The sequence below is a fragment of the Budorcas taxicolor genome, chromosome 18 (genome assembly GCF_023091745.1).
Source record: "Budorcas taxicolor isolate Tak-1 chromosome 18, Takin1.1, whole genome shotgun sequence".
In the NCBI taxonomy this organism is placed as follows: Eukaryota; Metazoa; Chordata; class Mammalia; order Artiodactyla; family Bovidae; genus Budorcas; species Budorcas taxicolor.
Window position 1 is genome coordinate 55,422,443 of NC_068927.1, and position 114,977 is coordinate 55,537,419.

Sequence of the window (114,977 nt, forward strand, 5' to 3'; positions counted from 1 at the left end):
GTGGTGAGCAGGCTTAGTTGCTCCAACGCATATGGGATCTTCCCAGATCAAGGCTCGAACCCGTGTCCCCTGCATTGGCAGGTGGATTCTTTACAACTGAGCCACCAGGGAAGCCCTAAATTTTTTTTTTTTTTTTTTTTTTTTTTTGCCATACCACAAGGCTTGTGGGATCGTAGTTCCCCAGACAGCAAGTGCAGAATCCTAACCACTGGAGCTCCCTGGAGTGTGTCCAAGTTTATCATGATTGTATCCCCAGGGCCTGGCCCAAAGTTGAATACATAGTTGGAATTTGGTAAATAGTTGTTGAGTAGTTGCATTAGTGAATGCCTTTGATGAAGTACTGTCTGTCCTCCCTACTAGAGTGTCAGCACCAGCACCCACCAGGGTGGGTGTTTCCTTTGTTCACTCTATTTTCACAGGGAAAGATGTGTAGTCAGTGGAGTAACTTGCCTCCAGGATGGTCCCCAAATGATGTTTGCCCTCTAGTATTCACACCCTTGTATAACCCCCTCCTGCAATGAACCGAGCTGGCCAGTACGTGGCCAATAGCATACTGGTGAGAACGCATGACTTTCAAAGTGGCTCTGAGGATCACTTGCTCTGGGGTATGCCAGTCAGTATGTCATGAAGACACTCTAGCAGGCTGGTGGATAGTCCCAGAGGGAGAGGAATTGAGGTCCCCAGCCATCAGCCAACATCAACTTGCCAGCCACATGAGTGAGTCATTTTGGAAGGAGATCTCCCCCCACCCCAAGCCATCAGAAAGTTGTAGCCCCAGCTGCCATCTGACTTCGTCCCTATGAAAAACCTTGAGCCAGAACTACTCCTCCAAACTACTCCTGAATTCCTGATTCACAGAAACTCTAAGAGATAACAAATATCTACTGTTGTTGGAAGTCCTTAAACGTTTATATAATTTGTTCCATAACCATAACCAACACAGTAGGTATTGCTACCCTTTTCTGAATCCCAGAGTCATATTGCAAAAGGGGAAGAAATATCTATCTCTGAGGTTCATAGAGAATGTACCTCACTGGGCAAGGTCATAGAACATGTGTGTGCATGTGACTATGTGCTAGGCTGCTTCAGTTGTCTGACTCTTTGAGACCCAGTGGACAGTAGCCTCAGGCTCCTCTGTCCATGGGATTCTCCAGGCAATAATACTGGAGTGGGTTGCCATGCCCTCCTCCGAGGGATTTTCCCAACCCAGGGATTGATCCCACGTCTCCTATGTCTCCTGGATTGGCAGGCAGTTTCTTTAGCACTAGGTCAGAGAATATGCTGCTGCTGCTGCTAAGTTGCTTCAGTCATGTCCGACTCTGTGTGACCCCATAAACGGCAGCCCACCAGGCTCCGCCATCCCTGGGATTCTCCAGGCAAGAACACTGGAGTGGGCTGCCATTTCCTTCTCCAATGCATTAAAGTGAAAAGTGAAAGTGAAGTCGTTCAGTCATCTCCAACTCTTCACGACCCCATGGACTGCAGCCTACCAGGCTCCTCCGTCCATGGGATTTTCCAGGCAAGAGTACTGGAGTGGGTTGCCATTGCCTTCTCCGAGGTCAGAGAACATAGTAAGAGCTTAGTGTACCACCAGAAGTGTAACTTCCTGAGAAAGCATGTGGGTCTGGGTTTGAATCCTAGTTTCACTACTCCTAAGATATTAATACTTTGTTTGGGCCACTAATACTTAACTTTGCTGGATCTCACACTCTTCAGCTAAGAAATGGGAATATTGAAGAATGTATCTACTCTTCCAAGGGTTAGAGAAATAATCCATGTAAAGCCCATTTAAGCTCCATGAGAGGGCAGATACTGTTTTTTTTCTTTTTCACTGTTCTATCCCTGGCACAAAGATTGGTGGTTGACAATTTATTAATAAATATTTGTAGAATGAGCAATAAAAAGGCACTTTGCCTAAGTACACATTAGCTATTACTAGCCTACAAGGTCCTACATGGGGCTTTCCAGGTGGCTAAATGCTAAAGAATCCGCCTGCCAATGCATGAGACATAGGTTCAATCCTTGGGTTGGGAAGATCCCCTGGAGAAGGAAATGGCAACCCACTTCAGAATTCTTGACTGGAAAATTCCACGGACAGAGGAGACTAGTAGGTTACATTCCTTGGGGTTGCAAAGAGTCAGACACAACTTAGTGGTGGTAGTGGTTTAGTTGCTCAGTCGTGTCCCACTCTTGCAACCCCATGGACTGTAACCTACCAGGCTTCTCTGTCCATGGAATTCTCTAGGCAGGAATACTGGAGTGGGGTGCCATTTCCTTTTTCAGGGGATCTTCCCAACCCAGGAATCGAACCCTGGTCTCCTGCATTGCAGGCAGATTCTTTACCAACTGAGCTCGGAGGGAAGCCCCACAACTTAGTGACTAAACAACAAAAAAAGGTCCTAGTGATTTCCCACCTGCTTCATTTTATGATTTAATCTCGTGCCATTTGCCACCCTGTCACTCTGCTCCATCTGCCCTCCCCTCTCTATGCTGCTGCTGCTGCTGCTAAGTCACTCCACTCGTGTCCGACTCTGTGTGACCCATAGACGGCAGCCCACCAGGCTCCCCTGTCCTTGGGATTCTCCAGGCAAGAACACTGGAGTGGGTTGCTATTTCCTTCTCCAATGCATGAAAGTGAAAAGTGAAAGCGAAGTTGCTCAGTCGTGTCCGACCCTCAGCGACCCCATGGACTGCAGCCCACCAGGCTCCTCCGTCCATGGGATTCTCCAGGCAAGAGTACTGGAGTGGGGGGCCATCGCCTTCTCCCCCCCTCTCCATAGCTCCTCAAATGTCACATGTGCCAGCTTCAGGGCTTGTGCACCTGCTGGCCTCACCACCCCGAGAAATACTCCATCTACATAGCTTGTTATTGCAGCTCCTTCAGCTCTCTGCTCAATGTCACCTTTTCTGAGAGACCTCCTCTGGCCACTCCTGTCACCCTCTAGTCTCATATCCTGTTTTACTTTTCTCCAAAACATTTACTGAGTGCCTGACTTCCCCTCCCCCTTCCCCCCACTTTGGGCTCTCTTCAGTGTAATGTAAGCTCCATGAGGGCAGGGCTTAGTCTATTTTACTTGCCACTCTATTTCACAACGCCCGCGCTGCCAGGATTCAGCAGATTTAATTATATTTGCTGGATTTACAGCCACATAAACGACCACCTCGGAGAAGGCAATGGCACCCCACTCCAGTACTCTTGCCTGGAAAATCCCATGGAGGGAGGAGCCTGGAGGGCTGCAGTCCATGGGATCGCTAAGAGTCGGACACGACTAAGCGACTTCACTTTTACTTTTCACTTTTACGCATTGGAGAAGGAAATGGCAACCCACTCCAGTGTTCTTGCCTGGAGAATCCCAGGGACGGGGAAGCCTGGTGGGCTGCCGTCTATGGGGTCGCGCAGAGTCGGACAAGACTGAAGCGACTTAGCAGCAGTAGCAGCAGCAAACGACAACCTGGCTTCCCTGGTGGCTTAGACGGTAAAGTGTCTGCCTGCAATATGGGAGACCCGGGTTCGATCCCTGGGTAGGGAAGATCCGCTGGAGAAGGAGAAGGAAATGGTATCCCACTGCTGTACCGTTGCCTGTTAAATCCCAGGGACAGGATTGCTACGGTCTACGGGGTCGCAGAGTCGGACATGATTGAGCAACTTCATTTTCCTTTCCTTTACAAACGACCACCTGGGTAGTCCCGTGGGGCTAGAAGCCCCGGGCACTTTTGGCCAGGATTGGCCACAGACTCCATCACGTGACTGGCTGTGTCCCGCCCGCCTTGGAGGCTAAGGAGGTCCACGTGGTTTTGACTCCGGGGCGGGGTGGGGGTGGGGCGCTGGAGGAGGTACGGCGCAGGCGCAGTCCGTGGCGCAGGCGCAGACGCCTCCCGGGCGCGCGGCCGGCGGCGGTTGGCGGCGTGTGGGGCCGGCTGGCGGTTGCCGGGAGCGGGACCAGAGCTCAGGCAGCTAGAGCCGGCGCCATGGTGGAGAAGGAGGAGGCGGGCGGCGGTATCAGCGAGGAGGAGGCGGCGCAATATGACCGGCAGATCCGTCTTTGGGGATTGGAGGCCCAGAAACGGTCAGGGCTGGTGCGGCTTGTGGGGGAGGGGGGGTGGGTTGAGGATCTGCAGGGGGCGTCTGGCCTGAGGCGTTGGCGGCCTTCGGGGAACCGGACGGTTTAATTTGAAAAGAGGAGGCGGGAATCGTGTCAGGCGTGGGCGCCCTCCTGAGAGGACTGGAGGGGGTAGATTTGGTCTGCTTCCTCAGAAGCTTTGGGAAGCAGGGACGTCCCAGGTGGTGGGAGGGTCGTTCCGAGGGGTTGGCGGCCTCTCGAAGGGGAGGTTCAGGGACTCGACGCCCGAAGGGAGTGATGGTGGGATTTGGATCGGGGTTGCGGGCTTAGGGAATAGGAGAGGGGAGGAATGCCTGGAAACGGTGAAGTGGGGGCGGGGGGCATAGTTGATTCATTCATAGGTAGCAGGAACCTCGCCTTGGCTGGCCGCTGGGGGAGACTGGCGAGCCAAACGGATGCGAACTTGCATTCATTCTTGTGGCCTCTAAGTGGTGGGCCAGTCTGAGAGAATGAGGGCTTTTTTCTTTTCTTTCTTTTTTTTTTTTTGAGGAATTTTGGAGTACTTTATTTCAAGTGGGCATCCCGAGAGGCTCGGAAGGTCTCGGGGCGCTGGAGGTACCCGAAGAGGATTCTTATGTGTAGATCTGGGGATGCCCTCCAGAGAGGACAGGATTGGGCATACCTTCGTCTTGGGCAAGTAATTTTCTGAGGGGATGAAGTGTTTGAAAGAGGCGATGGATTTGATCAGATATTTATTGAGCACCTACCGCAGACACCGTCGTAGGCACTGAGCGGGTGTCAGTGAACGATGGAGACTACATTCTTGTGGGGAAGGCAGTAAACCTAAAGAAATAGCAAAATATTGGGCAATGCAAGAGTCAGGGAGAAAAAATAAAGCAGGAAAAGAGGATCAACAAAGGATGGTGAGGTGGAAGAGCTGTTTTAAAATTTTATTCATTTTTGGCTGTGCTGGGTCTTCCTTGCTCTGTGGGCTTCTCATTCATTGTGGGGACTTTTCTTGGTGCAGAGCAGGGGCTCTAGGGTTCTGAGACTTTAGTAGTTGTGTCTCCTGGGCTCTAGAGCTAGGGCTTAGTTGTGGTGCACAGGCTTAGTTGCTCCGTGGCAGTAGAATCTTCCCTGGATCAGGGATCGAATCCTTTGTTGGTAGACGGGTTCTTCACCACCGAGCCACCAGGGAAATCCTGTTGTTTGTTTTTTTTTTTTTTTTCGTTTTACTGGAGTATAGTTGCTTTACAGTGTTGTGTTAGTGGGAGAGCTGCTTTGATAGGGTGGCCAGGGGAGTTACCTGAGAGGTAACACTGAGCCTCGGTTCTGTATGCAAGGAAGGAGGCAAAGAGCTGTGTGGTCATCTCGAAGGACCTTCCACCCTCAGAGAACAGCAAAATCCTGGAGGCCAGGGCATGCTTGGCAAAACAGAGCAACAGAAGTGGCTGGAACCAAATCCGGGGAAGCTTTTTAATACTAAGCACTGAGGAACCTGTTGGAGAGTTTGGAGCAGAGAAGTAACACGATCTGCTTTGTGTTCGAAAAGGATCAGTCTTCTCTGTTCAAGTGTGCAGAAGTGGGAAGAAGGATTCTGGTTAGGACGTAGCTGTGGTAATCCCCTTGAGACGGAAGTAGTGACCGCTTGGAACTCTAGTGAAGTGAAGTTGCTCAGTCGTGTCCAATTCTTTGCCACCCTGTGGATGGTAGCCCACCAGGCTCTTCCGTCCATGGGATTCTCCAGGCAAGAATACTGGAGTGGGTTGCCATTTCCTTCTCCAGGGGATCTTCCCGACCCAGGGATCGAACCCAGGTCTCCCACATTGCAGGCAGACGCTTTAACCTCTGAGCCACCAGGGAACTCTAGAGAAGGGGTCAAATATAGATTCTTACAATTTGAAGGTAGAGTGGACAGGCTTTGCTGAAGGATTCAATGTGTGGGATGTGAAACACAGAAGTCAAGCATGCCTCCAAGGTTTTGGGCCTAAGCAAGTGGAAAGATGGAAGTGCCTTTACTGAGCGAGGTGGGGAAACTGGAGGTGTGGTGGGAACAATTGGGAGTTTGCTTTTGGACTTAGGTTTTAACTGTTTACTACTAGACATATAAGTAGCAATGTAAGAGTGATTGAGTTCAGTAATGAGGTCTGGATAATGGGGAGTGATTATGTGATGTGAGGGTGTACAAAGTGGAGAATTACTTGATTGAAGGATTGGGGAGGCAGGCAGGTCACAATTTAGTTTGAGAAGTGAGAGCTTGTAGAATTTTTTGGTGAGAGTGTGTGTGTTGGGGGTGAGGTGGGGGTTACTTCAGGCTCATTCTGGAATCTTCTGTAATTGTGGAGGAAGGTACATCATGAGGTATTAGTAAGCATTGGTCTGAGGGTTGGATGCACCTGAAGTAGACGATTGATAAATAATCAGAATGGGCTTGAAGACATAGGTGGGGTGGATTGAACTTAGGTTCACCTGATTGAAGGATTGAAGTGTTAGGAGGTCCTAAAGAATTGGGACACGAATCCTGGGTGTTCTGGAAGGATTGATCCAAGGGTTTGGGAACAGCAGGTCGGTCTTATTTGAAGTGGTACAGTGTCGGTGAGGATTAAACTAGAATTAGTGAGGGAGCTGTCAGAGGCTTAGGAACCAATGATTTATCTGAGGAGCAGTAAAGGATGGATGGGGGCTCTTGAGGGAGAGAAGACCTAAGGAGCAAATCAGAGTCAGGGTAAGGAATTCTTGGAAGGTTGGAGTTATTCTGAGGAAATGGAAATGTACTGAGCTCAGTGGAGAACCTGAAAAGGGTTGGCTGAGGGTCCTGGGGGAAGGAAGGGGTTACCTATCATTTGAGAGCTATAGATTTGTAGACAGTCTCACAGAGTTGATAAAATGCTCTATAGTCTCATAGCAGCTCTTTGGAGAAGGAAGGCAGTGGTTTCTTCTTCTGTTCAGAAACAAAGAAAGCACCACAAAGCAAACTGATTCGTCTCTAAGGGAACTCCAGGTGGGATAGGAGAGCTTCGGAGACTGGAGTAACTTCATGCAATAGAAAGCAGCCTGGGAGTCGATAACTGCATTCTAGCTACAGGTTTGCCTCTGACTCTGTCATGTTGGACCAGGGTTGTCAGAGAGTTGTCAGGGAGAGAAATCATAATAAAAATGGCCTTCAGGGGAACTCATACAGTCTGGAGGTTAAAAACGGGTGTATCTCTCATACAGTGTTTTAATTTTTTTGAAATTAGTTGCCAGCATTAAAAATTCTAAAAGAATTGGCCAAATTTGGAACAATTTGAGCATGGAAAGAATAAAATCAACCTCACTTAGAAATATTTAATAATGTATTTTCTGATGTGGTGATATAAGAACCTTAATGCATCATCTCTGATGTTTTCCTACCAAACATATTTTACCGTAATCATGTTTTTAGAGAACAGGGGAACAGGTTAAAGGACACTATTGAGGTAATGATGAGATGGCCAGCATGTGGGACATTTTACAAGACAGCTGCCCTGGTTCTCTTCCAGAAGTCAGTGTCATGGAAAAAGCAAGCAGTGGGACTGTTCTCAATTAAGAGAGTAAAGTGGTGGAGCCAAATGCAAGGTGTGATCCTAATTGGATCCTGGTTCAAAAAGAAAACTTCTCTAAAAAAAAATCTTTTAGACAATAGGGGAAATTTGAGTATTCAGTCCTGTTAGACAATTTGGGGAATTATTTTCTAGATGCGATAGTAGTGTGGTTATGAAGGAAAACATCATATTTTTGGAGCTGCAAGCTAAAGGTGTGAAGGGCTGCCTTGTTAGCACATGGGTAGAGCCAGCAGGGTAAAATATTAACTCTCCTTTCTATTTTTCTGTATGTTGGAATTTTTTAATGAGAAGTTGGGAAAATGTCTCTGTCTCCCAACTACTCCCCACGCTCCCCACATATGGGGATGTTGCAGTTTCTGATTTCTGTCTTTCTAAAAGTAGTTAAGGTCAGACAAACAGTAAGGTCATACATCCCTACATCGGTTGGATCGAAGTGGAGGCTGCTTGTCTTACAGAGAGCTTATGTGGCCATGGTCTCCATCAGCTCTGCTTCAATCACTGATGGAACTGCCCGGCCCTAAGCATGTGAGTTTGCAGCTCTTGGTGTGTGCCCAGCCCATGTTGTGGTTGAGGTTTAGGGAAGGGAGCCAGCTCTCCCAAGGTCACACACCAAGTAAATAGAAGTGGGACTTCTATCTAAGCTGGTAACTTCAGGTTCACTGCCGGTTTCCATGATAGCTCATTTGCCACCCTGGAGGAGCTCATTCTTTCAATTAAAGTAACATAAAGGAGAGCGTTGACGCTGGCAGCCCTGGTCGTTCTCAGACCATGTGCTTCAGTAGTTTTTGCACTGTGTTTCGCACCAGAGGCCCGTTTATCCCCGTCTCAGAGTGAGGAAGGAGGGTGCCTGGGAAGAGAGAAGTAGAAGATAAGCTCTGTGAGGGTAGGTGGTTTGAAATGTCCGATAATTGAGATGTGGGTTTTGACCTGTCGCTGTGAAATTCCCAGTGCTTTGTTGAGTGGATGGAATGGTGGTAGGCGGCAAAGACCTGGCAAGTCCAGAAACCTGGGTTCAATTCCCGGCTGTGCTCGCTGGCTCTCTGGCCTTGGGTCCCACATGTGCACAAAGGAGGGGTGAGTGTGACTAAATCTTTAAGGACTCAGCGTTTAAGTTTTAACCTTACAGGATTGGGACTCCCAAAAACTTCGCTGTTTTGAAACACTCATCATCCTACACAGCTGCTGTTGAGACAGCACTTGAGTTGGTTCCATGGGCACCTAGTTGTCATGAAAGTGACTGAGCCTGTACTGGAAGCCAGTCCTGGTGGTTTCATATAAGGATCCATTTTCTAGTGATTAATAGTTGAGTTTGAATCCAGAACTTCTTAGTTATCTAACCTTGGATACATTTCTTAACTTCTCTGTGCTTCAGTTTTCTCACTTATCAAATGAAAATAACAGAATTCTACATTATAAGATTTTTGAGAAAGATGGGACTTCCCTGGCGGGCCAGTGCTTAGGACTCCCCTGGCAGGCCAGTGCTTGGGACTCCTGGCTTTCACTGCAAAGGATCTGGGTTCAGTCCCTGGTTGGGGAACTAAGATACTACATGCTGTACAGTGCAGCAAAAAAAAAAAAAAAAAAAATTTTTTTTTTAATTGAGAAATGAGATGAAGCACGAATAGGGTCCATGCACAGAAAGCATTCAATGAATTCTAACTACCATTATTTGACAAATATAAATTGCAGCAACAAAAGACAAGGAACTAAATAGGAAATGGGTTGTGATAAATAAGAACAGCAGGTGTCAGTGGGCTGCCAGGAAACTCCAGAAGGACAAGCTAGACTGTGGGAGGAGCAGGTTTGCCCAAGCAGATTGAGGTGGGAAACAGCCTTAAGTTGTATCTTGGATTCTGACAAGACATTTGAGTAAGTATAATGAATAGGCAGTTGGATTGAGCAGGATCATAGATTTAAATGACAAGTACTGTACTGTGGGTCTTCCCTGGTGTCTCAGCAGTAAGAATCCACCTGCCGATGCAGGAGACTTGCGTTCTAGCGCTGGGTGGGGAAGGTCCCCTGGAGGAGGGCATGGCAGCCCACTCCAGTATTCTTGCCTGGGAAGTCCCATGGACAGAGGAGCCTGGCATGGGGTCACAAAGAGTTGTATATGACTTAGCAATTAAACCACAACAACTGTACTGTTAATTGAAAAAGAAGTATTTTTAGAAGCAGGAAATGGTCAAATCTGCCAAGTGGTCCCATCATTTATCTGGTTGCACTGACCAGAAACCTAGGAACTCTTTATTCATCTCTGTCCTTTCTGTCTTCGTCCAGTCTACTGGGAAGTCCTCAGGGCTCTGCTTCAAGGTTTATCTCACCTGCCTTTTTTCATTATACTCATCATCTCAGATCACCTCTACAGTTCCTTGGTCTCCCCATTCCACTCTTGACTCCTTATAATCCATCCTCCACTTAGTAGCCAAACTGATTTAAATGAAAAACAAACATTCCTTCTCAAAGCCTTCCCAGTGATTTTCTGAGTGCTCAGATCTTTTAAATCTGGTGCCCTTCTTGCCCTGCCTGCCTGTCCTTGCCTGCATCTCCCTGGCTTGCTCCATTCAAGCTATCTGTCCTTGAACCCCTCTGTTCCTCAGATATGCCTGTCCTTGGGGACTTTGTGTTTGCCCTAGTAGAACTAGTCCTATACAAGATTTTTGCATTAGACTCTCAATAAACGTGGTTTGAATGTGAATTTCGTAGTCTTCAGAATTTTTAATCATGAGTGAAGTTCATTGGCTTGACTTACTTTGCAGTATGTTTTGTGAATTCAGATTGTGGTATAAAGATTGGTTCCTTTCTTTCCAGAAATTTAAAAGGTATTTCTATGGCAGAAGTTAGAGGGGAGTGAATCCACAAATACTTATTTAGAACCTACTTTATCTTCATTGGAAAAGACCCTGATGTTGGGAAGGATTAAAGGCAGAAGGAGAGGAGGATGACAGAGGACCAGTTGGTTGGGTGGCATCACCGACTCAGTGGACACGAGTGTGAGCAGGCTCCGGGAGGTGGTGGAGGACAGGGAAGCCTGGTGTGCTGCAGCCCATGAGGTCGCAAAGAGTCAGACACGACTGAACAACAACATGCAAGGCAGCATGGGGGAGACGATGAGAGAGGGAAAGAGAAGCACAGATCCTGGTTAAAATTGAATTTGGATCCCCAGTGCTGGGCACCCGTTAGCTGTGAGAGCTTGGACATCTTTGCTGAACCTGTATTTTTCCTTTCTCAAGGCAAGCATGAACCCTTTCCTATGGAAACATCATGGCCCATGCTGGGGCCCGTGGAGCCACCTTGCCTTTTAGGGAGAGAAACTATATGGAACATTTAGAGTGTGTGTGCTTTCTGAGAGAGAACAATGGTGAGCCATAATCAAGGTTTCAGTGAGGCACTGTATGTACACACCTCGCTCGGTGCCTGGCGCCCTGTGGGCCCTCTGTGGGTGGTAATTACTGTCATTGTTACTGATGGACTGTACACAATATGTCATAATGTGACTTTACCTTTATTTGCTGTAGAGAGGCATATAACTTTCTTTATTTTTTCCAAAGATTTTCTTATGTGGACCGTTTTTAAAGTCTTTATTGAATTTCTTACAATACTGTTGCTCTTTTATGTGTTGGTTTTTTGGCCCCGAGTCATATGGAATCTTAGCCCTCAGACCAGGAATTGAACCCGCACCTGCTGTTTTGGAGGTGTGGAGCCTTACTGGACCGCCAGGGAAGTCCTGAGAGGCATGTAACTTTATGAGCAGACTCTGGAGCAGTATTGCGCAAGTTGGTATCTGCTTTGCTAAGATCCCACATGCCTCACTGTGGCATGGCCAAAAAAACCACCCAAAAAACACAGTTTTTGAATGCCAAGCACTGTTCTAAGCAATTTATATATATTAACTTTTGCAAGGTTGGTAGCATTATTAGTCTCATTTTACAGATAAAGGAAGCTGAGAGTGGCAGACAGAATAATGCCTGTTGGGTAGCTGGTTTATCTTCAGCAAGGTCCCTAAGAACTCCGTGCCTCAATGGGTCAGTTTCCTTTTGGCAGCTGTAACGATTACCACAAATTTAGTGGCCTACAACAGCCCAAATTCTGGAGGTCAGAAGTTTGGAATCGGTTTCCCTGGGCTAAATGAAAGTCAAGGCAGGGCTGTGCTCTCTGGAGGCTCTGGGAAGAATTTGTTTGCTTGATTTTTCTAATGTCTAGAAGCCACATGCATTCCTTGACTTGTGGCCCCTTCCTTCATCTCCAAAGCATCTTCAAGCCTCTCTTCTCTGAGCAAAGCCTTTGCTTTTGTCATCACCTTGCCACCTCTGACCCTTCTGTCTCCCTCTCTAAAGGACCCTTGTGATTATTTGGACCCACCTGGAAAATCCAGGATAATTACCCTGCCCTTCCCCCACAAATGCTTAATTTGATCACATCAGCAAAATTCCTTTTGTCATGATGTAATTTATTCATGGATCCCAGGAATTAAGGGCATGGATGTGGTGAGGGCGGGGCTGCATAATTTTTTCTGACACTCAGCTTTCTTTATCTGTAAAATGAGACTAATAATGTTGTAGCCTCGCGTTCAGGGAAACAAACTCATTCAGAAGAACAATGCAGATAGTGGGGTGGAGTTTATTACACCGGTGGGCCCAAGGCAGAGTCTCCTCTTAGCCAAGGACCTCGACCAGTTTTAGTGAAAACCTTATATACCCTAAGTGTACGTGCCCAAAGCCACCTCCCCAAATTCCCTGAAACTAGTCTGAACAAAGGGAAAGAAAGATACAATCAAAGTTAACCCGTGATTCATATGCCTTAAGCCTAGGTAGGTAACAGTGGACAATTATCAATAGGTCTGTGGTCATAACCCAATAAGCATAATAGAATTTGTGATTCTGTTTGGTTACGCAGATAATTAGGGTATTCTTTTAGGAGAAGGAGAGTCTATGTACAAGCCCTGGAGCTCTTCCATCCCGGGGGTCTGGTTTTCCAGTTGGTATGTTGTTTCCACAGATACTGGGCATATAGCTCAAAGTCCACAATCCAGCCCAAGATGGAGTCCTGCTTTCAAGGTGGCCTCTGAGCCCACCGTCTCACTCACTCTACCTTGTTGCCCTTCTCTACTAGCTAGTTCTTTCAGTTACTTTTAGCTGTGTAACCACTGTGTAAGCTAGTTCACTTCTTAGTCCCTGTTTTCTCAGCTCCAGAATAGGGATAGCAAGGTGCCAGCTCATGAGATCCTCATGAGGGTTAAATGACATAATACACGTGAAGAGTTTAGAACAGTGGTTGGCAGGTAGTGTGAGTGTTCACTGAGTATTAACTATTCTTTGTTGTTGGTTGGTTGTTTATTTATTTATGTTTTGCGCTGTTTTGCTATCTACCAGGTTTATGCAATTCTACTGGGATTTCTTTTGCTGTGTCTGTAACAGCTACTGGATTAACACTGTAATATACTTCCAAGCACAATCACAGACACTAGAGGTTGTGTGGTTTCTGACGCTCGCTTACACGCTAATGGAGGAAGGAGCAGTGAACACGTGAACAAATAGCACAGCTCCAGATGTGGGCCTGTCTTGGATGAGGTGGCCAGTGTGGACCTCTCTCAAGATGGAAACAGTTGAGCTGAGACCTGAAGAACAGGTCATGTGATGAGGCAGGGGAAGAAGCAGAGAGAACAGCTAATGCCAGAATCCAGCAGCGGGAGCCGACGTGGCGGCGCTTTCTAGGGTCAGGGACGGCCAGCCGAGCTGTAGGCGATTACCAAGGGCGAGAGTTGGATGAGGTGGCAGAGCTGACAGTACCAAGCTTGCCTGGGCACCATTGAAGGGACTCAGCAGGAGAGTGGCATGATCTGGTGTCGGAGCTCTCTCTTCCTGAGATGGGGACAGTGGCTTGTGGGGGGCAGGGATGGGAGCAGGGAGGCCGGGTATCAGGGTGTTGCGGTTTTACAGGTGAGAAACAGAGGCCAGGGTAGGGTGGTGGCTGTGGAGTGGTGGCCCATGCTGCCGCGAACATCAGTGTGCCTGGTTTTGGCCCACCTGAGTATTTCTGTAGGCTTGATTCCCAGAAGGCAATTGCTGCCTTAGAGTGAGTAATGAGAGCTGACGTTCTTAAGTGCTGACTGTGTGCCAGGTACTATTAATTGAGCCAGAAATAAGCAGTCCTCTCAGGGCCCTAGAATGGTTAAGGATTAAAAACATACCGTAATATTCGGTGGTGTTGGCAGTTGAATAAAAAAACCTCCTGAGCAGTTAGAGTCTGTGGAGCTCTGTAGGATGGAGGGATCCTGGGGAGGCCGTGGGCTCTATGGGATTTCTGTCAGAGGTGTTTATATGGAGCAGGCGGTTGAAGACTTCAGAGAGGACAATCTGAGTCGGTTGTGATAAGGACTTCTTGAGGAAATGGTGTCTGAGTCGGGGTTTGAAGTCTGGAGGAAAGGCTAGGCGAGGTCGAGGGAGGAAGACAAGGGTGCGCGTGTCAGCCGTGTATAGTGCTGCGATTTAATGTCTGCAGGTGGGGAACTGAAGGCGTGTTGGGAGGAAGCTGGTAGTAGTGGAAGATAAGGTGGCGGAAATGGGAGAGAGCCACGACTGAATGGATTTAAACGTCAGCTTAAATTTTGTTTCTCTGTCAGATTTTTTTTTTTTTAATCAGAATCAAATCGATCACTGAGCCCTTTTGTAATTAAGGCAGTGGAGATTGAAGAGATGTTCAGGTAACTTTTATTCAGCATCTGGTAGTTGGGTGGGCCTACATTAGGTGGTTTTTGCACACATTTGACCAGGTCTTCGAGGAGATTAAATGACTAAAGTTAGAATGGGTATCTCCATTTTACAGATGAATGGAATGAGGTTCAGAGAGATGGCTCAGTGTGCTTGGGTCACCAGTTAGGAAGTGGCAGAGCCAGAATTCAAACCCAAGTCTTCACCCCTGAAGGGCATTAGTGCTGGGTCTTGCCTGTTGCCAAAGGAACGGCAAGGAGAACAGAGCCTGAGAAGTTAGTGGGTTTGGAGGCATCGATTTCTCAGAAGCAAGCGGGGCCAGTCTAGCTGTATCCTTGGGGTAATGGAGCAGCCAAGCCAGAAAAGACCATCATTCAGACTAAGAGGGACCATGATACCTGGAATTCCAGGTGCAGCAGTGTCGGGGCCAGGTGAAGGGAGATGAAGAACAGTGACAGCAGAGACCTGGAAGGTACAGCTTAATGCATGGCTGCTCAGCCTGTCTGATGTCAAAAGTTTGATCTGTGCACGATATCCTCTTTGGAAACATTGCTTGTGTATTACCTGTGCTGTTTCTGGAGGGATTGGAATGTCTCTTTCCTCCTCCCCCCTGCTGGTGTGATGCTGTCAACCTGTAATAAGAGACCCCCCTCATTGCTAGCATCTCTGTTACTTATCTTGCTTGTATGTCATAAGTCCTTTGCCCAATTACTCTGGTTAAGTGGAATTGTCGCATGAAAGGCTCCTCTCTGCTAGGGTGTGGTTGGCAGTGGCAGGGCAGTGTAGAAAAACAATGGTGAACAAGCTGGGAACCAGACATAAGCCTCTGAGGGAAATACTGTCAGTGTTCTTTCCCTCCTCCTGATTTTACCCTTTGATCATACCACTGAAGGAAATCCCAAATCTGCTAGCATCAAGAATCAGTGCAGGACTTGATTTTATCAGCCCTCATTCCCATTCAAGATTTCTAGCCTGATGACATGCAAGTGTCCATAATTCTTAGAACGATTTTCGGAAAAGAGTTTCTGCATGTTCTCCCTATAGTGGTACTATATGAGAATGGACTCATTTCCTGAATTAGGAGCAGACTCATTGGCCAGCAGACTCTGAATTTATGTGTGACTGTTCTTAGTTCTTACTCATCCTTGTCAGTGTGAATAATCGTAGATTTGCTGCAGAAATATTAATGGGTTTGATTACAAGGTGCTAAGACCTATAAGACCCTGATGGGGTTTTTCATGATGCAAATTCTTTTATTTCCTGTTTCCAATTGGAAAAATTCTGATTCTGAAACACTTTTGGTTCAGGAATTTCTCATAAGGGATTGTGGACCTCTGCTGCTTTCTGCTGATCTCAGAGTTAAGTCCAGACTTCCTGGGGTATAGCCCAGCCTCTGATTACTTTCTTTTTAAGCTTCCTCTTCTGTCACCCTACAGACTTAGAATCATATAAACACTTCCCAGATGCACCCTCTTTCATGCTACCTTGTGTATGATGGCTTAAATAGTGCCCCTCCTCTTCTGCTGTCCCACTAGTCCAAGCCATCGTCCTCTCTCAACTGTGACACTCTTCTAACCCCCCGTGCCCACTCCATGACCTTCCATCTTGTTTAAAGTCCAGCATCCTGACGGTGCCTTTGTAAGAGCCTTCATGATGTGGCCCCTGGTTCTCTCTGCAGCCTCATCTGTCATTCTTCCCTTTGCTCTCTGCTCTTCAGCCACGCTCTCTGCCTTCCTGTTCCTGGAACATGCCACGCAGCCCTCTGCTTCAGAGCTTTCGCACTTAGCTGTTTTCTCTACCTGGCACGTTCTTCTCCAAAATACTACCTGTGTGCTTGTCCTTCATTTCATTTTAATTTTTGCTCAGCACCTCTGTGGAATGGCCTTCACGATCAGGCTGACAAAAGTAGCATCGTCCGTCACTGATCCACATCACGCTTGATTTTCGTCACTTTTGGACATGTTATATGTCTCTCTTTGTCTGTCTCTAGAAGATACAAGCTCTGAGAGGGCAGGGATTGTGTCTGTTTCTTCACTGCTGTATTTCCACACCTTAGAGGGATGCCTGGCATTGTAGGTGCTCCATAAACAGTTGTTGAATGAGTTGTTCTTTGTAGGATAAAGTGGAGCCTGTTTCTTTTCCAAGATCTGAGGTCTTGGTGCTTAAGTGCATTCAATGAAAACCAAGGTTACTTCCTTTTGTCTTGTTTTGTTCTTCAGTGATTGGAGGTACTTCCACTGTTCTCTCATCCTGTTAACAATGTCTGCCTTGTAGGCTGCGGGCCTCCCAGGTGCTTCTTGTCGGCATGAAGGGACTCGGGGCTGAAATCGCCAAGAATCTCATCCTGGCTGGAGTGAAAGGACTGACCATGCTGGATCATGAGCAGGTGAGATGCGCTGTCCCCACATCACTGTCCCTCACAGTCTCCACCCCAGTATAGACACGTGGAGATTGTGTGTGTTCCTGCTTGCCCCTTCAGGGCTGTGAAAGAGGAGGGCTGGCGTTAATGACACTGTAGCCATGGAGACTGACAGTGCCAACGCCAGATTTGAATTCACCTCCACCATATCTTACGTGGTCCGCCAGTAGAGGCTCGGTCCCCTCACTGAGCTTGCTTGTCTGTAAAGTGGAGTTACCATCTCCCTTGAAGGGTGATTGGCACCGCAGTGCCCCCTAGTGGCAGGAACACCTCACCCAGAAGAAGAATTTGTCTTGGGTAGAGAGGGTGATAGCGAAGGACAGGGAAGCCTGGCGTGCTGCAGTCCCCTGGGGTCGCAGAGAGTTGGACACAACTGAGCAACTCAACAGCAAGAGAAGGGTAAGAGAGGAGACTCAGGGAGGGATGGTTCCAAAACTTGGAAGTCCTTGGTGTGGAAAAACAAAACAGCAGTGGGACGATAGTGTCTTCATTTGGTGGTGTAATCTGAGCATGGGGAACCAGGAGAGATTGCTGAGGGCGCGTGGCCTGCTTCTGCCAGCGCCTCAGCCTGGGGACGAACGCCGCTCAGTGTCGGAGCCACCCCTTACCTCTGCAGTGCGAGCACTGGTGGCGCTTTCAGCTTGGCTTCCGCTGCAAGGCCTAGCTCCTCTGACTGGTTTTCAAAAGCCTAACACGTGGTTCTCAGTCCCATCTGTGCTATAGAATATTCGGGTAGTTATTTAAGAGTAAAAGTTTCCCAGGTGAGTCTAAAGTCAAGGAGGGCTGAGAAGCACTGCCTTCATGTGACCTGATCCCAGTCAGCTCACCCAGCCTGATGCCCACTCATAAATTGCGTAGCGCATGAGCACTCAGTAGTTCTGCCTTTTACAGTTTGCTTGAGCTTTTGTCCCTTACTGCAGACATCCCAGGGAGACAGTGCTGCATGATGCAAAAGCTTTGGAATCATGCAGACTTGGGCTCAAGTCCCACCTTCTGAAGCTGGGCAAGGGTATTCACTTCCCAGAGACTTAGTTTATACATCTATAAAATGAAGATATTCATTCCCGCCCCTTAGAGTTCTTCATTTCAGTTACATCAGCATGCATCCAGGAACACCCGTGGCTACCTTGCAGTAGTCTAGGTATGGGCAATAGAAAAATCCACAGGAGCGACTTCCCTGGTGGTCTGGTGGTTAAGACTCTGGGTGCAGGTTCCATCCCTGGTTGGGGAACTAAGGTCCCACATGCCATGTGGTGCAGGGAGGTGGGGGGAAGGGAGGGATGCACAGGATTTGTTTCTCATTCTCAGTTTTTTCCAGAAACCACAGAAGGCTCCCTGACTCAGGTTGTGTCAGGGAGACATGAAAGGCTTCCCGGAGTGCTAAACTCAGTCTTAAAAAACAAGTAGAGATTTTTCAAGGTTGGAGGGGCTGTGTTTTAGGCAGGGGACATTAGCGCAGCATGGTAGAAATCAAAAATAACAAGCGGTTTGGTATTTGTAGAGCATGAAGCCTAAGGGATGGGGGTGAGGGTGCAGACTGCAGGTGAGGGCCAAGTCACGAAGGGCCTGCTGGTAAACTCCACTGTAAGCCTTTCCTTCTTCTCTCGGTGGTGCGGAGTCATTGGAGAGTTTCAGATGGGCGAGGGGCCCCTGAGCTTTGGGCCTTGTGTAGATCACTGATACCGTGTAGACTGTGGATGGCACAAGGCATGGGACAGAAGACTACTTAGAAGGCTGCCTTAGTAGTTTAGGGAGAGTTGGAAAGAGTCTGAGGAATGGCAGTGATGACAGAGATGGCGAGAAGCACGCAGAGGTGAGAGGTGCTTAGGTGGTAGGATCGGGTGGATTCCGTATGAGGAAGCAAGGAGTAACCACAGCTGCTGCCGTGGACTGGAGGTGCTGGACGCTATGCTTAGAGCGGTAGGTGTAGTGTGTCATTTAGTCCTCAGAAACAACTCTCAGATGGAGGGATTATCATCCCTATTTTACACATAAGAAAACAGAAGGAAAGGAGGTGAAGCATGGCCCACCCAAGGTCACAGTAGTTAGTGGGAGCACCAGAACCCAGGCCCCGACTCCTGGCAGAGCCCACCTGCTTAGTCTCATCACCTGGTGGCTGCTATCAAGGAAATGAAGAAGATACAAAGACCAGGTTTCTGGCTCTGGTGACTGAATGGGTGGCTGACTGGTGGGCTCATCAACAAAGACAACAAATGTAGAAGTCACATATGATTGGCCCCTGGGATCTACAGCAGGAAATATCCAATGGACAGTTTAACATAAGACTCAAATGGATTGGGAAGTCTGTATCAGTAGAAGCAATTTGAGAAACAGCAGTAGACTTTGGTAGATACTGAAAGGTATGGAGTTGGTTTATGGAGCTACATAGAGTGAAAATATGAGTGATTCTGAATGGAATCCTGAAGACAGCTGCACTGAAGAGGGCCCATATAGAGACTGGGGTGTCCGGTGAGGGGGAAGGAGAGCTAGGAGCTGAGAGGCCAAGGAGTAAGGCCCAGATGACCCAGGTAAGCCAGGCAGAGTGTTGAGTAAGTGCATTGCTTCTAGTAAAGTCGTCATTTTCAGCCTTCTCCGTCCATGGGATTCTCCAGGCAAGAATACTGGAGTGGGTTACCATTTCCTTCTCCAGGGGATCTTCCCAACCCAGGGATCGAACCTGGGTCTCCTGCACTGGAGGCAGACGCTTTAACCTCTGAGCCACCAGAGAAGCCCCATTTTACATGGGATTTCTTCATATTTGCTTAAAAGCGCACATTTAAGTCCTTGAGCCAGGATTTGAATCACAGATTTGAATCCAACCTTAATTACTCCAGAAACCGCCATGATGTACAATCTCTCTGTGTTGTGAGATCCCAGGATGGGTCACGGGGACTGTTAGACGGCTGGCCTGAAGTGGGAGGAGGACCAGCCCCGTATGCTTGGAGGAAAGACCGTAGGGACGTGTGCGCTGTGCATAGTTGGCAGGAGAGCAGGGTTTCCTCTACTGAGCCCAGTCTTGGTGGAGGTGGTGAGGTCATCCATGGAGATGAATGATTAAATTAGATGTTTGATGTGTGAAGAAATGGATTTTGAACAGTGGAATCTAATCCTGCTTGTGGCTATCAGGGGATTATATTATCTGTCTTTGAGGCTCTCTTCTGGTGATGTCCAGCCTTCCGAGTGAAATTGTCCCTCTGCTCCAGCCTCTGCTCATCTCGCCTCCTTTCTGAGTTTTAATTGAATTTAAGAGTTTGTTTCCAGCGTTCTTAATTGTGTCTGATTTTTGCATTGGTTTGATTTGAAACTACTTATAGGCAGGGACTGCATCTTTTAAGCTACTTATGTCTTTCTATGAATGCTTCAAGTTGGGCACATGGTAGGTATTTTTGGTCAGTTCTTAGCACTCATGATTATGTCATTTTGTTGGCAGTTAAAAATTAAGAAAGCATGGACTTTTTTGTTTAGAGTGAATTTTCATTATAAACACAAGGGGGTGCTCTTTAACCATCAATGCCCAGTTTTAAAAAGAAAAAAAAGTTAAATGTCTGTTTTCAAGCCTCAGGAGGAAAGAGTATAGGGAATCTGCGTTGGACAAATTCCTATAGAAACAGTTGTAATACAATTAGATGCTAGACATTTTAGTTACTCTTTAAAATGGAAAAGTTCAGGGGAACGTCCCTGGCGGTCCAGTAGTCATGACTTTGCTTTCCAATGCAGGGAGTTCAATCCTTGGTCCAGAAGCTAAGATCTCACATGCTGTTAGCCAAAAAACCAAAACATAAAACAAGCTATACGGTAACAAATTCATTAAAGAATTAAAAAAAAATAAAATGGAAACGTTCATTTGTTATTTTCTGCCAAATTCAAATATTCAAAAAAAAAAATTCATTCCCAGGTATCTCCAGAAGACCCCGGAGCCCAGTTCCTGATCCGTACTGGGTCTGTTGGCCGAAACAGGGCTGAAGCCTCTTTGGAGCGAGCACAGAATCTCAACCCCATGGTGGATGTGAAGGTGGACACTGAGAATATAGAAAAGAAACCCGAGTCATTTTTCACCCAATTTGATGCTGTAAGTTTCATAGAGAATGTAAAATCTGCTGTAGGAATTAAGCACTAGTTGTATGTTTATTAGGTCCCCTGGGGTGTTAGACTCTCAAATCTGAGCTTTTTCCCAATATAGTTTGTAGGCTGTTCTGTTCTTCGCTTTTAGTATTGGGTGGGCCAAAAAGTTGGTTTGGGTTTTTTGTACTATCTTAAGGAGAAACCCGAACCAGGTTTTTGGGCAACCCAAGCTGTTGCCCTAGTTGGGTGAAGTCTTATATTACCTTAGTGCGTATATGCCTCATTAGTGTTCGGCCTTAGTTTGCTGAGTGTGTGGGTTAGGCAGACCCAGGCTGTTGAATCTGCTTTAGCTGCTTGTGAATTGCTGCCTTATGGTTTCTTCTTTCGGCATACTTCCCCCAAGACCAGCTTTCATCATTGGTGTTTTGTCTTCCTTCCAGACTCTTCGCACACAGCTTTAATACATTTCACTGCAAATGTTTTCTTCCGAAAACTTAACAAGTTGGTGATTAATTTCTGTAGCAGAGTCATTTTTTTGTTAGAAATATCAAACTCCAGTCTGTGTTTTGTCTTTTAAAAGAGCACACCTGATCTTGGTCTGTCTATATCTCTCTCCTCCACACAGCCGCTTTGACCATGTTGCCATGGACAACTAGACAGAATCACTGCAGTCATAAGCCAAATGAAGCATATCCGACCTCACTTGATTTCACTGCCAAATCTCTGCACAGGTGAAAGGATAAGTGAAATTCTGCTTCAGTGTCTATACGACCTTTCAGACATGGTTCCCTCCACCTTGGAAAAGCTTTGTAAATGTTGGATAACCATGTAATAGTCAGAGATGATCTGCTTGGTTTTTCAGTGAAAGACCTATTACATGAGAGGTTAGGATTTGAGTTTGGTTTCCACGCCATTGTATCTCATATGTGCATGTATTCAAATGTGGGCTTCAAAGGATGGTTCATCTGTGCGTTTTGTCCCTTTAAGATTTTTTTCACTCTGTTTTGTAAGTCCAGATATTGGAACATTTTCCATTTGGACATAAGCCATCCTTCATTTCTTTATCCATAGCAACCACATTTGGTTTACTGTAGGTGTCCTTGAACTTTTAGCCACTAAAGCTTTGTTAGAACTGAAACAAGGGGTTGTTGCTTGTATTAATATGAGGCATGTTCACAGGGCAAGCGTGACTTGTTTGAGCCATGTTTGACTGGTCCTCATAGGTTTTCACACTCACTCTTGACTGCAGAGCTCTGTTCAGACAGTTTGCATGTTCAGCTGCACCTGTCTTGTCTTTTAGATTTGATTTCTCCCCGGGTGGCTGCAGCCTTTGAATGGCAGTGGAGACACATTTCTCTATGACGATATGTCAGTGTTCAGGCTCCCAGACAGCAGCAAAGAGGTTATCAAATGAAAACATCCTTTGGTAATTTCTTCTCCAACTTTCTCTGTTCAGAAGAAAACATGTGCGATTTAGAAGTTGTCTTCCTGCTCCTGATCACAAAACTTTTCCTGAAAAGATGGTGTCCTGTGCAGTAGAACTTAGCCATTTCCAATACCTCAACTTACTGGAACACGACCTGGAGGCCCCAGAGCAACATTGATGATTCCCCTGAGTGAATCACCAGCTCATTGTCTTAACTCTGAATGGGAGGTCACTTGGGCTATAACCTTTTCTTTTGTCCTTAAATTCAGATTAAGTTTCACATCGAAAACTGTGGAAAAATAATCTTAATGGGACTTGTTTACCTTCTTTATCATCACACATCAGTCAGAAGAAGGGGGGGATAATGCCCTTGTATTTAAACATGATCTTTGGGTAAATTTTAAAAAACTGGTTTTGTTTCTTGCTGTAGCTTAATCAGACTTTAATAGGTTTAATGATTTAGAAATAACTTACTCTGAATTATATTACTGTCTTTTCATGAAAACTGTGAAATGTGGTTTATGTATATTCATGGTTTAGGGGAAACAAATTCATTGAGTGCCTGTTACTTAATAGCTCGACGTGTTTCAGTTTGGTCACAGAAGGTGAAATGACAGTCTCGATGATTTACATTTTCTGCACACTGAGACCTGCAACTGTTCTTTTGTCTTCTAACCTGAGGATCCAAGGAACCTGTTGTACCAGTTTGAAACTGGCTTTAGACATGCCCAGAGAGACTGTTCATTAAGGTTTATTTAGACTTCTGGGCGGTGAGTCATGGTCTGCCTAACTCACATGCAGCCACTTTTCTTTTCTTCCGCAGGTATGTCTGACTTGCTGCTCCAGGGACGTCATAGTGAAAGTTGACCAGATCTGTCACAAAAATAGCATCAAGTTCTTTACAGGAGATGTTTTTGGCTACCATGGATACACGTTTGCCAATCTTGGAGAGCATGAATTTGTAGAGTAAGTTCAGGGAAAGGAGGAGAGAACATAGCATTTTAAAATGTACTTTTATTCACGGGTAAGAAATGACTGAAATGGTAAGATAGCATCACCGACTCAGTGGGCATGAATTTGAGCAAACTCTGGGAGATAGTGAAGGACAGGGAAGCCTGGTGTGCTGCAGTCCATGAGATTGAAGAGCTGGGCATGACTTAGCGATTGAAGGACACAACAGCAACAGGAAATGACCTGTTTAAGGAAAGTATTTTACTCTAGTACTTAGAACTTTGGGAAATCAGTTAACAGCTTATTGACTACATAGATTGTGTGTTCAGAATTGTAGGAGATGTGGCTCCTGCCTTCCAAGTTGATGGTCTCCTCTAGAGCAGGGGTTCCCCAACTCCCAGACCCCCGACTGGTACCAGTCTTTGACCTGTTAGGAACCAGGCCGTGCAGCAGGAGGTGGGCGGAGCTTCACCTCCTGCTCCCCATCACTTGTATTACCACTTGAACCATCCCCCGCCCTGACCATGGAAAGATTGTCTTCCACTGAACTGTTGGCGCCCCCCCACTGTGCCAAAAAGGTTGGAAACAGTTGCTCTAGGTCATGAGAAAGGCATTTCTAAGGTGATCAAAGCACACCACTTGGGTGTCTGATCAGTCTGGGCTTTGCTTTCTGTTTAGGGACGACTTGATTAGATTGTATACATTTGTTCTCCAGCTTGGGCTTGTGTGTGTTTAGGTTTGAGAGCTAATAAACTGAGTACTAATTAGTTAGATGGGCAACTCTGGAGGCACTCTCAGCCAGAGTCTACCTTGGAACATCTCCAGGGTCCAGAGGCAGCTCTGGTGGAACAAAGAGACCTCCTCTTCTTGCACCTTGAGGTTGCAGATCCTGGTAAGTCTCACATGATGAGACCTGCCATATTTTGAACTTATAGCTTCTAGATGAAAGATGGTGATGATACCATTCTTGTAAGATGACAAGAGTTGGTTTGGGGGCTGTGACTTTTGACCACCGCCATGCCGATGAGAGAGAGAGAGAGACCCTTTGTGGTAGTGAAGCCCCCACCAGGAGTCAAGACAGGAACTGTTTTCTTGCATTGAACTTTTCAGGGGAGCCCCTGAACTCTCTTCAGTCTGCAGGTTTCTTGCCTGTGAAGTCGAGATGGGGGAAGGATAGACATGTTCAGAATCTCTTATAACTCTAATGTGTGATGGCTTTAAGAAAATCTAGTCTTTGGGCATGTTGTAAATGGATAAAGAAGTCACTGTAGAGAAAAGAAGGCCAGATTATTTGAAGGTGAGCTCCCCATGGTGGATGGGAGGAAATGAATTCAGGGAATGTTTACAGCGTTTCTTGAGAACATACTGCGTGCTTGGCAGTCTGCTAACAATTGGTTATTTCTCTTAATAATCCTGGAGGGGTTATTATTCCCACATAGTAGGTAGATGCCACATCAGGTGGTCTTAGCACCTGGGCTGGGATTTGAGACCAGATCAGTGTGAGATGTTGCTCTTAACCACCATCCATTCCATGCAGTGAGCTGGTGATGCTCTTTTTGTTCTCATGGCATAATTCACAGAGTAAAACTCGATTCTCCCACTTCTCATCCTCTAGGGAGAAAACCAAAGTTGCCAAAGTTAGTCAAGGAGTAGAAGATGGACCTGATACCAAGAGAGCCAAACTTGATTCATCTGAGACGACCATGGTCAAGAAGGTATGTTGATGTAGCTGATTCACTTTGCTGTACAGTAGACACACAACATTGTAAAGCAACTGTGTAATTGTGTTGTTGTTGTTGTTGTTTTAGTTGCGAATTCATACTTGTTTTAGTTGCTAAGTCATATCTGACCCTTTTGTAACCCCATGGACTGTGTAGCCTGCCAGGCTCCTCTGTCCACGGGATTTCCCAGGCAAGAATGGATGGTGAGATGGGGAGTGTTAAGTCAAAAAGCCCTAGGATCCTGTAGGCTCCAGGCCATAACCAGGAAAGGAAACATGTAGTCCTGAAGGGAGGAGTCTGGACAGAGTGGACCAGCGCTTGTCCCCTTTAAAGGGGGGCAGATATGCTTAGTGCCAGCTAGCTGTTACCATGAGGTTGCGTGTTCAGTAGCTAAGTCATGTCTGAGTCTTTGCGACCACATGGACTGCAGCACGCCAGGATTCCCTGTCCTTCACTATCTCTCAGAGTTTTCCCAGGCTCATGTCCATTGAGTTGGTGATGGCATTCAACCATCTCATCCTCTGTGGCCCTCTTCTCCTGCCCTCAATCTTTCTCAGCATCAGGGTCTTTTCCAGTGAGTCAGCTCTTCACATCAGGTGGCCAAATTATTGGAGCTTCAGCATCAGTCCTTCCAATGAATGCTCAGGGTTGATTTCCTTTAGGATTGACTGGTTTGATCTTGCAGTCCAAGCGACTCTCAAGAGTCTTCTCTAACACCACAGTTTGAAAGCATCAGTTCTTTAGTGCTCAACCTTCTCTGTAGTCAAACTCTACATGACTGTTGGAGAAACCGTAGCTTTGGCTATATGGACCTTTGTAGACAAAGTGATGTCTCTGATTTTTAATATGCTGTCTGGGTTGGTCATAACTTTTCTTCCAAGGAGCAAGCATCTTTTAATTTCATGGCTGCCGTCATTGTCTGCAGTGATTTTGGAGTCCAAGAAAATAAAATCTGTCACTGTTGCTGCTTTTTCCCCATCTATTTGTTGTGAAGTGATGGGACCAGATGCCATGATGTAGTTCATTGAATGTTGAGTTTTAAGCCAGCTTTGTCACTCTCCTCTTTCAGTCTCAAGGGGCTCTTTAGTTCCTCTTCGCTTTCTGCCATTAGAGTGGTATCATCTACATAATTGAGGCTGTTCATATTTCTCCTGGCAATCTTGATTCCAGCTTGTGAGTCATCCAGCCTGGTATTTCACATGGTGTACTCTGCGTATCAGCTAAATAAGCAGGGTGACAATATACAGCCTTGACGTACTCCTTTCCCAATTTGGAGCCAGTCTGTTGTTCCATGTCTGGTTCTAGTTGTTGCTTCTCTCAGGGTCAGGTAAGGTGGCCTGGTATTGCCATCTCTTTAAGAATTTTCCACAGTTTGTTGTGATCTACACAATCAAAGGGTTTAGTGTAGTCAATGAAGAAGCAGTAGATGTTTTTCTGGAGAAAATGTGAACCTAGTGATGCCCAGATGTGATTTTTCAAGAGAGTGAGAAATGTAGATTTTTTTCATATGCTCTGTCCCTGACTTGTTAATGCCAGCAGCCTTTTTGCACGCTGTTCCCTTGCACCGTGTAGAGACTAAAGAGAACGTGTGCCCTCCTTACTTACCTGCTCTGTGGGCCAGCAGTTTGAACCTTTGGTGTATGGAGTAGCATAAAGAAGACTGTTGTTGAGCACAAGCCATTACTCTTGTAGAGATTTTTTTGTTTTCAAATTGGTAGACAATTTAGTAGGCTCCTTAATGGGCAGGGAGACAGTTTAAACTTGAATTGCTTATTGCTTTTTTAAAATAAAGTTTTTGTTTTTTTCCCCACCAAATAACCTTTTAAGAAGAAAGGTCTTGATATTGACAAGTGTTCTCAGGTGTGTATATATATATATATTTTTTAACGTAGTTTATGTTAGGATTGGTACTATAATTCATTTTATATAAGAAAGAGTGGAACGGGAATCAGTAGATAGATGATGGTTTCATAGCTAGTGTTGGAATTTGAGAAGGGAAGTCACGCGATGAGGAAAACAAATCCAAGTGGCCAGAATTGGTTTTGTTAAACCAAGAGGAAAGACATGGCCAAGCCCATGTTTACTCTTTACTTTGTAGATTTAAACGTTGAGGAAAAAAACCAGCTGGTCAGGGCGTTGAGTTAAAATTGCTCTAAAGGGGGGATTCTAAGAGTGCAGAAACCACAAAAGAGACTGCAGAAAACCACAGAAGTGGAACTCTTGAGTTTCCAGCAAGGCTGCATTGGAGATTTTCTTTCTCTTGCTTTTTATGTTTGTGTTGGAATAGTTCAATGCTGTGAGTGCGATACAGAGGAATTATTAAGCCCTAATTTTAGTGTCTATTCACAGGACCATAATTATCCAGAGCGAACATTAGTGTTTTGGCCAAAACTTGCGTCTTTTTCTTTCTTCCTTTCTTTCTTTCTTCTTGAGGCCCAGTCAAGCTTTATCTGAATGGCTCCGTGAGTTTGGTTGGGGGAGATAAATTGTTAACTAAGGGAGGAGGACAAAAGCAGCTTTGTGGGTGCTGTCAATTTATAAATCACACCCTCTTACAAGTGTGACACTTGGCCTTGGTGTGAAGGGTTTTATGGCTTAAGGGCCTTCTCTGATTGAGGCGGGCCTTTCACATTCAAATAGAGAGAGCCCTAGCTTTGTGAGCCCTGCACAGCGGGAAGTTTCCTGGGAGTCAGTCTGCTGGTGCCCACTGGGGCGAATCTGGAAACCTCTTTCGGGAGCCACTTTAGTGAGCTATGAGGAGAATGTGGGCAGCCTGGCAGGCCCTGGGTGGCCTCTGCGTACCATTCTGCGGGCTCTTCAGGCACACAGCTCTTTGTGTAGCCTCTTCCTCCACAGGGCCCAATTTGAAGGTATCAAAATATTCCCCAGCTGACATTGTTAGTCAGCTGTTTCACGGGGACAATTCAGGCTTGGATTCCAACCCTGAGCCGTGAAGGTCGTGAGGCATGCAGGGCATTCCTCATGACAATCTCCGGGATTCCAAACCTTGTCTTTGTGTGGCTGCCCCAGGAGCTGCAGAAGGCTGGGGCCAGGCTGGGGCCAGGCCGGGGCTCGGCCACCTTGCGAGAATGTGCCGTCTCCATTTTGGCAGTGACTGCTCCACAGTTCCGAAGTTTTCCTCCAATTCAAAAATCCCTGGGTTTAGAGTCTGCCCTTTCAACTAGTTGGGCTATGCTCAGCCTTGCAGGATGGGGGTGGGGAAGCAGCCACTTCCTGTTTCCTGTGAAAGGCTTCTGGTGAGGGTTCCCTTCCCCTCCCCCCTTTCCTTAGGTTCAACCCTATGTTGTACACCCACTTGTGCTTAAAGGTACACATTGTGCTCCGAAATTAGAAACGTTAAAAAACAAAGAGGAAAAACAGAGCTGTGGTTTTCACACCGTCTAGGAAGATGCTTGGCCAGGCCTTTCTAGCACCTGTGCGAAGGTGAGAACTACAGTGGCGGGCAGATGCCCAGCCCAGAGACTGGTGCTCAGGACACTGTGTGCTTCCTTTGGTGCCCAGGAGGAGTCATCAGAGAGATTTCCCCATAAACAGGTCTTAGGCACAGGCGTGAAGTGGGTACCATATACAGCACGTAAAGGAGATGGCAGCGGTTTTATGACGAGGAAGTGTCTGGAAAGGTTTCCCTGAGGAAGAGTTGTTAGAGTTGAAATGTGAAGAACAGTCTTGCAAGCACCCAAGCCAGGATCAGCAGCCAGTCACAGGAAACAGGGTCAAGAAAAAGCTCAGATGTTGAGACAGAACGACTCTGACTTCCCTGGCTCCAAACAGCCAGTTCTTTCTGTATCTGTGAGTTGCAAAATGCCTACTGTGTACAAGGCACTGCATCGGGTGCAGGGAAGTACGTTAGTTGTCTTATCTCCATTTACAGCAGACCCTGAAGCCCAGAGAAGTTAAGGGACCTGCCTGAGATCACATAGCTGTGTCAGAGGAAGGACTGGGTGGGCTTCCCTGGTGGCTCAGATGGTAAAGAATCTGCCTACACTGCAGGAGACCTGAGTTCGATTCCTGGGTCAAGAAGACCCCCTGGAGAAGGGAATGGCAACTCACTCCAGTATTCTTGCCTGGAGACTCCCATAGACAGAGGAGCCTGGCGGCTACAGTCCATGGGGTCACAATGAGTCAGAGATGACTGAGAGGCTGACACAGGGAGGGGAGAACACGGGCTGTGGCCGAGGTTGCAGGGGCGCTTTATCACCACAAGGCGCAACCCCTTGGAGTTTCCAGGATGACTTGAAGTTGGGTGAGGATGCCAGGCTGAAGTATGTGAAAATCAGGGTCACTTCTGAAAACTTTCAGGATGAATGACCACCAGTGTGCTCCCGTGTTGCTGCCCAGGTTTCGTTATTGTTAGGGGGCTGCCGGACAGGAGTGGATAGATTCTTGGGGGTGGATACTCTCTGTGATAGCTTTTTAAAGATTAAACATAAAGATTTGCTTCTGACATGCTAAGAAATAGACTTAATTTTACCCCTTCTGAAGTAGTGGGTGACTAATTTTGGCCCTGGAAGTCCCTTTTTCATGAATTAGTTGTGAAATTCCACAGTTGAAGAGTGATTCATTGCTTTGATTTCTCCTTTCTGAGCCATTTATTTGTTGACAACTCGCATCCTCCTCTCAGCCCCATCTTTACAGCAACATTCCTGGTGGCTGGCTAGTGGCTCCGCCTCTCCTCTGGCACGTTGATGGCAGCACCCGTTGCCCCTCAGATGACTTGGCAGTGGCTCCCTCGTTCACGCAAACTCCATTCGACCTGGGCTGGGGAGTTTGGTTCCCAGCTGTGTTCTAGTGCAGTGCCCACACATGCGTGTTCAGGACATGTGTGTTCAGTGTACAGGAAGCATAAGATGACCCAACTTGGGAGATTATTATTGTTGTAAAAAGGATTTGTTCATCAGTTAGAAAGGATTTAACTTTCTTTGTGATTGAATAAATTGATTAGTGTTGTAGTATGTTAGTTCTCATAGTTGAGGTTATTTGAACTGAGCTGAGAACAGACTTTTAAAGAAGACGAGGTTCTTGGTGAAGAATGTGTAGAAGTCTGTTATTGAGTTGTTGCCTGGACCAGAACCTGCAGGCCAGAGAGGTTCAAAACTCCCTGTCAGAGTGACTTGGTATGTTTGTGGTTGGGGGCAGGCAGGGAGGGGGCAGGGTGTACATTGCAGAGGATTTGGTGGGAAGCCGATGGCAGGTTTCCCAGGTAGAAGAGTTTTGGAGCGGGTGCTGCTGGTGCCTTGTCTCATCGGAGAGAAGTTTCTCGGTTCTATGGATGAGGAATAGAAGTCCCTGCCAGCATCACAGCACAGTGTGTGTGTGTGATATTTGAGACACAAAAATCATGTGACATCAGTGTAAGTCATAAAACACAACAATCAAGCAAACACTATCCACCTTAATAAGCGGAAGGTCTCCAGGACGCTTGTACCGATCTGCGTGTTCTTTCTCTGTCTCCTCAGGTCTGCTGGCACATTTGTGAGGATTTACTAAGGTATCCAGAGAGTGGATATAGGCCGGCTTGGCATGGTGTTTCATCATGTGTTTGTAGTCTCAACAATGGAATAACGCTTACTAGGTGATGTTGTAGGGTAGAAATTAAGAATGTAGAGCGAAACCACCATGAAACCACCACCCAGTTTAAAGCAGAAAACACTATTGGGTGGTTGCGGCCACTTGGATGCCCCTCGCCCACATGAGTAACCGCTGTCCTCAGTCATGTTTCTCATTCCCATGCATTTCTTCTTCCTGCTCGACTATGTTTCCAAGCAATACAGAATTGTTTGGCGTGCTTTTTAATTTCTTAAAAGTTGGTTTCACATGCTTTTTTGTTGTTGTTGTTCATAGATACTCCCTTTATTAAATGTCTGGTGGCTTGTACCATCCAGAAAATACAATCTTAACAGTTCTCTGTGGGAAATTCACCTGTTATTTTTTAAATTTTTTATTTTTAATTGCAGTAGATTTACAATATTATACTAGTTTCAGGTGTACAGCACAGTGATTCAGTATTTTACATATTATACTCTACCAAATGTTATTACACAATAATGGCTGTAATTCTTTATCTGATACAATATAAACTTGCTGCTGTTTTATAAATAGGAGTTTTTCATCTCTTAATCCCATACACATAATTTGTCCCATCACACTTCTGTCTCTCCTATATCTGTGTAGTTGCTAAGTCATGTCCAGCTCTTTGAGACCCCATGGACTGTAGTCTGCCAGGCTCCCATGTCCACGGGATTCTCCAGGCAAGAATACTGGAGTGGGTTGCCATTTCCTCCTCCATTCCACATGCTTTTTAAGAGCAGCTTTGTGAGGCCATCTGTGTTTGTGTGTAGGTCTGGAGCTTTGCTGTCCATTATGGTAGCCACCAGCCGCGTGTGGCCATTCAAATTAAAATTAATAAAATTTAATTTAAAAATTCAGTTCTGCAGTCTCACTAGCCACATTTCACATGCTCAGTAACCACACACGGCCTGTGGCATCCATATTGCAAAGCACCCGTATACAGAGTGTTCTTGTCATCATTGCAAGTTCTGGACAACAGTCACTGCAAGACAAGTTTTATTGGTGGGTTTTTTGTTTATTTGTTTTGACCACAGAGTATTTGTTGTGTGAAAACATTACTATTTATTCTCCTGTTAATAGGCATTTAGCTATGTAAGTTTTTGCCGTTACAAATTGTGTTGCAGTCAGTGTTATGTGTGTGCATAGATAATCTCTTTGGGTAGGTGTGTGATTTCTCTAGGGCATAGGAGAATTAGAATGTGCACACCTTCAACTTCACCAGACTCTAAAAAAGTAAGTCTTAAGGCATTTTCTCTATTTACATTCCAACCCAGCAGCATGTAACAGTAACATTTGGTAACTTGGGGCTCTTTTGCCACTCTGCCGAGTGTGAAAACTGTCTCGGGTTGTGGTTGTCAGTTGTTAAAATGCTTTTGAAAACTATAGTCTCTGATAAGTAGGTGTGGAAATTAGACCTCGAAATCTGTAGTTTAAAAGTTGTTTCAATTCTGATTTACATGCTGCTTTACATCCAGATCTTTATCACTTCTTATAGATGTTCAGCCTGATTTTAAAAAGTAAAATAGGGTACTTCCCCAGTGGTCCAGTGGTTAAGATTCCATGCTTCCATTGCAGGAGGCATGGATTTGATCCTTGGTTGGGGAACTAAGATCCCACATGCTATGCGGCACAGCCAAAAAAAAAAACCCACAGAAAACAAAATGGTTTCACAAGTTCCAATGTGGAAAATATAGAACAAACTGAGAAAATGTGAATCTTGCTACCCAGTAATGTCACTATTCTTTTTATGCATGTGCATAATAAATTGGAGTGCTAGTTAATATATGTAAATATATGCAAGACATACATAATGACCTAATGTATGTGGCATATATATATATGTGTGTGTTGTCTTTCCTTTTTTCACTCCGTGTGTTTTCATAAGCACTCCTCAAATCTTTGTGTCTCCTTTGGAGAGCATGCTTCTGTTCTACTCTATTTTATTTATTGAGCTATAGTTGGCATACAATTAGAGAACATGATTTTTAAGTGGCTGTCTGGTAGGTCTTCCTCGCTTTGCCTTGCCGTGATCTGTTGAGCCAGTTTCCTATTGCATAGAGGTTATTGCAGTCTCCCACTATCTAAATGGCTCATCACAACCCCATAATTTGATAGCTGATAGACTGTGTGGAGAATTCATCTTTTATATTTATTGTTGGGCTTTTTGGCAAATGAAAGGCAGGTGGGTCTTATCAGCTCCTGGGTATTTGCTGAAAATTCTGCTCCATTCAATGCTGTGCCTTTCACTGTGGTCTCTGCATCAGGAAGCTGCTACCCAGTGTAAGAAGGCTTGTTATTAGTCTTAACTAGACTCTCAGATTGAAATCCTCAAGGCCCAGAATGATCAGGAAGGAAAACGGACAGTGGAGGGGAGTGGGTGAGGCCTACCAGACAGGGATTCGTGAGCTGAGGGCATGGTGAAACAGGAGGGGTTACTTCGTTTGGGGGAATGGTAGCAGCTGCTACCTGGCAGGCTTTGTGGCTGCTTCATCTGAAGGCTCTTTACTCCCTGAAAGCGGTGTCAGGCAGCCTTTTCTCTTTATAAACTCGACGCCAGTGAGGTGGGTAAGGCAGGCACCACCGCCTTTTGCATCTGTTCTACTACAGATTAGGCAGCTTGGTTAAGTTTTATTTTTGTTATGAGCCACAATAGTAGAATTTGGATACTTTGAACCAAAAAAGGGGGCATTAATTGGAGGCAGGCTGCAGTAGCCCAAGAAGCATGGGAGTTTTATTCCTGTGATCTGAGAAGAGGAAAAAACCAGGGCAGCTGGGAAGCCCTGGAGGCAACAGGAATCTGGCCTCTCTCTTTAGAGTTCTGCCATGAATGTGTCTCTATTTCCAGCTTTCATATTCTTGATTAAGGAATCTGGTGGGCCTGGCTTGGGTCGTGTGACCACCTCAGACTCTGTCACCTGTGCTGGTGGGTTGGTACACATTAAAGCCAAGGCCACAGGGGCCTCCTCCTTAGATCCCAGGAAACTTCTCCAAAAGTTGTCTGCCACAGACCCAAGAGAGGTGAAGTCATTGGTCCACAGTCAAAGACTAGTGGCAGAACTGGGACTAAATCTGCCCTAAAGTTGGGAAGGGCAGAGGGCCTCTACCCTTGGCTGTGGTGCTCTAGAAGGTCCCACTCCGGCCTTCCTCCAGCCATTCCCCTCACAGGGTAAGGATCCCATGAGATCAGCAAGGTGCATCTGCCTGGGTCCCATAGCCTTGCCCCCAGTTCTGAACCCCATTCTGGGTACCTGGACCCCTGGAATCTCCTGGCCAGATAGCCTCAGGCTCACTTTCTAGGCTGCTTCCCTGTCTGCCTCTGGAGTGTGGACCTTACCACAGCGTCTGAATGCCTCGGCCTGAGGATTGGATGTTTTGGTAGGGAAGGATGGGCAAAACCTTGTGCAAAATCAGGTTCAAAGCTCCTTACGTTGTGGGTGAGCCAGAATGAGACGGGGGCGACCTTCCCAGGGTACCTCCTCTGGCACAGGACTCCCACAGAGTGTGAGAATTCCAAATTTGAACCTAGTTTTCCAGGTGGTTATGAAGGAGGTTTATTTGTCAAGGCTGGAGAATACAATATACTTTACTTAATAGCTTATTAGTGTGATTTATAACTGAATATGTAGACATGATATATGGATTTTCATTTGTACTCTTACCCTCAGGCCCTGAGAGTGTTAGAGGCAGGCCTGTCTCAGACTGATTCTAGAACCAACTTTTTTCCCCTTATTCTTCATATAATGGCTTAACAAATCAGTGGATTCTTAGCATTGGTCTTACTTAGCCAGGCAAACTACAAAAATTTTGAATGAAACTCTTGGTGGGTTTTGAAACCTGGTAAGACGTTTCCTTATTGTGATGGCATCTCCAGGTCGTACTGCTGATGGCTTGATCTGTGTGGTAAGACTTGTTAAGAAGGGGCTGGCAAGTCTATACCAAGCACTAAATGTCCCTCTGGTTGACAACATGACTTAGCTTCTAAGGTCAGACAGACCCATTGACCAAAAAGTTTGAGGGCAGTACAGCTATCCTGTATCCTAGCTCTTACAGTGGGCCCAAACCCCAGAGGAGTGATCATGGGGAGGCGGAAAGCCACCTTACACACCATGGCTGTTTTTCATTTTCACCAGCAGTTTGTGTTTTCACCTTTCAGGTCCATTTTGATCTGCAGCTGTGGGAACTGCCTGGCAGCTAATGGGTCTTGGCTCCCTTAGCCTGTAAATTGCGCCATTGTTGTCTTCCTTCTGTTTTATTTTTCTTTCTGCTGTGGGGGTGGGGGGGAGTCGGTAGAGGGAAGAAAGGAAGACACACACCTCTGTAAGTCTGAAGGTTTATACACTTGCACACACACATGTACTAGCTTAAACTTGGTAGAAGTAGCTGACAACTAGATGAGGATAAGGTGCCACTGCCTTACTCCCACATATTTTAGTCTGTATTTTCTCAAATAAGGTATTCTCCGTGATCAGAAACCAGCCATCACAGTCAGGAAAAATACCTGGATAAGTCACTGCCATCTAAATCCTCAGACCCTGTTTAGGGTTTGCTGGTTATTCCAGTCATGTCCTAACAGCAAAAGGATCCAGGTCAGAATGGGATGCAACTAGATTTTCATGACATCTAAAGGTTGCAAGCCAGTTATTTTGTAAAATGTCTCTTAGTTTGGGTTCCTCTGATGTTCCTTGTAATTAGACTCTTGCTACACATCTTTGGCAAAAATACCATGACATGGATGCTTCTCATTGCATCCTGTGGTCTGGTGTGTGGTTTCCATGTGCTGCTTTACTGGTTGTGTTAATTTTGATCATTTGAGTAAGGTTACTTTCCATATTAGTCCTTTGAAAACAATTTTTTTTATCCTGTGTGACTAATAGGTATTTTGTGGAGAAGTATTTTGAAAATATATAAATACTTCATTCCTTAAAAAACTTTGCTCATTAGCTAATTTTAGATCTAAAGGATTATAGTTTACTTAAAAGTACTATCTATTATTCTTTACTTTTATCCTCAGATTGGTCCAGATTTGACCAGTGGAAGTTTCTTTAAGCTGAATTGTTACCTCGACATGTCCCATCATTCTTTGGGGCACTTTTCCTGTCTCAGGCTCCTCTCATGTTGCAGCTTTGCAATCAGTCATTTCTCCAAGGAGAAATGAATCTCTTAGTGGTGATTAGAAACCAGACTCTGTGTTTTAGATGTGCTTGTTGCTGCTAGAGTATCACTGCTTTTAGACTTTCTCAGTGTACACAGCAGGTAAATATTTGTATGTGTACACATACACTTGCATTTACATTTATTTCTTTATCTGTCTGTATATATGGAAAATGAGTTCACGGCAGTAACTCTCACCACAGGCTTCATTCTAATTCTCTCTGTTTCCGCAGTTCTGATTCTCTTCTTCTCTGACAGTGAAGCCTTGCTGCCCAGATTCTCAGTGTATTTTCTTGTCGCATCAAGTCCTTGGATGTGATCGGGCTCCTGCTGCTGCCCTCTGAGGACGCCCTCCTTGCCCTGCCCTGCCCTGCCCCCTCTAGTCCAGCCACCAGCTCTCCACACACACGTTCTTTCCCTGTCCTTCAGTCCCAGAAAATGGCTTTTGGACTTCATTGTTTAGGAAAGGGAAAGAAAACTATTTTCTTACTCATAATTAGTTGTTTGTGTTTTAACATATATCTCTCATGGCATTTTTAAAAGAAAATTTGATGTAGGTTACTAGGTTTCAACTGTATTTCTTCCTGCCGTAGGGAGAAGGAATGCTGTTATTCATGGGTATTGTTGTTTGTGTCTGTTTACTAACACAGAATATTTCATTGAGTATCTTTAGACACATTTTATTGGTCACTTGTGAAGGAATTTCCATGGCGTAAATACCTCCAGATTCAGAATGGACAGAGCTTTGCTCTGTCTTCCTGCAGTGCAGAGAGTCCATAGCATTGATCTCTGTGACCCCAGTGCCCAGGGAAGCTCACAGTAAGTGCTCAGGAAGTGTTTATTGGATTTGAGTGGGCCTCAGCTTCTTTTCGGAGAAGGCAATGGCACCCCACTCCAGTACTCTTGCCTGGAAAATCCCATGGACGGAGGAGCCTGATACGCTGCAGTCCATGGGGTCGCCAAGAGTCAGACACGACTGAGTGACTTCACTTTCACTTTTTACATCCATGCATTGGAGAAGGAAATGGCAACCCACTCCAGTGTTCTTGCCTGGAGAATCCCAGGGACGGGGGAGCCTGGTGGGCTGCCATCTATGGCGTTGCGCAGAGTCGGACATGACTGAAGCGACTTAGCAGGAGCAGCTTCTTAGTGAACAAGGAAACCTAGTAATGGTGATGAGTTACTGCCTGGTGATTTGAAGTCAATGTATTTTATCCTTGGGCTTCCCTTGTGGCTCAGTTGGTAAAGAATCCACCATGCTGGAGACCTGGGTTCGATCCCTGGGTTGGGAAGATCCCCTGGAGAAGGGAACGGCTACCCACTCCTGTATTCTGGCCTGGAGAATTCCATGGACTGTATTGTCCATGGTGTCACAAAGAGTTGGACACGACTGAGCGACTTTCACTATTTTATCCCTAAACAATCTTGTCTTTTTTTTTAAAAAAAAAACAGAAGGTGGTCTTCTGCTCCGTCAAAGAGGCGCTGGAAGTGGACTGGAGCAGCGATAAAGCAAAGGCAGCTCTGAAGCGCATGACTCCGGATTACTTCCTCCTTCAAGGTGAGCCCTGAAAGCAGTTTCTTGGCATGCGCTTTGTGCTCTCATTTCTGCACATGAGGCTGCAGAGCCCAGAAGGTTCCTTGAGGTTGCCCTGAGCCAAGTTCCCCCTTAGTTGGTTCTAAGTGCTCACTTAGGACAACAGAGTGAACAGAGAGGAGGCCCATCATTGAGCTCTAGTTTCTTTACGATTTCTGCTTATTTTAAATTATGTGTTGAAATGAACTGCTTTCTGAAATTGAGCCCAAGATAACAGTGTTATAAATCAAGCTCCTGTCATCACCACTTTTCCCTCTGCAGAGTTCTTCCTGCTCAAAACCAGAGTTCCTCTCCTGAGAGATTTTCTCCCATCTCTCACCATCACTGCCAATGTTCAGAGGGCCTTAGTTGGGTGTTGGTTGCCATCTCAGTGTTCTTGTGCTTGACACTTTATTATTATTATTTTTTAAAATACCCACAGAATGTGGGATCTTGGTTCCCTGACCAGGGATCGCACCCTTGCCCTCTGCATTGGAAGCACAGAGTCTTAACCACTGGACTCCAGGAAAGTCCCTGTACTTTTAATTTTTTAATTTTATTTTTAAAACAGTAATCATGAACATTGAGTGCTTACTAGCAAGAGCCAGTGGGAGTTGATGTGTTATCCCTTAGTTCACAGACAAGAGAGCTAAGGCACAGAAAAATTGAGGTTCCTCTTGTTCTCAAGGTGAGCAAGTATGTAAATCACATGGGTTTGTTAGCATAAAAATAATCCATATCTGTTACAGAAAATACCAGAAAAGCCCGAAGAAAAAGAATCACCTTGACAGTTTTGTACTTTCGGGGATGTGCTTCTCAACTCCCCCTCCTCAATGCTGGGACATAGACACCCCTCTGTAAACAGCTGTTAATTTGCAGAGGTTTGGGCATAGCCTTGGTGTTTCTAACTGCCACTTATAAGGGGAGTCAGCTAGTATTTGAGTTTACCATAACCTGGGGATCCTCAGCCAGGGGCAGTCTTGCCCTCAAGGCAAGTAAGTGTCTGGAGACATTTTTGGTTGTTATGACTGGGGTTGGGGTTGGGAGAGAGTTGAGATGTTGCTTCATATCTTAAGACAGCCCCCAGGACAGAGTGCTCTGGCCCCCAGAGTCAGCAGTGTTGCAGTTGAGAGACCCTGATCTACAACCCTTTTGCAGTTTCCAGAGTACTTTCTTGTCCATCTCCTCATCACATCTCCCTCGTGAGATGGGCAAGGTAGGAATTATCCCCAGTTTGCTTTCTGGGGGTGAGGAGGCAGAGACCCAGAGAGGCTCATGTTTGCCTTAAGAGGACACCGAGTGAAGCCTCTCAGTCATGTCCGACTCTGTGACCTTGTGGACTGCAGCCGCCAGGCTCCTCTGTCCGTGGGAGTCTCCAGGCAGGATACTGGAGCGGGCTGCCATGCCCTCCTCCAGGGATCTTCCCAACCCGGGGATCGAACCTGCATCTCTTACATCTCTCCTGCATTGGCAACTGCGTTCTTCACCACTCACGTCACCTGGGAAGCCCAAGAGGACACCAGATGCAGGTGTAAGAGAGGTGGGACCTGAGCAGCCGGGTCTTTGAAATCTAATGGATTAAATACCTTATGAGGCACCAGGTAATAAGAGCATCCGTGCTCTGCTCTCAGTGCCCTGTGAGTGTTAGCTTGTTGGATCCTCGCCGCACGCACACGAAGATGCTGCTGTACACCCCTCTGTACACACAAGGGGTAGACTGGTAAAGACACAGGCCCGTGGCCCACCCTGTCCTCAGGAGCCTGTCACTGAGATGGGGAGGCAGGACTCGTGCCCTGGAGACCGGATGGGGGAAGGTGTATAATTCATCCCAAAAGACTCTGCTGACCATCACCATCAGAAGTTACAAGGGGCTGGGGAATCAACAGGACTTGAGGAAGAAGCAGGAGCTTAATATTATGAGGGACATGGCAGGCAGTGGTACACGGTTATTCAGAACTGCTGCTTTGCAGTCAAAACAGACCTGCCTTCCAGTCCTGGCTCTGTCTTTTTTTTTTTTCCCAAGTGGATGAGGTTGAGCCACAGACTTCAATTCCTAGAGGCTCCCTCAGATTCCCCTCTGACCATGGGGGTGTTGACAGTGCTGGCCTCAGGGCTTTTGTGAGGCTTGGATGATACCCTTGCAAGAGGCTTAGCCCAGAGCAAGTCCTAGAGACCTGTCTAATGTAGCTGTGTGCTTGGAGGCTGGAGGTACTTTCTAGTGTATAGTACAGTGTTAGGGTTGACTCAGTTTACCCTTAATTCCATACTTGAGTAGGTGTTATCATAGCAGCAATCCTGTCGGGCTTTAGTTTTTTTGCTTGTTTCATGTGTGTACTTCCCTCTTCTAAATGGTAACTAATTCTCTTTTTAGTTTCAAAGCTTTGCATTTGGAGATTAAGACTATGTTCATAACTAATAATGATACAGTTAGTTTCTTTATTATGATAAAAACATGCACCATAAAGTTTATCACCTTAACCATTTTTATGTGTAGTTTTTTTTTTTTTCTTTTTGGCTGCATTTGGTCTTCGTTGCTGCGTTTTTGCTTTCTCTAGTTGCAGAGAATGGGGGCTACTCTCTAGTTGTGGTGCGCGGGCTTTTTATTGTGGTGGTGTTTCTTGTTGCAGAGCATGGGCTCTAGAATGAGGGCTCAGTAGTTGTGACTCACAGACTTGGTTGCTCTGCGGCATGTAGAATCTTCCCAGACCAGGAATCAAACCCAGGTACCCTGCATTGGCAGGCAGATTCTTAACCACTGGACCACCAGGGAAGTCCGTGTGTATAGTTTTGTAACGTGTATGTGTGTGAGTCGCTGAGTCACGTCTGACTCTGCGAACCCATGGACTGTAGCCTGCCAGGCTCCTCTGTCCATGGGATTCTCCAGGCAAGAATACCGGAACGGATTGCCATTTCCTTCTCCAGGGGATCATCCCAACCCAGGGATCTAGCCCAGGTCTCCTGCATTGCAGGCAGATTCTTTACCATCTCAGCCATGAAGGAAATGTCCATAGTTTTGTAATAGGGAATTTTAAAAAAGGAGGCGACTCCACATGTCATACCATCTTGGTCAAGGCTGGCAGCTGTGTGCTTCCCACTCTTCCCTCAACCCCTGTGGCACACGTGGCTAAGAAAGCCTCCTCGTTGACCGGCCACTTCTCTCAGAGCCTCAGAATGCTCTCGACAGCACTGCCTGCAGTCCTCTCTGGGCATACAGATGAGCCCACTTCTCGATTCTAATTAGTCCACTTACGAGCTTATAAGAAGACCTAGAAGGGAAGTGACTCCTCCTCCTCCTCCTGGCTATAGAGCACACCAGTGGCAATATCAGGCCTAAAACCCAGGTCTAAAACCATGCACGTCCGCACCCCACCCTGCGCCACACACACACACCTGCACGTCCGCGCCACGCGCGCACACACACACCACGCACGTCCATGCCCATGCCGTGAGACACACACACACACCCCCGCACGTCCGCGCCTACCCTGCGCCACACGCACACACACACACCACACATCCGCGCCCACCCCACACCACACATACCCCCCGCACGTCTGCGCCCACCCTACGACACACATATACACACACACACCGCGCATGTCTGCGCCCACCCTGCGCCACACACACACATGCATGCACACGCACACACGCACAGTGCTCTTGCTGAGTTTTCCAGATATCCAGCACAGCCTTCGCTTTTCTCTTTGCAGCAGATGACGCGTCCTAACTTCTTGCATGTTGTCACATGCATATTCCTGATGTTTTGTTTCGCCCTCATGGGTCATCCTGTGCCCTGTGTGTCTTTCCAGATATGCTGCAACTGGAACTCTTAGGAGTATTCCAGCAGTGAGCATCAGGGTCTGGTTAGCTTTCTGGGGGCTTTTCACATGTGATTAACTCCTTGATTAAGGACTGGACTGAGCTTCTGGAAGTGGAGGGCAATGGCTCTCATGATCTCTTTCCCTAGGGGAGTCTGGCCGGCAGCTTAGACTTCTGCCAGAATTCAGCTTGTAAGTGTTAAGCGACTTGCTTTCTTTTACTTGATGGCCTTAAGTGCTTCGGAAGAGATCTTGGAGCATACATAGAATGACCTCATTTGTCTTGTTGGCTGCAAAATGTGTTTCTCCGGTCTTTTGTGACTAGTCTTACCAAATGTAAGTTGTTTTCAGCTTTTCTCAGTCCTTGGAATTTGTTCCCAAGAGCCTTTCTCGGAATGTGACTGATACACCTGATGATGCCTTAGGAATTCCTAGTGAGGTCAGAGTGCAAGGTCAGAGAACTTGACTGTGATACATACATGAGGATACCTTGCAGAGAACCCAAATGGAACACTTAGTAGGTGCCCAGCAAATAGTTTATACGTGAGTGACTAGTTTGCCTGTCTGGTCATTTCTTCCCCCCTCCCTCTGGTGTCCCCACAGGTTCCTCTTGCCTGCCTACTCCCCTGGGCACCCATCAGGCTTTTGATACCAGTGTCACCCAGCTCTGGCCTGCCCCGCACATGTAGACGGTCCTCATCCCATTCACTATCCAGCCCCTGTGAAACCGTTGCCCTGCTGTCCGTGTGCATGTGTTTGCTTTGTTGGGGTGTGAGTGTTTTTCCAGTTTACTTCATAAGATAGTGGCCAGACTGCACACTTCCTGCTGCATTTTCCACTATCTCGAGAGTCAGCCTCACCATCTGTGAGCAAAAGGTCTCATCTTTTTATTATTCTCCCATGGCATGTTGCAAAACATTAAGTGTGAGCTGGTTTCCTGTGGCAAAAAGTTGACTTTGATTTGTTCTTTTTGAGGTTACTGTGAGTTTATCATAACAGGAGTGCTAAAAATAATTGAGTCTCGTATGGAAACAGCATTCACTTACCAGCATGAACAATAACACGCAGGTTTAGCCCAGACCAGGAAGACATGGACTTCATCTTGAGATGTGAATTACTGAGCAGAGAATCTTTGGCAATCCTGACTTTTCTCAGTCTGTTCTGACGAGTCATGGAAAAGTACTTAGGCCGTCTTTGAACCACAGAATTAATGCTGAAAATAATCTTAAGACCATTTTTGGAGCACCTGCCATGCTCCAGATCTCATGCCTGGAGATCGTCACGGGAAGAAGAAGCCTCCTTGCCAATGGAAAAGACAGGCAGAGATAATCCTGCTCGTGAGGGAAGCTGTAACAGAGGGCTATTGACAAAGCTGTCGTGTTGTGCTGGTCTGTTTTTCAGTATGTGTGAATTATTCGACAATTGAAAGCAAACTGTTCTGAGAGCTCAGGGAACTTGGGGTCTGGCTGTCTTTGGGGAATTGGGAAGGCTTCAGAGAGGAGGAGACATCTGAGCTGGATTTTGAAGAATAGGTATTTGCCAGGTGGTAGAGGGAGGTGAGAGTATTGTGGGCCAGAGAAGCAGCACCTGCAGGCGGCCAGCAGGTTGGAGACCGTGGCCCCGCGAGGCTGGAGCTTGGTGCGAGCCAGCCAGACATGAGATCAGGGCCTTGCTTTTTTAGGTTTCTGTTCTTACAACCAATGGTTTCCCAAGAGGCTATCAGGCTCCCTCAGGGAACATTTGAAATACAGGTTCCTTGGTTCTACTCAGATTTACTGAATCAGAACAGCTCAGAGTAGCTGGCATCTGCGTTGTTGCACACCTCCCAGGTTTCTAAAGGACCAGTCAACTAGAGGGAAGCCATTGCCCGAGGAGACGGGGAGCCCCTGTCCTGTGTCAGAGCCTTGGTTCACTCATTTGCAGTTTTATTTTAAGACGTGTTAAATGCTGTATTTCAGACGAGGACATGACTGAGGCAGGGCTAAGAAGATAACCCCATATGGCTCTTGAATGCACTGTTTTGTCTATAGACCCTCAGACTAAAAAAATAGCTGTAAACAAATATTGAACTTGAGTTGGGTTTGTTTTTTACAGTGGTGTAGGTTAGAAATTCTGAAACTTATTTACTCTTTATTCTAGGATACCATCTGAGCCACCAGGGAAGCCCTGGATGGAGCAAATAGGCAAATATGTTGTGGATAATGAGACTCGTATTTTTTTATTGCCAGAAAGGGGAGTTTGTTAGTTGCCCTTGTTGTTTTAGTCGCTCAGTCGTGTCTGACTCTTTGTGACCCCATGGACTGTAGCCCATCAGGCTCCTCTGTCCATGAGATTTTTCGGGCAAGAATACTAGAGTGGGTTTTAATTTCCGTCTCCAGGGGATCTTCCCAACCAAGGGATCGAACCCATGTCCCATGAATTGTCAGGAGGATTTTTTTTACCATTGAGCCACCTGGGAAACCCTCTCTACTTCAATTGGAATTGGAGTCATCTGGATGAACTCATGTTTTTTTTATATGTAGGTACAGAAATAGATGCATGTGTGTCCATCTATTTACATTTTTTATTATTTTTAAAAACATTTATTTATTTAGCTGCTCCAGATCTTAGTTGTGGCATGCAAGATCTTTTTAGTCGTGGCCGGTGGGATCTAGTTCCCTGACCAGAGATCTAGTTCCCTGACCCTCCAGGCCGGTGGGTCCCTTACATTGGGAGCGCGGAGTCTTAGCCACTGGACCACCAGGAAAGTCCCCATGTGTTCACATTTATACATATGTGTTTCCCAGCTCTAACTAATAGCCATGAACAGACTTCATGGTTGTTAACATGCAGAGAACCAGGACTCCTTGGAGAAAGGGCTGGTTCTGGGCCTGGGGTAGGAAATTTACAGGTGTGCTTGGAACATCCTGCTCTGCCCAAATGTGAGGACGTGTACAGAGAATGACAGTCGTGTCTGCGTGAAGGTCACAGGAGTCAGTTTGAAGGGGCGCCTACTGATCAAATCTGGGAGAATTTGAGGATCAGATAAATCATGATCGTAGTTGATTACAACCCATAGAATAAAATAACTCATGAACCTATACTGATAATTGAATAAATAAATAAATGAGGGAGAGGGGAAAGTGTTTTTTTTTTTTTTTTTCAAACAGAAAATAATAAATACATCAAGAATGAGGAAGATTAAAAGAAATCTGTGTTTGGCCATCATACTGGTAATATTGTTTTAAGGATCATTGATGGATGCTAAAACGAATGGGAAAGTAGGCTGTGAAGCAGCATAGATGTCTTCCCAAGATACTTTTTGATTTATTAGAGAGATACTAGAGAACGCTGGCAGGTTGTCCCTCCACCAAGAGATCACAGTTAACATTCCAGGAATAGGACAGTAGGTCTCACGTGCCCGCTTGGGCCCACTGAGCAGGTGGGAGATGGAATAATAAGGAGCTCCGCGCTGCTGGGCTGGCCTCTGGTTCCCGGCCCAATTACGAGGAAGCATCAGATGCACTTGGACTGAGAAGATTCTGTAAAATAAATGGCCTGTACTCTTCAACAGTGTCGTTAAAGACCCAGGAACTCCATTTCAGATTAGAGAAGGATGAAGAGACAGGGTAGCTAAATGGAACACGGACTTCCCAGACTGGATCTGAGAGCAGAAGTTGGTTTTTTTTTGCTTTTGCTTTCAAAGACATCAGTGAGACAGTCAGTAAAATTTCAAAAAGATCTGTTGAGTAGGTAGTAATACTCGATCGATGTTAATTTTCAGTTTTGATAACTTTTGTGGTTCTATGAGAATATTCTTGTTTAGGGGCAATACACAGTGAAGTGGGGTTCCTGGAGCTGGTGGATCAGACCTTGGGCCTGCCGTGGGGGGATTAGAATCTTTTCTGAGGTGGCCGATTATTCTTGGTTCATAAGTCCAGCCCAGCAAATTTGGAGTTCCTGTCTGCTTTGTGCCACCCCTAGAACCTTGATGTCTCCAGATTGGGATTTGGAAGAAAGGCATTTTGGTTCTACTGTCATATAGTTCTTGGCCTCGAGCAAGCCCCTTCACCTTATGGCCTCTATTTTCTCATATAGGAATGGGGGAGATGTTGATAACCTGCTCCCAAAGATCATGTATAGGAGAGCTTTAGAAATCGTCCTGTCGTCTTCTTTTAATGTTAACCTTCTGAGTAAAATAGTCGGATGTCTCAGAGGAAACTGCCATTTCATGTGTATTCTTCCAGAACTTTCTAGTATTTTGTGCTTCATTCTTCCTCATCACTGCAGAGATTCTTTGGCAAGGTTTCTTAATAATGGACAGTTTTAACTTTTTTATGGTTAGAAAACTTAGTTTCCTTGACTCCTCCTTGCTCAGCTCTCCCTGCCCCTGCCACACTCCCAGCCTGCCTGTTTTTATGATTTTTAACTGACTTTGTCTCTAGACCTCAGCTTGATTGGGTGATCAGTTCTCTGCAGGAGGAACTTCTTATTTTAGAACCTGTAACCTTTGCACACCAGCCGTCTCCACTTGCTGGGCCCGGCGTTCCCCCGCGGGTGTTCTGGTGTCCAGCGATGACAAGAACTGCTGAGGAAGAGATGGCCACAGGGAAATGGGTTCCGATAACGGGGCAGCCGCTGAGTGCTTGCTGATTTGCTGCTGTCATAACCACAGATGTTTAAAAATAATTTGTAGGGAGGGAAGAAGAAAGAAGCGGTGGGTTTTGTTGTGTTTCTTTTTTTTGTTGTTTGGTTTTTTTTTTCTGGTGCCACTTGTCTTATCAGTGGTACAAAACGCAGACCACAGTCATTCAGAAAGGAAGAAGGCAGTGCCACACAGAGCGGAGAGGTGAGGGGGAGGGCAGAGGTGAGTCGTGAGTGCAGTCCTGGGCTTCAGTGCTGTCAGTGGGTAGAGACTTGCTGGAGAGCCAGCTCTGGTTAGGCTTGCGCTCTGTTCCTCAACCTGAAGAAGAGGCACATTACCCGGAGTCTGCCACCGGGGGTCACAGGGATTAACAAATGCAGGCCAGGCACATCTTGTGCATTCATAATTTTTTTTACTTTTTAATTTTTATTGGCATATAATCAATTTACAATGTTGTGTTCCAGGTGTACAACCAAGTGAGTCAGCTGTACATATACATGTATTCATTCTTTTTCAGATTCTTTACTGATGGGGGTTCTTACAGAATATTGAGTGAAGCTGCCTGTGCTATACAGTAAGTCCTTGTTGGTCAACCAACAGGGCACTGTCATGAGAGCAGATCTTACTATGATCATCTCGTTTTCACAGACAGAAATAGAGTCTGAAAGAAGCTTAAGTCGTTTGTCCAGAGTCACCAAACCTAGTAAGTGTTTAAGCATCCCCCAATAAATACCACGTCCCTCAAAGTACTCAGTCAGACTTCAGCTATTCACCTTACTAATTAATACTCATGACATTATGTCCATTTTTTAAAGTCTGAACATCATAAGAACCCGTGACGTTTTCTTGTTCCACTTTTGCAGATGGGAAACTGAGGCCCACCGAGGCCAGAATGAAATAATGGGCAACATTGTCAGCAACCTGCCTTGTCTTCTCTGCAGGCCCATGTCTCCCCAACCCCCGTGTTAGCCTGTGTTTGAGCTGCTCTCGGGCCCCAGCCCAGCTGCGATTCTGGTTGAAAGCCTCACATCTCTTCCCTGACTGTCAGACAACAGTCACGGGAATGTCCTGTGCCATCTTCCCTGGGCAAGAGCGGTTGGTGGAGAGCAGCAGATGCCCAGAGTCAAGGTCATGTGCCACTCAAGTGCTGGGCTGGAGAAAAGCCCCTGTCTCCCTGCTGCTTGTGACCAGGCAGGGGAGTGTGAATGGGAGAGGGTTCTGTCAGAACAGCTCTGTGAGCCGAGGGTGCGGCTGGCCACGCTGGGAGATGGGGCCAAGCACTCGGGGGCCAGGGCACTCCACACTTGGCCTCTATATAACCTGCCTCAGCATTTCAGAATGTTTATGTCCCCTTCTTTTTGTAAGTTACAGGCTTCTCAGACTGCTCCATTGTAAAGATGAGAGTCAAGCTCAGGAATCATTAGACTGTTGTGTTGTTTTGTTGGTTTTTTTTAGGACAAGAAATGGGGGACTTCCCTGGTAATTGGGACTCATGCTTCCACTTCAGGGGTCACGGGTTTGATCCCTGGTTTGGGAAACTAGGACCCCACATGCTATACAGCACAGCTGGGGGAAAAAAATTGTTTACGATTTTTGTTTTAAAATAATAATTGTCTTTTTCTTTTGTTTGTTTTTAAAGGAGAAATAGAATATTTCAGATGGAGTCTGAATGGGTGGTTTGCATTATTCTAAACTGATGGATTCTGGGATGGGAAACTAAGTTCATTTGAAGTGATTTTCTTTTTTCTTTTTTTTTTTTAAACCAGTCTGTATTCTCTCTTCTCTCTGCTTCCAGGGAGGCAGTACAACATAGAGGTTAGAGGTGTAGTGACTTTGGAATCTATCATAAGCCCAAGCCTTAGTTTCCCACCTCGGATATGAGGATGATCACAGTTGTACCCACCTCATTCTGTTTTATGTAGTAGAGCTCATTCTGAATATAGGCTATTAAATGCCCCCATTTTAAAAACCTAAATGTTAAGGAAACACAAACATGTGACTAAAAAAACTGCTCAAACATAATTTTGCTAGCTGAATAATACTCCATTCTGTCAACTTGTCATTTTTTGTATGTGTGCATAGTCACTCAGTTGTGTCCAACTCTTTGTGATCCTATGGGCCGTAGCCCACCAGGCTCCTCTGACCGTGGGATTCTCCAGGCAAGAATACTAGAGTGGGTTGCCATTTCCTACTCCAATCATGTTTTATGTAATCATCCTATTATTGGATGTGAGATTGTTTCCAGATTGTGGCATAAATAACTTGGCGGCAACCGTTTGCACATAATCACTGGCCACAGGGCCTGGCCTTTTGTAAAGCCCCTCAATACCACACCTTTGCATGGCTGGGTGAGCCAGTCCCTCCGCTGCGTGCTCAGGTTGAGTAATGTGCGTCTTTCATTTGGTAGGCAAAACCCAGCAGGTCATTTCTGAGAAGCAGGACTCCCCTTTCCTCCCATCAACAACTTTCATCCAGCTGCCTCAGGTTTTCTTCAGAAGACAGTGAGCTGTAAATAACCAGAGACAGCTTTCTTTCTCTCTGCTGAACTGAGATGGGATGTGGTCAGAGACTAGCTTTCATTGGCCAGATGAAAGGATGGCCAGGACTTGGTGCTCAGCAGGGGTGTTTCAGAAAAAGTCTTCAGGACAGGGCAATCTGGAGGTGAAGTTCTCTGGAGAAAGAGGTCAAAGGCCCAGGCGGCCGTGGTGACAGGGGCTTAATGTGCGTGCCCTCTGTGGACTGTGATCTCCGCCTTTTGGGTCCCAGCACAGCTCAGCATACGGGGTGTAAGTGGTGTGCAGGTGCTCAGGAAATGTTTGTGGACGAGAAAATGAATGAAGGAATATATGCATGCACATACTTTAAAGTTTCTGGGTTAAAGAGGAAAGCGGAAAACTAAGAGAGGTAAATGAAGCGGGTAGTGGGATGGAGCTGAGCCAAACAGATAACCAGATGCCACCAGATGCCTTGAAAGGTAAGAGAGGCTGAAAGCCAGCAGGGCTCATGGGGGTTCCCGGAGACCGTGCCTCTGCCTCCCCCAGCCCAGCCCCTTCCCTCCTTTGAGCTTCACGCCCATGGGCTGGCTGTTCTGCACCTTTGGCCCTCAAATGTGGCCTTGAAAAGCAGGCTTCTATCTTGTTTCCCTCTTGAGGCAGACGTGGTACGCTCTGTGTCTTTTTTTTTTTCTTTTTTTCTCTGGCTGAACATTCCTTGGTAAGAAAAAGAACCATCCTGGGTATCTTGAGGTCTCCATTCAGTTCAGTCAGCACAGGAGCAGGCTGGTTAGATCTGTGAGGGCCTGTGTCACCTTTTTGTGAGCCTTCTCCCTGCCCTGTGACTCCTTTCCTTCCTTCTCCAAGCACCGACGCTTCCTCAGTGTGTGCTGTGGGAGCCCGCCCCGTGCTGGGCACTCAGTAGGTAATGGTGAACAAGACAGATGCGTCTCTGCCCCGCAGAGCACCAGAGGCTGGTGAGGAGACGGGTCCGTCCTCGTACAGGTGAGCCGACACTTTGACTATGGAGTCTCAAATTGTGATTGAGACCATGAAAGCCAAGAGCAAGGTGCGGAGAGTTACCAGAGTATGCATGAATCAGAGCCAAGGCACGGTCGCCCCCTGAGCTCACTGTTGAGTTGGTGGTGGTCTCAGTCATGTGAGGAGTCAGAGCTTAGGCCAGTGCGTCAGCCTCTCTGAGGGCCATGTGAGTGGGGTTTATGGAGGTCGGACAGTTCTGGAATAGCACCATGGACCTGACGCTCTCCTGGCGCCAGCCACGGTGCCTGGCCTGTGTTCATTCTGTTCATCCTTAAACTATGATTTCAGTGCTGTGACGATTCCCATTTTATGGAGGAGGCTCAGGGATGTTGTCAGGATCCAGCGTTACAGTGATTGAGAACAGGGGTCAGAGCTGTCTGTTGGTTCCAGGCTGCCCGGGCCTGGGGAAGGGCTCTGCACAGAGAGGGCACAGTGGCCCCTGATGAGCAGCACGGGCAAGTCCCAAGGGCAGGAGGTGGCCAGGGTCAGCGTTCGGGCCTGGAGGACCCGCCAAAATATGGTGGTTGTGTCTGGTGGGAAGGGGGTGTCTGGCTGCTCGGGGGACCACCTCTTCCACCCCGTTGCACCCACTCAGCGCCTTCTCTTGCCCCCGCCGTCTCTCGCCCCCGCCTTTGTCGCCATGTGTCGCTATGCGTGTCACCTCACAAAATGCTCAGGATGGCAGAGCGTGCATTTTGCTCTTTGCTGCACTCAGGCCCCGGCACAGAGTATTTATTGAATGAACAGTTGACTAAACAGGAGACCTGGTGTCTTGCCTTAGAAGATGGGCTGCTGGCTAAGAGGATAACTCGCCGTTTCATTTTCTTGGAGATGTATGTCACCCAGGAGTGGATCCAATTTCCAGACCATTCCCAGAGATAATGAGTCTTGAGCGAGCCAGTTGGGGAGAATGTTGAGGAGCACCAGAGAGGTGAGGCAGGGGTGTCTGGTACAGAGCAGTTCTAGGCACCAGCCAGGCAGTTTTATAGAGGTTTGGCTTTTTTCCTTTAGATGAATTCTTTTGGGGAACAGCAATTGAGTTGGAGCTAGTTTGCAACATTGACTTCATTTTTTTTCCTACAAAAATTAAGGAGTTTTTGAATGGCCTTAGTGATTATGCTAAATACAATTGTGCCATTTAAATGCAATGAGAGTTTTCAGAAAGAAATAGAATAATTAATAATATTGCTTCCCAGATTCCTGTTATAACACTAATATAGTAGTCTGATTCAGATTACATTTGAATTTGGGTTAATTTCTCTTTGCAAAAGTAGTAGTTTATCCACATATACAGTTTTTCTTCTAATCCAGGAAAAGGTGCTTGGTTTCTCCCTTTCAAAGTTTGTCTTCTCCATTGCATGGGCAAGTCCTGAACTCTAGCAGAGACCCCAGTCTGTCCTCAGTAGCGGTGAATGTCACCCCCTACCCCCAGACTTCAGCAGCCTGAGTTAATTAAAAGGTTCAGAGGAAGTTAATCAAGTTTGGAACTCTGATTTTGTGCAGTGTTTTGATATGTTTCGATGAGTCATCTTTTGGCATCCCTAACAGTATTTGATCTTCACGGAATAGTTTCATAATCTGGAAACTGGCGGGGAGGTGCTCTCCAGAAATGCAGAGTCAACAGTGATGTGTGTATGTCTGGCCATTTGGGAAGGCAGATGACAGAACAAAGAGGAGACTTTAATAAGCAAGAACCCGTCAGGGGCTTGGGTCAGTTCTGAGGCTGCTGCCCGTCTAGAACATTGGGCTTCTTCCCGCCCCCTCCAGCCCTGCTCACTGGAGTGCTGACATTAAAGGAAAAAAAAAAAGAGAGAGTACAGAATACAGCCTCTGTTTGCTTTGCTGCAAATAAGTGGCTGGAGTGACTGGCCCCTGTCCCGGAGGCCCTGCACGAACTTCAGATGTGGTCAGTGAGGCCTCTAGACGGTGCCAGGCTGCCGGCCTACGTCCAGGCGGCCCGCACCAGGAACAGGCAGGGGGCCCAGAGAAACAGCGGGGCCAGCTGCTGGCGTCCTCTGAGCGCTCTCTTATTTCTTTCCGAGATGAAACTGGTCTTACCCTCCGAAGATGGATGGGCCAGGGCTCGTATGGCCCCTGCCTCCTCTTCTCACCCACAGGACTAGGAACTTAAAATTAATGACCAGTTGAGAGAGGGCAGGGCCCGTCTGGAAAATGCATCTCACCAAAATGTGGTCGAACGGGAGTCCTCTTAAGGTGGGGGGCAAAGAGCCAGACCACTTGGGGTCCTGGGGCTGCATTCCTCATGGTCCTGGGTTTCTGCTGGGTCCAGTTAGGGTTAAGAAGCAGAGATTCTGAGTGCCAGCATTGGCTGTTCTGTGCCACTCCTCATTGGCAGTCCCATGGAAAAATCTGCTCAGTCTCTGAACTTCAGTTTCTTCACCTGTGAAGGGGGGAAGCGTATCAGGACCTCCCTCTCTCCCTCCCTCGGTTATTGTGGACGTAGAAGGTTTAGAAAGGTGCCTGGCGTGGAGTAGGCACTGTTTGTTTTGGAGTTATTACAGTAGTTTGAGTTTGCTTCAAGAGCTGTGTTTCGTGACCAGAAGATGAAAAGTTTTGTGGCGGGGGCTTAAAAAATGAGCCTCTCTGGTGTCCCTTGTGACAGTTCGTGCTTCTGCCCCAGTGACACACAAGAGGACTGTACAGGAAGCAGCTGAGGCGGGCCCCCAGCTGCAGTCCCGCAGCCTCACTCGCTTCCCACCTGCTTGTCCCTGGCCCTTGGACTGTGCGTTACAAGCATCTGCTCAGGCAACACTGATGCACACTCTGGGTCTGTCTTCTCCAGAGTGATGGACAGGATGAGGGCTGACATTTGATACCATCCATTTAGCGTGTCCTCTTGACTGGACTGGAGATTTCCGGGTTCGTTTGTCTTCACAGGATCTTGTTGGAAAAGAGGCCCAGTCTCGGCGATTCCTCACCACTTCCGCAGCCTTTCCTCCACCCTGTACCCACACGCTTGCCTGAAGGCACTTGTTTAGTCCAGATCAGAATCCCAGCGACACATCCGCAGAGGTGGAAGTTGAGCTCAGGTAATGGCACGTCCGTGTTAGCCAGCATCCAGATGGACATTGGCTTTGAGTTGGCTGCCAAATGGTCGGGCCGAATCAAGGGTTGTAGAAGCTGTATTCTTGGAAGAGAGAGAAGACTAACATTCCCGGACAGCAAACGGTATTCGAAGCAGGTGTTCTGGAACCTTCTAAAGAAAAAGAGGACAAGCCTTCTGATGTGCAGAGCCCTGTCCAGGGCGCGTGACTAGCAGTCTTTCTCTGATACTGGCACTGAGAAAAGCATAGCCCAGCAGCAGTTTGCATCTTCTTTAACCCAGACCTCCACTGTCTGGGGTCTTCTGAGAACTCTGTATAACTATTTCTGAATTTCTCTCAGGCTGCAATGAAGCTGTCTGTCCTGGCCTCTAATTCCCCATCCTCCCCCATCACCTTCAGGCTGCAGAGACCTTGCTCACCATTGGACTCTGGCAGCTAGGTCCACCGGGCACACCGAGGTCAGCCGTGCTCACTCGTGCTGGCGAATGAATGAATTCTTACTACTTCTTGGAGAGCTGTTCTCCACTGGGCTGCTCATCACCAAAACTGTGTGAGTCTGAAGAAAACAAAGAGAAGGTCGATGATTCCCTAGTCCCTAGTCTGGGGCTAGATCCAAATATTTGCATTTTTAAAGAGCCCCACGACAATTGCCCATTCACCTTTACCTTTTAGAGGAGAGCTCCTTGTACTGAGGGAGGGAGTATGAGTTGGGGGATGAGGTCACTTTTTCAGTCAGCAAACACTGATGAGACTTAAGTGGAAGCACTTGGTGAACTGTGAGTGTGACGGGCCCTCCCAGGGCCCCCCAGGATCTACTGTCTCTCCCTTTGCTCCAAAACAGCCCGTGTGCTGTGGGAGGAGCACTGCCTGGAGAGGAGGCTCCGCCTGCCTTGGAGAGCACGGTGGGGACAAGAGTCCCCCCAGCCTGCCTGCAGTGACATCTGGATGAGGCAGTGGAAGGGGCTTGTGTTTTGATCGGTCTTCTGTTCATGCCTATGTCTTTTCATTTGGTTTACAAGTTCAAGCCTTGTTCAGGGCTCATTCCACGGTAGCTCTCATTTGCTGCCGTCATCTGAATGCTTCCTCTAGTTCACATCCAAAATGAAACATCCCTTTCTGGAGGTTGACGTAGCAGTTGTATTAAGTATGGGAGGGTTTGTTTGTAACAATCCGCCTGTCTGATGCGTCGGAGCCCTTGGCTGGCCTCTCTGGCTGGAAGCAGTTCATCCTTTGAACTTGTGCCTAGAATGCATGCCTCCTCCACCTGACGTCTCTCCTGAGTCAGAACAGGGCCTTTTCCCTGTGCTGAAAGCTTCCTGGACTTTTCTTCCCAAACCCACACAGGCTTCACTCATGATGCCGACGCGGGGAAGCTTCGCTTACCAGCACCCTGCAGAGGCTGTCAGACTCTGCTGTGCTGTTGTGGCTCGCGTCAGAGGGATTTTAGCCATTTTTGTTATTATTTGATTACCTTTCTGACTATGTTTGTTGAATGAATGAAAAGTGTTAACCTTTCACTTGGCCCACATTTTAATTAATGTACTTCCTGTAGAATAAAAAAAATTGTTTTATTATCAACATTTATAAGTATTTATTATGAAAAAAAGTATTGAAGTACTGTTGATTTAGTGTTGTGTTAATTTCTGCTCTACAGCAAAGTTGATTCACATTTACAGACATTCTTTTCCACTGTGCTTTATCACAGGTTATTGAATATAGTTCCCTGAGCTATACCTTAGGATCTTGTTGTTATTCCGTTCTCTATATAGTAACTTACATCTGCTAATCCCAAACTCTCAATCCATCCTTCCCGTTTAGCGACCACAAGTCTGTTCTCTGGGACTAGGGGTCTGTTACTGTTTCATAGATACGTTTGTTTGTGTCATATTTTAGGTTCCACATATAAGTGATATGTGGTTTTTGTCTTTCTCTTTTTGACTTACTTCACTTGGTATGGTCATCTCTAGGTCCATCCCTGTTGCTGCAAATGGCTTTATTTCATTCTATTTTGTGGCTGAATCAATACTCCATTGTGTATACACACCACATCGTCTTTATCCGTTCATCTGTCGATGGACATTTAGGTTGTTTCCATGTCTTGCTTATTGTGAATAGTGCTGCTTTGAATATAGGGATGCATGTATCTTTTTGAATTGTAGTTTTGTCTAGATATATGCCCAGGAGTGGATTGCTGGATCATATGGCAACTCTTTTTTTTTTTTTTTTTTTTTTGAGGAAACTCCGTACTGTTTGCCATAGTGGCTGCACCAATTTACATTCCCACCAACAATGTAGGAGGGTTCCCTTTTCTCTGTAGCCTCTCCAGCATTTGTTATTTGCAATTTTTTTTTTTTTAAATTGAGGGCCATTCTGACCAGTGTGAGGTGGTACCTACCTCTTTGTAGTTTTGATTTGCATTTCTCTGTTGGTTAGTGACATTGAGCATCTTTTCATGAGCCTGTCAGCCGCATGTATGTCTTCTTTGGAGAGATGTTCATTCAGGTCTTTTGCCCATTTGAGTTCTATGAGGTTTTTATATGTTTTGGAAATTAAGACCTTTTTGATCACATCATTTTCAAATATTTTCTTTTCAGTTGTGAAAAGACTTGCTTTTTTAACCTGCCTTCTTCCTTTCCCAGTGCTCCTGAAGTTTCGCACAGATAAAGGAAGAGATCCTAGTTCTGATACCTTTGGAGAAGATTCTGAGTTGTTGCTCCAGATACGAAACGATGTGCTTGATGCCCTGGGTGTCAGTCCTGATCTGCTTCCTGAAGACTTTGTCAGGTTGGTCTGACTATCACAATTGAGTTTAGATTGATAAATGTGTTTAGTATTTGCCTTAATTTGGACACACACACAGACACACACACATACACACAGACATACACACACAGACACACACACACAGACACACCCCCACCCCCGCGGCCCTCCACCCCTCTGTTAGTATATGAAAAATGGATATGGCATCCTTGTTCCCAGCATCTTCACCCCGGGCACTGCGATACTTTCAGCCTCAGGGACCAGTCCTTTGTTCTTATACACAGTCAGGTTTTGGGTTTGATTGGTGAAGTCCAAAGGGAGACAAGTCAGGAATCCCTCCCAGACAGTTTTGGGATCATCTGATTACTTCCACTCTCTCTCTGCATCTTTGAGGGACTCCGTAAGCTGCCTTGCTGTGCTCGCTTGTAGCAGCAATAATGATGGCTAGAATCTACTGAGCAGCTATTACGGTACCAGGCACTGTGGTAGCTGCTTTGTGTATGTGCCCTCTCTTGACAAGATCCCATTTTATAGGAGAGGGGAAGCTGAGTTAGAGCTCAGAGAAGTCCGGTCACTAGCCTGAGGTTACACAGCTTATAATGGAAGCGTGGTGTAGTGCAGGCTTTCAGTGCCTTTACCAGTGCAGCCATATGGTTGTTACAGTGGTCCTTGAAGGGTGTATTATTTCCCCCTGAGTTAACTGAGGCTTGGAAAGATACAGTCACACGTCCAAGGTTTTAGTAAGTAGCTAACCAAGATTTCCCCACACCGCTGATCCCTAGGGACAGCCTAGTACCTTGGTTTCTATTCAGCAAGAAAGTGAATGGTGGTCCCATCCTTCCCTAGTCTTTTCCTTGTGCACTCATGTCTGGGGACCTCACTTAGACACTGACAAGCCTCAGCCAATTTAAGACCAGCAGTGGGGCTTTGAATCGCCTGCTGAGCCCTCAGCCAGAAAGAGGCACCTGGATACCAGGAGCTCTTGTAAGCTGGCACCGGGAGGGAGTTCAGGGGCTAATGACACCACCGCCTGGGATGGGGGTCCCTGTCCTGGGGGATGGCCCACAGAGAACAGGTTCCCACAGGTGTCCAGCTTCAACAGTCCCAGCCGGGCCAGTGAGCACACCCAGTGCCAGTGCCAGGCCGTGAGCTTGCAGCCGAGTGACCAATTTGGGCGTTGAGAGTGATGAATGGCCTGCCTGGACATCGCCAGCCAGTGGCAGAGCCCCCACTTCCCAGAAGGAGAGAGCCACAGCCTTGCTGCGAACAGCCTGTCTCACTGCTGGCTGGTTTCCTCTCCACAGAGTATTGTATTCCCCCCACCCTCCCAGTCCTCTTTGCAGAAACAGCTCTCCCGTGTCTGTGCCCTCATGTCTATGCCCTCCCGTGCTCAGGTGCTCCCTGTCTATTGCCCTTTAAGTGAGAGGTGTTTGATGGCCTCTCGATGGCCGGCCATGGCCAGTGCAGATCAGGCTGGGGGAAATGCGCTGGGGATGCGGCGGGGAATCGAGCTGCCGTCTGGCAGCTGAGCTGCCTGCACAAGTTGCCCACCGCCAGCTCCGAGCAGGCTGCGCTCACTTGAGGAGGGAAAGCTATGCCCAAGTCTCCGTTTCCCTCATCTGTCTGTGATCTGCTTGTCCCCTCCTTCATGTTAGGTTATTTATTCTCTTCAGAGGGCTCAGTTGCTTTTCTGATTATGAAGGTAACAGATGCCCGTTGCCAAAAAATAGAAAAGGGAAGAAAAGGATCTCCCATAGCCCCTCCCAGTGAGAAGTCACCACTGCTGGCTTGGGGTTTAATTTGGGGGTTTAGCCTCTCAGACATCTGTATGTGTATTTACTCATGTGTCTTCTCTTTTTAAATACCAAAATGATCACACTTTCATGCGACAGCCTTCCTTTGCCAGCATCTCATGGATCTGTTTGTGTCACAAGTAAAGATCCGAGACCTCACTGGACTGCTTGATGTTTCATTGTCTACTGTATGTTTTTTTTTTTTTTTTTAACTGTATGGTTTTTATTTAACTATTACCTGCTTGCTGGGTACTTATTTGTAGTTTTTCACTGTTTTACAAACATCTATGACAAAACATTCATAATGTATATGTGTAATATAACTTGTGTTGTTAAATTTTTGCATTATGGCAAAATGCACACATCATGAATTACACCATTTTAGCCATCCTTAAATGGACAGATCAGTGGCGTTAAGTCCATTCACACTGTTGTCGCCTGTCACTGGTACCCGTCTCCAGAACTTTGTCCTCATCCCAAAGCGAACCTCTGTCCCCGTTGAACACTGACTTCCCATTGTGTGTCCCCAGCCCCTCGCAGCCTCTTTCTTTCTCGATGAATTTGACCGTTGTAGGCATCTTGTTTAAGTGGAATTGGAATGTAGTATATGTCCTTTGGTGAACTTACTGGTCCTTAAGTTTCAGAGATAATAGACATATTATGGAAAGAAACAGATAGTATGGAATGAATCCAAAGATGAAAATGAGGGGAAGTGGGAGGCACAGAGGATGGGATATAACATAGGCTCAAGGATGCACTGTGTAACACGGGGAATTTAGCCAGTATTTTTATTAACTGTAAATGGAAAATAACCTTTAAAATTGTATAAAAATTTTTTAAAATAGGGACTTCCCTGGTGGTACAGTGGTTAAGATTCTGCACTTCACCACTTCTAGGCATGCAGGTTCAATGCCTGGTCAGGAAACAGAGGATCCCACATGCTGGGCAGTGTGGTCAAAAGTTTTTTGTTTTTAAAATAATTTTAAAAGAAAATTAAAATTACTCATTCCATGAACAAGAAGGGTCGGGGGATGGGGGATCACTGACTTTGTCCTGTGCCGTATTACACTGTCTTGATTACTGGAACTTTGTAGTAGGAAGTTTGAAATTGGGACATGTGGGTTCTCCAACTTTAGCTCTTCTTTTCCAAGATTATTTTAACTATTCTGGGTCTCATGCAGAATTTTAGGGGGGATTTTCCCATTTCTGCAAAAAAGGTTAGCTGGAATTTTGAGAGAAATTATGTCAAATGTATAGATTAATTTGGAGAGTATTGCTGTCTTAACAAAGTTAAGTTTTCTGATCCATGAACATGGGAATATCTTTCCATTTATTTAAGTCTTTTATTTCTTTCAACAATAGTCTTCAGAGAGTAAGTCTTACACATCTGTTGTTAAATTTATTCCTAAATATTTTATTCTTTTGGATGCTATTGTAAATGGAATTCTTCATTTCATCTTGAAGGGTGTTCATTGCTGATGTATAGAAATAGATTGGTTTTTTTGTATGTATGTTAATCTTGTATTCTGCAGCCTTGATTCAAATAATTCAGTAGTTCAGATAATTTCTCTGTGGTTTCCTTAGTACCGTCTGTATACCAGATCGTGTCATCTGTGAAGACATATCACTTCTTTCTTTCCGGTCTGGATGCCCCTTGTGTCTCTTTCCTGCCTTCCTTAAATGCCCTGGCTAGAACCCCCAGGACAGTGTTGAATAGAGGTGGTGATAGCAGACATCCTTGTCTTGTTCCTGATATTTCGGTGTTTTGCCATTAAGTGTGATATTAGCTGTGGATTTTTGTAGATGTCCTTTATCAGTTTGAAGAAATTTCCTTCTGTTCCCAAATGTTGAGTGTGTTTATCACGAAAGGATGCTGCGTTTTGTCCCATGCTTTTTCTGTGTCTGTTGAAGTGATCATGTGTATGTTGCTGTTTTGATTTACTGGCATTTTGTTGAGATGATACTTTTTTTTTTAAGATTATATACTTTTAAGAAAAAAAAAAGTTAGAACATTAAATTTGTATAGTGGGATCACATACAATAAAGGAGAATTTTTTTTAAGGAAAAAATTGACTATCTTTGAGAAGTAGAATTATGGCGACTCGTTTCTCCTGGCTATAGTTTTCTCTGTTAGGTTTTATAGTTCCTCAGAGGACCTTGGTACACAAGAGGAAAAGTTGCCTCCATAGATTAACAGATGGGGGTGCTGGTCCCAGCCAGGGGGTGAGGAAATGGTCACCCCCCAATCCCAGTTGGTGGGAGTTAAATGGGTCGAGCCTTTCTGGAGGGCATCAGGACTCAGCAGTTCTATATTTAGGAATTTGCCATAAGGAACTGTTTAGACAGCTCTATCAAGGTGTATGATCACAGAGTCCAACAGCTTAAATATCCATCCATAGGTTATGGGGCACAGTGAATAGTAGTTGCTGTGACCTGGGTTTTCAATTATATATATTTAGATATGTGCCCTTTTAAAAATGTCTGGAAGGGTGTGCACCAAAGCAAGAAGACTGGAAGTGTTCTCCTCGTGGTAGGGCTCCAGAGAGAAGCTTTCCATTTAACTTGCCTGCACTGCAACCTGCTCATTTCAGAAACCCCTTTGTGTTCAGGGGTGGGAGCTGGCGAAGCAGGCTTCCTGGAGGGAGGTGGTGGGAGACAGCATTTCACTGTCTGGGATGGATGATTGGGAGGGGCAGGTGACAATATTTGTCCTCTAGGTTCCCCCTCCTGGCCCAGAAGGGTTGGTATCTATGTGGGTAGTGAAGACTTTTCTCTGCTCCCGTGCTTTAATTTCAGACCCCGACTTTCCCAAGCTGTCTGCATGTTAACACAGGCCTGCTCCTGACATTTGTCTGGGACTAGCATATTGAACCCATTACCCATTGTGGGACAAAAGAGAATTGCGAGAATGTGACCAGGGCACCGAAACATCTGGTATTTGTAGGGCTTTATTTTTAGGATGCACAGATATAGTCTTATCCTTTAACTTCAAAAAAAAAGAAGTTGTGAAACAGTTCTTGCCTGCCAAGGTTCAGATGTCTTTCTCGCCACCTACTAACCTGGATCAGATTTACTTTTCACACCTAGATACCAGTATTAGCATTGCTTTCTGAATTGACTTCTCCTGGTGGGAGATGTTTTCATTCAGGCAAACCCACCACTGACCTCTCCCAGATGTCCACACCAGCCTTCCTGTTGCTCAGAGCTCCGTTTCACATGTCTTCTCTTTTAGGTACTGCTTCTCTGAGATGGCCCCCGTGTGTGCAGTGGTTGGAGGGATCCTGGCCCAGGAAATCGTGAAGGTAAAAAGTCCCTGTGGCATGGAAGACCATTGGCCTTCTGCGTTAGGACCTGGAGCTGTCTTAGAGAGCTGCCTGGTTTCTCAGACCCCACTCATCCTTGCCTCCTGACCTCCCTGTTCCCTTTCTCCCTCCCTTTTTCCACTTCATCCCCTTCTCTCCAGCCCATTCACGTGGGCCTTCAGCAAATGACCTTGGGAATGCCTACTTCGTGCTGATAAACCCAGAACTGGACACAGCACCCACAGGGTGCTGTCTGCCATCCCCTAACTGTACCAACCAGCTGTCTGGTGTTGTGACATTTGCCACAGATTCTGCTTCTCACAGCTCTGTGAAGTGGGCACTGTCCTGATTGACACTTAAGGGATGGATGCCGAGGCCCAAACAAGGGCCTCCACAGCCTGTACAGCTCCCGTCTGCTCCACAGTGTCCCTCCACTCATGCCATGGCGTCAGAGTTCCCTCTCATGACTTCACACACCGTGGGCAAGTGTAGAGCAGGCGGGAGTCAGCACCAGAGGAGCCCTGAGTCCGGAGCCCACAGGCTCTGTCCAGGGTGCCCTGCGCCCACGTTAGGCAGGTGTCCTTCTTCCTCTCAGAAGGGGAGCTTTCACACAGGGTCATGTATTTAGTACCTAGCACGGCACTTTCAAGTCTCTTCTGGAACATGTGGGTTGTCAGAACTGTAGCATACCCCCCAGTATGTGTTCCTTTCTTGGGGGACTTTGATGTTTTCCTAAAGTGATTAATTTGCCTTGTGCACATATGGACCAACTTCCCCTGCTTTGTCTTGGTTTCTGCAAACTTGCTTCAAAAACAGTTGACTCAGTTTGATGGTCCCACCATCTTCTTAAGGCTTTTTTTCCTCTCTCTCTCTTTTCTTCCCTGACCATTCTCTGGATCAGAGTCTTTCTCTAAATCTGACTCTGTGGCATAGGCAGTAGGAGGAGAGGAAGAGGAGAGGCATGCGCTGCCGTGTGCGGTCTCACTCCTGCTCCTGCCTACCCAGGCTGGTAGGAAGGCTCAGCTCAGGCCCCCAGTCTGGGGAGTCGCTAGTGGCTGCGGGAGGACTGTTGAGAAGGACCCTGAGACTGCCTGTGGAGAGCCTTGGCAGGAGCGAGAACAGTGATGGGACAGCAAGGGCAGAGTGGGAGCCTAATACGTGCCATGCAGTGATGAGAGCATAGATAACACTTGTTTCTTTTAAACGTAGTTTTCTCTAGGACTTTTTTTCTTTTTTTGACTATGCTGGGTCCTTGTTGCTGCCGGAGGGCTTTTTCTGGTTGCAGAGAGTGGGGGCTACTCTCCAGTTATGGGGCACAGACTGCTCACTGCGGTGGCTTCTTGAGGACATGTGGGTTCTGTAGTTGGGGTGCATGGGCTTAATTGTTACTCTGTGCATGGAATCTTCCCAGACCTGGGATCGAACGCGTGTCCCGTGCATTGGCAGGTCGACTCCCCACCACTAGACCATCAGGGAAGTCGCTAGGTAGCATTTGTTGAAAGCCCATTCTACACCCACTGCTTGGAGACCTTGTTCTCGACATGATAGACTCATTCGATCCTCACAACAGCGCGTGAGGTAGGAACCGCTGCGATCCCTGCCCTGAGATGCAGAGCAGCGGTAAAGCCGGGATTCAAGCTCATGGCGTCCGGCTTCTGGGCCCGTGCTCTTCAGCACCCGTCAGCAGGTCCCGGGTGCCCTCATCCTCACCTCCACGCATCCCGCAGAGATGCTGCTCCCTGACTTTCTTGCGTGGGATGGAGGTGGTGGGCTGGGCGGGTGGTCTTCGCCCGCTGTGTGCAGGGGCGCCCCTCCCTTCTGCTGCCGGGGACAGCTGTGGCCCACATCTTGTTCCTGGTTGTCCCATAGCCAGAGCGCTCTGCATTCCTGCCTGCTGGCGTGTTTGGAATCTCCCCTCCCCCTTCGGGAAGCACGTTACCTCTGGCCCCATGTTCACCCCATGCCCTGCTGTCTTGTCCCTGCCCCTCCCCCTCACTTAACACCAGTTCAGCTTCAGCCAGCTGGCGTTAAAGGCCTGCCATCTGAGGGCGGCAGACCTCCGCCCTCTCCCTGGTGGGGCCCTCTGACCACGGTAAAACGTAAACATCGGGAGATGGGGGCAGACGTACAAGTCTGTTCCCTTGGCATCATCTGTTTCCCTCCTTCCTTGTATCTTTCCAGACACCACACATTCTAGCCCCGTCCTCTGTCTCATCCTCCTTCCTTGGGTTTAATCATTCTTCGTTCTCTCTCACCGTTGGTGGGCAGACTCCCCGCCTACAGCGCTAGCGCTTAGAGTTGACAGCAGCAGCCTCACGAGGCTCCGTGTGAAAATGTGTTGTGTCATCTCCTGGAACATGGGTTCTTGCATCTGGGATCCACCTGTGTGCCCTTTCACCTGGCTCAGTGCCTGGAGGCCTCAGATATTGGGAAAGGACCTCCTGTTCAAGCAGTAGCAGCTCCCATTTATTGAGAATCTACTCTGTGGCTGGCATGTTACAAGCTGGATTGCATTTCATACTCACCAGGAACCCTAATAGGCTGAGGCCGTTTGTTTGGGTTTTTATATGCAAGCTCAGAGAAGCCACCCTCTGACACCAGGTCAACACCTCCTCTCCAGAAGAATAGTTCGTTCTGGAATAAGCACTTGGAATAGGTATAATCGTCTCTGTTTTACAGACGAGGACTGGGATTGGCGCTCAGTTCAAGGAGGAGAGGTTCAGGGGCCAGCTTTGTAAAGGCAGGCCTGCCTGAGGAGTGACTGCACAGAGCTCCTGGGCACCTTGACAGGTTGCAGTTTGCGTGGGTGATGTCCTCCTCTTTAAACAGTGACCCTTCTTGGGTTGAGAATGTCTTAGAAAACTCACTGTCACCTCTGGACCTTTCCCCGGTCCACACAGGTCACTCGTGGTCCAGCATGTAATCCCAGGGACTATCACTCACGAAACGATGACCATTTCCATGGCCAACTAGCATCTCCCAGGCCCTCTGGTTGCCCACCCTGGTGTGTCCCGTGGAGGGCCAGCAGCACTGCCTTCCCCTGGGAGTGTCGGTGTGTTTCCCCCTGGTGACAGAGGCTGTGCTCTCAGATGGGTCAGAATGACCATTCACTGCCTTTCTCAGTGGAATATTCATCAGTAATTAGTACGCCCATTTGCCAGTGGTGCTTCTCCAAGTTAAGCATTGTTTTAGATATTGGAGGTAAAGCATGTCTCTTAATCCCCAGGATAAAACAGTTGTTGTTTTCATTTTACGCGGGGAACGTAAAGGTCTGAGAGGCTAAATGGTCTGCTCAAGGGCACACAGCTGGTAGGGGACAGAGTGCAGGGACAGGACAGTCACAGTTAGAACTGTTCCCTGACGTGGCCAGATAGCCCCTGGGGAGTAAAGTCATCGTCTTTCGAGAACCACTCTCCATGTTGCTTTGAGAAGATCTCGGTTCAGGGGTCTGTTCTCTTTTCTCCCTCGTATCCCCTTTTAAGCACTTGAGCTGAACCTTCTTCTTGTTTCCCTCCGCAGGCCCTGTCTCAGAGGGACCCCCCTCACAACAACTTCTTCTTCTTCGATGGCATGAAGGGGAACGGGATTGTGGAGTGCCTGGGCCCCAACTGAACGCGAGACTCCGCGGCCCCGGAGATGCTGACTGCACAGCGCCCTTGTGCGATCGATCCCCTCCCCTCCCCTATGAAGGCTTCTCCAGGCGAGGGAAAAACCAAGCCACTGAACCAGTACCAACCATTTCCTGCAAGCCTCAAGGCTGTGCAGCACTGCTGCGCAAGGGCCTGGGTCCTGACAGTCTCCTCCCCGCCCCAGGCCTCCCAGCTCGCCTGCGCTGCCAGTTCCTGGAAGTCTCCAGCCAGGAACCAGCGCACTTGGTCGCCTAGGAGCCTCTCGCCACCTTCTTGTCCTCGGTCCCCACCTGATGTCACACAGCAAGGAGCTCCTCGCTGTGTGACATCAGGTGGGGAATAACGCCCGGGGCCGTGAAACCACACAGCAGAACCACTGTTCCAAGTGTAGACAGGTGCCCTTAAGAGAGCCAAAAACATGGCGGGTGGAGTGTATCTCCACCAATGGTTGAAGCTCTGAGAAACAACAGGTGCCATCTGGTGTGCTGTTCTTGAGTTTTAGTTTAGGATTAGTTGAGTTCCAGCCGGGATTTTGAAAGAGAGGAAGTATTACCAAATTCTCTTGGGAATTAGGGTGAGGCCTCGCCAGTGGAATATTAATGGGAAAGCTTGTTTGAAAAGGCAGATTCCTGGGCCCCACCCCTGGGAAGCCTGACTCTTTGGCTTTGAGGTGGGACGGGGGAGCCGGCCTGTCTTCCTGCAGAGCCCCTCACGGGTGCAGGCTGCCGCGCTGCAGGGCTGTGTGTTGGTCCTTCTTGTTACCCCCCTGAATCGCAGCTGTTTGTGTGTTTTTTATATTTTCTATATTTCTTTGGTTCTTCAAAAAGGAATGATAGAAATAAAGTTATTTGCTTTAAGATTTGTTTTTCTTCCACGTGAGAAACTTCTTTCTCTGACAGGGAACAATGGACTGTTTAAACCTGAAGATGTATCCCTGGATGCTTGAACACAACACCAAGGCCCTTCCCTCTGTCACCATTCCTGCCACTGTTTTTCTGAGCAATGCAGCAAAAGTTAGCATGCTCATATTCTAAAGCACATAGAAGCTTGAGTCTTGTCAAATAATTCCGTTAAGTAGTGGCTGTTCGCAGTGACAGCAGTTGTAATGTAATAATAGTGGGAAAGGAGTAAAAGTGAGCAATGATCTCATAGCAGTTAAGTGAGACCGAAGTAAAATGCCCCAAGTCCCACAGCTGGACGGGTCAGAGCGGTTGCTGGAGTGCCAAATGTATCTTGACTCAGCGACCCGAGCGTGCATTCCACCTGGAATGCGTTCCTCACCCACAGTTGGCTTTCTCCCCATATTTAAATTGGCTGGTTAGAATGAATAAATCAGCTTCTCTATTTCAGCCCTGTTAATGTCAGTGAGAAAAGAAAAGCACGGATCTCCTCTGGGAGGAGGGACTCAATTCTCCCCCTTTCCTGGTTCTCTCTGCCCCTGCCTGAGGTGAGGCTAGGCTTTGTTTCTGGAGCAGCCCTTTTCTGGGCCCTGGTAGTGTTGAATCAGGGGATCCTTGGAAAAATCTCACAGGGTCTTGGAAAATCTGAGCTAATTACACCCTTTATTTTGCAATGTGGGGCCTTGGTCACAAGGGGGAGCAGATGGGTCTGGATGGATTAAAAACAAAACTGTCTTAGAATCTTCTCTGCAACTTTTCAAACTTTTCCACCTGTAATGGCAGAGACTGAGTGACCCCGAAATGACCCCTTGGGAATCTGGAGGGTAGTGCTGGAAACTTCCAGCCCTGGACAAGAAAAAGGCTTAATTCTCCTTGCTTTCAGATTTCATGTTTTTCTATATTACAAGTTTGTGTTATCTTAAGAATGGATTTCCCTAAGTCTCCAGGAAGTCCACGATGATTATCCTGTGGGTTCAAACACCTCAGGACATAACGCAGCCCACTTGAGAAGAGGGACCCTGTCTGTGAAGGTAACGTATGTTTGGTGGGGGAGGTGCTGAAGTTAGCAAATGGTTCTGCCAGGCCTCTCCACTCCATACCCCACTTCTCTTGTCTCTGGTGTGCTTAATAACCAAACTTAGGTTCTCAGTGGTTGAACATTCTAGTGAACAGGTGCTACTCAAAAAAGCCTCTCTTGTCTTAAGAATCCACCTGCCAATGCAGGCGACCTGGATTCGATCCCTGGTTGAGGAAGACCCTACATGCCACGGAGCAGCTATGCTGGAGCGCCACAACTGCTGAGCCTGAATTCTAGAGCCCCTGAGCCGCAACTGGAGGAAGCCGGTGCACAGCAACGAAGACCCAGCGCAGCCAAAAATCTTAAAACTTTCGGCCCCATCACAGCCTTACTTTCCATGATTTCCCTTTGCACTGCAGACCTTTTTTTTTTTTCAGTTTCTTGCATTTTACTGATAAGTATAAATATCCCATCTGTTGAGGTGTCCCTTTCTTGTCCCTGTACAGGTGAGGAAATGTAAGTTTATGTTTTAGTTGGCAAAGAGTGTAATAACAGCTGAAGTCCTCACACGACCCACTTGATACCTTTCAAAATAATTAGACTTCAGCTAAATTGCTTGAATCCTCACAGCAACCATGGGGGTAGATACTGTTGTACCCATATCACAGATAAGGCAACAGCCTCACCCACCCAAGTCTGGGGTAAATAGAGAAAAAAAATTTTTTTTCCCTTTTATTTCTGACTGTTCAAAGCAAAATGTACATGTCTAAGGACTTCCCTGCAGGGGGGCCTGGGTTTGAGCCCTAGTCAGAAAAATAAATTCTGCAAGCCACAGCTAAGACCTGGCACAGCCGAGTAAATACATATTTTTTAAAAAGTTCATACTTGCGGGCATTTGTAAGGGGTGTTGATATGCTCCGCGTGACAACTACAGCATGAAATGATGGGGAGAAGAGGATGAGCAGGGCTGTGTGTGGGCAGAGCTCCTGCGCTGCAAGTGACGTGACAGTCCATAGATAACGAATAGGTAAGGATATGTTTGTGATCCCGAGAGCAATACTCAGAAATGCTGATACACCTAAAGATACATTTAAAAGAATCCTTAGAAAGTATTCAAATAATCCAAGAGAAGGCAGGAGAGAGGAAACACAAAAACCTGATGAAGAGAAAATAAGAAAACAACCTAATCCAAACAGGTCAATAGTTCAATGAGGGGACTTCCCTGGGTGTCCGGCGGTCAGGACTCCCAGCTCCCGCTGGGCCTGGGTTCAATCCCTGCCTGGTTGGGGAACTGGGATCCCACAAGACTTGTGACACAACCAACAGGCCCTGCCCCCGCCTCGCAAAAAAAAAAAAAGAAACACCTTAGGGCCTTGGGCCCCCTGTGTGTATGTAAGCATGAAGGAAATACAGAGAGGCACAAGATGAATACCCAGTACCCACCCACCATCGTTTCGCTACTTGCTGTTTCTGCTCACCATTATTTGCTATTTATTCATCGTGATAAATTTCAAGTTCATTCCAGTTCACTGCTGTGTGTTCTATTGTGTGACAGCAGACTTGATTTACCCTTCAAACTGACAGCTCTTGCTACTTAGATGGTGGCTTTGTGTCTTGCCAACACTTGGACACCTGTGCACGTCCCCTTTTTATTTCTGGCTGCACTGGGTCTTTGTTGCTGCACAGGCTCTTTTCTATTTGTGGAGAGTGGGGGCACCTTCCTAGTTGCGGTGCTTGGGCTTCTCTTGTGGAGCACGGGCTCTAGGGTGTGCGGGCTTCAATTGCTGTGGCACGTGAGCTCCAGAGCACGGGCTTAGTAGTTGAGGTGCACAGGCTTAGTTGCTCGGTGGCATGTGAGATCCTCCCAGATCAGGGGATCGAAGCCGCGTCTCCTGCACTAGCAGGTGGGTTCCTTACTGACACAACAGGAAAGCCCCGAACATCCACTTGTGAAGGAGACACCCCGGAAGGCACTTTTGCCACAGGCCGGTACATCCTCAGCTTGACAAGCTTTTGCCAAATTCTTGTCCAAAATGATGGTTTGCGTTTCCATTTCTCTCAGCCTGCCCTTTGAGAAGAGCCACTTTTGGGGAATGCACTGGTGGTCCAGTGGTTAGGATGCTGCTCTTCCACTTCAGCAGGTGCACATTCGATCCCTGGTGGGGAAACAAAGGTCCATGTGCACCACACACACCCCACCAAAAAAAGCCATTTTCTCTGAACTACCCCTTTACTAGGATACCCAGGGGAAGGAGCAAGGCTGGGGTCTGAGCCTGTCTGGGCCAGTCCTCTGTGGAAGATGCCACAGGAGAAACCTTTGGCCCATTACCTTGTTTTCCAGAAGATAGTAGTAGAAGCGCCCCTTCTTATATTTTCCTTTTTGGAGGGCGGCCATACCACTTTGCTCTTGGGATCTTAGTTCCCCTGACCAGAAATGGAACTCGGGCCCCCTGCAGTGGAAGTGAGGCATCCTAACCACTGGCCCACCAGGGAAATCTCTCCCCTTCTTGTATTAATTCAACACAGGGTTTTAACGCTAGGTTAGAGGATCTTTGGGCTTCCCAAGTGGCACTAGTAGTGAAGAACCTGCCTGCCAGTGCCCACCAGGTCTATTTCAGTACTGACACGTTCCCCGGGACTCCTCATGGTGGGACTTCTGAGTACGTTAAAGGTCATTCACTCATTCTGTGAATCTTGAGCCCCCTGATGTTTTCTCCAATAAGAATAAAGTGAGAAAGTCTCCCAACAGCCCTGTCTTTGCAGGGCTTAGCTTTTAGTGGGACCCCAGGAGGGGTGCATGAAGGTTGGGCTCCCACAATGGCTCAGAGCCATCTTTTAACCAGAGCGACAGACACCCCAGGGTGCTCCAGGCAACGCCTGGCCACCTCCTCCCAGACGAGGGTCACAGGCTGGGCCCAGGCCCCACCGCGGGGAAGGACAGCTGACAAGAGTCTCCACTGTTCCAATCTGATTTTATTGAAAAGGAAACATACAAAAATCATGTACAAAAAAAATTAACCAAACATGTACAGAAAATTCATTCCGGTATCTACAGCAGCGCATATACAGTATTTTACAGGCTGGGCCATCCCTCCCCACTCCCAGACTCCTCCCTCTTCTGAGATTTTCCCCCCCTCCCTGACTCCCCGTCTCCCCCCAGCGCTTCGCCCTGGGGACTAAGGCTGGGGCGGCTTCCGCCAAAATATCCCACCCCCCAAATGAATGCCAGTGGTCACGCGTGCTCTCTCTAAACCTATGCAATGGGATTGATGGGGGGGGAGCGGGGGGTGGTCGCGGGCAGAGCACAGGATTCACAGTCTGGGCCCCTCCTGGCCACCCCCAGATGAAGGTGAGGCGGGCATGCCCACCACCCGCCGGCTGGCTCAGGGAAGATGGCTGGGCGCTGGGCCGGGGCACCCGTCAGGACGCACCCCACTCTCTGGCTCCAGGAGGCTAGTGGTCACGTTTGGCTCATTTGCTCTTCATGGGCCCCCTCCCCGGGAGGAGGGGGGGAAGCACCAGGGGCCTGAGGCCAGGCCCAAAGTGAAGGAGCGCCGGGGGGAGAGACCCCCGCCCCCCAGTGTCACCGCTGCAGCTGGAATGGGCAGCCAGCACCAGCAGCCTTTCCTGAGATGGTGGTGGGCGGCAGAGGGGGGCAGCTCAGGCCCTGCCCCCTCGGTCCCCGCCGCCTTCAGACGCCAAGTCCGTCAGCCCTCTCTCCCCTGGCCCCTCAGCCAGGGGCCCAGGAGTCCACGTCTCCATCAGTGCTCCCCGGGGCTAGGCCGGGGCTGGGTCGGGAGTGGCTGCCCTGGCCCACCCCTGGGTCGGGCAGGGCTGTAGTCCAGTATGCTACATGGTGCAGAAAGAGTCCCCCGCGCTGGCCAGGGCGTCAGGAGTTGGGAGGGTCCTGCCCCCCCGGGTCCCCGACATCCACCGGGCGGGTACAGGCACCTAATTGGGCTCCACCTCGGGGGCTCCGCGGCCCCCGGGGAAGGGCAGGAGTCCCAAGATGAGATTGTACAGGACCCTCCAGGGCGAGGGGCGGTGTCGTTGCCGCTCCTCTTGTCTCTGGGGAAAGGGAGCAGACAGGAAGTTAGACAGACGGGCTAGAGATGGACGGGTGGGGCGCACAAGGGGGTCAGGCTGAAGGGCAGCGAGGCGGGAGGCACAGACCCTCCACCAACCTGCTCAGGGCGGTACTGTTATTATCATTCATTGGGTCATCTCCTGGCCTGGAAGAGACTAGGAGGGACAGGATGTGGACGAGGCCCTCAGCATAGGGCCCGTAGGTATCAGCTCTGATCTCCTAGTCCCTGGTCTCCAGATGAAGACAATCACCCGACCAAAGTCACCTGGGCTTGAGGGGTAGGCTGGACCGCAGCCCACCTGCCCTCCCACTGAAAGCTGATGAGACACACAGAAGGGAGCATAGAGCCCCCCTGTCTCAGCGATTCTAGAATACTCTGTGCAAGAACTGGGAACTATTCAGTGCTGAAGCTGTACAGAAATGTTTGGGCCAAGCAAACCCCCAGCCCCTTCCCGAATGGCAGGATGAAGGCTGGGGGCAGCCTCTGGGACTGTCACAGTTCCACAATGCTAGAAAAGCGGGAACGAAGGAAGCTAGATACAAGATAAGGTTGCCCTTCAATTAAAATCAACAATACTCAATACTTAGGGAGAGCTACCGTTCTCTCCACTCTGTGCTGAGTGCAGGCCTAGGTCCTGTGCCAGAGAACTAATCTCATCCCCACCAGATGGGAAGAAGAAACCCATTTTACAGATGTGAACAAGAAGGTCAGATCAACCATGTTAATGATCTTAATGGGTGCCTGGGGGTGGGCTGCCTGGTACCATATTTGTCTCTGCCTCAGTTCCCACCAAATTTTCCAGCCAGGAGAAGGTGACCAAGGGGGGCATATGAGATTGGCAGAAATGCCACCATCCCACTGTGGAGTGCCACTTGGCACAGTCATCTTGCTGAGCAAGCCAACTATTATTTATCAAGGCTAGGGGCCGGCAGACCACCCAGGTATCTACTGTGGAGACATGTGTGTGCCTGGAGATACGCATTTTTTGGGAGAGCTAAAAGAACAATAGAATTAAATTACATTTAAAAATTTGAGACACTTCTGGAATATCCTAAATACCCACCAATGAGAAAATGAAGACAATACTACATGGTGATCTGACAGAATGCTATGCTATGTGGCAGTGAAAATGAATGAACTGAAGCTCCCTTGTCCGTGGCTGTATCTCAAGCAAAACACTGAGGGGGTGGGAGCAGCTTTGAGAACACACCAGATCACGTTTAAGTCTGAAACGCCTCGCAATCCCAAGTATTGTTTGTGGCCTGGTGAATGTGTTGTAAAAGAATCAACACCTGCAGACCAATGGGACAAGCCAATCTGTGAGGCTTCCTTTGAAAGCGGGGAGGGGAAGAGGGTCAAGGGGCTTCGCAACATCCGGTTTTTGTTTTTTTCCCTCGAATAAGCAAGCAGTATGGCTGTAATGTTCAGGTTGGACAGAGCTGGGTGGTGGGCGCCCCGTGTCTGTTATTCTCCGTTCCACCGCCTTAGGCTTCAAGTATCTGGTAGTGAAGAGAGGCCCGGCTGAGGGCCCCGGGGGCGGGGCCTCCTGGGGGGCGGAGCTCCAGGCCCCGCCCCCAGCCCCCCGGGAAGCTGGGTGGCGCGCCGCCGCCGCCGCCGCCGCCGCCGCCGCCGCCGCGCGGGTGGGTGGGAGGGGCGGGCGCGGCCGCGCCGCCGCTGCTGACTCATCGGCTATAAATAGCCCGGGATATATGAGCCGCTCCACCGAGCGCCGCCCTCAGTCCCCACGGCCGCGGGCCCCGGGCGCGCAGCGGCGCTCGCGGACGCTCCGGCCCCGGCCGTCAAGCCGGGCCGTGCCGGCTACAGCGCGGGTCCTACGGCGGCGGCTCGGCGACCACGCCGCCCCTCCCAACTGCCTGTCCCCGGCGCGACCCCGCCGCGCAGGGCAGCAGCTGCCGCACATCTGGCTGGGCCGCCGCAGCCCCCTCCCCGGCGGGAAGTCCCACCTGCCGTCTACCCCTCCCCCAGCACTCACCCGCCGCGCGTATAGCGCGTTGAGGTCGTCCGCCATCCGCCGCAGCTGGGCCCCGATCTCTCGGGCCCACTGCTCCTCCTCCCCCCGGACTCCCGGGGCCGCTTGGGTGGGTCCGCCCGCCAGGGCCCCCGGGGCGCTGGGCACTGGCGATTCCAGGTGCTGCTCCGCGGGCGAGAGTGAAGGCTGAGGACCTGGGAAAAGCCGGGGCTGGGGTCACACCCACCACCCCTCTAAGGCCCTGCAGTGGCCCGGAGGAGGGCCGGCTGGCTAGGACTTGCTTCTCCCTTTTCCCGTCGCCTGACTTCTCTTCGGCTCCCCACCTCATCTCGAGCGATGCCACTATGCCCTCTTAAGAGCTAGATTTCTTAGCTCCTACTTCCCGGGGGAGAAAAAAAGTGCTGGGGAGGCCTTCCTGGGCTCACCTGTCTCGCAGCCAGCTACCACCCCACTCCCCGTGTTAGTCTGGAAGTGCTTCCTCTTATCCTACCGAAGTTGTTTGTTGATGTTTAGGTCGCTCAGTCGTGTCCGACTCTTTTTGCGACCCCATGGACCATGGCCGGCCAGGCTCCGTCCAAAACGATTGCCAAATTTTGACTGCTCTACTCAATCGACAGGGAAACTGAGGCTCCCCCTAGGAATGGGGCCCAAGGTCACACAGGGATACGGTGACTGACTACACCCCGAGTCACAAGCCTCGGGTCTCCTGGCCTCTAGTGTCCAACCACAGTGAGGCCACACCCCCGGATGTGGCAAAGGCCTGGAAACCCAGAAGGCCGGCCTGTGGCCCCCTGTGAGCCTGGAGGCTAGGATGCGGGACGTCCCCACGCACTTTCTGAGTTCCTCTGACGACTCTTCCTCCCTCTGTCACGCCGGGTCCTGGCCTAAGGGATCCCTGAGAACTAACGTCAGGGCCTCAGTTTCCATGCCTGCCATTCTGGTCTAGGAACCGGGTCTCCTCCAGCCTCCGCTGGCCAGGGAATTCTGCCCTCTCCTGACCTCTCCAGGTTCCGGGGACAGGTGGGGAGGGACGCGGAGAAAACCTCTCCCTTGCCACCGAGCGGGCCGGCCGGGCACCACGGAGTTAACAGCCCAGCAAGCAGGGGACCTTTAACCCTTCCCTCCCCAAGACCCGCCCCCCCCTACCCTTTCCCCCAGACAATGGCCCCTCCCCCTCCTTCCTCCTCTCGGACTGCAGAGAGGGCGGGCCCTGGCCAAAGAGATGCAGATAAAGGCACCAGGCCACCCTCGACCCCTCCCCGAAGTCCTGAAGTGACAGTCCCCTCTGCCCACACTCTTTCCAGCTGCAGTCCTTAAGGGGCTCCCGGGGACCCAGACCTGGGGAGGGTGGGGGGCTGGAAAACAGCTGTTGCCCCGGGCCCGGAAAAGGCCTTGGGCTGCAGCTCGCGGACTGCAGTCCGATTCCAGGAGGGACTTCCCAGTCGGCCTCCCCCCACCCCCTAGCCTCCCACTCCGTCTTCCTGCTTCTTGCAACACAAAGACCACACTGGCCACACCCTCCCCGTGGCCCGGCCGGCTCGCCACCTCCCCCGACTCGCTCCCCTTTCCCGGGTTCCTCGGGGTCTCTCTTTTCCCAGCTCCCGGCATCTCGGGTGCGGGGCAGGCACTCACCGTCGGATCGCGGGCCTCGGGGCCGGCTGCGGGGACCCCCAGGCCAGCGGGGGGCCCCCAGGGCGGCAGTGACGGCGGGCGGGGCGGTGGGGGCGCAGAGGTAGGCGGCGGGCAGCAGGGCGGGGGCGGCGGGGGCAGCGGGCAGGCCGGGTTCGCAGAGGCCACAGGACACCGCCGAGGGCACCAGGCGGCTGAGCGGGAAGGGGCGCGGGCCGTCGCGGGCCAGGCCCTCTACGGGCTCTGGGGAGCTGCCCTCCTGGCGTGCTCGGGCCATGGCGCTCCCTGGGGCCTGCAGGACAGGGTAGATGGGCACGCTCAGCAGCGGGGCAGTGCAGGGGGAGCCCCACGAGGTACCCACCCCACGCGGGGTACACAGGGTACCCCACTCCTGCCCGCACGGTGGGCTGGGGCAGCCCACGAGGGTCCATGACACACAGAGCTGTGATGGAGGGGCCTGATGGCCCCTCACACAGCCCCTCCCCGGGCTGACCCCAGGCCCAGCCAACCCCAAACATGGTGACCGGCACACAGGAGGGACCAGGGACAACATGGTGACCGGCACATAGAAGGGACCAAGGACAAGGAAGCACAGGACAGTTCTCACAGCAAGGACAGGGGCTCACGCAGGTCCCAGACTTGTGGGCCCGTCAGCAGTGTGTGTATAAGGGCTGAGAGCCCTCCAACACACACTCACCCAACCTGGGACTCACAAAGGGCCTGGGCTGGCAGGGTTAACTTTTGGAACACAGCGAGGGGCGCGACACACACACACACACACACACACACACGGAGGGCAGCCAGGCACTGCGATTGTTCCCACAACAAACACCAGGACTCACACAGGACCAAGAGGGGGTGTATGTGGAGGGTATACAACGCACACAGGGCTCACGCAGGACTGGCCCGCCTGACCTCCCACCAGGCCTATTTGTACCCCAAAACACTGAGAAGGTCCCAGGACACACACACACACACAGACCACGGAATAGCTATCCACACACTGCATGCTGGCTGGTACACCCCAGCCCCTTCATCTCAAAAACACAGATACACAAAATTGTCAGGATGTCACCCACTGACCCGCTGTTAATATGCCCACAGAGCCACAGAGACTCACAATGCGGCCGTCACAAGCACAGACAGAAACACACCAGCTAGGGCACTGTCCCTTCTCAGGCACACGTGCCCCTCCGCGTAATGCACCCGCAATAGATAAGACCTACACCCCTCAGGACTCACACACATATCAACACAAAACAGACCTCCGTGGACACACAGGGACCCGTACAACTGCAACACACCCACTTGTCACCAACTCTCAGATCCCGGGACACATGTAAAGCAGGCACACATGTCATCAGATCTGGATGAATTGCCACATGCCAGCAACAACACGGAAACGCAACAGCAGACATCAGCCCACCCTCCTCCCCGAACCTCCAAACACCATTACCGTCAGCCCTGGACACACACGCACACACACACTACAGCTAATCCCACACTGGCCTGGCAGGGCGCACACCTAAAGCACCCTCAGAAAACACTGGTCTCACGTGACTGACATAAACACTACACACACGCAGCCCACATGACACACATGAGCCAGCCGATCACAGAGACAAGCCCCTCAGACTCAACACACACACTCTTTCTCTCTCTCTCTCTCTCTCACACACACACACACACACACACACACACACACACACACACGGGCTCAGACACATCCCTGTACAAGAGGCTGCCAGCAGCATCTACTGACTGTTCTACTCAGACCCCACAGAGCCTAGCTCCTCAATTCCCAGACGCGGATGACAGACACACAAGCCAAACACAGACTGAGACAACCCCCCCCCCCACACACACACACACACACACGACGCAGAACTCACACAGACACCTGGACAGAAAAAAGACATCCGTAAACGCTGAGCTGAGCCAGATGCCCTGGAGATAGACACAGACACAGTCCACACAGACAAGACACACAAGCACTCGCAAACACAGCCCACCGGGCAAGACGCACACGTAAACACACAAACAGCTCACTCAGGCAACGCGCACACACACTATAGCGCAAGCAGGCAACCGGGAGCCAGAGACTCACCCCCAAACAGCACACACAGACAACTCTCAGAGCACACACAAGTACACCACACAACAACAGAGCGCCCACCCCTCAGGCGCGGCAGCACGCACGGAGAGAACCCCTTCACACACACAGGGGGACGGCGCCGCACACCCCGCCGGGGCCACAGCCCCAGCACGCCCCGGGACTGGCACAACCACTCCCTGCAGACCCCAGCACAAACTCGGAGCCAGACACGCGCACACACCCAGGCGAGACACCTGCAGATCCACCACCCCGCACACGCGCGCTCCCACGGCGGGCCCAGACGCCCCCTGCGCTGTCACGGTCCCCCCACCCCCCACGCCGCCGCCGCCACGTGCGCCCGCCCCGCCCGCCAGGCGAGCGCGGGGCCAATAACCGGCTGTTGCTGGGGCGCAGCCCCCGCCCGCAGGAGCCGCAGACTTCACGGCCCGCGAGCCGCCCCCTGTCGCCGCCCCCAGCGGGCGCGCGCCCGGGGTGTGGCCGCCCCTCCACGCCATCCCCCCCACCCCCACCCCCCGCCCCCCGCCCCTCCGGGACTGCAGGGGCCGGGGCAGTCCGGGGCGACTTACTTCCCCGGGCCCGCACTGGCCGCCAGGGGGCGCTGCCGAGCCGGCACCCCATTGTTTGTAAACAAACCCGCCGGACCGCGGAGGCACCTGCGCTCTTGGACCCTCAATGCCTCCCGCCCAGGGACCCCAGCCTCGAGGAGGGTGGGGAGGGCAGGGAGAGAGGGGACCCCAGTGTGGGGACGAAGCGCGCCCTGCCCCCGCACTGTCTCTCCGAGTGCACTCCTGCCACCTCCTCCAGGGAGCCCACCCGGCCTGGCCAATCGCGGCTGGAGGGGACTCGGGGTGCGCACACTCACCCCGGGGGCATGAACACGCCGGAGGGGATGGTGATGGGGGGCGGGCGGCTTCCTTCAGGAGGGCGCGCCCGCCGAGCGCCGCTCGCTGCGGCTGCTGCCGCTCTAACTGCAGTGGCTGTTGCTGTTGCTGTTCCTGCCGCAGCTGCTCCTGGAACCGCAGGCGCGTTCGCGTCCTGGTCGCTGCTGCTGCTGCTGCTGCTGCTGCTGCTGCTGCTGCTACTGTCGTTGTTGCTGCCGCCGCCGCTAGGCGCCCGCTCGCATGTGGCTCGCGCCGCGTCTCAGGCCGCCCGGCGGATCCCGGGCCCGCCTGGCGGCCGCCCCGCCCCGCCCCGCCCCCGCCTGGCGGGTCCCACGCCCCGCCCCCGAATGACGCCACGGCCGGGCCCGCCCGCCCGCCCGCCGCGGACAAGTCGGGACTTGCAGGCGAGCGCCGCGCCCCCTACCTCGGCGCGGGGGGTTTCCCTGAAGCCGGGGGCGGGGCAAGGCTTGGGCCTGGGGGCGGAGGCGCGCCGATCGGCCGTCCGGACGGGCGGGACAGCTGGACACACACACACTGACACACTGACACACTGACTGGGACCCACAGACACACACCCTGAGACGTGTATGCAGGCTGACCGCCTGGCGCTCCAGGGTACATAAAGTCACGTGCTGTCAGGGCCACGGGGCCAAGCCCACTCGCAGACACGCCAGATACACTCCCTGGACAGGGGCGTGGACGCACAAACTCACGCACTGACGATGCACTCACCCATTCAGGCACAAATACATACTTAACGTGACTTCCTAACAGTCTCACTGGGACGCAGTGTCACAGACACAGAAGTTGCACAAACACCCGCACTGCTGAGCACACCTAGGCTCACAAAGCAATCATGTTCACAAGCTCTGTTTAGGTACCCACAACACACACAGTGGAGGACCCACACAGACACCCACTAAGAGCTTGTCTTGTCGGTACACAGAAACTTCCTGATAGGCAGAGCAGGGCACACACACACACACACACACACGACACCTGTCACTGGGACACCTGGACACACTTGATCGGCAGTGTGTAGAAACACTACAGGGACACACCTCCAGCAGCTTACACACAAACACACCCCCAGGAACTCATAGCTGACACATGAAAACTGCCAGAAATTGACCCTCCCGGACACAGATCAAGTCAGACATAAAAAGACAGACTCCCCCAACAAACAGTCACGAAGTCACACCTGTGACAGGTTCCTAACTGGCCCACTGCTGGGACACGCTCCAGAAGCATGTGCACCTGTCCGCACTCACCGCGAATCTGGTGGGGGACCCAGGGGGAGAAGAAAGCCCTGGGCAGCTGGCACGGGACATGCCCGGGCAACCTCTGCAGTGGCTCTCACCCGGGGTTTTCTGCCTTTCAGTTCCCTTTCCTTTCTCAGTCTCCCTTCGTCACTCCTTCCCCCACTCTGATGTGGTGACGCGAGGTGGTGTCTAAAGGCTCTGGGGCTCTGTCTCCCCTGCACCCTCCATTCCCTTTGCATCACCCCCCAAACCGTACGGCGTCGTCAGAGGGCAAGTGGCCTCTGAGTGCCCAGCAGAGGAAGGTTCTCAGGGGGTTGTCCAGGTTCTCAAGTTTGGCCAGATGCTTCGACTTCCCAAGAGCAGAGAATGCAGGTCTCATGTGTGATCTCCCTCCTTCAAATACTGGGGACCAGTTCACCCTCCCTCTCTGCTTCCTTTCCTTCGTTCATTCAATCATTCATTCATTGACCTTTCCTTCGTTTCTTTCTTCCAATGTGTTTCTTTTTTTTTCAATTTATTTATTTATTTTTATTTATTTTGGCTGTGCCACCCGGCTTGTGGGATCTTAGTTTCCTGACCCGGGATTAGACCCGGGTCCTTGGCAGTGAAAACAGTGTAGTCCTAACCACTGGACCAGATCATCAGGGAATTCCCCTTCCAAACTGTGGGTCACGCCCCATGTGTGTGAACCATGCATTGTGAAATCACTGGTGTGGATCTTATTCTGAGTTCACTGAGATGTATTTACATACCATAACATTTACTCTTTTTACGTGTATAGTTTGGGGAGTTGGGACAAATGGACACTGTTGTACATCACCACATCCAGATTTGGACCCTGTCTGTCGCCCTCCGAAAGACTTCTCTTGTGCTCCCCCCTTTTTCATTTTTTGGTATTTTATTTATGTATTTATTTGGCTGTGTAAGGTCTTAGTTGCGGCACACAGGATCTTTGATTGTGGCATGTGTGCCCTTTGTTGTGGCATGTGGGTTGCTGCAGGCAAACTCTTAGTTGCCACATGTGGGATCTAGTTCCCTGACCAAGGGTGGAATCCGGGTCCCCTGCATTGGAAGCACGGAGTCTTAGCCACTGGACCACCAGGGAAATCCCCCCTTGTGCCCCTTTATAGTCAGTCCCTTCTGCCTGCAACTTTAGTGGCTCTTGACCAGACTCAAAACAAAACAAAATGATATCATTTAAAAAATGTTGAAGTCAAAGGAAAATATCGTTTTTGTGAAAATTTGATTATAGCGGTTACATACCAAACCACAAAGAAAATGGATGTGTTGCTGCCTATAGATCGAATTTAAAGGCATTTTAGAAATGCTGCTTTAGACATGTATTAAATGAGATCACGCGTGGAAGTCAGTGAGTACAGTGTCTCATATGTGTGTGCATGTGGATATGCTCACAGGCATAAGTGCCTAATAAATGTTAACTCCAGGGAGGTTTCCAGGTGATGCTAGTGGTAAAGAATCCACCTGCCAATGCAGGTGATGTAAGAGACATGGGTTTGATCCCTGGGTTGGGAAGGTCCCCTGGAGGAGGTCATGGCAACCCACTCCAGTGTTCCTGCCTGGAGAATCTTATGGAGGGAAGAACCTGGCAGGCTATGGTCCACGGGTTCACAAAGAATCAGACACGACTGAAGTGACTTAGCACGTGTGCACACACACTCTATCACTAGTATAACTAATTATTGTCAATGTTTGCTCTGGGCCTGGCAGTGATGAATCAGGAGAAAGGCTCATGGACCAGCCTGGACTTCTTATCCACTGGCCAGTGCCCTAAAGCTGCCTCGTCTTTGGCTGGACACCAGGAAGTCAGATGTACTGGAATGTTCCTCTGAGAAGAAAATGAGGGTGACGGAACTGGCTTGGTGAGTAAGGGTGGGAGAGGAGAAGGCCAAGAATCTACCAGGCCACAAGCAGTGGCACCAGTCAGGACCCTTCCCACAATCAGATCCTGTTCCAAATTCTGGTATCCTCTCACTCACCGGACCAGGGGTCTCAAACTCAAGACCATCATGAAATAAATGAGAGAAATGAGTCCAGTGTAACACAACAGGGCATGGTGGGGACTGTGGCTAAGTGGAAAAAGTATGTGTCTTCTGGAGGCCTACAAAGTCAAAATTGGAAAGTATATGAGTGGGCTTGCCTGGCGGTCCAGTGGTTAAGAATCTGTCTTGCAATGCAGGGGACACTGGTTCAATTCCTGGTCTGGGAAGATCCCACATGCTGCGGGGCAACTAAGCCTGTGCACCACAACTACTGAGCTTGTACCCTAGAGCCTTGGAGCTGCAATTGCTGAAGCTCATGCGCATCGAGCCTGTGCTGGGCAACAAGAGAAGCCACTATAATGAGAAGCCTGAGCACGAAAACTAGTAGCTCCTCCTGCTCACCGTAACTGGAGAAAGTCTGTACAGCAACAAAGACCCAGCACAGCCACAAATAAAAAAATAAATAAAATTAAAAAACCCTATATGGGCAAAAAAAAAAAAAAAAAATTATGACTGGCTGAAGGGCTGCCTTTTTGAGACCCGCATCCTAGGAGCCCAAGAAGGGATAAGCCCCAACCTCCACCTTCCAGACTAAATTTCCCCGCCACCACCACCCCAGCAGGTCTCCTGAGGGACCCAGGGACTCCCTCCTCTAATTTTCTGAAGAACCATTCCCTCCAACCCTGCCTCTGGTCGCTGCTCCCCTGGAGAGGGGACAGAGGGTTCTGAAGCTCTGAGGGGTCACCAATACCTTTGACAGAGGACGAGCAACAGGGGCAAACAGAGATACAGAGACAGGAAGACTCAGACCAGGGGAGTGGAGGGAGTTGGAAAGAGACCAGGTGGAGAGAAAATAAGAGGGGTCAGGGATGGGTTGGCTGAGGGTGGGGGAGGTCAGGCTTGGCAGAGAGCAAAGTTTTGCTTTTTGGCCCAGCGGCAGGCATGCAGGATCTTAGCTCCCAGACCAGGGATGGAACCCATGCCCCTGCAGTGGAGGCTCAGTCCTAACCACTGGACCGCCAACGAAGTCCCTAGAGCAGTCTGTTCATCTCCTCTCTACTGACATGTGAGGTCGGATGAGTCTTTGTTGTGGGGACTGTCTGGTGCTTTGTAGGATATTTAGCATTCACCCTGACCTCTATCCCCTGGAGGCCAGTAGCAGCCCCTCCCTTTGTGACAATCAAAAATGTCTGCCAAAATAAAAAAAAATGTCTGCAAACACGGCTTAATATCACCCACATGCATGCTAAGTTGCTTCAGTCGTGTCCGATTCTTTGAGACCGTTTGGACTGTAGCCCACCAGGCTCTTCTGTCCATGGGATTCTCCAGGCATGAATACTGAAGTGGGTTGCCATGCCCTCCTCCAGCGGATCTTCCCGACCCAGGGACTGAACCCTCATCTCTTACATCTGCTTCACTGGCAGGCAGGTTCTTTACCGCTAGTGTCACATAGGAATCACCTGGGGTAGGCAAAAATCACTCCAGGTTGAGAACCACTGGCTAAAAGAAAGTCACCAGAATCTCCATAACTGAGGCCCATTCCCCTCTCCCCCAAGAACGCACAGAATTTCACCAAGGAGCTGATGCTCTGTGGACTTGATGGCCTGACCTAGAATCCCCAGCTCTGCCATCTTTAGGCTGTGTGACCCTGGGCAAGTGGTCGCATCTCTGTTCCTCGATTAATTTCCTCACCTGTGAGTTGGGACAGCACAGGTCCCTAGTCAGAGGATTCTTCTGAGTAAGAAGGTCAGTAAAAATAAAGCACTGGGCTCTAATGGGTCCTTCACACATCATTTCTCTGTGTGGGAGAGCTATTGATTCTCTGAGAATCCAGAGAAGGTCTTCCAGCTAAAACCCTCAGGTTGGGGCAGGGGTTTCAAGTCCGGCCTGTGGGCCAGCCATTAGTGTGTTTCACTGGCTGGCACAGTTTCTCATTTTGAATATTTTCTTTATTTGGCTGCACTGGGTCTTTAGTTATAGCATGTGAGACCTAGCACCCCGACCAGATCAGGGATAGAACCTGGGCCTCCTGCCTTGGGAGCGCAGAGTTAGCCACTGAGCCACCCGGGAGGTCCCTCATTTGGACTATTAATGCCTCTCAAAGGGACAGTCAACACAGTGAAGATATACACCATCCAGATTTTGGAGCCAGGCTGCCTAGGTTCAAACGATGACCTTGAGGAAGTAGCTTCCTCCTTCTGCGCCTCAGTTTCCCCACGTGTACAAAGACGATCGCCATAGGACCCCAACTTCAATGTGAAGATTAATCAATGAGTTCCGATTTGTAACGCAGGTAGGACAGTATCGTATCGGGCAGTGCTGGGCTCCATGTGAAGTGCTGGGTGAAGAAAAACAACGTCCCAGCTAGTTTACTGCGGACCCGCAACCTGCCCCGGTATCTTGAATGCCGTTCCAGGGAAGTAGATTTCTCAGCACCGGAGAGGGAGTTGGAAAGGACTTAACTTTTCAGAGCAGGCTGTGAGTCCTGGCTTTCCGCGGTGGGGAGGGGGGCCTCCCGGGTCCCCTCGGTGCGGCCGGCCTCTCAGGCCCCGGGGCTGGACTGGAGCCGGGTGGGGGCTGGGCGGGGGCGCCGGTGTCCGCAGGGTCCGAGCGGCCGGCGCGTGTGAAGGTTACCGCTCCCCGGCGGGGCGGGGGCCGCGCGCTGTTGCTGGGGTCTGCGGGGCCTGCCTGCGCCCGCGCCCCCGCTCCTTCCCGGCCAGCCAGTGAGCGGTACCCGCCGCCGTTGCCAGGGGAAACTCGCCGCCCCGTTACCCAGCAACAAGCCTGGCCCAACCAGGCGCGAGGACCCCCCAGGCCCCGCCCGCCGCTGCCCACCGCGTGCCCAATGCCAGGCGGGCAGAGCCGGCCCGGCTCCCGGAGACGGCGAGCGCGCTCATTGGCCGCCGCCGCGCCTGCCCGCCCGCCCGCCCGCCCGGATCTTGGGGAGCCCTCGGCGCGGGGGGCGGGGAGGCGGGCCCCGGGGAGCTGCCGGGCTCACTGCCTGCAAGCCTGCGGCCGGCTGGGGTGAGGCCCGGGCTGGGCACTGCCACCCCCACCTCCCCGGCCCCCCGGCCCGCCCCGTAACTCGCACTCCCTGACGAGGATGGGCACTTGGGATGGGCTGGAAATAGGGGCCGCGCATCCCGTCCCTCCCCAGGACGGCACGCTGGAGTCGGCCTTGTGGAAACAGCTAGCAAGCCTCCCCTTCTCAGAGGGAGAACTGGGCATCCTGACTCCGCAAAGATAGGAGCTGGCTGTCTGCACATGCCCCCCCCCCCACCTCAGACCCTCCCCAAACAGGATTTAGGCATCTTGACTTAAAAAAAAAAAGGGGGGGGCTGGGGAATCTCTCCCAGAAAAAGATCCCATAAAAATAGGGGTCTCCCCTTCTCCCCAAAGGACTCAGGCATGCCCTGTCCTGTGACAACGAGCATATGAACCCCCCACCAAGGGATGCTAGTTTCCCAGTCCCTGGAAAGAAGCATTCAGGCTGCCCCCAGAGGGAACCCAGGCAGGTCGGCTTCTGAGAAAGTTAGAACTGAGCTCCCCACCCCCACAGGAAGCAGAGACTCTGGTCTTTGGGCCCTCAGGCAACGAGATGTCTCAGAGTCCGTGGGCATCCTGGCGCCTCACCATACTGATGCTGGGAGACCCCACAGATACACCAGTTACCAGACCCTCAGGTGTCCAGTTCATCCAGACTACCACCTACCCAGCCCCAAGGGGTAGGCTGCGAGCTCGCCTCCCCTCCGAGTCATTTTCCCCAGGGTCTAGCTTGTTGATCTCCCAGGTCGCAGGCATCTGACCCCACAGCCACGCCCTCTGCTCCCTGGCACTGAACCTCCCCCCTCCCCCCACCACGCACATGCCGGGAACCCAGGAGTCGAAGCCCCAAGTGTCACAGAGCCTCCCCTCCTCCAGTCACCTGGCGAGGTGACCCAGCCCCTCACAGTGTGCAGGGGGTCCCTTCCAAGTCCTGGGGCCCTGGGATGCCCAGGACCCTAGGTCTGGTAGATCCTGGCTCCCAGTGCTTTTAGTTGGCCACCAGGGATCCGGGACCACGAGCCTGCAGCCCCAAGGGACCCTGATGTGAGCGCCCAGGCTACTCCAGAGAGGCTCAGATTCCTCAGTCCTCACCCCCAGGAGACCCAGGCAGCCGAGCCCCCAGCTCCAGACGCGGGTTGAGTCCAGGTTCGGCCCGCCCCTACCCTGGTACCTGGGGTGTGGGGGGGTGGAGTCGAGGATTACTCAGCCTCCAGAATGAGGCGATGACATCATCCTGGGGGGGGTGACTAATGGCCGCGCTGGGGGGGGCGGGGAAGTTTACCCGGTAACAGCGGCTGCCGCACGGCCCCGCCCCCGGGGAAGGGCCAGGAGAGGGAGGCATAAGCACACACACACACACACACACGCACACACACACGCACACACACACGCACACAAGCACACATACATACACAAGCCCACTTAGCATTTCCCCTCCCCCCAAGCATCCCACATCACACACATCCTATTGGGGCAAGGGCAGGGATGAGTGCGTGTGTGAGACTGTGTGTTTGTGTGACTGCGTGGTTTGTGTCCTGGAGAGTTCCCTGTCAGTCTGCTGGGCTACTGTGCTGCGTGTCCAGGGGTTGACTTATCTGAGCTGTGTTTGTGTAAAGTTGTGGTGTGGGACTGTGTCAGTGTACTGTCCTGTATCAGCTGAAGGTGTGTGTCACAGGGATGATGGTGTGTGATGGCATTTGTCCCACAGGGTGGCTCTGACTCTGCGATTGTGTGTCAGTGTGCTATTTGTATGATATTTGGGCATGCTGTGTGTGAGTGTGATGGTGTATCTGTGTGTTTGTGTTCATGTGCTGTTTTGTGCAACTTCCTGGTGTGCATAGATGAGGAGATGTATGTCCCTGTGGTTGTGTTTGTGTGACAGTGGGATTGGATATGCATTGGAGTGCTGTTGTGCATTAGCAGAAATGTTTGTGGACATGCTGTGGTTGTATGCAACGGTGCAACTGTGTGGTTGCATCACTATGATTGTGTCTGCAATGCTGTGTGATCCTGGAATTGTGTGTGTGTACCATCATCGTTGTAAGTGTGTGTGCACAAAACTTCACATCCTTGGGATTATCTAGGCCACTCTGTGCCTCAGTGGAGTTGTGAGATTTTGTGTGGTACGTTGTGTGTCACTGTGATAGTGTGTGCCTGAGTGCTTTGCTGCGTGTCAAGGGGAAAATGTGCATGCCTGTCACTGCTAATGTGTGTTTGGACAACGCTGTGTATAGCAGGATACTCTTGTCATTGTATTGGAAATGTTGTGAGTCTGTGGGACTGTGTGTTACTGAGTGTATGTGCATCAGTGCACTGCTGTGTGTCCTTCTGACTATGTGTGTTGTTGTGATTGTTTGTCAGTGTGATGTGTGTCCATGAGACTGTGCCTTTGTTAATAAGGTTGTGTGTCTGTGCAGTCTTGTGTCACTGTGATTGAATAAATCATTGTTGTGATTGTGTGTATCACTGCGATAATGTATGTGCCATGACCACTGGCATTGTGTGTGCCACTTATATTGTGTGTTCTAGGATCTAAGACGTGCAGAATGCATGGGTCTGGGCAACACTGGGTTTCAGTGTGGTTGTGTGTTAGGGTAATGTTGTGTGTCATGGTGATTGTGGGTCTCGGCAGTGCTGTGCGTCCCGGAACTGCGACTGTGTCCCTGAGATTTTGTGCGTCTGCGATGCTGTGTGTCTCTGCGTGTTCCTGGGGCCGCGTGTGTACGACACGATGTGTGTCCCTGCGATCGTGTGCGTATGGGGGGCAGGCGATGCTGCATGTCCCTGGGACAGGGTAAGTGTGTGAGCCACTGTGATTGTGTGGCCGCGTGCTTCGCTGGGTGTCGGGGGAAGGTGCATCTCCGGGCCTCCTGCCCGAGAACAGCGACGCTGCTCTCTGATTGGCTGCGGCCTCGCCAGTGAGAAGCTTCCGAATCCTGCGGTAACTTGGTAACTCGTAACTCGGCCGCCGCCGCCGCCGCCGCCGCCACCGTGGGGATGAGGGGGTAGGGAGGGGCCCCGCCTATATCCCGCAGGGCTCGCCCCTACAGGCGACACTAACCCCGAGTGCCCCTCCCGGATCGCCTTCACCCCACCGCTTCCCAAACTCACCTCGATCTCTGCAGCCCTGACTCCATCTCCCTCTCCTTCCCCATCTCGGCCACTCGCTAGGACTCTCTCCACCTCTGTCGTCCCCGCTTGTTTCTCCCTATGTGTGTGTCCTCGTTTGTCTCTTTCTCTTTTTGTCTCTGTCTCCCGCCTCCCACCTCTGTCTCTCCTTGATCTCTCTCTCTCCCAAACTCTCTCTTCCTGTCTCTGTCCCTCCTGAGACTTTCTCGGGCTCTCTCTGTCTCCCCCTCCTCTGCCTCAGTCTCCCCATCTTTGCGTCTTCCCACGTCTTGGCTCTGCCTCCCTCCCTTCCCCGTCCCCTTTCTCTCTCACTCCCACAGTCAAGCTCAGAATTCACTTTTCATTCTGCGGAGGCAGCCCGGGGACCGACCATTCGTTACTTCCCCCTCGCCCCTCCCCGCAAACCCAGGCTTCAGCCAGCAGGCCCCACGCAGGGCAGACTTCAGGAAGGACTTCCCTCCCTGGTTCAGCACTGGAGTTTTATCGCTCGGGCCAGCCGGAGCCCCGGAGGCCCCGTGGCTTCCGGAGGCGCCCGGGCGGGATGAGCTCACTGCAAGTTGGCTTGGATTTCATCAGCTTCCTCTGCCGGAGTTGCCCCCGTTCCTCATCCCGCGCGGGCCGAGCCGGTGAATCCGCTGGGCGCCTGCTGCCTCCGAGCGGCGAAAGGAGGAAGCGCAGGCTCCGGCGTAAAAACCCAACCTTTGCAGTTCACGATGTCACCAGCTCACGAGTGCGAGTGCGGCAAATAGGAATCCATTTCATCCTCACAGCAACCCCATGAGACAGAGGCAATTTTCTATCCCATTTACAACTGGGAAACTGAGGTCAGAGCCTTGAGGTCAGCCGCCTGAGGTTACATATCTGAAGAATAGAGCCCTTTAGAGGTTCACATGTGAGAAGGGAATGCTAGTAATCACCCAGATGTCTGCGGTCATTTCTTCTTCTTTTTAAGATTTTTTTTTTTGATGTGGATCATTTTAAAAGTCTTTATTGAATTTGCTACAGTATTGCTTCTGTTTTATGTCTTGGCTCTTGGCTGCCAGGCATGTGGGCTCCTGGCTCCCCGACCAGGGACAGAACCCACACCCCCTACGTTGGAAGGTCTATGCCAAGCACTGTTACAGGCGCTGGGGACACAGAAGTGAAGAAAACAGACAAAAATCTCTGCCTTCCTGGGGCTGATACTCTAGTTTGGAGGAGATAGGCAATGGATAATAAAATTAACAATACAAAATGAGTCTCAAAGTAGACAAAAGAAGCAGGGAAGGTGGACCGAGAGTGTTGAGAGTGGTCTTAATCACCACGGTGAGCAGGAAAGATGTTCCAGAGAAAGTGATACTGGAGGAAGAGCCCAAAGGAGGTGCCCCTGCAGAGGGAAAGGCAGGTACAAAGGTCCTAAGGCAAGAGTGGACATGTCCAGAGGAGACAGGAGCGCTGTGGGGCTGGAAGGGCGTGAGGAAAGAGAGAGGGTGAAGTCCATACAAGATTAGATCGTGCTGAGGACTTTACTTTTTACTCGGCGTCAGGTGGCAGCCACTGGAGAGTTCCCAGCAGAGACGGGGAGGTGAGCTGACTTCGTTCTTAAGGCGCCCCCTGGCGGCCAAGTGGGAAACAGATTGTCGGGTTGTGGGCGGAGCGAGCAGAGAGCCCCGGGAGGATGCGATTGTAATAGCACAGGTTGGGATGGTGGAGACTGGACCCGAGTGCGTACTGTGGAGTCAGGCTGAACGTGGAGCCGATGGGATTGGCCGAGGCATTGGGTGCGGATGTGTGGGAAAGAGGAATTTAGAGGGTTTTGTCCTGAGCAGCTGGAAGGATAAAAAGGCCAGGACGATGATGATAATAACAATCATAATAATGGCGATTCCCAACAGTCTGTGCACCTACTGCCAAATTCTGTGACAACTCACTGCTTTACGCACCCGTCCTGGTTAAACCCTTCTGACCATCCTGAGAAGCCAGAGGTGGAGGGGGCCAGTGTAGTATTCTGGATTTATTGAGATTTTATTTTGAAAGTGGAATCTACATGATTTGCTCAGTAGCTGTGTGTGGATTTGATGGATAATAACAATAATAGCCTACACATAGAGTGTGTGTCTGGAACCGTTCTCAGCACTTTAACTGTATAATCTTATTTAATCCTCACAGCCTCCCATCATTAGCACCATTTTACATAAGCAGAAATCGAGGCAAGAAAGATTAAGTATCTTGTCTAAGCACAACTAATAATTACAAAAACTTATTATAGAGGTGTTAGTGTGGGCTCTGGGAATCAGAAGGATCACTTTGGGTTCAAATCCCAGCTGGATGTGTGACCTTAAACAGCTCAAAAGGACTCTGGGTTATGGTATCCTGCTTTATTAAATGGAGATTGCAAGAGTACCATTTTTACCAGGACTTGGGAATGAATTGCTGCCGCTGCTGCTGCTACTAAGTCGCTTCAGTCGTGTCCGACTCTGCGCGACCCCATAGACGGCAGCCCACCAGGCTCCACCATCCCTGGGATTCTCCAGGCAAGAACACTGAAGTGGGTTGCCATTCCCTTCTCCAATGCGTGAAAGTGAAGTCGCTCAGTCGTGTCTGACCCTCAGCGACCCCACGGACTGCAGCCTTCCAGGCTCCTCCATCCATGGGATTTTCCAGGCAAGAGTACTGGAGTGGGGTGCCATTGCCTTCTTCTGGGAATGAATTGCTGAGGAACAAAAGAGAACCACAGAGAGACTTCACTGGTGGGTCCAATGATCAATGCATGGGAATGCCATGCTTTCGATGCATCAATGCAGGGGGACTTGGGTTTGATCTCTGGTCTGGGAACTAAGATTCCTCATGCACCACAACAAGACAAACAAAAACCCCCAACAACAACAACAAAGCTCAGCGGTAAGAAAGGCTTAAATGTTAGTACAGACTCCTTTGGGGGCTTCCCAGGTGGCACTAGCGGTAAAGAATCCACCTGCCAATGCATAAGAGATGCAGGTTTGAGTCCTGGGTTGGGAAGATCTCCTGGAGGAGGGCATGGCAACGCACTCCAGTATTCTTGCCTGGAGAATCCCACGGACAGAGGAGCCTCGAGAGCTACGGTTCCCAGGGTCACAAAGAGTCAGACATGACTGAAGCGACTTAGCAGGTACACATACTCTCTTTAAGGCCTGGGGCTACAGAGACACGATCTTAAGACAATCCTGATAAAACAAATATTCAGTCAGTCACCTCAGAGGGCCTACAAGGTGTGGTGCTCAGCGGGCAAAAGAGCAAGATAAGCCCAAAGGGCCTCACAACACAGGGACGGAAGGCAGCAGACCCTTCCTGCCTTTCCCTCCAGGTTGCAGCTGGTGCAGAATATCTGAGCCCTCCTGGGCAGCATGGCTTGTCCTTTTTTGTCTAAAGGTATCTGTCCTGTCCTTCTTCCCCATAGAAGGAAAGTGTACATACCTCATCCAATCAGCAAAGGACTCGCAAGCTGTCTAGCCCATTCTTTTGTTCCCTGGTTATAAAAACAGGCAAATGACCCAGATTCCTTGTCCCGCTCCCTTGAGCTGGCCCGCTGTTCTAACAGTGTCTCCCACTCTGATAATTTCTTCTTCTTTTGTTCTGCCTCCTGTCTGAAAATTCTTTTCAGGGACCACAACACAAGGTTTGAGTCTTGCGAGGACTCCTCCAGGCAGGACTCCCTGATTGCCTCCTTGCTTCCCCAGGCTCATAGGAGCTCGTCTTGTCTGTACCTCTGCTTACGCAGCTTGTGTCAGGGAATATGCCTCCCAGTGCCTCTTACTGGGCCGGGATGGGCCTGCCTCAGCCTTCCTTTCTATCTTACAGCAAGGAATGGAGCCACCATATTCCCTCTCTTCACCCGGGACACGGCTCTATTCACCTGGCTTGCCCCCAGCGTTTCACTCTGATCTCTACTGAAATGTCACCTTCTCCGAGAAGCCTTCCAGGACCATCTTTGTCCCCTCACTCTGCCTTATTTTGCTCCACAGTTCTCCTTTTACATAGTCATTTGTTTAGCTAGTTACAGTGTGTTTTCTTTAGTTGAAAGTCACCTCCATGGCGGCAGGGACATAACTGTACTTTCGACTTTCCATTTCACAGATTGAAAAAAAAAAAAAACTGATCAAGGCTCCTCCGCAAAGCAGGTTTCATAGTTCAAGGACTATTTGTTGAATGAAAGCGTCTGGGGTGGAAAGCGGCGGAGAGTGCGCCACACCGCCCCCTGGTGGAGAGTGGGAAACTCGCACCGCGGAAGTACCCTGCCAGGCTGTCCCAATTTTCTACAGACGTTCAAGCCCTCTGTTATTGCCTGTGTACTAATTAATACTAGGACGTAACTCCATTTCACGTTAAACACAAAGTATTGTTTACGATCATTTTTTGAACTTTCAAATCTTCCTTTTAAATGCTTTAAAACGTTGCTTCAACTGAGGCATAACTTCCATAATTTTGTAAGGCTCACAAATCTCACACGTGAAACTCCATGTAATACGTACATCCAGCCCAGGGTCCGAGATGGGGGATGCAAGATACAGACATTACCCCTAGGAGCTTCCCTCAGACGCCCTCTAGTCACTGTTCCCCCCGGGGTAACCATTATCCTGAATGCTAACAGCGGAGATCAGTGTTGCCTCTTCCAGAACTTCAGACAAACGGCACCATGCAGTATGTGCCCCTTCGTGTCTGTCTGGCTCTTGTCCCTCGGCTTCATGTTTGTCCCATTCATCATGTTGCCGTGCATCATCGGAGACCGTTTGTTTTCTGTTTCCTTTTTGGCTGCGCGTCCCTGGCACGTGGGATCTTAGTTCGCTGGCCAGGGGTCGAACTCACAAGCCCTGCATTGGAAGCGCAGAGCCTTAACCACTGGACCACTGGGGATGTCCCCGCCCTCGTTTTTGTATAGTATCCCTTGGTAGGAAAACACCACAGTGTGACCATCCACTTCGCTGCATGCATTTGAGTTGCTTTCGGTTTGGGGTTGGATTAGTCTACGGGTTAGGGCTGCCATAAGAAAGTAGCACAGACTGGATGGCCTAAACGACAGATACTCATTTTTTCAGAGTTCTCAGACATCCGGATGTCTGAGATCAAGGTCTCGGTGGGGGTGGTTTCTTCTGAGGCCTCTCTCGTTGGTTGGTAGAGGGCCACTTTCTCTCTGTGGGTTCCAGTGGTCTTCTGTGTGTCTTAACCTCTTCTCATTCATTTTTTGGCCTCAGCACAGGGCATGTGGGATCTTAGATCCCCTACCAGGTATTGAACCCACGCTCCCTGCATTGGACGTGCCGAGTCTTAACCGATAGATAGCTGTGAAGTTCCCCTAATCTGCTTTTCTTATAAGAATACCAGTCATCCTAGACTAGGGTACATTCTAATGATCTCATATTCACTTAACTACGAGAGACACGTAATCTGTCTCAGTGAGGTCACACGCTGGGGTCCTGAGGTGGGGGTTAAGACTTCAAGATATACATTTTGGGGTGATACAAATCAGCCTGTAAGAGGGCCTATTATGTAAAAGCTGCTATGAACATTGTGATTCGTGGCACATCTTTTGGGGCACACGTGTACGCGGTGCATGCGTGCTCAGCCGCTTCAACTGTGTCCAACTCTTGTGACCCCATGGGCTCTAGCCCACCAGGCTCCCCTGTCCATGGGATTCTCCAGCAAGAACACTGGCGTGGGTTGTCCTGCTTGACCACAGTCTAGGTCAGGTGCTCCTCAAGGCTGACCCTGCCAAGGAGGGCTTCCTTGCTTCCCTTTTTTGTAAATGATTTATTTATTTGGCTGCACTGAGTCTGAGTTGGGGCACATGGGATCTTCCATCTTAGTTGTGGCATGCAGGATCTAGTTCCCTGACCAGGAATCAAACCCAGGCCCCTTGCACTGGGAGTGTGGAGTCTTAGCCACTGGACCACGAGGGAAGTCCCAAAGGAGGGCTTCCTGGAGGAGGTGACATCTGAGCTGAGCTCTGAAGGATGAAGAAGACTTAACCAGTGGAAGAGGCTGTGGAGGGTGTTACAAGCAAGAGGAATGGCTTATTTCCAAGGCCCAGATAAGGGAGAGCATATTATTTTCAAGGAGCTAAAAATATTGTTCTGTATGGCTAGAGGAGGGTTTCTCAGCGTCAGTTCTATTGACTTTCTGGGCTGGATAAGTCTTTGTTGTGGGGGCTGTTCTGTTCATTGGAGGATGTTCTGCAGGTTCTTGGCCTCAACCCAATAGATGCTAGGGGGACCCTCTCCTTAATCTTCCCTAATCCAAGATGATCTGGGCTCCACCTCCTTGCTCTAACCACACTGGCAAGGCCCCTGTATTCCAAACAAGGTCACAGTCTGGGGTTTTAGTTGTGATATCCAAAAATGTCTCCAGATGTTGTTAAATGTCACCGGAGGGGCAAAATCGTCCCTGTTGAGAACCAGGAGGTGAGACCGTGGAGGGTGAGGATGGCAGAAAGGGAAAGAGGCGGCCTGAGAGGTCAGCAGAGGGCTGGGCACCCTCAAGTCTCCTCTTTCCGCCTGAGGGACTCTATGGAGGATGGGCCATGTGGAGGCTGGCCGGCCTGGGGACTGGGTTCAAATTCTGACCCCACCACTGCAGTGACTGGATTGTGGTCTCCGAGATAGGTCCACTTGGAACCTCAAAACGTGACCTTATTGGACTTCCCTGGTGGCGCAGTGTATGAGAATCCATCTGCCAACGCAGGGGACGCAGGTTCGATCCCTGGTCCAGGAAGATCCCACACAACAGAGGAACTAATCCCGTGCGCCACAACTACTGAAGCCCGAGCGCCTAGAGAGTGTGCTCTGCAAACAAGAAAAGCCACCACGATGAGAAGCCTGTGCACGGCAGCTAGAGAGTAGCCCCCACTCAACTAGAGAAAAGCCCGCACACAGCAACAGAGACCCAGTGAAGCAAAAAAAAAAAAAAAAAAAAGTACATTAAAAAAAATGTGAACCTACTGGGAATAAGGGTCTTTCTGGATGTAGTGGAAGTTAGGAACTCAAGCTGAGATCATTCAGGATTAGGGTGGGACCTGCATCCAATGACAGGTGTCCTTATAAGAGACACACAAGGAGAAGATGCAGAGAAATCCAGAAAGGAAGGCCTGGTGAAGGCTGAGGTGGAGACTGGAGTGATGGGTCTGTAAGCCAAGGGGAAGACTTGCCAGCGGCCTCCAGAAGCTGGGACAGAAGCAGGGCTTCCAGAAGGAAGCATCTCTACTGAGACCTTGATTTCAGACCTCTGGCCACCCGAACTGCGAAAGAATGTATGTCTGCTAGTTTGAGTCATGCTGTTTGAGGTCATTTGTTATCCGACACCAACTCAGCCGCTCAGCAGCTGTGACACCGTGGATGGAGAAGCCTCACTGAGTCTGTCTTCTCTTTCTGTAAAATGGGTATAAACAAGGCACCCACCTTTTAGGACTATGACACAGATGAAAAGAGTATCCTTTTAATCAATAAGTTAGCAAACATTTGTGACATGTTCATAGATCATCAGCTGGCCTGTTATGTGGTCAGTGGTATTACACGTAACAGAAATATAATCGAACCTGGGTCTCCCGCATTGCAGGCAGAGTCTTTACCGACTGAGTCACCAGGGACGCCCAACAGAAATATAATAGTGGCAGTGAAATGCACTTAATGTGTTCTGGGGACAGGTTTTTTTTTTTTTTTTTTCTAATTTACTTAGCTGCGCCGGGTCTTTGTTGCGGCACGTGGGATCTTCGATCTTTGATGCAGCATGTGGGATCTTTAGCTGTGGCACGTGAACTCTTAGCTGTGGCATGTGAACTCTTAGCTGTGGCATGTGGGGTCTAGTTCCCTGACCAGGGATCAAATCCCTGCCTCCTGCATTGACATTAAGGAGGCTTAGCCACTGGACCACCAGGGAAGTTCCTGGTCATCGTGTGGAGTGCCTCTTGCTGCTATCAAACAACACATGTATTCTCTTACCATTCTGGGAGTCAGAGATGCAAAGTCGATTTCACTGGACCAAAATCAAAGTGTCAGCAGGACCACACTCCTTGCAAGGCTTGAGGGGAGAATCGGCTCACTAACCGTTTCCAGTTGCTGTTCCAGCTGTGGTCTGTGCATTCCCTGACTTCTGGTTCCTTCCTCCCTCTTCACTATGAACAGTGGAGCATCTTGGTTTAACGGCACGTGGCCTTCTTCCTTGTCAAATCTCCCTCTGCTTCCCCCTCTTTTATTTGAAAAATGTAATTAATTATTTTAATTTCTTGGTCTTCCCCTGTGGCATATGTGGGGGTCTAGTTCCCTGACCAAGGATTGAACCCGGGTCTCCTGCACTGGAAGCATGGAGGGTGAGCCACAGGACCACCAGGGAAGGTCCTGCTTCCTTCTTCTAAGGACCCTTGTGATTGCCATTGGATCCACCCCGATGGTGGATGGTGCAGGGTTCTCTCTCCATCTCAGGTTTCTTGATTTGATCGTATCAGCAAAGTCCCTTTTGCCACATAACGTAACGTTCTCAGGCTCCAGGGATCAGAAGGCGGGTATCTTTGGAAACCACTATTTAGCCTACGAGGTCCTTGGTGGCTCAGTGGTAAAGAATCCGCCGGCAGTGCAGAAGACACAGGTTCGATCCCTGGGCTGGAAAGATCCCTTGGTAGAGGAAACGGCAACTCACTCCAGTATTCTTGCCTGGGAAAGCCCATGGACAGAGGAGCCTGGCAGGTCACAGTCCATGGGGTCACAAACGGTTGGACACGACTTAGCAACTAAACTCCTACCACTATTCAGCCTGCAGCAGCCCCGGCTGGTAGCCCACTGGGGCGGGCACTGTACTTGTCATTCTACGGATGAGGACCCTAGGGCTCAGAGAAGTTAAGTGACTTCCTTGTGGTCCCACAGCTCAGGTGGCAGAGCAGGGATTTGAACCTAGACAACCTGATCTCAGAGCCAAGATATCACTTGTTCTCCTCACTGTCTCTCTGGGGTCAGGCAGCCCCAGGTTCAAATTCCAGGTCAGCTGCTGATCAGCTGGATGACTGGGGGCCAGCACCATCAGCTGAGTCTTCATGTCTAACATGTGCGTGAACATACCTCTCCATATAGAAGCGATAAACAAGGGCCTACTGTAGAGCACAGGGAACTGTAGTCAGTGTCCTGTAATAACCTATCATGGAAAAGAATCCGAAAAAAGGACACATATGTATGAGTACCTATGCCAGGTCGCTTTAGTCCTGTCCCCCTCTGCGCGACCCCATGGACTGTAGCCCACCAGGCTCCTGTGTACATGGGATTCTCCAGGCTAGAATATTGGAGTGGGTTGCCATTTCCTTCTCCAAGGAATCTTCCTGACCCAGGGATCGAACTTGGGTCTCCTGCATTGTAGGTGGATTCTTTACCAATCTGAGCCACCACGGACACCCACTTTATAATATATCAACATATATACCCAACTGAATCACTTTGCTCACCTGAAACTAACACAACATTGTAAATCAACTATACTTCAATTAAAAATTAAAAGAAAAAAAAATAGAGACGTCTCTAATGGTTCAGTGGTTAAGACTCTGAGCTTCTACACCAGGGGGCGTGGGGTCGATCCCTGGCTATGGAGCTCAGATACCAGAACCCTCCACAGTGCAGTCAAAACAAATAAAATTAAATAAAAATTTATTTAATACAAATATAAAATGGGAGAATGCTCACCTCTTTGACTGGCTGGGTGGGGCAAAGGGATCAAGACCACGTGGGGCCTAAACCTGTGGCTTTGCTCCAGGCAGGGACCCAGGCACTGGCAGCTCAGCGGACCTTCTCACTGGGCCTCTGTGCTCTCCTTTGTAAAATGGAGATGATAAAGAATTTCCTTCACTGACCAGAGTTCTGGCGAAGATGCTGAGTGTCTCAAGGAGGGATTCTCAAGGTCTGGCTCACTCTTCTGTCTCACCTTCTCATCCCCAGTACACATACCAAAATTGCTCAGTTTCCCTTTTTTAAAATAATTAATTTTTGGCTGGGCTGGGACCTCATCGCTGCGTGGGCTTTGCTTCAGTCGCGGCGCGTGTGGGCTTCTCATCGCAGTGGCCGCTCTTGTTGCGGAGCACGGGCTGTAGGGCGCGTGGGCTTCAGTAGCTGTGGTTCACGGGCTTAGTTGCTCGGTGGCGTGTGGGATCTTCCGGGATCAGGGATCCAACCTGTGTGTCCGGCACTGGCAGGTGGGTTCGTTATCACGGAGCCACCAAGGAAGCCTGAAGTCTCACTTTTTAATCAGAGAGTGGCCACTCAAACTACACTGAGACAGACTCTTTGGCTGTGATATTGGCAAAGATCAAAGACGGAGAATACCCCTGTCCGTGAGGCTGCCAGGGCACCTGCACCACTGTCCTGCCTGGAAAAGTGGAAGTGAGCACTAGGCCTTTCCTGAGCAGCCACCATCAGAAGTGGCTTTCCTGTGAAACAGAGGAAGTGCAACCCTCTGGGTCCCCCTATTTCCACAGCTTTGCCCAACACCCTGGGAGGTGCCCTTGCAGTCTTGTACATGTTTTTAAAAGCTGTGGGATCTTAATTCGCTGACCAGGGATTGAACCCTACCCCCAGCAGTGAAAGCACCAAGCCCTAACCACTGGACCACCAGGGAATTTCCCACTCTTTTTTTCAGGAGGGTTTCCAACTGGTATAAACTCCAGGTTCTACATACCCTGGGTCCACCTCTCTTCATTCTTTTTTTTCCCCTGGAAAATAAAAATGGGAATTAACCTGTGATTCAGCAATCTGCTTTCCTAGAAGACAGAAGAATGGTTTCCATTTATTGAGAACTTACAATATTTCAGGCCAAGCACTGGGTGTCTATTAATTCATGAATCCATTGAATTCTGCGCAACAAACAGTAGGATGGTGTTATGATCTCCGTTTACAGATGGAGAAGATGAAGGCCAGAGAAGTTTCCTATGCGTGTTGCCCAAGATCACACAGTTGGTACATGACAGAGCCAGGATTCAAAGCCAGATCTTCTAGCTTCAGAGTCAACAGCCTTAATCATGACATTAGGAGCCCTTTTGTGAATAAGATCACAGATCATGCAGTCATCAAGCTATGCACCTGTAGAAATTCAATGCTGCATCGCTGGCAACCTCCCCAGTTAGAAACAACTCGAACATCCATGAGACCAGTTGGACTAAAGTATGGCTCATCTGTAGGACAGAATTTCACGTGGCAGTTTAAAAGCTAGTCAACCATCCACGGGCTAACTTCAAGGTATAGAATTTCAGGGCATACGTTTTGTTTCACAAACAAGGAAGAAAATAATAGTACTAGCCAAGATTCAGTCAGGGACTTCCCTGGTGGTCTAGTGGTGAGGACTCCTCGATCTCACTGCCAAGGGTAGGGTTCAGTTCCTGGTCGGGGACCTAAATTCCAACCCCCTGCCAAAAAAATCACTCATTCATTAAACAAATAGGTTTTGAGAGAGACTCTTATGTATGACGCACTGTTGGAGGTACTGCGGACATAACACAGACAATATAGTTGAGAAAAAAGTCAGTAAACAGTCAATCCTACAGGAAATCAACCTTCAGTATTCACTGGAAGGATGGATGCTGAAGCTGAAGCTCCAACTCTTTGGCCACCTGATGCAAGGAACTGACTCACTGGAAAAAAAAACCCTGATGCTGGGAAAGATTGAAGGCAGAAGGAGAAGAAGGTGACAGAGGATGAGATGGTTGGATGGCATCAGTGATTCAACAGATATGAGTTTCAGCAAACTCCAGGAAACAGTGAAGGACTGGGAAGCCTGGGGTGCTGCAGTCCACAGAGTTGCAGAGTCGGACATGACTTAGAGGCCGAACAGCAAGAGAATAAAGTGAAACACGGTAGTTTAGGGGGTAAACAGTAAGATGGAGACATAAAACTGAAAGAGAAAAGCATGGGAGGTTTCGAAATTTTCAAACGAGTGGTTTCAAGGAAGACCTCAAAGAGGCGAAATTGAATACACAACTGAAGCCGGTGATGCAGTGATTTTGGTAGGCATTTGAAAATTTTTTACTTATCTATTTATTTCTGTGGCTGTGCCTCAAGGCTTGTGGGATCTCAGTTTCTGATCAGAGATTGAACGTGGGCTCCATGTGTGAAAGCACCCAGCCCTACCCACTGGCCCACCAGGGAATTCTTGGGGGATTTTAAGAGAATTAAATTGTATGTGTAGAGAAGGTCTCTGAAAGGCTGTTAATGATAACCATATAGGGGCAGTGGATTGCCAGGTATTTTCCCTTCCCATGTTTTAGACCACAAACTAAATTCATCAGCAATCTCAGGAAATCTGGTCTGCTCACTTACAACTGTCATCACCTCCTATAAGGGTGTTCCATAGCATTTATCGTCACTTGTAACAATAGGTAAATTATGTCTAAGCTTTGTTTAATGTATGTAACCCTCTTGACTCTGTAGCAAACCCAGTAGGTCCTCCTCTGAGCATCTTCCAGTTCCCTAGAAGCACCAGTTCACTCACCACAGGGCCTTTGCACAGGCTGTGTCCCCTGCCTGGACAGCCACCCCCTCTCAGTCTAGCCTCATCTCTCTCACAAGACATCCCCACAGTTCTGTTTTCTGTCGTTTCACATGTACTTGTGCCTTCCCTCAAGAGTCCAGGGATGGGGTCTGCCTTGTTCATCACCTTAACCCCCACTTCCCTATCCCCCCAGTACAGAGCTGGCACTCAATGCTGATTCAGAGGAAGAAGAGGTTCTTTCCATTGAAAACTGTGAGCTCCTACAACTAACTATAAAGTTTCACTGGCAGGAGGGTGGGGGACCCCCGCCCACCTCCCAGCACAAGCTGGCAGGTCAGGCTTCCAAGAGTCAGTCCAGCGCCCGGCACCTACTTGAAGGAACCAGGAAAGAAGAGACGCAAATAGAGACCAGAGAGAGGATGGTGTTTCCTTTCCCTGGAAGGAGGTCATACAGGTAGAAGACAGTAGAACAAGCTTGCAGAACACTCTGTGCGCCCGCTCAACCCACTCCCGCCTCCACCCGGCGTGGGGGGTTGGGAGGAGGGGGTGTTGGCGGGGAGGAGCGCCGCGCCTTTAAGGCTCCCGGAAACAGACCTGCAAGACCGGAAGTAACCCGCTTTAGTTCCCTTCTTCACGTGGTGCAGGCCGGAAGTGACGCGCGTGGCCCGGGAGCTGCAGACGCGGAGGCCGACGGAGCCGGAGTCGCGGACGCCGCGGGGTCTCCGGGACAGGTGACCGGGGGAGGGGGCCGGGAGCGCGCCCGGAGAGGGCGGGGCCTAACGCCCCACGTGGGGGGAGCGGGCGCCGGCGCTGGCGGGGTAACCCGCCGCCCGCGGGGGCGGGGTCAGAGTACTCCGCGGGGGGCGGGGATTGGACGCCCACATGGGAAGCTAGAAGGGTGCTGAGGGGGCGGGCCGTCGGCGGGGCAGGGCTTGGGTGGGCCGGGCTCCGGACGCATCCGGAGCTTTGGTGGGCAGCTGGGGAGGGCCCGAAAAAAGTTATCCTGGGGCTGGGGGCGGGGCCAAATATTACCGTGAGGACTAGGGGCGGGGCCGGAAAGTTTCGCGTGTCCTGGAAGTGGGTCCAGGAAGTCGGGGGCGGGGCCAGGGGCTGACCTGAGGGTCGGGGCGGGGCCAGGCGCCGGTAGGGCGGAGCCAAAAAGTTTCGCAGGAATCGGGCCGCTGAGCCAGAATTTAGGGGCTCTGGGTACGGGGCCAGACACTGACGGGCGGGGCCGGGGCGGAGCCAGGGGCGTGACCAGAGGCTGGGCTTAGCAAATCGGAGGTGGGGCCAAAGGGTTGGCTGGTGAGCCGGGGGCGGGACCGGTGCCAGAAGGCGAGGAGGAGGGGGCGGGTTTAGGCTGCTGCCTGGGGCTCCTGTGGGCGGGGCCAGGAAGTTGGCTGGGGCCGTCGGACGCCGGAAGGGGGTGGGGTTAATGACGCGCATGTGGGCGGGGTCAGAGGTTTGGCGGGAAAGGCGGGGCGGAAAGTTTGCCTCTCTGGGGCGGGGCTGTGGCGTTCCGGACCGGGTGGAGATTGGAGCCTTTCCCTAGAAAGCCGCGTGAGGGCGGGGCGGTTTTGTCTGCGTCTGGGCGGGGAGGCTGTTCACCCAGGAGGCCAAACCAGACCCGGGAAGCCTGGGTCTGTTGGAGGAATCTTTGTTGGGGTGCAGGGGGCGGGGCTTTAATATCCCTGAGGGTAGGGGCAACGAATAGGAATGGGGCTCGGACTATTTTTTGAGTGTAGGGTTATAAGACGTCGCTGAAATTCCTGGGGAAGTGTTAGGTGTAGATTATTAAACGGGATGTAAGCAGCACCAGGTTGAGCAGGGGGAGTCGGCCTTTCTTGCGAAGGTCGTGGGAGAGGCTCATCCTAAAGCTCTCTTGGGGTAGAGGCCTGGGTTTTAAACTCCCAGCACAGGGGTGTGGAGACTGAACTAGGATTTTCATTTTGAAGGGAGCAGTGTGGGGTGTGTCCGTAAGTGGTGGGGCGGGCCCAGAACTTTCCCAGGGTGTGTGTGACTACATTGTTTACAGAGGAATGGATGGGTCCAAAACCCTCTAGAGAGTACTGAGTCTAAACTTTTTCTGGTAGGGGGTGGGCTAAAAGAGGGGCTTCAAGAAGAGGGACTGGGAGTGAGGGCGAGAATTCTTTTGAAGTGAAGGGTGTGTGTGTGTGTGTGTGTGTGTGTGTGTGTCCCTTGGAGTGAAGGGATGTGTGTGCACATTTGAGGAGCCCCCAGTCTGGAACAGGAAGAGACAGATTGAGTGGAGCCATTGGCCTTAGTCCTTCTGTTCCCTCTGCCCTCAGGAGCCCCCAGTGCTGTGTCCAGAGTCTGCAGGGGAGGTTTGCTGGGACCCAGGCCCCACTCTGCCAGTGGAATGGTGAGAAGAAAAGTGGGGTCTTTGAGATCTGAGCTTTGGGGCAGGGGGCTTGGGAGGAGAGGTTCTCGGCCCGCAGACCCTGGAGCAGGTAGAGGTTTCCAGCTTCTTATCTGTCCGCCCCTCTCAGTCAGCCGCACTGGATCTGAAATCGAAGGAGGAGAAGGATGCTGAGCTGGACAAGAGGATCGAGGCTCTTCGGCGGAAGAATGAGGCCCTCATCCGGCGCTACCAGGTGCCCTAGCCCCGCCCTGGGAGACCCCATCCCCTCTCCTCCCCGCAGTGAGTTTCCCTCACCTCTCCTTCCTTAAAACCTTTTCATGACTCCTCATCACTGTCAGGGTAAAAGCCAAGGGCCTTAGCCTGGGATTCCTCCTTTCATTCCATCATTGGTTTGTTCGTTAACAAGTATTCATCAGGGCCGATTGCTCAGTGGCACTGTGGCGGCAGCGGTGATGGAGGGGACCCCGGGCCTGCCTTTCCAGGGCTCACAGGCCAGTAGGGGCCCAGCCATGGCCTCAGTCAGTGATGAGCGAGTGGGCCAGCCTGGGATGGAGGAGCTCAGGGTTCTGTGAGAGCCCAGGTGGGGCTTTTCACCCAGCCTGGGGGATATTAAGGAGGACTTCCTGGAGGAGGGGATTCTGAGACTCGAAAGGTGAGTAGATGTTAGCCGGTCTTTTTTTTTGCTGCACCGCATGTCTTATGGGGGTCTTAGTTCCCTGACTAGGGACTGAACCCAGGCCCATGGGAGCGGAGCAGGGTGTCCTAACCACTAGACCAGCAGGGAAGTCCCAGCTAGCTGAAAAGGAGAGCAGAACATTCCGCACAGAGGGGACAGTTTGTGCAGAAACTTGGAGCTTAAAGTTGGAGGGTCAGATGGAGGATATTGACCTGCAGAGACCCGCTGGGGCCCGGCCATGCAGGCCGTAAGGCTAAGAGTTTGGACTTTTCCTTAAGGACATTGGGGAGCCATCGAGGGCTTTGAGTGGAAGTGGGGCCAGGTCAGAATAGGTTTGTAGGACGACTCCTTTGGTTGCTGTGTGGTGGAAGATGGGAGGAGAGGACACTGGAGACAGGAAACTGGGGCAGGGACTTCGCAGGGGGCGAGGGGTAGGGGGCCGTATGGAGAGGAGGTGCCTGGCCTGGGACAGGGCTGTTGGGAGGGACTCAGTGACTGATGGGCGGTGGCAGGAGGTGAGGAGAGGATCCAGGATGAGGCCCAGGTCCCTGTCACAGGTGCCAGAGTAGGTGTTGGGGCTGTCCCTGAGATACGAGGAGGAGTAGGCTTCATTTATTCATTCTTCATGCGTTCATTCATTTAAAAAAAAAAAAGGATGTTGAGCCTCTGTTGTGTGCCAGGCAATGTTCCAGGCTTGGGGTATATATCAGTGAACAAAACAGACAGATATCGCTGACCCAGAGTTGATTCTGTTATGGGGAGGAACCAGATAAGAAGCAAAATAGACATAATGTCCTGTTGTGAAAGGGGCGGGGGGAGGGCGGGGTGGTGTGTGGAGAATGGCAGGCGAGCTGGTCAGGGAAGGCCTTCCTGAGAAGGGGACCTTTGAGCAGAGGCCTGCAGGAGGTGGGGGACTGGAGAATCTATGGAGAAGGGGCATTTCTGGCAAAGGGAACAGCAGGTGCAAAGGCCCTGAGGCAGGTTTGAACCTGGTATGTTCCAGGCACAGTGAGAGGGTCACAGTGAGCGAGAGGAGAGAGTGGGAGGTGAGGATGGGATGGTAACGAGACCACACCCTGTGAAGCCCCATTGGCTGTGGGGGAGCCTTTGCCTCTGGCTCAGAGGGTCTGAGCAGGGGAGCTGCCTGGTGCGCTTAGAGGGAAGAAGTGACTGGGTTTCTTGTCTAGAGCTCCAGACAGAGGTCTGTGCTGGGGCTGACTTGGGGATATTCAGGGGACTGTGGGCATCTGGCCGGTACACAGGACCCCTGATAGCCGCTCTCTCTGATCTCCCAGGAGATTGAGGAGGATCGGAAGAAAGCTGAACTGGAGGGAGTAGCAGTGACAGGTCCCCGGAAGGGCCGCTCGGTGGAGAAGGAGAATGTGGCAGTGGTGAGCTCCACGCCAGGGTGGGCCTCGCGAGGACGGGTCGGGGGGGTGGGGGGGGAGGTTGTGAGACCTAAGAGCCTTCCCTGCTGCCCCAGGCCTCGACCCTGGCAGCCGCCCTCTGGGCCTGTGGTGTCCTGGTCTCCCTGCCCCAGTGACCTTGCCCCCTTCCCCCCTTTTCAGGAGAAGAACCTGGGTCCTTCCCGGAGGTCTCCAGGGACCCCTCGGCCTCCAGGGGTCAGCAAGGGAGGCCGGACCCCCCCTCAGCACGGAGGCCGGGCAGGCATGGGCCGGACATCCCGCGGCTGGGAAGACAGTCCCGGGGAGCAGCCTCGGGGAGGCGCTGGGGGCCGCGGCCGGAGGGGTCGGGGCAGGGGGTCCCCTCATCTCTCTGGAGGTGGCGATGGCTCGATTGCCGACCGCAAATCCAAGGTAGGAGCCGAGGGGGCTGACGTCTGCCTGAAGTCTGTTGGGGAGGCTCAGTGTTGTTCTGTTGCTCTTTCTGTTCTGCCCTCAAAGGGGTTTTATCCTTCATCCATCGTTTACTGTCTCTGTTTTCTTTTTTGGACCCTCGTTCCGGCTCTTTTTCATCTCTTTCCCTTTCTTCTTCTCTCCCCTAGACCAGCGCTGTGGGTACTCTCCCTGTCTCTTTCTGTCTCCTGTTTTGCGCTCTGCTGTGTGCTTGGTCATCTGCCTTCCCTTCCCTTTGTCTCTTTTTGATGGTATCTGGTGGGTTCTGTCCAGCACGCATGCTTTCCTCATTCGTGTGTGGGTGCGCACGTGCTCTCTCTGTGTCATTCCCTGAATTAGTTGGTAGGGAGCAGTGAGGTTCTTACTGTACCTGCTCTCCGCACCCCACCAAGCAGATTAGCAGAGTGGTGGCTTAGGGGACAACTTCTATGAGTTCCCTGTCCTTGGGCAGCTCACTTCCCTTCTAGGAGATTCCAGTTCTCGCTCTTAAGTAGGAATGAAAATCAGGTTTAAAGGTTTTCATAAGCATCATGTGACATGAGGCATAGAAACCCTCAGATTAAGCGCTCAATGTATGTTGCTTAAGGCTGTTTAGAAAGACCCCAAAGTGCCATGGCATTAATCAAATGCAAGTTTATTTCTCTCTTGTATGCTGAGTCTTGGAAATGCAAGGGTTCCCAGCATCTTGGGCACATGCTCATCTGAAATTCTGTTACCACCCAGGGTGGGGGGAATTGTTACCTAAGAAAGGGAGGAGAATGGATGGTGGGGGTCACCTGGCCATTTGTCAAGTTGTTACTGTGGCAGCCGTTGAGGGGTCCCCAACCCCTCTGCCAGGCTCAGCATTTTGCCAGAAGGATTAACAACTGAAATTTAATACAGGGAAAGAATAGAAAGCAAAATGGCCCACGAGCCAGAGTCTGGAGGATACCAGGTGCTAGCTTCCAAGAGTCTGCGTCCAGTGGAGACACAAGTTGTTTAATCACTAAGTTGTGTCTGACTCTGCGACCCCGTGGGCTGTAGCCCGCCAGGCTCCTCTGTCCATGGGATTTTCCAGGCAAGAATACTGGAGTGGGTTGGCATTTCCTACTCCAGGGGATCTTCCCCACCCAGGGATCAAACCTGTGTCTCCTGCATTGGCAGGCAGATTCTTTACCAATGAGCTACCAGGGAAGCCCAGAGACACACAGGCTGCACTTAATTGTTCTTCATTGACAACATATGTCAAAGTTCATCTACTGGGGACTCATTAGAGAGCTAGTACCCAGGCTTCTTATCTGAGGCTGGTCACATAGGTCCCCTCTGCCTCGTACACATCCAGATTCCAGACCGTAGAAGGAAGGTGGGTGTTCAGCATACACTATTTGCAGAAAAAGTCTAGGCACCTGGAGCCCCGCTTACTGGTTAACTGTTGACAGGACTTGCAGAGAGCCAGTGTCCAGGTGCCAGCCAGGGGCTCCTTGCATAACAGGTCTAAGGAGAGAGCCTCAGATGGTGACGAACGCTCAGGTTGAGTGGTTCTTTCTGACGCCCTGTGTGTGTCTCTCTCTCTGTCCTCCCTTCCTCCCCCCAACAAGGAGTGGGAGGAGCGGCGGAAGCAGAACATCGAGAAGATGAACGAGGAGATGGAGAAGATTGCAGAGTACGAGCGCAACCAGCGGGTCAGTGCCACGGGCGCCCCCTGGCGGTGGGGTGGAGCTGCCGGGTCGGGGGAGCGCTCCAACACCCCAACCCTCAACCAACTCCGCATGCCCGCAGGAAGGCGTGCTGGAGCCCAACCCGGTGCGGAACTTCTTGGACGACCCCCGGCGACGCAGTGGGCCCCTGGAGGAGCCTGAGCGGGACCGCCGGGAAGGCAGCCGCCGGCACGGGCGCAACTGGGGGGGCCCTGACTTCGAGCGGGTGCGCTACGGCCTCGAGCAGGAGCGGCAGGTGGGTGCGGGCGGCTGGGCCACGACTGCCGCCCAGCAGCCGGTCTCTGGGTTCCACGGGGAGGGATGTATGTTGAATGCGGGGCGCAGAGCAGGAAGAGGCTGCAGCCCTGCGCTCAGGTTTCCCTCCAGTTGATGGTTGCCCCAGAGCCATACTCCTTTCTCTTTGTAGCTTTATGATCTGTCTTGGTGTGATTTTCCTCCTTACTAACGTTAGTGATGTTTACTGGGTACCGGCCGGGGCCAGGCACTGTCTAGGGTGCTGGGACTAAATCAGTGGCCATGTAATAAGATGTCAGATAATGCTGAATGTTGGGAAGAAGGCTCCAGCCCAGCCAGGTGAGGGCACGGAGAATAGAGAAGGATCTGGCGTGGCTTCTCTAAGGTGCCACGTGAGCAGATACGGCTTTGATCTCCACCCTGTCACCACCTTTTCCTGTGACCTTGAGCCACAGGCTCTACCCAGGAGCTTAGAAGGCCTCAGGGAAGGGGTGCCGGGCGAGAGTGGTGGCCGGAGCCCTGACTACCCATCTGCTTGGGTCAGGGCCGCCGGGCCGGCCTGGGTGGCGCCGGGGACATGACGCTCTCCATGACCGGCCGAGAGCGGTCCGAGTACCTGCGCTGGAAGCAAGAGCGGGAGAAGATCGACCAGGAGCGGCTGCAGAGGCACCGCAAGCCCACCGGCCAGTGGCGGCGGGAGTGGGACGCTGAGAAGACGGATGGCATGTGAGTCTCTGCCCTGTCCGCGCCCGTGGGGCTCCTCGACCTTGGCCCTGACCTCTGGCTCCTTGGCCTGTCTCGGGTTTCTCATCCTGTGTATCAGTTAGCACGAGCTAGGTAACACTGCGTAAGCATCGCCAAGTCTCGGCACAGAAAAGCGTTTCTTTTTCCTTTTTTAAACACCTAAAGCATTTTGTGTTAGGGTATAGCCAGTGTGATAACAGATGTTGTAATAGTTTCAGGTGAACAGCAAAAGGACTCAGCCATGCAGTTTTTTACAACCATTTATTTATGTATTGGCTGCGTCAGGACTTAGTTATGATGTGCAGGCTCTTCATTGCGACCTGCAGGCTCCAGGTTGCCTGGGCTCAGCTTTTGTGGCAAGCAGGCTTAGTTGCTCCAAGGCCTGTAGGGTCTTAGCTTGCCCGACCGGGGATTGAGCCCAAATCCTCTGTCCTGGAAGGTGGATTCTTAACCACTGGACTGCCAGGGAAGTCCCGAAACATTTCTTTCTCCTGTGCTCACTGGTCTTCTAAGTTGGGCTGATTCAGGCTGGACTGGAAGCTGTGGGTCCAGCTGGGGTTGAACTCACTTCCGCCCTGCACGTGTACATTCTGGGGTTTGCGCTGAGGGAAGGGGCTGCTGGGGGAAGCGCTGGCCACAGTACTGGCAGATGTGCAGGAGGGAGAGTGAGACACTTCCCCGTCTGTTAGCCAGCAGACCCCACCTTGCTGCGGCAGGAAATTACACTCTGTCAACTCGATAGTACTGCAGTGATTCTACAGCCAAGGGTGCGGATGTGAGTTCTCATGCAGGGAGGGCATGAAGAATTATAGCAATGACCCCTTGGCATCCTCCCTTCATCCCTCTAACCATGTCCCCCACCTACCCAAGCACCTTATCCCCGTGGCATTATTATTCTCAGGTCTGACTCTGTCGCCTTTTGGGTCCCAGGAAACATCCCATTAGTCAAACTTAAAGCGAAGGCATCATCCACAGGAGGGCTAACTGCCATAGCAAAGGTGGAGAAGATTCTGGAAGACCTGCTGAATGGCAATCTTAAGATGGACAGCTGTCGTTTTTACATCATCCTCTGTCCTTTGCCACAGTGCTGGCTAAAGAAAGAGGATCTTGTCTGTGTGCCTGGAGGTCAGAGCATTTATTTTTGGATTGTGAGCTAAGCCTTTGCCAGCGTGAGAAACATTTTGCACAGATATCGTAGCTGATGTTTCTGAGGGGGAGGCAGGTGAGCTTTTGTGGAGATGTTCTTGGGCTTAAGACTGAGAAAGTCCTCTTACGTCCCCACAGCAGCCTGCAGCAAGTCTCACGTTTGCATTGAATGGAGCAAATTGTGCAGTGAATAGAGCTAATGTCACATTTGAGGCTACTGTTTTAGACCTAGATAATGTATGTAATTGGGCTTCCCGGGTGGCGGTAGTGGTAAAGAACCCACCTGCCAATGCAGGAGACATACGAGATGAGGATTCAATCCCTGGGTCAGGAAGACCCCCTGGAGGAGGGCATGGCAACCCACTCCAGTATTCTTGCCTGGAGAATCCCATGGACAGTGGAGCCTGGTGGGCTGCAGTCCATGGGGTTGCAGAGAGTTGGACATGACTGAAGCAACTTAGCACACAACGCAATGTATGTAATAATACGTGATTGGAAAGGTTAGGAAGGCCTCTTAAGTTGAGGCCTGAAGGAGGTAACGGAGCGGGCCCTGGAGAGATCGGAGGAAGCGAGCCCCAGGAGCAGCATGTGCAAAGGTCATGAGGCAGGACCTCCGTGGTAGGAGAACTTGCTAAGCTCGGGAGGTGAGAGAGAGAGATGGAGCTGAGGCTGGACGGGAAGCTGGGGATGTTGACCTTGCACATTCTCACTGAGGTGGGGAATTGCTGCCAAATACTGATCGTTTTTCTGTTTGTACTGCCACGCCACACGTGCCTTTTGTCTTTCACCTCATCCTGAGCTTTAATCAGTGACACGCTCCCCCATCTGGGTTGACGGCCGTGCGGTCTGTGATCTTGATTTCTAACCGTGGCCCCCACCTCCCCTGATGACTCTTTCGCCCTACCTGTTCTCCCTGTGTGACCAGCTGCCTGCTCACCCTTTTCTTTTTCCCAAGGTTCAAGGATGGCCCCACCGTGGCCCTGGAACCATCCCACCGCTATGGTGAGTGGGAGTTCTTGGGTAGGGTGAGGCAGCTGGCTAGGCTGGAGGGGTTGGGGCAGGGTGGGGTGGGGATAGCTTATACTGTGCTCTCTACCCCCGGCTTCCCCTGGGTTTTATTGCAGATGACCAGGCTTGGGCCCGGCCCCCCAAGCCCCCCACTTTCAGGGAGTTCCTGTCCCAGCACAAAACTGAGGTCAGCCGCAGAAAGAAGAAGAGCAGCCGACCCCAGCCTAAGGCAGCGCCCCGTGCCTACAGGTGGGGGCCCCTTTGCCTTGCACATGCACAACCCCAGCAGGACTGTGTGGCCCTACCCCTGGTTGTCCTCTGGCTTGTGGGTTTGGGGGATATTTCTGTCCTTTCTTGGCCCTGTCTGTCTCTCGGGCACTTGTCTCCCTGTGGGTCAGGCACTTGGTTTCGGGGGCGTCGGGGCCTGGCTGTCACTTTACCCTCATCTGTCCCCTCCTGCCCTCCCACCTGTCTCTTCTGCCCACCTGGCCCCTCTTTGCCTGGTCACCTCTGACACCCGGGACACACGCCCTGTTTCCTCCTCAGTGCTCTAGCCTGCTGGCTCCTTGTCTGGAAATCCCAAAGACCCGCTCTCTCCACCTGTTGAATTTTGTAGCTCTGTGTCTGGGGTCGAGCCTGGGGTGGGAAGCCCCTTCCTCCTGTTCATCTGGGCTTTATTCCTTTCCTCTGTCCCCTCCAGTGACCACGATGACCGCTGGGAGACGAAGGAGGCCGTGTCCGCAGCTCCTGAGCCCCCGCAACCTGCTCTCCCCAAGGAAGCGCCCGCGCAGGTAGGGCGGGCTGTCAGCTCCCGGCAGGCAGCACGGTGTGGGGGTGCCTGGGGCCTGCAGCCTCTCCCTGACCTGCCTTGTGTTCCTCACAGCTGCCTGAGACCCTGGCCCCTGCCCATCGGCCTCCTGAGGATGAGGGCGAGGAGGGCGAGGATGAGGGGGAGGATGGGGAGGATGAGGAGTGGGAAGACGTGAGTGAGGATGACGAGGAGGAGGAGATCGAGGAAGAAGAGGAGGCCGATGATGAGGAAGAAGAACCAGCCGGAGATCACCAACACCAGGAGGCTGAGCCCAGTGGGGGCCCCAGCGGGAGCCCCACCAGGGAACACAGTGACAAAGAGCCCGCCAGGCCAGAAAAGCCCCTGCCGCTCCCCCAGGCCCCTGCCACACCTTCCAGCCCCTTCTCGCCCCCCGGGGGCCACCACCCTGTGTCCGACTGGGGTGAAGAGATGGAGCTGAATTCTCCCCGGACCGCCCACCCGGCAGATGCTGTCTCTCCGGGTGAGGCCTGGCCGTTTGAAAATGCATGAAGCTGGCTGCTTGTGTGTGCTTGAGGGGTGCATGGGGGACCCTCAGGACCCTGGGACCCCGTGTGCCCTGGTGGCTAGGGGGGACAGTCCATGCCTGTCTCTAGAAGGCCCACCCCCAGATCTTGCCCTGCCCTGAGCCATTCAGAGCGCCCTCCCCAATAAAGAGATCACTTCCTCAAATGACACTTCCCACGTGTGTCCTTAAACCCCCTCTCACTCCCCCAGAGCCTTCTATCTTGGTTGGGTGGAGGGGGGCGCGGTATTTGGAGGGAAATGGGCTTGACTGGGCCTCCCCCTTCCCCAGGAGGTGACCAGCCAGCCCCTGCCTCCTTGGAGAGTGGGCCCAGCGCCCCAGGAACCCAGAAAGCTGAAGAGGAGGGGTCTGAGGCAGCTCCAGGTTGGGGGAGTGGCTGGGGTGGTGGAGGTGGCTTTCCTTCTGATTCCTCTTGGGTTGAGGGGAGGAGAGTTTGGGGGCAGTAGAATGGAGTGGATGCGTCTCCATTATGGGTGTGGGGTAGCTGCTGGCCCGGGGATGGGGGAAGGGGGGAGGGGCTAGGCTGCTGGGTGGGAACGAATCCAGGGTCAAGGGGGTGGAGCTATAGGGAGGACTTCCCGGAGGCCGAGCCACTAGGAATTGAGTGTGTTTGGGGGTGAGGGGGTGGAGCCAGGGTGGGATTAGGAGGTAGAGGGCTACCCCAGGGGTTCTGCAGAGTAATCTAGAAACAAGGGAGTGGGTTAAATTGATACGCGCTCAGAGCAGGATTTGAAATACAAATCGGTCAAAAATAAAGAACCGGGGAGGAGTAATGGATCTAGCTGTGGGCGTGGTTACAGTTTTGAGGTGTAAATTAGTAAATGGGGTCAATTAGAATAGAAATACATAACACACTGGGGTAAAAATTGTGGAGTCTAGCGAACCTGGAGCAACAGGCAGAACCCAGTCTCCACCTCCACCAGGCGGAAGCCGGGTTGTGGACCTCCGACCTTCCCAAGGAGTAGGGGTTAGGCCATGGGGGCATAGCCAAGGAAGATCTGGTTAGGACTCAGAAGGTGGGCAAGGGAAGTGGAGGTAGATCCTGTAGGGCAGGCTTGCTAGAGGTTGGCTTATGTCCGCGGGGGCGAGGCTGGGATGAGAGAGGACAGAGTTTAGGATGGCGGCTGAGGTCGGGGTACCCGAAGCGCTTTGTCTTTGGGCCACGTGACTGCCATCTCGCTCTGTCAGATTATGTATTCGATTGTAAACAGGGATCTGTTGCGGGGGTGTGTGTCTGCGTAGATCCTCTCCGAGGATTAAAGGAGCCTGAGACTCGTAAACCGCTTAACGCAGGGTGGGCGGCAGCCAGGCTAGGTGGGGCGGAGGGGCGGGGCTAGGGTGTCCGGGGGCCGGCGGTGGGGGGCGGGGTTACTGTTGCCCTCAGGTGACCGCCTCTTCTCTTCGCAGAGGCGGACCCCGAGGGCCAAGAGACGGCAGAGACCGCCGACTTCCAGAGGGTGCGTTTCTGCAAAGTGGTGGCGGCCGCTTCGCCACCGGGGGCCGCCCGCTGACCGCGCCCGCCGACTGCGGCCTCCGCCGACTGCGGCCTCTGCGCTCTGCACTAACCTTCCGCCGCCTCGCTCCTCTACCCTCAGCTTCCGCCACTCCAGCCAGGAGAGGGTTAAATGTAAGGGCGGGGGGAGGAGCCAGGGATAGTGAACCGGGTGGGGCCAGGGCAATAGTCCAGTCTCACAAATAGGGGGCGCTGTGGCACCAGGGTGGCTGAGACACCTCCGAGTTACCCACTTTTGGAGGCCATGGGGGTGTAGGTGCCAGTTCCCGGGCCGTTTTTCGCCTCCAGGAGCTTACATCTGGGGCATGGCTTAATAACCAGTGACTCTTGAAGGACCTGATTTCCCCGGCCGCAGAACTGGTCCCTATTAAACGCAGTGCTTCCGCTAACCTTTGAACTGTATTTCTGGCGGGGGCAGGCTGGGTTGCTGTGCTTGGCGGGCTTGTCCATGGCGGCAGAGGCGGGAGGAAGGGGCTCTTTCTTCCTCCACCCCCCTGATACGTCTTCCCTCCCCCCTCCCACAGGCCTCCCCGAATTCCTGAAGACGCTGCTGGGAGGGGACTGACGCTTCCCCGCCTTGATGGGGAGGGGGCGGCAGGAGGGGCTTAGTCTGGATCTCCGAGCTGTGCTCTGTCTTCCCCGGAGCCCACTTTGGACCCCATGGCTTTAGAGAGGGAGAAATTGAGGGTGGTGGGGGAGGAGATGGGGAGGGGGCGTGACTGGGTTGTGGGGCGGAGCTGGAGCTTCGGAGTCTGAATTTAGATCTGAAGACAAAATATGGAGGAAGAGGCGCGTCCAACGAGGGGCGTGGTTAGGATGTTTGGGGCCCGCATTCTAATGGAGTTTAAAACAAGGAAAGGTGTTAGGACGTGAGGTAGAACCACAGCGCAGATTTAGATGGGAATCCCTAACGCTGGTGTGGGGCGCAGCCAGCAGCAGAGAGCTTGGTTTAGAATGGGGTGCTCAAACTAGTGGAGTGGAGGAGGAGAAGAAGAGGCGGAATCTGGATTGAAGATAGATGAGGGTAGGGGGAGAAGACAGTGGAATCGAATGCTGGAGTAGCGTTTAACTTGGCTAAAGGCAAGTTACAACTGGGGCAGGACTTAAAAGGCTTGAGCTTGGCAAGGGAGCGGCGAAGCTAGATGCCGGGAGAAGTCTGAGTTCCGAAAGGGGATGGGTAGGGCGCGGGGAAGAGGAGAGAAAAGAGCGGAGGTAAGCTCCGGGGCGGGCATAACGCCGAAGCCTGGTAGGAGTCGGCTGAGCCGAGACCAACATTTGAGAAAAAGCAAGGTATTGCATGCTTGGGGCGGGGTCAGAATGCTGTAGTTAAGCCTTGGCTTGCTAGTGTTTGGCCGGAGGCTGAGGAGGGGGCGGGCCTGGAGCGCGGAAGAGGCCCGCCCGTTCGGGGGCGTGCCCACGCTGGCGGGGGCGTGGTTGGGCGGGGGAGAGTTAGAGCCCGCAAGAGGCCCGCCCACGCGGGGGCGTGGCCACGCTGAAGGGGGCGGGGTTGGACAGGGAGAGTTAAGCGCGGAGGCGGTCCCCCGGAGTGGGGGCGGGCCCTGTGCGGGCTGTGGCTCCCAGCCGAGTGGGCTGCGGGGATGCGGGGCACGAGCTGCGTGGGCGGCGGCGGCGAGAGCCCGGGTGGCGCAGGGCTGAGCGAGGGCCCGCGGGGCCGTTGGCTGCGCCTAGCCCCGGTCTGCGCCTACTTTCTCTGCGTCTCGTTGGCTGCCGTGTTGCTCGCTGTCTACTACGGTCTCATTTGGGTTCCCACGCGGCCCCCTGCAGCCCCAGCCGGCCCGCCGCCCAGCGCGCAGTCCTCTCCGTGCGGAGCCCGCGCGGGTGCGCTGCCTGCCCCGGCGCCCGCCGCCGCCTCGGTCTCTTGCCTCCTGGGAGCCCCTGGCGGGCCGAGACCCCAGCTCGAGCTGCCGCGCAGCCGCCGCCGCCGCTACAGCGACCCCAGCCGCCGCCGCCGCCGCCCGAGCCGCCAGACGCTGGGGAAGACGCAGGAGGCCGCGGGGGGCCGAGGACCTGGGTAACCTTCCTTTTCACCCAAGATGGACCGCCAGCCTTCGAGAGCCCGGCGCTCTCGCCGCGGATGCGCCGGCTCCGAATTGGTGTCTGGCTCCCTCTTCATGACTAGCGTTTGCGGAGCTGTCATCCTGAAGAATGGGGGGCGAATGGGAGCCGGCTCTGGTCCTCGATCCTCGCAGCTTCTCCGCCCTCAGGCCGGGTCCTCCACCAGGCAGACCCCATACTGATCACTGCCTCCTGCTCCTCCTTCCGTAGGATTCTGTGCACGGAGCCCTCAGCCTGACCCTCTCCCTCCGTGTGCATCTATCCACCTGCAATAAACTCCAGCCCCAGCTGCCTCGTGTTGTGTTTGTCGTGTTGTCTGCAGAGGGGCCTCCCCTCTCAAGATTGTGAGGGCAAGCCCTTCCTGGCATCAGGGCATTGCCTCTCACTCTGGGTGGGCTGTGTGCGTTTTCCCCTTCCCTGGGCGGGGATAGTGGTGGTGGTATTTTCTTCTTCCATCGCCATTGTGTATTTTCTGGGTTGGGGTGAGAAGACGCTTATCCGCAACAAGGTAGTTGAAGGTCAGACGGTATGAAGGACTAAGCAGGTTTTTGCATGCTTGCAGAGGACAAGTGCCTCTGGAGGGGAGAAAAGGGCTGGCCTCCGGTAATAGCACAGGAGACAAGACAAGAGATGGGGTGATCTCAGCGAGAACTGGGTTTCTGGGGATTGTGATTTGTATAACTACAGTGTCCGGAACAGAAGCTAAATCATCTGGAGAAGTCAGGATACTGCTGAAAGAGCATGAGTTCACATTCCTGGGAGCCGAGAGATGAGCGTGGACAGGGGTGGTGGTAGGACCCCTCTGGAAATCACAGAGCAAACTATCAAAGCACCCAGCTGCCTTTGAAGCTTAGTACTGCCTCTCTGGTCTGCAGTGTTGCCTGCTAACCAAGGCAGAGCAACCTGAGTCCTGCTAAAAAGTTAGAGGTGGCTGAGTCCGTTTTCCTACCCAGACGACTAAGGTCTAGCTCTGGGCAGGGTTATAGGACCTTACAAGCAGGAAGTGATTTCCTGTCTGACCACCTCCCTTGAACTGGAGACTTCCTTAGGATGGTGAAGTGGAGCCTCTCAGACTGGGACAGCTGTCCATCTGTACCCAGCTAGGAATGTCAATCTGTTTACCTCCCCTCCTTCCTTCTACCCCTCCAGCACCACTTCCCAGAGGGTGTCTCCAGGATGAATGGACTTCAGGAAGCCGGCACCCCTTTCCAGTTAGTGTAGATGGTGGTTAGGAGCGCTGATCTTGGGGCCAACATACCCAGGTTCAAATCCCAGCTCTTCCTCTCACTAGCTGTGTGACTTTGGGCAGCTAACCCAACCTCTCTGGTCCTAGAATGAAGATGATCATAGTATTTATCTCATAAAGTTTTTCTGAGGATTGAAGAAGCTGGTGATCTGAAGCCTTTAGAGTACCATGACATGTTCTCACTCGCCACCCTCCTCTGTCCCTGGGGCTTTAAAAGCCACAGCTTGGATCCCAAAGGATTGCCAGTCAGTCCAGAGCTCTGGACACCAGCCAATGGTGAGTGAGAGGGAGGGACTATCCTTGTTCCCACTGGCTCCCTTCTCTGATTCTCACCACTCTTCTCCCAGCCTGTTTTCCTGCTCTCTTTCTCTGTGTCTCCCTCACCACCTTCTCCTCTATCCTCTTTCTTTTTCTGTCTGTATTTGTCTCTTTGTCTCTCAACGTTTGTGTGTCTCTGTCTCTCTCTCATGTCTCTCCATGACTCTGTTTCTATCCCTCTGTTCTGACTCATTCTCTCCGCTCTGATGCTCTGGCTTCAGCTATTTCTTCTCCCTTCCTCACTTTTCTCCTCTTTTTTTTTTTTTTTTAAACTTTTGGCTGCGCCACATGGCATGTGGGATCTTCTCTGAGCAGGAATGGAATGTACCCTCCCCCCTCACCCCCCATTGGAAATGTGGCGTCTTAACCACTGGATCAGCAGGAAAGTCCCCTCTCCTAAACACCTCGACCCAACCCTCCTTCTCATCTCTCCCC

General features: G+C 50.6%; 4 protein-coding genes and 1 non-coding gene across 7 annotated transcripts; 3 read left to right on the forward strand and 2 right to left on the reverse strand.

Moving 5' to 3' along the window:
- The first annotated feature begins 3,881 nt into the window (after positions 1-3,881).
- On the forward strand, positions 3,882-63,874 carry SAE1 (SUMO1 activating enzyme subunit 1). The gene is made up of 9 exons (XM_052656985.1): positions 3,882-4,067; positions 16,627-16,738; positions 20,667-20,840; positions 23,083-23,225; positions 24,826-24,925; positions 37,124-37,229; positions 54,924-55,068; positions 60,073-60,142; positions 63,662-63,874. The coding sequence occupies exons 1-9, from the start codon at positions 3,970-3,972 to the stop codon at positions 63,752-63,754; spliced, it is 1,041 nt and encodes a 346-aa protein (XP_052512945.1). The 5' UTR covers positions 3,882-3,969; the 3' UTR covers positions 63,755-63,874.
- On the reverse strand, positions 19,428-19,499 carry TRNAW-CCA (transfer RNA tryptophan (anticodon CCA)). Its single transcript has one exon. It is a non-coding gene; the product is annotated as a tRNA-Trp (tRNA).
- A 4,965-nt stretch (positions 63,875-68,839) lies between the features above and the next one.
- BBC3 (BCL2 binding component 3) lies at positions 68,840-76,624 on the reverse strand. Of its 2 annotated transcripts, none has more exons than XM_052656986.1 (4): positions 76,374-76,624; positions 73,399-73,687; positions 71,770-71,960; positions 68,840-69,756 (listed from the first exon to the last, which is right to left on the reverse strand). In XM_052656986.1, the coding sequence occupies exons 2-4, from the start codon at positions 73,670-73,672 to the stop codon at positions 69,640-69,642; spliced, it is 582 nt and encodes a 193-aa protein (XP_052512946.1). In that variant the 5' UTR covers positions 73,673-73,687; positions 76,374-76,624; the 3' UTR covers positions 68,840-69,639. The 2 variants fall into 2 exon arrangements, with proteins under 2 accessions (XP_052512946.1, XP_052512947.1); XM_052656987.1 differs by lacking the exon at positions 76,374-76,624 and adding an exon at positions 74,704-75,182.
- A 22,311-nt stretch (positions 76,625-98,935) lies between these two features.
- CCDC9 (coiled-coil domain containing 9) lies at positions 98,936-111,576 on the forward strand. Of its 2 annotated transcripts, XM_052656981.1 has the most exons (15): positions 98,936-99,021; positions 100,600-100,673; positions 100,801-100,905; positions 102,645-102,740; positions 102,918-103,166; positions 104,783-104,866; positions 104,964-105,137; positions 105,681-105,862; positions 107,982-108,028; positions 108,151-108,283; positions 108,735-108,825; positions 108,918-109,326; positions 109,660-109,752; positions 110,797-110,846; positions 111,427-111,576. In XM_052656981.1, exons 2-15 carry the CDS (start codon positions 100,671-100,673, stop codon positions 111,442-111,444), a joined length of 1,734 nt encoding a protein of 577 aa, XP_052512941.1. In that variant the 5' UTR covers positions 98,936-99,021; positions 100,600-100,670; the 3' UTR covers positions 111,445-111,576. The 2 variants fall into 2 exon arrangements, with proteins under 2 accessions (XP_052512941.1, XP_052512942.1); XM_052656982.1 differs by lacking the exons at positions 109,660-109,752; positions 110,797-110,846; positions 111,427-111,576 and having other exon boundaries at positions 108,918-109,508.
- Positions 111,577-112,410: 834 nt separating this feature from the next.
- Positions 112,411-113,264, forward strand: INAFM1 (InaF motif containing 1). The gene has a single exon (XM_052656989.1). It carries the CDS (start codon positions 112,501-112,503, stop codon positions 112,936-112,938), a length of 438 nt encoding a protein of 145 aa, XP_052512949.1. The 5' UTR covers positions 112,411-112,500; the 3' UTR covers positions 112,939-113,264.
- Positions 113,265-114,977: the final 1,713 nt, after the last annotated feature.

Coding starts and splice junctions, on each gene's coding strand:
- SAE1 (XM_052656985.1), top strand. CDS start 3,970: ATGGTGGAGAAGGAGGAGGCGGGCGGCGGTATCAGCGAGGAGGAGGCG. Junction 23,226..24,825: donor GGAGAGCATGAATTTGTAGA/GTAAGTTCAGGG, acceptor CTCATCCTCTAG/GGAGAAAACCAAAGTTGCCA. Junction 60,143..63,661: donor TGGCCCAGGAAATCGTGAAG/GTAAAAAGTCCC, acceptor TTCCCTCCGCAG/GCCCTGTCTCAGAGGGACCC.
- INAFM1 (XM_052656989.1), top strand. CDS start 112,501: ATGCGGGGCACGAGCTGCGTGGGCGGCGGCGGCGAGAGCCCGGGTGGC.
- CCDC9 (XM_052656981.1), top strand. Junction 108,029..108,150: donor GGAACCATCCCACCGCTATG/GTGAGTGGGAGT, acceptor GTTTTATTGCAG/ATGACCAGGCTTGGGCCCGG. Junction 108,826..108,917: donor CCAAGGAAGCGCCCGCGCAG/GTAGGGCGGGCT, acceptor TGTTCCTCACAG/CTGCCTGAGACCCTGGCCCC.
- BBC3 (XM_052656986.1), bottom strand. CDS start 73,672: ATGGCCCGAGCACGCCAGGAGGGCAGCTCCCCAGAGCCCGTAGAGGGC. Junction 71,961..73,398: donor CCGAGGCCCGCGATCCGACG/GTGAGTGCCTGC, acceptor GGCTTTTCCCAG/GTCCTCAGCCTTCACTCTCG. Junction 69,757..71,769: donor ACGCGCTATACGCGCGGCGG/GTGAGTGCTGGG, acceptor CCCTTTCCCCAG/AGACAAGAGGAGCGGCAACG.